Genomic DNA, 144,179 nt, shown 5'->3' on the forward strand with positions numbered 1-144,179 from the left:
TTTGCATCTCTGAGATCTTCCTCTTCTCTTTCAAAATCAGCAAAGTATGACCAGAGGAGAGTATCCATGAGCACCTAGCCAAAGCCAAAGCCATCAGAGTTTGCAAAGTCCTATAAGAATGGGAGTAGTTTCCCGGAGGAAAGGGGGCTGGAAGTAGAAGTCCACAGAAAGAGGAGCAGGAATTAGAGAGTCTGAGACAGAGAAACAGAGAGAGCAAGCCCACTTGGGTTACTCTTCCTTCAAATGCCTAAATCGCCAAGGCCTTGTGTAGCATAGGGCACTCAATAGGTTATAGGCATACTTCCCTCTTCACTGAGCTGATCTTTTTGAGGTACAGCTGACCCTTTAGTAAAACAACTTTTATATCTGCCTTATAGACTATTAGATGTTTGGTATAGGGAAGTCAAAAGGTAATGCGGGAAAGAAGGGTAATGTTCCCATTCAGGGAAGGCTCTGATGGAGACTGAGGACCATTGCTGCAGAGGAAGGAGCCTTGCCCCCAACCTGTGTGCTACCAGGCAGAGTTTCCAGTGGTGATCAACAGCAGCAAAGGGAACACAGAAATAAACTACATCCCCTGAGTGCCACCCTCTACCCCACCCCACCCCCCACCACCTGTTAGTAGGGAACTCCATGTGAGACATGGAGATGCTTCCTAACTCAGGTTACTCTTGAAAATTTCTTAAAATTGTGTAATATCAACTTTTCACAGTTAAGAACCCCACCCCATTCCTCCCAAATATGTAAAATTTTACATTTCTAGTGGCCACTTTGTTGACATTTTAAAGAGCCAGGCTTTTGCTGGGGAGGCAGCTCAATCTACATAGATAAGATGAGGTTCGAGGTTCATCAAACACCACTGGCCTGGTGACCTCCACTCCCATCTTCTTTTATTAATTTTAAAAAGACTTAGGACACAGATTCCGTGTATCAGGCATTATATTATGATCAGCTGCTGAAGTTATAAAGATGACATAACAGTCTTCAGCCTCAAGGGTTCAGGACAGTCTGTCAAAAACATACTACTGCTTCTATATTAAAACTAAAATTATCCACTCTTAAAAACCAGGGTTACTTAGATCTCTGACCTTACAGACACATCATTGTCTATTGTGATCTGAAGAAAAATTGCATTAAGTGGAAGGGATGACTATTTGAAATTATTTGGCGTTAACTTATTGGTTTATCAATGTGGGAAACTTACTCCTGCTTAGTCATATTTCATCCTATCAAGCTACTGGGAGGTTGTTAGTATTGGTGGGTGACTTTATTCCATGCAGATGCTAACCTCAGATAACTCCCATGCTTGAGCCCTCAGTTTATCATGGGCCCATGTATTAGTCAGGGTTCTCCAGAGAAACAGACCCAAAGGATGTGTTTATATAGAGAGATTTATTGTAAGGAATTGGCTGAAGTTATTAAGGAGGCTGGCAAGTCCAAATCTGCAGTATGGCCCAGCAGGCTGGAGACTCAGGAGAGCAGATGGTACAGTTCCAGTGTGAAGGCTGGAAGCCTGGAGGCCCAGGAGAGCCCATTGTGCAGATGAAGTTGGAAGGCAGGCTGCTGGAGAATTCCCTCGTGCTTGGAAGAGACTGATCTCTGTTCTATTCAGACTTTCATCTGGTTGGATGAGGCCCACCCACATTGTTGAGGGCATTCTGATTTACCCAAAGTTCACTCATTGAAATGTTAATGTCATCCAAAAATACCCTCCAAGTTGACATATAAAATTAACCATCACAGTCTATTATGGGTTTTTATAGATTTTTAAAATTTAATTGTGTCCTTCGGTTGTTACCATAACCCTCTAAAGTAGGCGTACAAACTATTTTCTTGTAATAGGTGAAGAAAATAAGTCTTAGAGGTTTAGTAACTTGCTGAGAGTCACACAGCTAGTAAGTGGGGGAGCTGGAATTTGAAATCAGGTCTGTTTGGCTTCAAAAACAGTGTTTTTTTCCAATCTACCAACACTGGGAAATGTCACTTGCTGATGTTTGCCATGCTAACATCAGTCAGATAGAAGTTTGTCCCTGAAAACCTGTGGGAAATGCTGAGCAGCACCAGTTCCTGGCTCCGTTCTTCCTCCTCACAGTTATGTGCCCAGGTCTTCCCAGATACCCACAGCTGGGCAAAAGTAACAAAATCTCAAGATGCACTACTCCTATTTTGTGGATAGGCTGAAGGACTCTGGAGAATAGGGAGAACAGAAATAGAGAAGGAACTAACTCCATTATGAAATGGCACTTACATATCTGCATGTAAAATGACTCTTCCTACAGACCATCGATAATAGCCAACACTCAAATACCAGAATTCAATCAGCTGATGACAGTGCAATTAAGAGAGAGTCTTGTACAGTCATACCCTTCAGAACATCTCCCCGGTTAATGTTTTGTGGTGGAGCATCTTTTGATTTTTAATACCCAACTTCACAGAACATATGCATCTTTCAGCACAACTTATTTTGGCAGATGTTTACACAGGAAGGATTTACATTTATATCATGAAATCTCATTACAACATATTAAACAAAATGATGTGTAGGCAAATTCTGCAATTCTACATACAACTGCTTAAATGTCATACTGCATACAGACTTTTTTTAAAAGCTGAAGAGTGCTAACAGGAAGTGCCATGTGTGCATGCAAAGCAACTGTTTACCAACTTATTGCTTGGACACCAGAAAGCAATACCACAAGCATTTACAATCTATTGTTATGTATACAACTAATATACATAACTCCTGCTTTAGTTCCATTTAAGGAAACTCATGGGGAGGGAGTGGTGTATTATATTTCCTACTTAAAGTAATGGGGAATGAGCTCCAAGCCATCATTTGTTGCACAGAACATCTAAGTTACAGAAATTAATTACCAATGAGCAACTTGCCAGCCATGTGCAACTTGAGTGAATCTCACAAACTTAAAATCAAACATCAGAACTCAGAAAAAAGAACACATAACATATGACTGCATTTATATAAAGTTTTAAAAGCAGGCAAAACTAAACTCTAGTATTTAGGGATGTATACTTCAATGACAAAACTATAAATAAAAGCAAGGAAGCAGCTTTCAAAAGAAAAACCAAGATTGTGTCTTCCTTTGTAGGGGGAAAGGAGAAAATAATGGGTGGGAGGGCACACTAAGGGCACTTTTGGGGCAATGGCAATGTAAGTAAACTGGTGTTAGCGTGGCAACAAATAAATGAGAAATAAACTATGCTTGTGGGTGTGTGTACTTTCCTGTTTATGTGCTTCATCGTATAATGTAAAAGTTTGGAAAAATAATTTACGGATTTAATTATACATGAAGAAGAGTACAGTGTCCCCAGTTTCCCTCTGAAGACAATCTCATGAGCCTGTCTGTCACAATGGTTTTTACTCTTCACCACCGTTGGAAATAAGCCAGGGATGACCAAAAGTAGCAACTTTAGAGAAATTACAAAGAAATCTTTAGAAGCTTTTATTGTTACTATTCAGCTCTGTACTCTCCAACATCCCTGATCGTATAGCACCCAAAAGCCTGTGAACTTCTGCTTTCTATGTTTATTTGCAAGTGAATATCTTCAAGCCCCTGTGCCTAAGTGGTCTCCAAATATTTTGATCATATGCTTGTATTTATTGGTAATATTTTGAATACACATCCCATAAATGTGTCAATCTTCATTTACATTTTCACTGCTATAAAACATACTTAAAATTTACCATTTTAATCATTTTTAAGTGGACAATACAGTGTCATTAAGTACATTCATAATGTGGTACTATCCATTTCCAGAACTTTTTCATCATCACAAACAGAAAGTCTATAAAATGACAACTCCCCACTCTTCCCTTTCTCCAGCCCCTGGAAACCACCATTCTACTTTCTGTCTCTATGAATTTGAGCACTCTAGGCATTTCATATAAGTAGAACCATATAGGATGTGTCCTTCTGTGACTGGCTTATTAGCACAATGCTTTTAAAGTTCATCCATGTCATAGCGTGCATCAGAATTTCCTTACTTTTTAAGGCTGAATAATTTCATTGTATGAATATACCACACTTTATCCATTAATGTGTTGATGGACATTTGAGCGCTTCCACATTTTGTCTAATGTGAATAATGCTGCTATAAACGTTGGTGCATGAGTATCTATTCGAATCCTGCTTTTAATTCTTTCAGGTATATTCCTCGAAGTTGAATGCCGGATCATATGATAATTCTACATTTAATTTTTTGAGGAACTGCCCACACAGCTGCTGCTTCATGTTACATTCCCATCAGAAATGCACCAGAGTTCCAGTTCCTCTGTATCTTCACCAACACTTGTTATTTTCTGTTTTTTAATAATAGCCAACCTAATGGGTGTCATCATTTATTTTTATACATATGTCCATTGTACCAATAGTCTTTTTAAATTATGAAACTTAAAAATAGAAAATTTGGAAAATGAGATAAAGATCATATAATCTGTATTTTTAAATAAATTCTAATTTTATATATTGCTTCTTTGAATATTATGTTTATACTAAAAATTTAACATTAATATTAATGATTTTAGTAAACACAATGTGATTAAACATATCTTGTTATATTTTAAGCTTTAGTTCAGCATTTTGTGATGTCACTGAGTTTTAATGGCTGTCATCTGAAAAAAAGTTCCTTATACAAGTGTTTAGATCCACATGGAAAAACTATATGATTGGTTGTAAATCCTGAAGCTTATTTTTCAATTTTATCCACACATTTAAAAAATTTTTCTGCTAAGACACATATAGTAAATTTTTCTCTCTCTGATATCAGTCTGTTTCCCTGTAAAAAATCAGAAACTATTGTATTTTCTTATTAGCAAATAGTTTCAAACCTACTAAAACTCTTTATTTGAAACAAACAGAAAATTTAGTTCCCAATTTTTTAACAGTTTAGATATGAGAAAATTGGGACACATTTGCATAGCTGGACAATAAAATCAAATAATAATGGAAACATTTCCAAACATCCGATTTCAAAATGCTTTGTTCATAGTGGGGGTTTCTTTTGAAAAGCAATTACTTTCTCATTCTGTTAAAACATCATTTTATACTTGGGGGATGGATTAAATGTGTTTATATTTTCAAAAAAAATCTGGTGGGTAGAATACTATTGGCCTGGCCCCATGGCTCACTCAGGAGAATGCAGCGCTGGGAGCGCAGTGGTGCTCCCGCCGCAGGTTCGGATCCTATATAAGGATGGCCCGTGCGCTCACTGGCTGAGCGCGGTGCAGACGACACCAGGCCAAGGGTTGCAATCCCCTTACCAGTCACAAAAAAAAAAAAAAAAAAAAGAATACTATTGACAGCCACTTGTCTTCACAGAAAAGGACAGCAAATTTGGAACACTGGTCTTTTTGTTAAAAAAAAAAAAAAAAAAGATGCCAAATACATCTCTAAGTTAAATAATTCTTTAGTACATTGCCATGAGAAATGCAGTGAAATTTTATAGTATGAAAGATTTTTACAATCTCTTCCCATCTAATTGCAAGAGCTACAATTTTATTTTGTTTCTGTAAAACTAAGTGCACCAGGGCTGGCTGGTTAGCTCAGTCGGTTAGAACATGGTCAAGGTCAAAGTCAAGGTTCAGATACCCATGTGGGCCAGTTGCCAAAAAAATAAATAAATAAAACCTTAGTGCACCAGTATACTCTGTGCCATAGAAAGAGCAATAAATCAGGATAGGATCATTGTAAATGGGTGAGTGAGCAAGGGGGGCACTGCCAAGCCTACTGCTTAATGGGATTCCCACTTACAATAAAAAAATGACCACAGAATATTTTCCTCCTTCTATCCTTTGCATGTGACTTTGTAGCTCCCTCCATCAAGAGACAGAGATTATTTCTTCTCCCCTGGAATCTGGGGTGGCCTTGTGCCTTGTTTTGGCCAATGGGGCATGGCGGGTGCATGCTTCAGGCCCGGGCCACTAGACTCAGCTTGCTTCTGCTCTTGCTGTTGGAACTCTGCCACCAAGAGATCAAGCAGGGGCTTCTTAGAAATACAGATCCCTGTGCCCCTCCCCCAGAGATTCTGATCAATTGGGTTCAGGGATCTGTACTCTTATCAAGCAATGGAAGCAGTTCTGTCAGGAAGTCTTCAGATAACACCTCAGAAAACACTGTGAGTCTGGATTATGGAGTAGCCTCAACTCCAAGCCTATAATAAGAATCAGAAAATAGGTATGAACTAGAGTTCACTCGGAGCACACTAATGTGTGCCAACTGTGCAGGATTCCTGATTTTGAATCTGGTCCTGACTTTGACTTTTACTTTGTGGTCTTGGATAATTACCCTAACCTCTCCAAGCTTCAGTTTTCTTATCTACTAAATGGAGATTTTATCTATCTCATAAGTCCATTGCAAAAGGGAAATGAGATAACTCGTATAAAATACTTAACACAGAACCCAAAGCTTGGAGGCCAGTAAGCTGAGTTAGAGCTTTCAGCAGTCTAACAAGACTAAGGAAACAAAAATTTGAGTTCAGGGTTCACCAAGAGGAGTCCCTAGTAAACACTCCAGACTTCCCATAAAGACCCCCCAAAAGCTATCCTCTAGGAGTCAGTGTACACCAGAAATAGATGATGTTCACAAAAAACTGAAGCCTAGTCTTGAACCAGTGCAATCCCCAATTGGATTAATGTGATGTGCTCCTCTTTACCAGAGAGTAAAAGGAACTCCTCTCTGGAAGAATATAACATCAACCAGGGCCTCTAATCCTTTCTACAATTTTTGATATACAATAGCCAACATTCAGTACCAGGCAAGAAAGAAAATTAGAACTAAATAACTAAAAGTTGAGGAAAAAAACTTCACGAATATAAACAGTCACTAAAACACACACACAGACAGAACCTCATGCACAGTACATGTTCAACTATTTATTAGTCTTGTTTCATTGTGATATTGTTATTTGTAACTACCTACTTTTCTCAAGGGCTCATTTGCATTTCTGGACATCTCCAAATCTCTCAATGAACACTCTGTTTCAAACATAATCAGGCTCCTTAAACAAGTCACTTAACCTAAGTCTCAGTTTTTACAACTGAAACAGGGACAAAGATAGTACTTTCCACCATAGGGCTGTGAAGATGAGAAGAGTTAATGCACATTGAGTCCTTCACCCAAAGCCTGGCCCCCAGAAGCCCACAGCAAGCATTAGCTCTGAGCATTATTTCCTCAGGACTCTTCCTCGTAAGTCCTGAAATCCAAATAAAAAAAAAGACACCGGCAGTTTTACAAGAAACAACTTAGAAACTCAACGGTAAGGCTGCACCAGTGTGTGTTCCTAGTGCGTGTAGGAAGTACTCCCTAGCAGGACAGGATTGGTGGCGTGATTAGAGGGAGGGCCCCTAGAGAAGAGGAAAAGAGGAGCCCGCAGAGGCTTTTCTGAGGCACAGATCCTAAAAGCAGACACATCTGGTGTTTGGAGCTGCAGCAAAAGGAACAAATTTGGTTTTGCTGGACTCATGTTTGTCAAAAGCTCACCTGAGTGAACAGTGAAGTTAAAACATATGTAGCCATCAAAGAAGAGGTCAGAGCCGTGAGGCTCAGGGAGCTACTTAGGAAGATGGTACAGGCATCTTCCCTTCCCACTGCCTCTTTCAGCACCTACGCCAGACCCACCTGGCCCCAGCCCAGAAAAGCACCGCCTTTGACCTGGCCCTTCTGCGTCTTGCTCTTCTCTTCCTGCTGTCCACTCAGCACACCAAGGCCAAACTTATTTACTGAGAACACCACTTGCCTCACACCACACCCGTGGGTAAACACCTACAGAGGCTGCTCCTGTTGGGTCTGATGTGAGTGCTTCAAGCTTACCCAGTGGGCTTCACCCACTCTGTGACCATGAAATTCCTCTCATGAAGCTCATCAATAATCTCCCAGCTTCCAGAGGTGCGGGGAGGGCGACACTCTCCTGAACGTTCAGGTAGTTAGAAAACTTGGATTTGGCAAAATTCCCCGTACCCTCACGTCCTACATCTCCTGGCATGGCATTCTAACCAGCATCAAACGCGATCCTCCCAGTTGTTGAAATGTGCATTAATAATAAATCTGCTATAGCTTAACATTTTCCCATGTTTGCTTTTTCCCACACTGGTACTATCTTATTCTTGTCTTTTGTGATGAGATTTTCTCTAATATTTTTAAATCTATTTCATTTTTAAGTAAGTTCTCAGAACCGGAAGCCCTGGATCTCGTAGAGTCACTTGGTTGGATAGAACCAAGATTCTGACTTCCAACCCCACATAGACACATCCTGTCGCTCACTTCAAGATTGGAGGGTGGGAATCTTCCCTAAGTGATTCCCGGCAACAACCGAAGGGGCAGAGCTGTCTAGTGGTTGGGGATGCCTGGCCCCGTGGAGTGCGGCAGGGCTGCCTTGCGTTCCCCAGAGCACAGAGCGAAGTCAAGAAGAAAACGTAAACATGGAGAAGCTTGCCTTGAGGCCTCTGGTGCTGAGCATATTTTTGAGACAGAAGCATTCCTTCTTCTCATATTTTATAACCTTGGCACTGTAATAAAAGAGATATGCAGAAAGACATGGAAATACTGAGAGAATGGGAGACTGGCTTGATCCTAAAGAGAAAAATGCTTGCGTTGTGACCCCCAGCTCAGCTGCACCTGGTGGGACTGCCTAGGACTTTCCCCTGGTGTTGAAGAGTCTTCTAAGGTAGGATCATCTTTGGGGGAATCTGGAGATGTCTATAAGTACCTCGTGATGCCTACTAACTTTTCCTTTTTAAAATTAAAGTCCACTTAATTACTTATAAGGCTTTCAACTCAGGAGTCTGGGCTATGGAGAGTGTTTTGTCCATTCCTGGAAGGAGTCTTCAACCAAGCAAACTGCAAACCTCTAAAGAGGTAACCTAGGATCTAAAATAAACATAAAAAAATGTTCTTATTTCTAGCGTTAGTGGTGGTCTTATTGTGTTCTTTTAAAAGATTATATGGGCTCTTAGGATTTCAGGAATCCCTGAGAATTATTTGTGGGGAAGGAAACATTTTTGAGCCTTGTTAGCAGAGGAGAAACAATTTATTAGCCCTAGTTCAGGAGAGAACCTTCTTTGTTCCACCCCTGGCTTTAGCTGCAAATGTAGTGTTTACTCTCAACTTAAATATTTCTTAAAATGTCCAAGGGACCAGAGCTTTACTCTGTGATTCTAAACAATAACTTCTCCATAAACCTCACTTCTGGAGCTGATTGTCAAGTCCAAAGCTTATTAAAGTCTTTAATTGGAATGCATGGCCAAATCAAAACATATTATAACTCTAAAAAACTCCATCTCAGCTTTTATGCCACCAGATATCAAACTTTAGGGTGCATATTCAAAATGCATATCCCTGGTTTCAATCCAGAAATACCAACCCAGGTGATTTTAATATAGATGGGTCAAGGCCACAACCTGAGAAAGGTTTCTTTAGACCTTCCTCAAGGTTAAATACAACTGAACAGAAATTGTTAAATGTGTTTTGTTACAGAGTTTGCTGAGGAGGCATTGTTGTGCCTGCCTATCAGACAGGGAAAAAAAGGCTATATTGCATGGTTACCTCTCTCTTTTATGAGGAAAGCAAAGCCTCCATCCCAACAGAATTTTGCTTGTGTCTCCTTGACTGGGACTGGTCCCATGGCCTCTGACAGCTACAAGAGAAGCTGGGAAAGCTGGGAATGAGGCTGTCACAATCAGCCTAAGTGCATCAGGACCCATTCCATAGGGTGTGACACATTGCCAATGTCAAAGAAATCAGGATCTTAACTATAAAGAACATAAAATGAAGACTAGACAGCTCTTGGTGTCTACCTCAAAAGAGAAGGAAGCAAAAATATGTTAAACACCTACTATAAGAAAAGTTCTGGAACAGGTCCTTTAGCCTGTTTTTAAAACATCTTATTTAACATAATACCCCAACCTCACCTGTAAACAGAGTTCTTTGCTTTTACCATATTGTCTCTGTTCTCTTCCCAATTTATCATGGTAGAAGTCATCACACCAGACCAATTTTGAAAAAGTTCACTTTTTAAAACTTTCCATTTAATGTAATTTTAATCACTCAAAAGTGAGTTTTCAAGTTTGTCTTTAAGCTATATTATCCTTTATTTTTCCTTACCATGGCTCTATATTCTTTTTTGGTTATTTCTGGCAGTAAGAGAAAAATTTTTAGGCAAACTTTGAGCATAATAAGCTTAATCTATTAGCGATATGAATAAAAGGAGCCAAATCCCTTTCCTATTCTTCGAAAGACAAAAATACAAAAAACTTTAAGACCACCAGTGTAGCTATGATGTGGCATATGGTGATTTCCCTGAAAAATTGGGATATTAAATTTTTTCTTTTGTTCTCATTTTTTAAAAGAAAATTGAACACAAAGAAAAATGTTAATACAAGGCACAGTATGCAAACTAAAACATGGAAGTCAGGAAGTGCAAAGGTGCGTGTTCTCATAGGAACCTCCATTCCTGTGCCCTGCTCACACGTATGGTCACCTGTCAGCATCTACACGTTTGTGTTCCTGCTGATAAGCCTGACATTTTGGTCTCAGACCTTTATGAATCTGTCATTGCCTGGACAATGTCATCATAAGTTTAAAAGTGAAAAAACTACTATTGCAGTCATCACCTATTAAAATTCATATTGATTTTTATGTAAATATGCTTTATAAACCCAAGTTCAAACCGCCTCTTTCAATTACTCATTATGAAGTTTCTCCCTGAATGTGTGTTTGTTGCATGTGTTAATAAACTGTTTTTCTCTTGTTGATCTGTCTTTTGTTAGTCTAAGATGAACGTAGGATGGGTAGAGGGAAAAGATGTTTTCCTCCACTACGTTAGCTATTGCTGTATAACACAGCACCCCAAAACTCAGTGGCTTAAAACAACAACTACTCATTACATTTCAAGAGCCTTTGGGTCATCTGGTAAATTGTCTCCCCTCACTTCTTCCTCATAATTTTCTTGCCTATCCTTGGTATTTATTATTCCAAATCACCAGATAAAAATGGCTTTATCTAGTGCCCCAAAGAAAAAAAAATCATTGACGTTTTAATTGCAATTACCTTAAACATTTATTAATCTTAAGGAGATTGACATTTTTCTGATATTGTTTTTTTACCTGGGACTATGATATATGCTTATATTTTTTTTAGACCTTGTTTTATGTCTTTTCATAAAATGTTATAGTTTTATTCACATAGGCCCTGTTTTGTTTTTCTTTTCTTAATTTTGTTCATGAATATTTTACAGGTTGCATGACTATCAATACTGGGACATTTTCATTTGTAGTCAATTATTGTTAACACAGAGAATTTTGATTTTTGCCCATTTATCTAATGCCCAGCAATTTTACCAAAGTCAACTTTTAGTTTTTATTTTCTCTCACAAAATTATATTATAATCCTCATTTCTATTTCAATTCTAAATGTAACACTTTTTTTTCTCCTTTCTTAATAATATTTATTACTATGTGCCCAATATTGTTATAAGCATTAAACAAAACAATACATATAAAGCACTTAGCAGAGTACTGTTTTTTGGCTGTTTTTTCTTGGGGACCTGATTGTGCAGAAAGATACTGGTATGTTTTACAGATTTTAACAGATGCCTACTTTCTCTTTGGGGAATAGAAGTGGTTGCACTCTTGGGGAGAACAAACACCTCTCAGATGGAAGAAGTCAGTGCTGTTGGAAGGGAAGCAGAGATGGAGTGGACCTTCTAATTCATTTCAGTGGAGACGTTTTCCTTTTCTTAATAAAGACAGGTCATTATAGATGCTCAGTGCTGGTGCAAGTCTGGGAGATAAAAGTCCACAATAAAATTTTCCATGTTTCCTATTTCAATTCCTCAAATTTAGGCCCTAAATTCTGGTGCCATTTTCCTAGGGAATCTGGGGAAGCAGGAAGTGAGGTGAGGAGACTTCAGTCTTAACATAGCCTTGCTCAATCATAGTCCTTCCTCAAGTACACATCTTTAGGGAGGCCAGATTTCACTTCAGTCCAGAAAAAGACTGGGAGTTAGGTGGGCAGAATATTTGGGGGCTGGCTGGTTCGCTCAGTTGATCAGAGCGCAGCCTTATGACACCAAGGTCACAGGTTCAGATCCCTATAAAAAAAAATTTTTCTTTTAAAAGCCAGTGCAAAAAAACAAATTAATGTTTTTGCACAATTTATATATAATTATATTCAGGAATTCAGGATAGGACCGTGTGGAACAGTGAATGAAATCCAGCAAAAAATACAACCAAAAAGGCTTTTAGGCCCTCCAAGAAACATACCCCACACGTAAAGCATCCCAGTGAGAAAATACCTCCTCACTTTCTGAGCCAAACTACTCCTGGATAAAGATACACCATCTGTGGGGAACATGACTTCCGAATTTTTCCTGGTAAAGTACTTGAATGCTGACTTCTAAGAGAGACATAACTGCTCCCCTCCTAGATGGAAATTAAACTCTAATATGTGGCCTTGATTATCATGATGAAATAGAGAACTGACAGATTTAAAGCATTATATTTCTGCCAAGATGATTGCACTTTCTCTTTTCTTTCTTTGTTTAAAAATATTATTTTTCCGTTCACTTTTCCAGCTGATGGATAGATAAAATTGGCATTGAGATTTCAAAGACCACTTGGCAGGAGAGGTTTGTTATAAGGGATGAATGTTTTAAAGATTGATTTTGGCTCATTTTTATGAACTGGGAAGAGGAAAAATAAAATTTCCACATATATCAGATTTGTAGATTAAAGACACATACACCAACCTGTGGCTTGGTGGAAATGAATGGTTGCTTTTATTTTCTTCTCCGTCTCTCAGGAACACGCATATGGGTGGCTAATCCCAAAGGCACAGGGTCTGGAATCATGTTTTTACCATGTCTCTGATGGGCTGGACAGGGGACACAGAAAGGACAACTAACTGATAGAACACACGGTTACTTTTTAGACATTTTACTCCAGTGCTGTTAATCTTGATTTCTTCTCCTCATATTCGCATTTTAATTTTATAGGTATATTGGTGTGGTTTTGAAAGGATTCTAAGTTTTCTGAGGGCTAACTATTTCTTAAAATGCCTTTTTTTCTATATTTTTAACATTTATTTGTATGTATTTGTGGCGTACAGTGAGTTGTTTCAATACATGCATATACTGCACAATGATTCACTTAGGGTGGATAGCATAGCTTTGTAGCCATTAGTCCATCTCTTCTCCCCCACCTCCATCCTCTCTCCTCCTGGCCTCTGGTAACCATTATTCTACTTTCTACTTCTGTGAGAACCACTTTTTTTTTTTTTTTTTAGATTCCATATATTAATGAGATCATGCAGTATTTGTCTTTCTGTGCCTGGCTTATTTCACTTAACACGATGGTCTCCAGTTCCATCCATGTTGCTTGCTGCAAATAATAGGATTTCTTTTTCTTTTACAGTTGAATAGTATTCCATTGTGTATATGTACCACAGTTTTTTGATCCATTCATCTTGATGGGCATTTAGGTTAATGCCATCTCTGGCAATTGTGAATAGCGTTGTGATGAACACAGGAGTGCAGGTGTCTTTTCAATATATTGATTTCACTTCCTTTCAGTTTATACCCAGTAGTGGGATACCTGTGTCATAAGTAGTTCTATTTTTAGTTCTCTGAGGAACCTCCATACTGTTTTCCACAATGGCTGTACCAACTTACATTCCCATCAACAACGTAGGAGAGTTCCCTTTTCATCCACTTCCTTGCTAGCACTTGTTATTTTCTGTCATGTTGATAATAGCCATTCTGATTAGAGTACGGTGATATCTCTTTCTGGTTTTAATTTGCATTTCTCTGATGATTAGTGGTTGAGCATTTTTTCATGTGCCTGTTTTGCATTTGTGTGTCTTATTTTGAGAAACATCTGTTCAGGTCCTTTGCTCATTTTTTAATTGGGTTATTTGTTTTTTTACTGTTGTTTGAGTTCTTCATACATTCTGGATTTTAGCCCCTAGTCTGAAGTGTAATTGGCAAACACTTCTTCCAATTCTGTAGGTTGTCTCTTCACTTTGTGTCCTTTGCTTTGCGATGCTTTTTAGTTTGATGAAGTTCCATTTGTGTATTTTTGCTTTAGTTGCCTGTGCCTTTGTAGTCTTGTTCAAAAAAGTGCTGCCCACTCCCATTTCACATTTCTCCTGTGTTTTCTTCTAGTAGTTTCATAGTTTCAGGTCTTAAATTTAGGTTTTTAATCCACCTTGAGTTGATTTGTCTGTGTGTGGTGAGAGATAGGAGTCTAGTCTCAGTCTTCTGCATGTGGATATCATTTTCCCAGCACAATTTATTGAAGAAGCTGTCCTTTCCCCACTGTATATTTTTGGCACCATAGTCAAAAATCAGTTGGCTGTAAGTCCATGGGTTTATTTTCAGGCTGTCTATTCTGTTCCATTGGTCAATGTCTGTTTTTTATGCCAGTACTATGCTGTTTTTGTTACTATAAAAGTTTATAGCTTATTTTAAAGTCAGGTAGTGTGATGCCTGCTGCTTTGTTCTTTTTGTTTAAGATTGCTTTGACTATATGAGGTCTTTTGTGGTTCCATATACATTTTAAGATCATTTTATCTATTTCTCTAAAGAATATCACTGGTATTTTGATAGGGATTGCATGGAATCTTAGATCACTTTGGGCAATATGGACATTTTTATATTAATTCTTCCAACCCATGAACACAGGATAACTTTCCATTTATTTGTGTCTTCTTCACATTCTTTTACAATGTTTCATAGTGTTCATTGTAGAGGTCTTTCACCTCCTTGGTTAAATTTACTCCTAGGTATTTCATTTTTTTGGTAGCTATTGCAAATGGGATTACTTTGTTTCTTCCTCAGATATTTCGTTATTGGCATATAGGAACACTATTGATTTTTGTATGTTGATTTTGTATCCTGTCACTTATAGTGAATTCGTTTATTAGTTCTAGTAATTTCTTTTGATCTAGTCTTCAGGATTTTCTATGTATATGATCATGTCATCTGCAAACAGGGATAGTTTGACTTCCTCCTTTCCAATTCTTGCCTTATTGAACTGGCTAGAACTTCCAGTACTACGTTGAATAAGAGTGAGAAAAGTGGGCATCCTTATCTTGTTCCAGATCTCACAGAAAAAACCTTCAACTTTTTATCTGTTCAGTATATTATCTGTGGGTTTGTCGTACACAGCCCTCAATTTCTTTTCCTAGTGGTATTTTGTTCCCATTTGCTTTAATGACAATACACTATTTCTGTGTATAATCTGCCATCCCCTTATAATGCTAAATTTTCAAGGCCAGATCACACAAGAGTATTTCGTCATAGAAGGTATGGCTGCAAATCAAAAAAATCTACTCTCAGGCAGAATCATATACCCAGTTCCTAAATAAACATCTCTACTTAAATATTCTATCTTGTCTCTTATCGCTTGTACCACCAGCCACCCAGTTGTCTCTCAATCAGGAATTTGGAAATCTGCATCAATTTCTCCTTCCTTCTCAGGCTTTACATGCAAGGAATCACACACACCTGTCATTCCTACTACATAAATATTTCTTGATTCTGCCTTGTTCTCTCTCTCTCCTGTCCCTATTGCTTTTGGACTAAGTCAGGCTCTTATCTTCTCTTGCTTAAGCGACAAGCCCTGTTTGTCTGGAGCCTCATTTCTCACTGCTTCCCACACTTGGCATTTTACACCCCAGCTGTACCAAAGTACTTACGGTTTCCAAAATATGCCCAACAGTTTTACGTATTTCTCTGCTTGCTTGGAATAAGCTTTCCTACCTTGTCTACTCAGCAAACAAGTGCTCATCTTATAAAACCAAGCTCAAGATTCACCCCTGCTCTAAAGCATTTCCTACTTCCCCTCATTCTCCCTGCAGTGCCACCCCTAAACCTAGATTATTCCTTCCTCTGTTTCACTATTCACTCAAACAGTATTTTAAATATATCTACTATTGCCCTTCTAACACTGAATTAGAATCACTGGTGTGTGTGTGTCTACAAGCTCCTTCAGAAACATATTATTCCTACACCCCATTTCCAACATTGAGAACACAGTGGCAAGTCTGGTGTTCATCAGTCATGGTCACCAATACGTCCAGTCTACTAGCCTTGCTGTACCCACAGAAGTCTACACTTCCTCACACTCCTTACATATGAGTGGGGCTGAGTGACCTGCTTTGCCCAATGAACTAGCAGGTGATGTATGTCACTTCTAAGCCAAAACCCTTAAAAGCCTGTGCATAATTTTTATGCTCTTCCCCTCCAACACCTCTTCTTGACATAGTGGCATAAGGTGGTAGAACCTTATCCTCAGTCATTACAGTGAGCAGAACCTCCCTGTCAACTCATGTGGGTCACATGGCATAAAAAAATAAACCTTCTTGAAGCCACTGTGATTTAGAGATTATCTGTTTCTAAAACGTGAGCTAGTTTTTCCTAACTAAAGCAATAAGTACTCATCTATATACCAAATCTTTGGTGGGTTGTTACACAGGTGCTTATGAGTATTAGAGATTTGGAAAAACTCGTTGCATTTCTGGATGGACTGAGAAGACTCTATTATTTTCCCACTTAAAATGATAGCCTCCTGCTATCAAAAACTTCACTATGCAATACAGTTGTTAGGAACTAAGTAGATTCCAGTAATGAAAAATGCCTGTATTTCCCCTCCTCCATCAAAAACTTTTTCATAAGGAGGAAAGGGTATGTGTAAACAAAACAATATTAAAAGTATCACATAAATAAGAAGCCAAAAAATTTTATTTTATTGAATAAAGAAGTTCATTTATAGCTTACACATTTCATAAGAATACAGCTGAAAGATCAATAGCTGAATGGAGGGAAGAAAGCAGTTTATATTTTCAATGTAGAAAATAAGTTTAATTGCTACAGATGTCTTGTAAAATTCCCAAAACAAGGTCTAGCCAAGTTTAGTGTTTAATGATTTTTTTTTTTCTTTTTTTAAGAGATGAAAAATGAGATTCAATATGTGTAGTACTGGTTACAACTAATAACAGCTTGAAAAAATCATGAGACAGAAGCATAAATATAATATAAAAAGACAAGAGTTTAAAACCATATCGTAGGAATATTAACTATAACAAGTGGAAAAGATACATTAAAACCAGGAGTGTGTTACACTAGTTCACAACAGAACTCAGAAGGCAGACCAAAACTGATGCTAGTTAAGGAAAATGGTCTGTTTTTAGGAAGCGTGTTGAGACAGACACCACCACAAAGAAATGTCAACAGTGACTATGTGGTCCCCTCTTGTTATTCAGTGAAGTGTCAAAGGTGGACTGACTGGGTTAACAGCTTAAGCTTTCTCTAACGACTTGTAGTATTCCATCAGCACAGTCCACGCCTTGGGAGCCATGAAACCTTCAGGAGGTTTCTGGCCTTCTCGGGCAAGTTTGCGCATTCGTGTTCCTGAAATAAATTCAAAGTCTTCATGACTGAAAGAGAGAGAGGAAAGAAAATTAGTTCACATTTTTAGAAACTTAGTAATAGTGAAATTTTTAAAAAGCATTTGTTCCTTCTGTACATATTAGACTAGCTTAATGGAACAAAAAGAAAAACCTGGGTAAAACATAGTGCTTGTGGAAATCAATCTGATTTCAAATTTGTCATTGAATAAAAAGCCAACAAACTATTGAATATTACATTTTTAGAACAAGGAAAATAATTTTTAATTGAAATTTTTATTGAGATCATTGTAGATTCACATGAAATTGTAAGAAATAATACAATAAGATCCTTGCACCCTTACCCAGTTCACCCCAATAGTAACATCTTGCCAAATTACACGATAATATCAGGACCAGGATATCACCATGGAAACAATCTACCAATTTTATTCTGATTTCCCCAGTTTTACTTGTATTTGTGTGTGTGTGTATTCAGTTCCATACAACTTTACCACGTGTAGGTTCATATACCCACCATGGTCAAGTTATAGAACAGTTCCAAAACCACAGTGCTCCTCGGGTTGCCCTTTGATAGCCACCTCCAATCTCTCTCCCTCTCTGCCCCTCCTCCCCAGCCCCTGGCAACTGCTAATCTAAAACTAGGATTTAAAAAAAAAAAAAAAAAAAAAAAAACACTAAATCTAATGTAGCTAGCAGAGATGAAACTTTTTAGTAAGTTTAAATCTGAAAGGCTATATGCATATTGGAACATTAGTAGAAAAACTGAATTTTTTTTTTAGCAGCAGCAGCAAGTAAGTAGCAATAATCATTACTCCACTGATAAGCTACCACAGAGGTAGTGTTAATAGTTTTTCTCTTCACACATACAAAAACACACACAAGCCTTTAGACCGCTAAGCACAGAGCTCCTGTAGCTGTGACACATACTATCTACACGTAATTTCATACTCCTCCCTCAAACATGGGAACCAACCTAGATAGCCAGCCGGGATCCTGCTAAAGTTCTAGGTAGCTCAGATCACGAGGCCTGTTTACTTCCAGTTAGCAGCTGTATGTAACGTGCTCTCTTTATTATTTGTGGCGTTAACCTGAGGATCCAGTAAAATCATAAACTGCTAAGTGGCCCTTGCTTCTAGAAGTATGCCAGGTATGTTTTAACTAATAATCACACATCTAAGGAATCTACCTGAAAGAAATAATCAGAGAGGCAGACAAATAGCATCCATAAGATAGCTATCTGAAAGTTGTTTTATAATATCAAAATACTGTAAATAACCTAAAGGTTGAAAGACCCTAAATAAATTATGGTACAGCCCTGAGTATTACATAGTCATTAAAGAAAGAATGGGATAAAATGTTCATGCTGTAATTAATGGTAAGTGAAATAATCAGGCCACAAAACTTTACACACAACACTGCTATGGACCGAATGTTTGTGTCCCCCCCAAAATTTGAACATCGAAGTCCTAATTCCCAATGTGATGGAATGTGAAAGTGAGGCCTTTGGGAAGAAATTAGGGTTGGATAAGGTCATGAGGGTAGGGCCTGAATGATGGGATTAGTGCTCTTATAAAAAGAGGAAGAGACATGAGTTCTCTCTCTCCCCCATGTGAAGACACAGCAAGAAGGTGGCTGTCTGCACACTAGGAAGAAGGCCCTCACCAGACAATGAACCTGCTGGTACCTTGATCCTGGACTACCCACCCTCCAGAACTGTGCTCACCACTTTAATCGGGGAACCTACATACCATCTTCCTAGCCTGATTCATTTAGTCTACCTATAGGCTCTTGGGTTGTCAACCCACTGGGAATGGGCTCCAGACCAAGAAAGAAGTATCATGATTTCTTTAGTGATCCAGATCGTGCACCAAGTTTCTCGTCTTTCCTTCTGCTTTTCTGATTTTTATTATCTGTGTGCTTAATAATCCAACTGCTCACAGGTCTTGTGAGTCTTGGTCCTGGTTTTATTACCACCAGCCTCTAAGCATCTCCTGCACCTGGCCTCCCCCTATGCCTGACCACTACTGTCAGTTCCTAAGATCAACCTGACTCTTGATCCTGGGTCTAGTTCTACCTCTTAGACTTGCTGCTGGCCTATGCTGGCCTTTCCCAACTCCTCAGTGAGATACAAGGACTTTAATAAATGCTCCACTGCCCTTTGAAACATGTCTAAGAGTTTTACTCTAGAATACTACACATATAGAATATGAGTATATAATAGTGTGACTTGATTAATCAGTCACACGAAAATCAATATTCATGCTTCATAATCCCATCTCTAACTATTAAGCAGAAAGGCACTACTCCTTGAATCCAGGCACGCAACCTCTTCCCTTAGTCACCCTGTATGCTCTTCCTGCTCCCCTCTATTACCAGAAAGAAAGACATATATATGCATTCAACTCAATATTTCAGCAGCTCTCATCTTCTTAGAAAAAAACATCTTTTAAATGTCTATACAAAATTATCACAGAAATCAATTGTTTCAATTTAAAAAAAGATTTTTTAAAAAGTTATCAAAGATGATCAATGAAAAGGAAAGGTTAATAGATACTGCTTTAAACCAAGATGGTTTGACTCAAATAGTTTGTGTCTAGGGGTTACATCCCACATCTATCATCTGTTCGATGCATAAGAAAAGTCAAGTCTACTGTAACGTACTGGCCCATGCAGTTGGGCTGGTTATCAGAGCTGATACATGAAGTAGGCTATCATCTTTCTCTTACTTAAATAACTACAACTTAAGGGGAAAAAACAAAATTTACTGAGACTAGGAAAGGAAGACAAGCTATATGAGAGGAGAGAAGTCCAAAAAAAATCAGGAAAGTTTGGAGTTAGAAACATAATTTGTAAATTTACCAACACTAAAATAAAAACTGAGTTTGCAAAAATGGATACACTCTCCAAAGAAAGAAGATCCAGCAAAAGGAAAAGCATTTGTTAAAGGGGTAGGAAGAGAACCTAGATAATCATATGGAGTCATGGAAGAGGAGAAATTTTAAAATGTTAAGGCAACAAAGCAACTAAGGAATATGACCATGAGAGATTAAAAAACAAAACTGAATTTACAAATCAGAATTTAAATCTTCCTCAATGGAAGTTTTAATAAATGACAAAAGAAAGAGATGGAATGGTCAAACAGCAGAGATACAGAGTGGAGGAAAGGTGATTTTTTTTTTAAGGAAAGGGGGAGTTCTTAGCAAATGTATTGGCAGAAGAAAAGAATGACAAGAATGAGAAAAGCGAGAAGGATGAAAGCCAGGAGAGAAACAAAAGATGGGGAAGATAGTCTGGGATGAAGAATACTGGGATTTGACAAAGAGGCAGCTCAGGAGTGAAGGAAAAGAAGAAAGGGAAGGTGAAGAGAAAGGGCAATGATCTGGAGTTAGAGAAAGATGAGTTCATTGATGCAGGACGGCCTCAGCCTTCTCACTGAAGATGTCATGCTGCCTCTGAAGGTGGCAACAACCTGTATGGGGATGAATTTATAGTAGAATGCATCAACACAGTTAGCTAGCTGACTTTATCTCCAGGCCAGAGAGCTTTCACCTCAGGGCAGGGCTCAAGGGTGTTGAGATGAGTAGCTATGGAGACACATCCAGATATCTTTCCAACTGTGTCTAAAAATGCTTGCTCCAACCTGATGTAAAATTGGTTAGTTGGCCAAGAATCATTTGACAAAATATTGATTGAATGTTTCAGTTCCCTAGGAGGTCACTGACAGCTCCCTAAATAAGCTTCATTGAGGAAAATTATGACCCTAGAGCTTCTGGCCATGTTAATTTTAAACTTTGGTTTCAAAAAGCAAAAACTCATGCCACACACATAAAGTGCTTGTTCTTAATGGCAATGAGAAGGAAGGAAGAGAGCAGCTCGCTGGATGACTCTGCCTTAACTTCTTTAATGAAAGGAAAAAAGCCAGACCAATTAAAGTCCTTTCTTTCCCCAGAATGCCGAACTGTCTGAAATCCAGAAGTTTGCTTGCATTCCTTCTAAAATTGCATTTTTAAACTGAGATCCCTGGGTACCTCTTTTCCTGAAGCTATTTCACACTCCATCTGTCCCGCATGCCACAAGCATTTCTTCATCACATGAAACGGGAGTTTCTGCTTCCACATGGTGGTGTTTACACTGTACCCCGGCTATAGAAAACACATTTCCCTCTGCTTCATACGTGGATTTCTCTCTCTTTCACATAAGGATTTTTTTTTATCAGCTGCTAGATTCAAGGACTTGACAAAAGAATCACTATCTGAAATTAAATTATATTTTTCATAGGTGCATCTTTAATTGGACATCATTTTACAAAAATAACTAAATCAAATAAAATTGAGGAATTGCCAGAATGATCTAAAATTAGCTCTGAACTTTACCTGTGAGTAATCAGGAATCTGCCAGAAGCAGAAAAGGCTACTAAATAAAGGAGTTTGGGCTTTCACTACAAAGCAATTCTAATTAGGGGCATTTCATTACACTAGTTAACCAATCTTCCATGGCACCTGGAAAAAGAAACAGGTATGTTTTAATTTTTTTCCTTTTCAAAACCACTTGGTTACAGAATCTTATAATCTATAGCAGACAGAATGCTAGCTCTTAAAAAAAAAACCAAAGGGGTAGGGGTTAAAACAGCAGAGAGGGGGGAAAAAAAAAAAACCGCAACATCTAGCAGTCTATGTGGGACTCTTAATAACACACTAACCACATGTGGCCAGCATCTTGACAAACTCCAAAGTACAATGACTCCTGGCCACTGAAGATTTTAAATCTTTACAGCCATCTGCTGTCCCTCAGTCCCCATATGTGTCCGTCAGAGACAGTAAGACACGTTGTTCACATGGACAAGAGCTGGGGTCAGCAGATGGCCCTTCAAATATATCTTCTGAAAGTTCATATTCAATTAGACCAGCTTTTTAAAAACTCCTAACTAGATGATAAGTGATTCAGGGAAGCAAAGAAAAATTTCTTCTTTGACGTAACTAAGAATAAGGGTGAAAACTTACAAGTGAATCTAATGAAGTATTTTAGGTCTAGTTAACCTTTTCATCTAATTTGAAAGCAGGTCATACATTATACAGTATACATGAAAATACTAAGTCTTAAGACTGAGGTTAAAAATTTTATCTTCAAGACCAGATAAACAGTTATTTATGGCTTCCTTTCCAGGGACTAAAAAAAAGCACTGGTTGACATCATACATGACAAATTTAACAATTTTTATTTTCAAACCAAAGACCAATTGAAATACACGAAAAATTCAATTATATAGAATCTTATTAACCAGTCCTTAATTCATTACGTTTTCCTCCCAACACCCCAGTCTCATAAGTAAAGGCTAGAGAACCGCTCCTATTAGACATTCAGTCAAATAATGAATTTCCAGCCTTTATAACAAATAAAGCCTAATGACCGCTCTTATTAGACATTCAGTCAAAGAATCCATTTCCAGGGTTGTCCTAAAATGTACTACAGAATCAACTTGATTTCCTTTACCAAAGGAAAGGGTAACGAGATCTATCATTTACCACAGTGTATAACAGGGGTTTTTAGCTGAGTGCCAATGGACAGGTTTCAAAAGATCCATAAATATCTTGATGTACAAAATTTGGAGCTTCTATGCTTTGAACTGGGAAAAGGTACATCATTTTTCAACTACTGACAGAAGCCTCTGATTACTCAAAAATTAACCCCAATTTTCAGAAAGCTAATCCCAGAAACTCTCAGATACCCAATCATCCAAATAAAGTTATCTGGTATGAGACATATGGCTAAATATTGGTCACATTATGACTCCCTTCTCATCAGACTGCTGTGGCCTATTTTGAGCAGCACGTTGAGGTCCCCGGGTGCTGCTTCCTGTATAATGCCTTTAACTGAAGACAGGAGGTTATACAGACAGAAATAATACATTTTCAGAGGGTTTTAAGAAATGGTAGCCCAAACAGCTTAATTATCCATGAGTTAACCAGAAAATTAAAGGAACCCAAGTACTGAATTACAGATAACAAGGACATCACTCTACCTATATTAAATAATTTCCTTTACATTTATCATCAGGATTTCTTTGTTCATTATTTGCTTTCTACTGTTGAGACATATGCAACTATCCTTGTTTATTTACAGAACAGCACTTCTAGTAACCTCAAAATACCCAGCTCAGCCCCAAATACAAAAGTAAAAAAAGTCTCTGAAGTTTAAAAAAAACCCTATTTTGACTTGTTAATAATGATAAGATAACCAAGAAGAACATAAGGTCCTAAAACATACCAATACTGCTATAAGTCAATGATTCTCAACAGAGATGATTTTGCCACCCTATCTCCCCGCTCCCCTGAGCAAACATCCTACAATGCACAAGACAGTCTCCCCGGAACAAAGAATTGGCCAAAATGCTAATAATGCTGAGGTTGAAACACCCTGCTAAATGGCAAGCTAATAAGAAAGAAATAAGAAGGAAATAAGAAAGAAATAAGAAGGAAATAAGAAAGAAATTCTGGTTTGATATTTTATAATAAAGTAAATCCCATCTTCACCCCAAAAGGGCAGAAAACAAGAAAAATCAGAAGATCATACAGTCACAGAAAAATAGAAAAGCAGAAGTAAAAACATCAAGAAATGAGACATCTAACTTGTGGCTATTTCCTCCTAGAATTCTTTACAGTAAGAAAGAGGTCAATGACTGGACACAGCACAGCTGTACAGTCTGAAGGGCGATCATGGCCAGGTCTCAGTAGCGTAGCATTTGAAGGTACAGAGGTAGAAAAACTATGTTCTCAGGAGAAAGGAGTGGGAAGAAATGGCACACGCAGATGCTACCTGCCTTCAGTAATACCTTAGGACATGCACATGCTGCGAGGAAGCCTCTTCCACAGCATGGAGGGGGCCCTCACAGCTGCTTCATTCAACCCTGTCTTGCACACCGCAAGCACTGGGACATATGGCACAGCACAGTACCAGACACTGAACATAGGAGCCATTAAAACTCTCACAAAGAACTTCTAATAGCATGGAAAGATGCTCATGAAATGTACATAAACTAAACAGCAGAAAACAAAATGCTACTACAAACTCCATTATGCTCAACTGTTTTAAATGAAACACACGAATAAAAGCAAACCACACAAAAATATTGGTGATAGCATATCTTTTCAAATGTTTCATAATTTTTCTGAAACATATATTTTTAACTGCTTGACTGACCTCTTAGGGGGAACTCAATCCATTCACCCCTTATTCACCCAAGAATGCATCAAAATCAGGGTACCCCACTCACTTACAAAGAACGAACTTTCTAGGAACAAAGGTTTTTAAGAGTGAGCACATATGACAGAGGCCTATTTTCCTTCCACCAAGCTGGATTATTAACAGCACTTTGTATTGTTCTACAGGGAAACCTAGACTAATATGAGGATACTTTAAAAGGTTCGTGGAAAAATAGAATTAAAAGGTAATATGAATCTTTCCATGACTACACGTACATTTCCATGTCATCTATTTCCATGGTCAAGTCTGGTCAGGGCTTTGAGAGAAGAATTAGACCTTTGGCCTGCTTTCTTTGTCTTGTTGGCATTTAAAAAAAATAAATAAGCTTTCCATGTGGTCTATTCCAGCTCACTAGAATTCTACAGTGGGGCCAAAGCCCTGGAGCTTGCTCTGTCTTACATGGTTGGTTACTGCTCAATGCATATTTCTCCTTACCCCCACCTTTCTCTCAGATGTTACGATTGATAAAAGCAACACATAGGTATTGCTGGGTTTTACAGTGAATATACTATAACAACATCTTCTTAATGGTGTTTTATCTATCATTCCTAGTACTAACCATCAGAAAAAAATCACTTCTATATTATTTCTAGCTTCTCACCTCTCCAGAATGTTTTCAAAACAGGGAATCTATAAAAGGATGAAGACAAATAATGTACATTTCCATGTCATCTATTTCATTATTGACTGAAGGAAGCCACCATAAAAATTAGGGAGAAAATGATCATCTTCTATTAGAAGAAAAATACTTGGAGTAAAATACATATAATTTTTTTATCAACAGTTTTATGAAATGTAAAAGCAGAATCAGAATCTTGCCACTGGAACACTTTCAGAATCAAAATATTTGTTGTTAAAGAAAACTCAAAATTTACATTGCATAAAATAATGATGCTGTGAGAAACCCTAACCCTACACAAATTCCATCACATTTTCATACCTACAGTATTTTGAGAGAGAGCCCACATTTACATAACGTTTAGTATTACAGTATACTGTTATAGCTATTCTATTTTATTATTATTGTCATTAATCTCTTGCTGTGCCTAATTTATAAATTAAATTTTATGGCGGCTTCCAGTCAAGATGGCAGAATAGACAGTCCCCAGCATCACTCTCAACCAATTTACAACTATAAAAAAGCAACGACAACCAAGCTGGGGCCACTAGAGCTCAGGGGAAAAGGAAGAGAGACCTACTGAGTTCATGAAGGCAGGAGAAGCCACGATGAGAGAAAGAAAGGATTGCTCGTATCATTTCAAATCCTGGCCACTTCAAGGCTGGCCTGGTGAGCACTCAGAACAAGCTGGCAAAAGCCACAGCTATGCCCTTCAGATGAAGTTGCTTGGAGGCTGCAGGGGAGAAGAGGGCCTTGGTGGCCCTCAGGCCAGCAGGACCACTAACAAGGTTCCCATAGACCCATATGGGAATGAGGAACCACAGCAACTGAAGAAACGAGCCACTCAGAGGCCATTAAGTCATCCCAGGGGACCAGCACACGGTCCATCCCATGGGAAGAGTTTGGAGTGCAGGTGGTGGGGGACATGGGCCACTGGGAGAACACTGGACACAGCAAGGACAGCTGATCTTCCCTCCAATCAGCACAGGCCCACTCTGTGTACACTGGTCAGGAATAGAGATCTGCTGGGAGAGTTTTCTGAAAAGACTCAGGTCCAGACCAGAGTTTCTACACAATTCAGGTGTACTGGATCTCAAAAAACATGGAAGTACCTACAAAGTCAACCATTAAGGGCTGTCCCCGTGGCTTACTCGGGAGAGTGCAGCACTGGGAGTGCCAAGGCTGCAGGTTCGGATCCTATATGGGGATGGCCGGTGTGCTCACTGGCTGAGTGTGGTGCGGACCACACCATGCTGAGGGTTGCGATCCCCTTACTGGTCAAAAAAAAAAAGTCAACCATTAAAACCTGAGCTGCACAAAATGCCTTCCCCAGGGAATCAGCAGCAAAGCAGCAATTTAGTTCAACCACAGAGCTCAACTGCTGGTCCCCACAGGAAGTTCCCCCATTTTAGAAATAAGCAAAAGACAACAAGTTAGTCCCAGTGCAGAGTATAAGTGGTGGGAACAGCAAATAATCCAACACAGAACTGAAAGAAAAAACAAAATACCCACCACAGACCAAACTTTGATATTAACTAGTAAAGGTCTCACTTCACCAAAGAACACCTATAAAACCTAGAAGGACCAGATGCTCCCTGGGCCCCTAAACCAGAGAGGCGGCAAGGTCAGGGACCTTGGCCACGTCCCCCTCCCCCCCCCCTGACACCCACAACCAGCCCAGGAAATGCTCCAGGCTCCTAAGCCAGGGTGGTCAGGGACCGAGATCCTCAGCCAGGTCGCCCTGACACCCACACCCAGCCCAGCAACAACCATCGAGCTGCTGCAGGAAACACCCCGGGCTCCTGAGCTGGGGCTGTGGGGGGCCGAGGGCTTTGGCCACACACACCACCCCCCAACATCTGCAACCAGCCCAGCGATGACCAAGCCACCACCATAGCAAGGAATTTGGCTGCATTATGTCCAGGCCCTTGGACTTTGTGGAAGGTGGGACTTAAGAGTTGTGAACCAGAGTATCTAGCAGAAGAAATTTCTAAGCAGCAAAGCATTAAGGAAGCTTCATGGTTGCTTTTAAGAGCCTACTCTGAGTTATGGTGGCAAAATCATGATGTAAAGCCAGAATTTAAAAGGGAATCAGAGCATAAAGATTTGGAAAATTTGCAGCCTGGCCATGTGGTAAAGAAATGGAGAGCCAGCAAACAGTGCAAGGGTGAAGCAGATAAACTGGTTGCTAAAGATATTACCTTGGCGGTGAGGCAGTCAGATGCTAATAGCAGAGAAAATGACAGGAAGGCCCTGAAGGCATTTCAGAAGTCTGGAAGGGTGCCCCACCCATCACAGACCCTGAGGCTTAGAAGGACTGAGTTATCCTGGAGGACAGACCTGGGCACAGTTGCCCTCGGGATCTTGCTCCCTGCATCCCAGCTGCTCCAGCTGGAGTGGCCCCAAGTGTGGTTCATGCAGCAGCCCTGGAGAGTAAAGGCCTGAAACCTCAGTGGCGTCCACATCATGTTAAGTCCGCAGGCCGGCAGGATGTGAGAGCAGTGGAGGCATGGCAACCTCCACCCAGATTCCAGAGAATGTATGGAAAAGCCTGGGGGCCCAGGCAGAGACCTGCCGCAGGGGCGGAGCCACCGCAGAGATCATCTACTAGAGCAATGCCAAGCAGGAATGTTGGGTCAGAGCCCCCACAGGGAGCCCCCACCAGGGAAATGTCTAGAAGAGACAAGGAGGACCCCAGAACTGCAGGGCCACTGGCAATGTGCAACACCAGCCTGGAAAAGCTGCAGGCACCAGCGCAGCCCACTGGGCTGTGCCTGACAGAGCTGTGGGGTTGGGCTGCCCCATGCTTTGGGGGCCCAGATGCCCAATTGTGCCCAGGATGCAGGACTTGGAGTCAAAGAACATTATTTTGGAGCTTTAAGACATAATGTCTGCCCTGCTGGGTTTCAGACTTGTTTGGGGCCTGTTTTTCCTTTCTTCTGGCCTATTCCTTTTGGAATGGGAATGTGTACACAATGCCTGTTTCACCATTGTATCTTGGCAGTAGATAAATTTGGTTTTGCTTTTTAGGTTCACAGGTGGAAGGACTTTTGCTTTTTGTCTCAGATGAGACTTTGGACTTTTAAGTTGATGCTGGAGCAAGCTAAGATTTTTGGGACTGTTGGGATAGAATGATTGTATTTTGTATGTGAGAGTGACTTGAGTTTTGGGGGGCCAGGGGCAGAATGATGGAGTTTGGATGTGCTGTCCCTCCAAAACTCATGTGGAAATTTGATCTCCAATGTGGCAGTGTTGGAAACTGATTGAGTCATTGGAGCGGTTCCCTCATGAATGGATTAATGCTCTCCCTGGGGGAGGAGGGAGTAATGAGTGAGTTCTCACTCTATTAGTTCCCGCAAGAGCTTGTTGTTTATAGGACCCTGGCACCTCCTCTCTGTCGCTCTTGCTTCCTCTTAACCATGTGATCTGTTCATACCTGCCGGCTGCCTGCCACTTTTCTGCCAGGAGTAGAAGCAGCCTGAGGCCCGTGCCAGATGCAGCTGTCCCAGAATCGTAAGCCAAATAAACCTCTTTCCTTTATAAATTACCCAGTCTCAGGTATTCTGTTATAGCAACACAAACGGACTAAAACAGACTACAATATTCCCTTCTTCACCAAGGGAATGTCTTGGAGCTCAGCCCAAACATCACTTGCTCCAGGAAGCCATTCCTGATATCCTAGACTTGGTCAGACAAGTGCCAGCAGAGTTTCCCACATTCCTCTGCAAAGCACTTACCATTCTTAACTGTGTTGTCAGTGGTTTGTCTGTCTTCTTCCCTAGAATTTAAGTCCCATGAGGGCAATGGCAATATCTGCCTCTTTCCAACTATAAGTGCCCACACCTAGCAATGGCATGTGCATTGTAAAGATTTAGTAAGTAGTAAATAAATGAAGAATGCATAGCAAAGTCAAAGTTTTCTACTAATTTCAGTGTAAGATATTGACTCTGAAACAAGATGCGGTATACGTAAAATATAATAATTTCATTTTTGAAAATATACATAGTAATACCACCTACTACCCCTAATTATGATTCAAATGTGTATTAAAACAAAGGCAACACAATAGATTTTAAACTAGATCTTATCTATAACAGTCATGAAGCAACTCCCCACAATAAAATAAGTGCAAAATCTACAAGTACAGGATGAGACTCATCAGTAAATTCATGCAGTTATAGTCAGACTTTTACGAGTTTTCAAAAGAAACATCAAAAGTAATAAAAAAAAAAAAAAAAGCAAAGCATTTTATGAATTAATGGAAAAGTTCCTGAATACCATAACAGAAATACTTGTGTATTACAAAGACTACGTGGCAAGAAAGGGAAAGAAAAAGAAAAGAATGCACACGAGAAGTATTTCTATGGTGAACATGACAAGATTTGGATGTGAAGAGTGAGGTAAAAGGATAATGGACTTTAAGGTTCTATATAAAGGGAAGAATAAATATCTAAAGAAATTTAAGAGCTGGAGATATTATGAGGGTAAAGGTAAAGTTGGTTCTGGGCATTTTAAGTAATATCAAGAAATCTAAGTAGGAATGTCCACTAGTGTGGCAGGCAAAATTCTAAAAGGGCCCCAATGACCTTTGCCCCCTGGTGTTACTACTATGATATGTTTTTCCATGGCAAAAAAGATTTTGCAGATGCAATTAAATCCACTAATCAGTTGACCTTAAAATAGTAAAATTATCTGGGTGGGCCTAACCTAAGCACTTGAGCCCTTTAAAAGCAAAGAATTTTATTGACTGGTAGCAGAAGGGTTGTCAGAGAGATCTGACACGTGACAGGGATTCAATGTGAGGGAGGTTCTACTGTTGAGATGGAGGGGCCCACGAGGAAGAACCTAAAGTAGCTCTAGAAGCAGAGACTAATCCTTAGCCAACAGCCAGTATGAAGACAGGGACCTCAGTTCTACAACTATAAGGAACTGAATTCTGCTAACAAGGATCAAATTGGAAGTGAATTCTTTCCAGAGCCTTCACATAAGGGCCCATCCTGGCCCGAGAATCCTGTCAAACCCACCAGTCTTCTGACCTAAGGAACTGTGTGTGAGGTAACAAGCAGGTGTGGTTTTAAGCCATTAAGTTTGTGGTGATTTGTTACATAGTGATAGAAACTAATACAATTAGTAACTGGGAAACACTGACATATGGGTTTAAGAGTCACTGTACAGAAACCACAGGAATAGATGCGCTCTCCTGCAGAAAGTATATAACAGAAGGGAAGAATATCTGAAAAAGCCTTAAAGGATACCTATGATTAGAGAGTTTTTAAAACTGACACTAACAGTACATGATTTAAGGTGTATTCTAACATTAAAAACGTGAAAGAAATACTCTACTGAAAATGTGGAAATCACCAAATGACAAACATTTATGTCTACCTAGCCCTTCATTTATCCCTTTCTACAAAGAACTGTCACTCATATGTACCCTGTGTCTCTTTTTTTGAGTCTGCTATTTAAATAATCTGAGTAATTTTGCATTTATCTCCTCAAATACAAAGATTTACTTTATAAAAGAGGGAAAAAGTACCAGTAAGAGAACTGAATTATCTCTGAAAGTTTGTTTGCAATATCTGAAAGAATGGGCTTTAGCCTTGTAGTACTAGAACTGAATTTCCTTGAATCACTATTACAGCTAATTTGAACCTCCTTACCTTCCTAAATGTAAACAGATGATTTTTATCATAACTCCTACCAATAATAGGAAGATTTCGTGCCTTAAGTATTCGTAAAGTTTCTGTTTTTTCCCTTAAGCCTTGTCTTACACTGGTATTTAATCAAATCAAAAGTACAAAATCATTAATTACAAAAAAGCTGGCACTGAGTAACATCCATTAATCAAACATAAGGCAACCTCATATGTGCATAATTAATAACTGTGTTTTCTCACTACATCAAAGGCTATTGCCTTGCCCTAAAATTTTAATCACTTTCCAACATATTCTCATCAACTTAATTATATTTGAACACAAATATAAAAAGTTAGAAAACTAAGGCAGTTTTAAACCAAGTTACAACTTATTAAGATTTGGTAACCCGAAAAAAATTCCAAGAAAACAAGCCACTCATGCAACTAATATAGAATTCATCTTTGGAAAATCTTATGAGAACTGATGTAATTACTTAGCTTTTGAATCATTAAAAGAGGGACTTAAAGCAATACTACACAGATTTAACAAAACATCAACGTTATCAAGGGCTTACCAGCACACCGGTCAACCACATACAGATGAGTTTTAGGGTCCTGCATGTGATTAAACCAGCTGATCATGCAAAGAGGCCACAGTAATGAAACATATCAGCACAAAAAGTGTAAAAAAAAAAAAAAAAAAAAACTCAACTCTTTAATTTTGTTTTCTTAACTCATCATAATGGAAACTTACCTAAGTTTTAAGTATTTAGCCACTAACAGAATGATTTATGATTTTTTATTTCTCTCTTCTTGCTCTCCCTTGCTACTATATAAGTTACTTAACACAGTTAATTCTAACTTTCAGAACAAGATTATGTTCACAACCTTTTGTACACAAACTAAACAAATATACTGCACACTGAGAGAGAAGTAAAACATTGCTGGGCCCAGCATTCCATCGCTGACACTGTATGCTTTATAGACTTGTAGGAAGGCCTTGCAACCTTCCCTCAGGGGTTTTAGGGTGGGAACATTTAAGAGAATGACGAACATGTAGACATCTCCCCAGACTAAGTGATTAGAATCTTTGACAATGGCATACATAATTTAAACCACAAAAGGGGAGGATTGTACCCAAAACTTTTTTTACTTTCCTCCTTAATAATTTAGTTTTAAGGTTTCACCTTTTGTGGTAATGTAGTTCAAAGTTTATTATAATTGCTTTTTTCTTAAAATTCTTTTTTAAAAGTTCCTAAGGCATCCACCCTTTGGTAGAAAAAAGTCAATTTACAACTCTTAACACATCACTTTTATAGCTGCATTTTTTAGACAGTGAAATTGTAGAGTGTATGTATGTGCATAGTCATGTGCCACATAGTGACTTTTCAGTCAACAACAGGCCCATGCAATGGTGGTCCTACAAGATTATAATACCATATTTTTACTGTACCTTTTCTATGCTTAGACACAATATGAGTACTTATCATTGTGTTACATTTGCCTACAGTATTCAATACAGTAACATGTTGTACAGGTCTGTAGCCTAGGTGTGCAGTAGGCTATACCACCTAGGTTTGTGTAAGTACATCTATGATGTTCGCACAAAGATGAAATCACCTAACAACGCATTTCTCAGAATGTATCCCCATTGCATAGAAGTACACATACACATATATATGCACATACATATACACACATACGAGGGTATTTCAAAAAGTTCATGGAAAACGCCAAGGTCAGGTGTTCAGATCCCCATACCAGCCAGTTGCCAAAAAAAAAAAAAAAAAAAAGAAAAAAGAAAACTCATGGAAGGATTCATATTATCTTTTAAATCCTTTTTACCATGAACTTTTTGAAGTACACTTGTACATACAGATATAAATATACAATTTTAAAGGAGAAAAAGCCCACATAATTTAGAATTATTTCTAGGTGTTGGCAAACCTGATTTTGTACAGGGTAAAAATATTCTGTTCTGTTACAAATTCTTCTGGTGTGGTTCAGAAATAAACCAGAATCTGGGCCACATTTCAGATCTTCAGAAAATATAGACTAGAAGAGCTCCTGATTTCAATTCCACACCTGGGCCACAGGGACACTTAGGAGTCCTTTTACACTTGCCTGCACCAGTTACGAAAGCCTTTTCTGTTCTCACTACTGTCATAAGACTTCCCTGTATTTTAGCGATAGTTTACCACTCAGAAAAGCCTGCTGTCACCTAAAAGTGTGCGCTGTCTCCAGAACTATTTATGCTATTAAATGAAAAACCAACAAGTCCCCCATTCTCCACTGATAACAACAGTATTTCTTTATCCAGACACCGTATCATTTATCTCAAAATTAAACGATGACAAACTTTATGTCCTTATTAGAAATAAGAGAATGTGGTTTTAATTTTTAAGAGATTTCTTTTCCTTTCTTGTCTTCACCATTACAAAACGGGCCACACCAAATAAGGACATAGGATCACAGTCAGCATGATTCCTAAATACGAAGCCAACTATAACGTGTCATGGGAAAAAGAATGAGAGTTTTCAAATTAAAGTTTTCTAGGCCATAGTCAATTTTCAGTTAGTACCTGTCAGTAGAACTGACATTGATAAAAATGCAAATAAAAAAAAAATTATATGATTTACTTGCTATGTGAATCGTAAGTTGTACTAAAAAAACAAGTGTACTAAATAAAGGTTAATCAGCAAAACCACTCTCATATACAAGCACCTACTAAGGTGTAAAAATAGCTAAGTGCTGCAGATGGTGGAAAGAACTACAGATTTGGAGTTGGGAGGGAATCACTTCATCCACTACCACCATTCCAGAGAGATGGAAACAAGGACAGAAAAGACTTAGGAGGCTCAAATCACACAGCAAGAATGGGGTTAGAACCCATAACTTCAGATTCTACAGTTTCATGATACCACTTTAAACTTAGAGTATACTACCTACAGATATTACCTATAGTTAGAATTTAATACAATTTTGTCAAAGGTAGATAGATATATGCTCAATACCAATAACTTGTACTAAAAGTTTTATTTTTCACCCCTCCTAAGATCTTTGAAGAAAGAGGTTGTGCTGTTAGTGATTAGGAGCACAGACTCTGGTTCAATTGCTGGGCTGCCATTTACCAGTTCTGGGACATTACACACGTTATTTGATCTTTATATGCCTCAGATTACTCATCTACAAAATGGGGATAACAGCACCTATCTTATACATTGTTGTGGGAGATAATTTAATACCAGTAAATAATTAGGACAGTGCCTGTCATATAGTGATTGCACAAATATTACCTAAACTCTCTCTCCATACATAGATGCCTTGGGTTTACCAGAGTAATCATCACTAAGTCCTTGGACTACTTCTATATGCTCAGTAAGCTACAGAAGACAATGGTAGGCATAAAAATGTCAATACTGCCCCTCAAGACTTCACAACAAGATTCCTGAAACCATAAAACTAGACTGAATTTTTATTTCTATTTCTAACTTCTAGAATATTGAGAAATTAGCTTCCTGGGTTTGCCTTTCTCTGAAATGGATACAACAAAGCCTGTCACCAGTATAGCTGTTTTTAATACATGAAACAGTACGCTAAAGCCCAGGAAGCAGCACAGACCTCAGAGTGTTTACAGATTTGAGCAGAGGATATAAAACTTACTGTTCAGAGTCATAGTAGTCCATACACTTCTTTTTCTTGTTGTAAGCTGCAACTCGAAAGGGAACTATTTCCAAGGTGATTAAGCCAGGGGCCATTGTCAGCACTTTGGCACCATGAGTTGGCTCATAAAGATCTTTCCCTGTTTCTGGATGAGGCATGCCAGCGGGGTCTCGTCCAACAATGTAAAAATTGGCTCCTGCAACCATCCGTGCTCTGCAATGCCACTGGACCTGGAATAAAAGTGTTCGTTTTAGATAACAATGCTTTTATGACCAAGTACTTAGAAGTAGTAAATGGATAATAAATGCATACGCTTTTTATATAATCATTAGCTATCAGTAGGAAATCCCCCAAAATTTAAGCATATCTTGGGAAGCCAGAGACAAAAGAAACCCACCAAAATCCGAAAAACTAAAAGCATTAATGTGTATGGATAAATATGTATATATATTTATATATTATTTACTTATAAGAGATATGTGAATGTACATACGTGTCTACGTGTATTTTACAAAACGACCAGAGGTCATTTATACAGTTCAATATCCAATCTATGAAGTTAAAAGTCAGGACAGCAGCTGACCATTGAAGGAGAGTAACTGCAGGGGGCTTCTGTATCTTGACCCGGGATGTGGGTGCTGGTAATCAGGTTGTGCTCTCTGTAAAAGTTCATTGAGCTGTATGTACACTTATGATTTGTGAACTTTTCTCTATATCGCACTTTAACAGTTAAAAAAATCTACTGGATGAAAATGACAAGTTATATGAGTACTTACATAAACCGGTACTGAGAAAATCACATTACTAAGTGACTACTACTGAGGCAAGAACAAAAGAAGGGATTGGATGTGAGTAAAACACAATGCTGCATCCAGAACTAGCTCTGAAGAATGAGTCTGACTGGTTAGCTCAGGTGGTTAGAGCATAGCCTTATAACACCAAGGTCAAGGGTTCAGAGCCCCATACCAGGCAGACACCAAAAACAAAAAAACCCATGAAGACTATACTTTCACATTAAGACCTATTTTTAATTTTATTATTAGCATATTCATTCTTACAAATCATGATATTTCTTTATGCCCTTTACCAGACCTATCACTTCCCAAACCCCCCATCTCTAGCATTCTTTTTTTTTATTTTTGTGACCAGTAAGGGGATCATAACCCTTGGCTTGGTGTTGCCCGCACCGCACTCAGCCAGTGAGCGCACCGGCCATCCCTATATAGGATCCGAACCCGCGGCCTCAGCGCTCCCAGCGCCGCTGCGCTCCCAGGGCTGCACTTTCCTGAGTGAGCCACGGGGCCAGCCCCTCTAGCATTCTTAAGACTTGTTCTCTCCCTTTGAAAGTTCAATGTATCGTTGTGGTCTTCTCTTTCCTTCATTCCTTCCTCCCTCCCTCCCTTCCTTCCTTCCTAGCAGCCAGTTATGAGTGAGAACATGCAGTATTTCTGTTTCTCTGTCTGGCTTACTTCACTTAATTTTTTCCAGACTCATCCACGTTGCTGCAAATGGTAGAATTTCATTCTGTTTTATGGCTGAGCAGTATTCCATTGTGTATATATACCACATTTTCTTTATCCAGTTGTCAAAGGACACTTGGGTCGTTTCCATATCTTGGCTATTGTAAACAGGGCTGCAATGAACATGGGAGTGCAGATATCCCTTTGACATGATGCCATTCTTTTGGATATAATCCCAGTACTGGGATTGCTGGATCATAAGGCAGCTCTATCTGTAGTTGTCTGAGAAAACTTCATACTGTTTTCCATAATGGCTGTGTTAATTTACAGTCCCACCAACAGTGTAGAAGAGCTCCCTTTTCCCTGCATCCTTGCCAGCATTTGTTATTCTCAATCTTTGTAATAATAGCCAGTCTAACTGGGGTGAAATGATATCACGATGTGGTTTTTATCTGCATTCTCTGATGAACAGTAACGCTGAACATTTTTTCATGTACCTGTTGGTCATTTGTATGTCTTCCTTTGAAAAATGTCTATTCATCTCCTTTGCCTATTTTTTAATTGATTATTGGTTTTTTTTTTAAAAGAAAAGTCAACAGCAGAACCTACAGAGGAGGAAGACTTCCCCCTCATAACCCACTCCAGAGTGATAAAAGAATTAATTGTTCTACCAGATGACCAAACATCAACGTAACAATACTAGAACTATAAATAAACAAGAAGATATAACATTACCAAAGGAATATGGTAACTCTCAAGTACCAAACTGCACAGAGCAAGAAACCCTCAAGATGTCTGAAAAGGAATTCTAAACACTGATTTTAAAAAGACCTATTGTTTAAAAACAAAAATTAGTCCAACACCTAGAACAGTGGAACTTTAGAACTTTATGTGACTGTAAGAGACCATCTCTAGTTCAACATTCTCATTAAAATCTGAAGAACGTAAAGCCCCCAAAGGTTAAGTGACTTAGTCAATAAAGTTTATGAAAAACCCAGGCCTAGAAATTTGGTGTTAGCTGCCTTTCAGTGTAAAGCTCTATTATTAAGTGATTTGCATAACCATCAATGTTCTAAAATAGGGTATAAATGATGACCACTACACATGAGTAAACAAAACATTTTTTATTGTTTTGTTTTCATTTATCTCTCTTGATAGTTTCTTTTATAGCAGATACTTATATTCTTACCACCATAGTTTAGAAAGTGCAACAGTAAGAGGACAATCCCATACCTCATATTTGAATTGTTCACCCTGACGGATTTCTACTTTTTAAGTTGTTTCTACTGGTATTTACCTCCATATTTCCAAACAGCATGCTTATGCTGCTTTACCTTGACTGTTTAATTTTAGATATTATATAATATAGACATTATTTCCACATCATTTAGATTTCCTACTATAAAAGATGATGTTTGGCTCTTACTCTACTCTCCTTATTCCCCATTTACTCAATAAATACAGTGGTATCAGCATTTTTGGTAAAAACAATATTCATCTGTAAAATGGGGATTACAATGGTATTTATCTCATAGAATTTTTAAGAAATTAATAAATGAAACAAGAGGACTTTGAATAGTACTTGGTATACAATAAGTACACAACAAATGTTAGCCATTATTATTACCTTTATTATCTTATGCCCCCCCCATACAATTTATTTTTCCCAGCAATAATAATTGCCTTGATTTTTTTTCCCACTTGCTGAGTTTTCTATATTCCTGTGTTTCTATGCACTTTGTTCCACCCTTCTACATGAATGCACAGTTTAATACAATTCCCATCCTCCCTTGCAGTGTGGCATACGTCCCAGCCCAAGGAATGAGAACCAGAGGGATATATGCAGCACTTCCAAAGGTGGCCCATTGAAAAGACTCCCTGGCACAATCCTAGTTCTCTTCCCCCACTTGCCAGCTGTAAAGAGAGGAACCCAAGATGTAACTACACCTTTCTCTACCATAGCACTGCTTCTGCTTACAATGAGCTGCAACAGTCCTGTATGAACAAGATAGCAAAGTATGATGCTAACAGACATTTGTTCCCTACATAGATGCTACCTCTTCTTCCACCCACCCTCAGATTCAGCTCTTCATGTAAATTCTGGTCATTCCCCTCTGCCCCTACACAGTAGTACACACAGGACCTCTGCTAGTTCAGACTCAGAATTTTTACCAAGGGGTCAGTCAGAATTTCATAATCAATTAATCATTTTGGAACTCCACTTAAATGGAAAATCTTTTCTGTCTCATGCAAATTAAAAGCTAGTTACACTGAGTTCAATTAAAAGGGTAGTATAAGTTCTTTGAACTTAAGTAAACTTAATTTGTTCATTAAATATTTATGTCTATCAAAAAAGATCGGTAAATTGGGAATGTCTGACTTAATTTTAATATGAAAGGAAGCTCAGATCATTTAATCCAACCCCTTCTTCCCTTTTAAAACAAGAGAGAAAACTGAAGTCCAGAAAAATTAAGCACCTTACCAGGGTCATGGAGCATATTGGTGGCGGTGGCCAGTTCTAATTTCGAGTCTTATAAAATTACCAGAAAACTGAATTGCCTCTTTGACTTCTTCTAGAGGTTATATGAGTTCATTAAATGTAAACAGACCAAACATGGATCAACATTCTCCTGCAGGTGACATGAATGATTTCAATTTACATTTTAGTGAATGGTTCTCCTATGAGAATACTTTTAAAATGGTAACAGACTTGAATAAACTAAGCACATGTAACTCTTCCAGGAACCCTGTTGTGAATCAGCTTACAACCTACTGAAAAGTTAATATGCTTTAATCAAGAGAATGCCAAGTCCACCTTCAGCAATGATGTATCTGGTTAAGAATACAAACTTGAGTCAGGCTGTCCTAGATCTGGATCCTCCTTAAAATTTCACAAACCCAGGATGTTGCTGTTAGTTGTATATACAGATGCTCTCTACATACAATGGGGTGACATCTGATAAACCCATCATAAAGTCAAAAAACGTTAAGTTGAACCATCATATTTCAGGGAGTTTGTACCCACATTCCCAAATACACCTTACTTTCAGCACTTTCATGTAGCAAGTCTTAGAATGCATTATTTGTCCTTTACAAAAATGGATTTAGTATTTAGTGAGATGAGACAAACAGAATTTCCTACACAGTCAATTGATACCTCACGAAGATAAAAATGCACATACGTAATACCATTTTAGCATTAGAAAGTTAACTCTCCTTCCACATCCCCTCTCCTCCACTCCTAAAATGGAATTTAGGAATCAAGCCATTAAGTCTTTATAGACTGGAAAATCAGGAACATCCTGTTGATAACCAAATAGGCTTAACAGCTGTTCATTGTTCTGAAAAGCATTTGTGCTAAGGAAATAAATCTGGTACCAATGCCTTCTAAATGACCTGCAGAAAACGATTAAAGGAAGAGTTATTGTTTTTATTCCATTATTATTAGTTGGCAAATAAGCATTACTGGCAGACTTTTTCCTGATGTCACTGGAAAAGCTACAAAAATGAGGGTTTTTTTTATTACAAAAATTCTTCACTAAAGGCTGCAAATAAGCCAAATGAAGTCAAACACACAAGAGAGGCACTAGAGAAAAAGAAACGATAGTTTTTATAAGCCACTCAATCTAACAGGTTAAATCCTGCCAGGACATAAACATTAAAACATTTAACAGTTTAAAATATTAAGATGTTTATTAGAATTTCTAAAGTTTATTCTTTAAAAGTTCAGAAGTTAAAATTTGCCTTTTGCCCATGCACCAGATCTGAGGTTTCCTGACAAGAACCACACATCTTAATTCACAACTGACACTCCAGACAGATCTAGAGGCAGATACAACTGTAATGTGCCTTTACACGCTTCCTGGAAACCTGGGAGCTCTGTGTAGGTGCCCAGAGCCCCCTAGCTCCTTTGCCCTCCCTCCCACTGCCCCTCAACAGTACTGGGTATCATCGCACAATGGAACGCTTCACAGTATCGAGAATAAACAATCTACCACTAACTACACACAATACAGGTGAGTTTCACAAGCACAATGTAAAGTGAAGGAAGCCAGACACAGAAGAGTATATACTACATGATTTCGGTTACAGAAAGTATTAAAACAGGCTGGACTGAATGCTGAGATACAATGCCCAGATCCCCTTCAGGAAGACGGATTATTCCCCCAACTCCTGGGAGTGCTACCAGCAGACACCCAGCACCTGTCAGCCCTCTTGAGAAATTCCCTGTGTTGAAAAGAGAGGCAGTGCCCAAAGGCATGCCCCCTTCCCTGGGGGACCAATCCCTGGTCAACAGAGGGGTATAATGCCTATTTCCCAAGCAACTTAGGACACCTCTGAAGGACCTTTCCAGAAGACTCCCATGGGGTCTACTGCGGCCTTCACCAGACTGAACTGCAGCTCAACTTCTCCCTCTGCCCAATCCTACTCTGTTTCTCTACCCTTCCACAAGTACTGATTCCAAGAGCTCTCCCTAATAACATTTCCCGAACCCTAATCTCTCTCTCTCAGAGTCTGCCTCCCGGTGTACCCAGCCTTCAACACAAGCAAAATTGGGCCTGTGATGTTGAATGTGAGGATAGTGACAACTACTGGAGGAAGGACAAGTAGTGAACAGGAGGGGGCAAGAAGGGAAAATTCTTGGTGCTGATAAAAGTCTTTCTTCTTAAATATGGGTGCTAGCTATATGCCTATGTTCAAATGGGAAAAACTGATTTAATTGCTCACCTATGAAATGTGTGCTTTTTCCTATGTATTATGTATATAGTCTCCCTTATCTGCAAGGGATACATTCTAAGACCCCCAGTGGACACCTCAAACTGTGGATAGTACCAAATCTTATGTACCATTCTGTTTTTTCCTATACATACATATCTACAATAAAATTTAATTTATAAATTAGGCACAGTAAGAGATTAATGGCAATAACTAATAACAATAGAACAATTAATAGAACAGTTAATATACTATAACACAAGTTATGTGAATGTGATTTCTCTCTCTCAAAATATCTTATTGTACTATACTCACTCTTCTTGTGATGACATGAGATAAGATGCCTGCTTAATGAGATGAAGTGAGGCGAATGACGTAGGCTCTGCTATGTAGCCCCAGGCTACTACTGACCTTCTGACCATATGTCAGGAGGATCATCTGTTTCAGGTGATCCTGGGTCATCGAGCCATAATGATGTCCATGGTTAAAGGTCTGGAGCAGATGATGTCAATAGGTAGAAGCTACAACATGGATATGCTGGACAAAGGAATAATTCACGTCCCAGGTGGGACAGAGCAGGGTGGCATAAGATTTCATCACGCTACTCAGACTAGCACATAATTTAAAACTTATAAATTATTTCTAGAATTTTCCATTTAATATTTTCAGACTGTGGATGACTGCAGGTACATGACACCACAGAAGTGAAACGTGGATAAGTGGTACTACTGTATTATATTTCAATATGAAATTAAAAGAAAATAAGACAAATTAGAAAATAGAACTGGATAGAATCATCCTTTAAATAACCACTTCCTGTGCACTAAAACATAGTCCAGACATGTCTAAAGAAGTCTAACCTGAGATTGCAAACCAGGCTCAGAACCATACCTGGACACCTTACCAACAGTCTTGGATTATTTTTACTAGACTGTGCTCTTGTAGGTAGTGACCCGAGTCAAATCAGAGGACAGGGAAGGTCCTTCTACAGTCAGCATACTGATGGGGTTCAAGAAACGCTATCCTGAAATATGGCACATCGGCATTTGAGAAAACAGCAGCAGGAAGGCTGCTCTCACCTTCCCTTCACCTCTCATCCCTTGAAGCAGGCCATAAGACCCAGCTGACCTTCCCCTAAGTAGGTTCCCCTGGAGAAGAAAAGAAATGCCCCTATTTCTGAAGACACTGGGACACAGAGAAGAATCTGAACAAACAGGCCTTGCCAAGTTCCACCCTGTTTATTATCCATCATACCTTCTTTGTCCAATCATACTTTTGCACCACTGTCCACGCTTCATCAAAACTAGGCGTATAAATACACAGGATTCCCTGCTTCTTTGGGTCTTCATTTATGAAGTCTTCCATGTCACGTAAAAATTGTATTAAATAAATATGTATGCTTTTTTCTTGTTAACCTGTCCTTTGTTGTGGGGGCCTCAGCCATGAACCTAGAGATGGGTGAGGAAAGAAGTCTCTTCTTCCCTACAACATGAACTACTTAGTTTTGTCTTGCAGAGAGGAAGACTCTAAGGTAAGCCAAAATGCACCTTTAGGTGCCTTTACTTTTGACCCTTCCTTTAGAAACACACCTGGCTCTGAAGTCAGAAGACATAAAAACTTTTCTAATTTAGACGAAGAAGCATGTCTGACCCTTCATGTTATTCTCTAAAAGATTTTACTATAACTAGTTATTTCTATTATTTATCTATCCATTATTTACTTTATTAAATTTTCATCTCTTCCACATTTAGATAAGGACTAAGAAACAGAAAGAGGACAATACAGGCCCCAAAAAGAGAAGGTAAATTCCTTCACTTTCCTAGCTGGCATTTAATGAGGTTATTCATCATAAACCCATTAATGGCCCTAAACTCATTTGGGTCATGCTCACATTAAAAAAACCTTCATCCTATAATTCAGGAGATCTTCAGATCGAAGGACTCCCTAAAGTAACTGATGATGATGATGATGATGATGATAGCAAAAGGGAGGTTGGGGTAACTACTGAAACAAAATCGTTACTTTATTTCCCAATTAGTTCCTCTTTGAGATACAAGAACTAAAGGTCATGGTGGTCTCTAGTAAACACAAACTGCTATCACTGACCAATTCTTATGAACATATTATACCAACAAAGAAGGAAGAATATGGGGAGCTTTATCTAGTGTGGAAGCTTCAATGCATTGTTTAAGCTAGATCTAAAAGAAGAGTCAAATACATTTTAACCTTTTAGCTTGTTACTGTTTTGTGTGTCTGTTTTTCTTGGATAAAGAGGCAACAGAGTACTCATGTACAACTCTATAACTGAACTCCAATAAAAATTTTTAGGCTTGATCCCAAAGAATGGCCAAATGCACTTGGATTCCCTTTAAAAAAATTTTTTTTTGGAGGAAGACATCACAGAATATATACAAGTAAATTATTTGGATACTTTAAAAAGGGTTTGCCTCTCAGATAAATCTCAGTGAATTCATCTCCCTTTAAGACAGGGATGAAAAAGAATGTAATAACATACATTCCATTCTTTATCTTGAAAACTCAACAAGAAGCTGGCTGGGAATTTCCCACCCACTGTTTTCGAGGTCATTCATTGATTTATTGACTTGTCCAACAAATATTTTTTAAAAGCCTACCCTGCCTTGAAGCTAAAACCTAATTAAGTCCTCTTCTTATTTATATATGGATAGAAAAAGATCTCAAACATCCCTTTTGACCATGAAGTAGAATTCCAGAACCCTCCCCACTATATCAAGAAGCAATTTTACTTCCTAACTCTACGAGTATCATGTTCCGGTCCTTTGCTAAATAACAGATGAAGAACATCTCCTGAACTTTTTTTTTAAGATACCATGTTTTTCTTCCCACCGAAATTTCTTTATCTCTTCTAAAGTTCAGAGGAAGCAAAGATCAGACCAAACCTGTGCCTTGAGGAGAATGACCAAAGACTTTGTGAAAGGTAGAAGATAAATGTTGTTGGATCTATGACTGTAACATGGCCAGCACTTTTGAGAGGAGTCCTGTGCAACGCCTTCCGAACCTCACCCAGCCCTCTCTGCAGGGAGCATTCCCTCCTTCATGGCTGGCCCAAAAACCACAATAAGAGCAAGAGAAGCCTCTCTCCGTTCTCCCTTTCCCAAGAAAGCTGCTTCTTGGGGGCTACCTTTAGGGAGCATCTCTGACAGAGCAGGAGACTACTCCAGGTTTACTGAATATTTGGAACAGACCTACACATCAGAGAAAAATCAACAGGTCTGTTGGTGACACTACTTGGTATAAGAGTGGCTACAACACTTGTGCACTGAATATCTTGAATGTAGTCTACCTCAGTTGGTCCAGCATACATCATGGGAGAAGGGAAGATGGCCACCACTGTTGTTTCAGGATTCAGGATTCCTTCCTCCAGCACTGCAGCATGCTGCTTCATACGCCACATCAAAGGAACATCGTCATCCTTTGTCCAGCCACCAAGAGGGTGAAGGAGAAGGACAGGGCGCCGGTAGCCCCTCTCCAGAAGCTGCTTATGGGTATCTTGCATCAGCAGAGCATGTCCATTGTGCACTGGGTTGCGTAATTGAAATGCAAAGACTGCATCTGAAAAGAGATTTTCCAGAGTTAAGAACAGTGCATTTCTGACAGATTACCATCCAAAGAATGAGCAATTCTTCTTGAAGCTTGATATTAGGATTAAGCAAATAAATTCATGCTCAGAACCAGAAACTGGTATGCTTTGACCATTTACTCCAGGGCAACAAAACCTATATTTCTACTATATGATAATAAGTAAATCTTATAAGCCTGAGGATATGTAATGTAATAATCATGGAATTATAACAATGACTTTCTGCATTCAAAGGAAATAAGATAACCGTCAGACTTTCTGGTCCTAACATCCCAGTTCAACCTCTCACAACAGACATAAATTCTTGGTCTGTGCCTCAGTTACCCACCAGATTGAGCCATTCATAGGACCTAAGACACTGCTTTATTAAAAGGAGACAGAAAGGTAGAGATATTTTTAGTTTCAAAACTTAGTATCCAAATATGCTCACTTACACTGATTACTTTGCTTGACTAGAATCCTATTTTGTTTTGTGATCTGAGGCCTGAATTTTGGATTACACTTTAGCATCAACAATTTCCCTGACTATTATGCAAACAATGACAACTGCTAGATTGGTTAAATGGCTAACTTTCTATCATCTGCTTACAACCCTGGCTTCTTTCCTATGTGGTTCTTGCTACTGAAAGATTTTTCTCAGAAGGCATGTTCTTTGGGCATAGAGTAATTTCACAGGACAGGGCAACAATCCAGATAGAGGACCTCTGTATTTTACTGCCCGAACACCTGGCACATCATTATGCCATGATAATCCAAGCTTGACTAGAAGAGAAGAGCAGCCTCCCTCCCCTAACAATTTTTAAGCCAAATAATACAATATCTTCTCCAATCTCTTCTCAATTCTGACCCTCTTCTATCACCATGACAAAAGGCAGAGGAGAAAGACTGAGGCACCCCACATAACCGGAATTTTTGTTTCACCCCATCCGATAATAGCTAAGATTTACAGCATTATCATTATTTTGGGACATTCTCAAGTTACCTTTTATATATAAACAGTGAAAGGAAGAGTCGACACCAGTTGACGATCCACCGGAGAGAGCTCGTTTATTAGGCAGCACACACACACATATATAGGCTTTAAGGGGAAAGCTGATTGGCTTAAAATACAATCCCTACTTAGCATACCGCATGGGGTTTGGGGTGAGCTGATTGGTGTGTAATTTGCGCCGGTGGGAAGGAGAATACGGAAGAGAAGGGCAACCAGCGCCATGATGGGGTGTGGCAGAGAAGGGCTTATGTGATCGGGGTGTGATCCCTTGGGGCATTTGGGTCCCTACAAACAGGACTGGTTTTCACACAGAAAATACCTGATAACACTTTAGATATGAAGAACAAGAAAGTCTTACACAAATATATGAGCATTTAAAATTATTCTGAGCAAAATTAGAGCCCACGTTTTGCATTCCAAATAACATCCCCACTTAAACGAACCAGGACTCCTTGGTAAACAGCTGATTTTAAGGCTAGGGCAAGAAAAGTACAACATGAGCTGAAACATCTTTTTGTGCCATAAATAAAAGAAGTGCTCAAGGAATGAAGGGAATATGTCAAAAGGATAAAGCAACCAATGGCCAAACCCAAGACAAGCTAAACATCAAAGTAAATAATAGCAGTAATGGACTGTAACCCACTGAGTAAGACAGGAATCCATGAGTTCATACAGAAAAATATAAACAAATGAATAAACCAAGAGGAGAAGTGGAAACTATGCCTTATGGCAGAAGGTCAACTAATAAATGCAGAAGGACTGATGGAATTGCAAAGGCACCAGGTGACAGTATTTGTAGCATGAAAAAACTAGCAGGTAAAAGCTTGATGACATAGACTATAAAGTCTCAAAGTCTCTGCCCCCAAATACTGTGAGTTAATAAGTACAAAATAATATGCCAACTTTAACAATGGCAAAACCTGGCAAACAAACTAAACAAGTGATAAAAGTTAATTTTAAAAAAGAAGTTAGCCACACACCCGCAACGTCCTCACCCAGCCCAGCAACAACCTCCAAGCTGCCTATGGAAGAGCCCCCAGGCTCCCAAGCTGGGGCTGGTGGGAGGCTGAGGGCCTCAGCTATGCCCCCCAACGTCAGCACCCAGCCCAGCGACAACCATCCAAGCTGCCACCAGAAGTCCCCTGGGCTCCCCTGCTGAAATAAGCGGGGGATGCCATGGGCCTTGACCACAGCCCCCCTCTTTCCTCCTCCCACCATCCTATTGCCCTCCTCCTTCCACTCTCCCCCTCCCAACTACTCCACATCTTAGAATGTAAAAGAAAAAAAATTACAATAATAATAATTAGTTAAAAAAAGGCATTTAAATTTTTAGCATAAATAATTATTTTAATATACTGTCACTTTACCTAATGTATTTAAAGACAGTAAAGCAAAAGGCCAGTAATTCTTTGCTCAGTTTGATAAATGCCAATATAAAGTGACATTAAATACTTTATATATTTTAATTTTATATAAATTGTTTGGAAATATAAAAAAATAAAAAAGAAGTTAACCTCACCACAATGGGACAAATCAAAATTGTGAGCTACCTGCTATGATGATGCACAGAGGGCACATCACTGCTTCCTGTAGTATTCCTGACAAACACATGTGACCTGGACCCAATCATGGGGAAATGGCACACAGACGCAAATTGGGAAACAAAGTAACTGGCATGAACTCTACAAAAAATGTCAAGAATGTGAAAGATAAAGCCTAAGTGATTGTTCCAAATTGAAGGTGACTGAAGACACATGACTTAGACCCTGAACCAGAAAGGACAGGTGGTAAAGAGAAGTCTTTGTTGTTGTTGTTTGTTGGTTTTGTAATAAAGGACACTGTTTGGACAATGGCATGATTTGACTGGAATATATGGATTAGATGGTATTACATCAATGTTATTTTCCTGAGTTTGATAAGCATAGTGTGATTAGATATGAGACTGTTTATTTTTATTTTTAGGAAATACACCTGGAAATATTGAGGGGTAATGAGGCATCATGTCTGCAACTTACTCCCAAGGACAGTGAGAATGAGAAAGCAGATAAAGTATAATTTTAATAATTGTGAAATCTGGGTGAGGAATATACAGGAGGTCTTGGTATTATTCTTCTAATTTTTCTGTAATTTTAAAATTATTTTCAAACAAAAAGTTAAAAAGCAAAGTAAAAAACTAAGGAGACATATCAACCAGTTACAATGTGTTTATCTTATTTAGATCCTGATTCAAATCGCAAAAAAAAATAAAGTGACTTTGAAATTACTAGAAACTTGAACACTGACTAGATATTGGATAATATTAAGAAACCATTATTACTATTTAGGTGCAACAGTGGTGTTGAGGTTGCGTATTTTAAAGTCCCTATCTTTAAGAGATACATACTGAAATATTTACATGGATTAACATGAGGTTTGAGACTTGCTTCAGAATATACTGGGGGGGGGGCGGGATAATAAGATGAGGTGGGCACAGGTATAGATGAAACAAAATTCATCAGGAGTTGATAACTGTTGAAGCTGGGTTAGAGGTACAAAGGGATTCATTATACTATTATTTCTACTTATAAGTAGTATACGTTTGAAATTTTCCATAATAACAAGTTTTAAAAAGAAAAGATATATGTAGGTAGCAGAAGAAGCATGGCTCTGGAATAAGATATTTATGGGTTCAGATCAGAAGTCTACCAGTTTCTAGCCATAGGCTGTGGCATTTAAGGACTGAATTTCACTTTCGCTATGTTTGAAATGGTGATGACACTGAGGTTATGGCCATGAAGACAAAATAATTAAAGTGCCTAGCATGGTGATATGCATACTAAGTTCCACGAGGCAATTAATTCTTTAAAAAATAAATAACACCCCAAATTCCTGCCAGGACACAACATGTTATTTTCTTGATGGCTTAAGGTCCACTCCAGTACAAATGAACGCTCCCAGCTAGTGTTTCCAGCATGCAGGTGTGTTAGCTCTGTGCTGCAAAACACAGCCTTTGTCCTTCTTAATCACAAACAGGCTCCTCCCTTTGAATAGGACCCTTGTGTAAATACCTCTCAAGTTTAAGGTGACTGCATTCCTAGACTTAAATCAGGTCAAATCTGACTTTGTAAAACTGCCATTTAGCAAGAGTATTTATATGACAAGATGTGCAAAGAAAACAAAAAAAGAATCCTGTCTCAAATGCACATCTTTCAAAGACTCTAATAATTTATGTACCTAGGTTTTCTTCCCACAAAGAATTAATGTAGCTCCACACTGGACATTTAACAGATAAAGTAAAGATGGATGACTAATTGAAACTTCACATTAGCATCGTTTAAAGAATTTTACTGCCAAAATTTCTTCCAGGTAGAATCATTTCCTTACTACCAGTTGCACTCAAAAATCTAAAAATACAATGGCCATTTGATCTGTCTGCCCATTTCTTCTCACCACTAGAACCAGGTCTGTCCTAAACTTCTAGTCTTTTCAATCCCTTGTAATTATTTATCAATGAATCACACAAATGGTTTTAACAGGAGTTATTCCAGGCTGTAGTTTCATCCCCACCATTTGGTTTCTCTACTGGAGAACTTACATGGATGAAAAACGTAATAGGCATACCTGATCCACTGGAAGCTTACATTCCCAAGATACTGTCACAATTAGCATAACCCAATATGTATTACCATTAAATTTTCCTCCTTCAATTTTCTGCCAAGAATGGAAAAAGAATAATGGGCTACTATGGACCTAGGGCCATTGATACCTAGGGCAACATTCATTAACATCTCACATTCTTATCCCCATTTTCTAAAGGACAGTGATTGTCACACCATTATCAGTATAAAACATTTGCCTTTTCACTTATAATTCCTACAGCTTAGTTTAAGACTGCTTTACCTAAAACTGTGATTTCTATTATGTTTAAAAATGGGAGATGATCTACATTAACATTTATAATTTCCACTTCTCTTTAGCCCTTTGTCCTCCTATCCCTGGGAAAGGACCAGGAGTTCTATAACCCTGACTTCTGGGAAATACACTGTGAAGCTCCTGAGACCATGCATAGAAGCAAACTTTTTCTGTAAAGAGCCAGAGTGAATATCCTAGGCTTTGTGGACTATGGGGTCTCTGTTGCAACTACTCAACCCTGCCGTTACAGTACAAAAACAGCCATAGACAACATGTAAACCACTAAGTGGGGTAGTTTTCCAATAAAACTTTATTTAAAAAAACTGATGGTGGGCCAAATTTGGCCTTTTGGCTACAGTTCACTGACCCCTGAAAAAGAAATGAAATGTGGTATGCAGAAGTCAAAATTCCAACCAAGCCGACTGGTGTGAGGAAACGTGTGGAGGCGGCAAAGCGGAGATGTGTCTGAGGAACACAGAGTCTTCAGTTATGTCAAGGATGGAGAATTCATGTAGTTGGACATAAAACTCGGCATGAGATTATTATGTAGAATTTTGAATTCCTGGTTAAAAAGGATACTGGTATCAAATGGGGTGGTGAGGTGAGTGAAAAATGAAATAATCAGCAATGTTTCATAGAAAATTAGTCTAATAAGACTAGGCAGGATTGACATGGGGGGAAGACAGAGTAAGTATGTGGAGGAGAAAGAAAATAAATCAGAAGACTGTTGCTGATGAAGACGTTCCCACATTTCCACATACAATTTCATTCTTTCCATCCACTTACTTTATGCATCCCCCAGGATACTAGACAGGCTCAGCTAACAGACCACAATCTGCACACTAGTGATGAGGTCCCACTGTGGCAACACTACCCTCCCTCTCAAACCTCACTCGATCCTGCTCCCACATGGCTGAGGTTGCTGAGCAGAGTACTACATTAGTGACCTGCAATCTGTGTCTTCTGACCAAAATTCTCTGCCAAGCTCAGACCATCTCTCCAACTCCCTCTCAGTGCTCCACGAGTACCTCAAAGTTAAGTCACCAATACCAACCTTTGAGTCTTAGACCTTCCTTTTCCCTTGCCCTTCACATGCATTGCATTAGTCACTTCTGTTCCCTACATCTCATTCTCAGCTCTACTTTCATCATTACTGACACACTCAGTCCCTCATCATCTCTTCACAAGGTCTGTCTATTAACTGGTCTTCCTCCCTGCATCCAGCCTTCATACAGCTGCCGAAGCAGAGAGGGGCAGGGAATAAGCCAGTTAGAGATAAGACGAAAATTCAGTTTCAGACACGCTGCATCTGAGGTAACAGTGAAAGGAGTCCTGCCCTCCAGGAGCTTACACTCTAGTCAAAGGAGGAGAAAGCAAACATTCACTAATAAGAGGATAAATACATGTGTATTTTAGTCCATTTGTGTTGCTGAGACTGGGTAATTTATAAAGAACAGAGGTTTATTTGGCTTACGATTCTGGGACAGCTGCATCTGGCACAGGCCTCAGGCTGTTTCTATTCACCGCAGAAAACAGCAGGCAGCCAGTGGGTACAAACAGATCACATGGCAAGAAGAAGCAAGAGAGAGAGAGAGCGCGTAGGTGCCAGGGTCTTTTAAACAACCAGCTCTCGCAGGAACTAACAGAGCAAGAATTCATTCATTACTGCCATCCCCTTGGGAGAGCAGTAATCCACTCATGAGGGATCTTCCCCCACGACTCAAACAACTCCAACACTGCCACACTGGGGATCAGATTTCCACATGAGTTCTGGGAGGACAATACATCCAAACTCCATCAACATGTTAAAGGGAACATAGCTCCTTCCACTTCAGCAAAACATGATTAGATTTCGTCACTTTTCCCTCCACACTATTATCACAGGCTGGTAGTGGTATCACCATAGTGTGGAGCACAAAGTGATGGAGGATGAGAACAGGACTACATTTCTTCCCCTATAAATGAGATTGCTGGACCAGATTCACTCATTCAACCAATTCCTTCCTACTCTGTCATACAGTGGGTATGAAACACCTGCCAAATCCAAAAGGCACTTTCCTGTTTTAAATGGTCTTGACCTCTCTACTGCCTCTGACACCAAAATCTACCCTACTCTTCCTAGCCTCAATGCCTGCCACCTGTGGCACCAATCTTTTGTATTTCACCTGCCCTTTTACCCTTTTTTCCAAAAGTAAAAACCACAAAACACTGAAAAAAATTCGGGGGGGGGGGGGAGCACTCACAAATGCACAATTCGAATATAACGGTCTTTGGTTTTTTGCAGTCTCATAGTTTTTCTCTTTGTGCATACATTTTTACACAATCATCATCAAATATATATAAACATATATTTATATTCTGCTTGGCCATTTTGGCCTAACCACCTGTTTCTGACATGTCACAGTTCTCCTGGAGCAACTGCTGAGCCCTATGAAATTCCTTCTTTACATATTCATTCAGGAAACTTACCCCTTCACCTGGATTCAATTACTGCACACATACAGATGGCTTCTCTTAGCCACATCTCTAAGTGCTGACCTTCAATTTCACCAGTTATAGATACTTATTACTAAAAACATTTCAATATATATTGCTCATTACCTTCCTCCATCCCCTCAATTCCTCCACCTTCACTATTACTGTCATGCCTCAAATCAAACTCAGGTCCAGCCCCCCAAACCTATTCCTTTCTCCTGTATTTCATGTCTGTGTGAAGGAATCGCCCAGTAGTGCAGATCTTTTCCCTTTCCTCTGGATTCTACACCATCTAGTCCAGGAGCCAACACACCATGGAAGCAAGTGAAGCCTAATCCCTCTCCTCCAGCAAGTGGAAGGGGAAGAAGAAAGTAGAGAAGGCTCTTCTGAGCATGTGTTGATTTGTGACAGGGGAAGGAAATGGCAACCATCAGCCACTCCTGATGGTGGGAAGAGGGTGGGGCACTGATTCCGCTGGATGTGGGGAGTTCACGCCACGGGCCGCCTCAGGTGGTGGTGTTGCCAGCAGGGACTGCCGTGCACAGGCCAAGAACCAGGTGGACTCTGTGCTTTCCCAGCTGAGTGCCCAAAGACAACTGCATTTCAGTGAATGAACAAATGAGGTGACCAGCGCTCCTAAATCCTAGCCACCATTCCTCAGATTTCCAAGAAATGTGCCTCATTCCCTCGCCCACAGTCCCAGGATACACTCCAGCCCTAAACCCAGAATTACATCTTCCTCCTTCCTCTCGACTTCTTCTCTGAAAAACTGTCCTGCCTTCAGCAGTAACTAATAATTCTCCTCTTCTAGTCCTATCCAAGCTTTATTATCAGCTGCTTTATCTACCCCAAAGCTCTAACAACAGCATTCCCGATTTTCCCCAAATCATTATATGAACAAGATAGTACTGGCAATAGTTCTAGAGTTGCTAGGGAGGGCTTTTTGGTATGTGTTTAATGTTTTTGTGGGAGGTTTTTTGTAGGGAGCTGGAAGTAAGGAGGAGTTTGATCGCTCCTGGATTTGTCATATATTACTAGTGTTTCTTTTAAGCAAACTGCTTGTGAGGTTAAAAAAAAAAAAAAGAAAGAAATTAATAAGACAGAGATAGGCCACCTGAGTAAATATGAACATATTAATTAAAATTTTTCACAAATTGATACTCTCACACCCCAAAGTATGGCAGCAATGAACTGTTTTCTAGTCTCAAGACTAGAAATTCTTTCAAATTAAAGTAAAAAGTAATGTCGACCGTAAAGCCTATTCTTCATTCCCATCCCCATCTGTTCTCTGCTGTCCTGGGCTTCTCCTCTGGGGGAAGGGGATGCTGTGCTCCTGCCTGCATGACGGGCAGCATTAGCAGGCAGCCAGAGCACAGAGGGAGAAAGAGTTGGGGAAAGCTCTTGCCCCACTAGCATCTAGCTCAGCGCTGTGACTCTGACTGTGTATACACCCCCTGCAAATAGCTTCTGCCCAGCAGCCCCTCTTCACAGCTCCAGCTCCCAGCTGGCTTCAGAAACACTGTTTCCTTCCCTTGCCCTTTCACAACTGATAACACTACCCAACATTGCTAATCCCCAGATGCCTCAATATCCCTTGTGGGTTCCCTTAATAACCCTGACCACCCTTTTTTAAATATTCGCTTTGCTAAATTATGTTCAGAACCTCATCTGAGTGTGCCTTCTGCTTCCTGCTGAGACCTGACAGGCAGAGGCTCCCCTCACCCAAACTCCGATCACAACATCTCTAGCTCACTGCCATTTATAGTCAAGACAACCTACTGATTTCATAGACAAACAATCTGCTTCAGCCTCAGCTTTCTCACACATCACCCCCAACGTTGCCTAAAATATTCTCCTACATTTATATTCGCTCACTTAAAATATAGTTTGTAATTCAACAACTCAAAAAGATTTCTCAGATTTATTCAGCACTCTACTACCACGAACTAGCTTGAAAGAAATTATGTCATATTTTCCTTTTGTACTCAGCAGGACACCAATATTTTGTTTATAATAAACACTGACAGGCTCTTACTTGGCTTAAGTGAAATTCATCCTTTCTCTCCAGAATACTGGTCAATCATCAGTAATTCAAAGAATCTGCCATCTGGAAATGTATCACCTTGCAATCACTTGATGTGGGTATTAAAGACCTTTCAATCCTTCCTGCTACAGACTGGTCTAAGAAAAGCCAAACTTTAATATTAATTAAGCCAAATTATATTAATGTCATGCACGGGACAACAGCCACGTGGAGTAGTAAAGTACTTCTAAGATGAGGAGAGAAAGAGAAGGAAGAGGTAAGAAAAGAAACCCTAGGTAAATAAAAATAAATATTCACTGCTTTTTCTACCCTGAACACTTCAGTAGATGACTTATTACTGGCTTCCTAAAAGAGTAAACAAGAACTACAAAGTAAACTCCTCAGTCTGTTGCTTATTTGCCTTGGTCTAAAATGGAAAAGTAAATAAAATAACACTCCATGAATCTCTGTTGTTTGATGTAAGGCTAATAACTGGCTCCCAGCTACTTTAAACAAAATTGTAGTCACTCATTACACAACAAATTCTCTAAATGACTTAAAATGTTTGGCACACAAAGAATGCAACACAGACGTAATATTAAAGTCCCTAATTATGAATGATATTTCCTTGATAAGACCCCTCAACAGTGCCAACAATTAATTTACTAACATCAATTCCAGAAATGAATTCATATTTTGGCAAAAAACTAAATAATGTGGTCCCAAGAAGTCCTCCATTAAATATGTTTCTGATCATCAGAAAAAAAGAGAAGTCTACATGTAATAAACTATCAGATGCTTCTGGTTGCAAATAAAAGAAGACCCAACTAGAAGTATCTTAATAATTCAAATATGTATTATCTCTTTGAAGAAGAAATCTGGAGATAGATGACTCCAGGGTTGGATCACAAACTCAAACAGTATAAAAACACAGGTTGGCACAGTTAGGATTCTCATGAATGTAAAATGTTTGCAGGAGCTCCAAAGATTTGTATCCTCTATGACAGCATTCAAAGAAGGAAGAGAAGAGAAGAATAGAATGGCCAAAACTGACTTACACGCTGACCCTTACTTAAATCATACACCAAGTATAGCACTCAGAAAAGTTCCTGCATAAGTAGTTTAAGCCAAATATTTGCTTCAAATTCAGAGTGGGGAAGTAAAGTTCGGAAGGAGTGGAGAGGTTGTATACTCAAATACCCTAAAGGCAGAAATGTGAATAAATGAGGCAGGCTGGGTTTGGCCCATCTGATGCTCCCAGTTCTTAATCCATTTTAAATTCATATCTCTTCAAATTTCAGCAAACTACAGCAAAGCTTGGGAATAAACAAATATTCTTTCTCTAACCTTCATACAGATAACAGTTTTGGCTCACACAACAGAAAGCTCTTACTGTGTGCCAGGTGCTATTTAAAGTGCGTTATGCATCTCATCTCATTACACTTTTTAAAATAAAATCCTGTGTTAGGTACCATCAATGTCCTCATTAACTGTCCATTAGCCTTAGAAAGTAATTTCTCCACAATTGCATACCTCCTAGGTAGCAGGGAGGGGACCGGTCTGCACCCAGGACTCTGAATGACTACCAGGAGTTAGAGTTCATGGAAGCTAAACACGACTGACGAAATGGTTGCTCTTTCTCAGATGCTCTGTAGTCACTTGGGAATAGGAGCTTCTGGTTCACAAATACAGTTTGGTGGCCAGCTATTTCCCAAAAAGGCAACTACAGTCACTTGCCCTTTCTCAGCCATATCCAGCAGACTTCTAAACAGAAAATATGAAAGAGAGCCACACCAACGCTTAGGGCTTAACCACCTCTGTAGGTAGGAGTTAATCAGGAGCATAAGTGCAGGATGCTTCAAATTCTTCATATCTTAACAAAGCCTCCCAAAATCTACAGTAAATGCTATTCCCTGACATGGCACCTTGAAACTGCAAGTGTGGGGAGAGCTGGGAGACTGGGTGCACTGATTTAAGCACATCATTCACCTACTTCTATGTAAAAGACCAAATAGCAGGAAGTTCAATATAAAAATCCTGTCCTGGAGTACTTTAAAATACAGAAGACAGTATTATAAAGAACAGCATCTACAGCCTTTCTTTTCTTACTGCTCCATTTCATCCATCCAAATGATTGGAAATCATTACTAACCTCCTCTTAAACAACTTTTCTATTATTGTTTAATGTCTCTCTCTTCTACACCATAAGCTCCTGTGGCATTTATTTATGAATCTTCAGCACTTGACACACTGGCATATAAAGATGTAAAACATATAAATGGAGTGAACACAATAAAAGTTCTGTTGTTCTATTGCTGCTGTGATGCATTCCACTCATAAGACATTCTGAGAAATAAAGCACACTGATATTAGTGAATTATTTAAATAAATTCTGTTCTGTAGTTCTATTCAGGTTTAACATGTGAATTTTATAATAAACAATCAAAAGATCAATTTGTTACTAGCATCTATCTATTTTGCACACAGAATACAAAATAATATTAGATCAAATTATACCAATATAACGGACCTACAGTTTTGATTGACTACCTCTCCTTACATACTCCATTGCCACACTTACCTTTACTAACTGTTCTGCTTTACATTTTAGTAAAAGCACTAATAAACCTTCTAGAACTTTCTCTCTAAGCAGTCTCATATTAGATAATCAGGCCCCCGTCTTACCAGCATTCATATCTTTAAACTTCTGCTTCAGCTCAGTAGGAGTAAGACGATACTGATCAAGACCATCACTCCAGTAAATTCGATCTAGGACTTGAAGATCTCCTCCAATCAGCCAATCTCCTTGTTCCATAACCATCTAATGGGAAGAAAAAATAATAATAATTGTTTTAAGCAGAAACCAAGATAAAATTAAGTAAAAATATTTCTCTCATATAAACTACATACAGTTGTAAACTACTATCTTAGAGTCAATGGTAAATATGGTTTATCAACTGAATTGGGATTAGAGATGCTGTAGAATTAGAACAGAATTTGTATGTAATTTCTCAAAAAACTTGTGAAACAACTATTATATTTGTATATGAAAGGCAAACAAAACCAATGTGAATAACTATGACTTTTTAAGTAACAAAACATTCTTTTCATTGTTGTTGCATGTTGATTAACTAAATAATATGTAACCCTGGGTCGCCCTACCCTCTGCATTCTCAGTCCTAAACTTCCAAATAATTAATGATCACTGAGTAGACAAAAAGTCATGCCTTCCAATCACCACACCACTTCACGTTTCTGACAACTTCACTCACCACCTTTCCTTGCATCTGAAAGGAGGAGCTATTACTGCCAGGACCTGTCCATTTCCACACTGTGGCTCAAACTCACCCTTTTCCCCAGGCTGCAGGTTTACATGCCAACAATGTACCTAGTTTCTTTTAAAGCTCAAAATCCACTTTAAAACTTCTAACAACTGGCAGAAATTTGACTTTGATGATAACATTCCACATTCAATACATAATATAAATGAGGCACTTTGGGGACACTAATTATATTTCACTGCTTTCACACCAGAAACACAATGTTAAATAAAAAACCCAGACTAGATTAAACCCAACCTGGTGTGGGCTCTCCTAGCACCCAGATCTCATATCCTCCTGGTAAGTACATGAATTAATATGTGCTCCCACCACCAGACTGTGAACTCCGGAAAAACAAACACTGTGCCACCTGTGTCCCCAACCATATATTCCCAACACTAGCATCTAATTCAGCATGGCCTGGTATTCAGGAAATATTTAAAAAATATCTGTTAAATAAATATTTATCTGGACCAAAATGACAAGACCATATGCTCATCATACTAATCTAAGATCCAGTCTCAATTCTACAAAATATTGACAATTCCAATGCAATAGTCAATACACACATACGTCCACATTTCAGCACAAACATCACTGGCAAATCAACATTAAGTGCAGCATGGCTTATTCAGGACCTTGATGTAGGGATGGTTCTTGCACGTTGTCCCCCACTGTCTGGCACAGCGCTCCTCTTTCCTGTGCTCAAAAAACTCTGGATTGCGAAGAATAGCCACACGGCGGCCCTCATACATCAGAGCAAATGCTGTACAGCCGTCCAGCCTCTCTTTATCTTCGTGGGTAGCTGTCAGAACTATAGGTACTGACAAGTTAATGACACCCCCTGCAGAGCACAAAAGAACATAAAGCACAGCCTGCATTACTCTACAGTCCTTAGGTACATCTACCTTTCACTTCAGTGGACACTCTTCAAATAAGAAAAGGTTTATGTGCCCAGTGACAGTGTTCAACTGGTACCTGGCATGGAAAATCAGGAGAAGGAAAAGGAATAAGGTACAACGCCGGCGAGAACAAGCAAAAGCCACAGAAGTTAAAAACAGCAAAAATTAAGAGTTAATTAACATCATGTATAGTAAGATTTCTCATCACAGTACATCAAACAATCTTTGGGGGGAAATTTTTGGTATATAATCACAGAAGCAAAAGAAACTGTTTAACAAGAAAGAATCAGCTGGTCAGGCCTATCATCACCAAAAATATACTGCACACCTCCAATATATGAATAAGACAAAGGACTATGTTTCAGGGCCTTTTCATGAAAAATTTAAATCCTTGTTGATAAAATGTAGTTATATATGTCATCCTGTTAAGTGGCAAGCTAATTAAGTATACTCAGATCCTTGGATATCCTTGAAATAGGAAGACAAACAGACCCAAAAAGTTTTTTGGCCTGTTTGTTTTTTTTTAATACAGACAGAATCAAACCGATGTCAGCTATGAACTGGCCAAGAAAAAAAGGCAGTAATCAGTGGCTCCATTTAAACCGGAATGTGTCATCAGCCAGAACAAAAGCATAATTTCCATTCCAAATCTTTCAAACTGTAAGCGTTTTTTCTTCTACTCATCAGGCACAGGTTAGAAAAATAAAGTGCACTCTCAAATTCATATTTGCATTTATTTACATACCTAAGAAACCATACGGTTTTGAGAATCATGCATGGCATGCCTTCTTTGGACAAAAGATGTCAATATTATCAATGATAACTGCTTAACTGCTTTTAAAATTACCACTAGTAGGTACAGTTTAAAATAGAAAATTAATAAGTATAATTGTACCAAGCCCAAAACTAAATCATTACTAAGGATGAAGTCCACAAAGACTTTACCATTAGCTCCAAGGAAGAAAATCAAAATGCAATATTTAATCCTTATGTTCTTGTGATAAATTTCTCAGGAAGAATGATTAGGAATTAATGTTTTCTAATACCTATTTCACTCCTCAGTTAAAAGATGTCATAACACAGAAAAACTTAGTAGCAATTTAGCAATTTAGTAGAGCTCTGTGGAATTAAAAATCATTTATTTAATGTAAATTAATCTTACCAACAGTACATCACACAAAGTTAAAGGTAGCAGGACTATAATGATAGTATACTGGACATCAATTTCTTTGGCAATTTTTTTAATGTTTTAAAAGAATAGTAAGAACCATGCTTTTAGCCACCTATTTCAGGATTCCTTAACCTGAACTCTGTGATTCCTCATTAGAAGGCTCAAGCATGGGCTTCAGTGTAGCAGAATTCAGTACCTATGTGCATGTGCTGGGAGAAGCTTTCCACAATGACCAGATGGATGTGGCATAGGAAAACTGTATTTGCTTTTACAATCCATTTTTAGCCCTAATCTCCAGGTTTTCCCACTCCCTCTGCAATAAAGCACAATCAGGAAAAGGAAAAATGGGGGGGGGGGAATCTCATAGTTCACTTACAGTGCTCAGTACTGATATAACTTAGTCTTAAAATGCCACCTCTATTAAGATGTTACCACCACTTTTTAAAACAGTAACAAATCCCTGCAATTATGTACTTCTGAATGTAATTGTGAATGTAAAATGTCTTACCATCCAGAAGACAATCAAAATGAAGGCACTGCAAGTACTCCCTCTCTCTCATAAAGCCATTCAGTGGGGTTGCCCAACCTTCTGCCAAAACCTGCACCCATTGCATATCCACCTAGTAAATTAGAAGGTAAAGCAAAATTTTCTATTTCATGTATTTACAAACAAAAGCAGTAATAACCTTTAGGAATTTAATTTTGAAAGTAATGGAAACAAACATTTTAAGGATGATTTCCGATTACACAAATCTAACAAAGAATAAGGGCACTAGAAAACATATATTTGTCCTAATAAATTTAAATAGCATTAGACTTCCAAGTATTTCTAATAAGGACAGCTTCTCCTAAACCATTGGTCCTCAAACTTTAATGTGTATTAGACGCTCTTGGAAGTCCTGTTAAAATGAAGATTTCTCCCTGCCTGAGTTTCTGATTCTGGCTATGGGGCCCAAGAATTTGAATTCCTAACATGCTCCCAGAAAATGCTGACAGTGATGGTCTGGAAACCACACTTTGATAATCACTGTCCTAAACCAAAAGAAACTTTAAATTAAAATATTTACCAAAAAAAAAAAAAAAAAAAAATCCCTCATCCATGACAGAGTACCCTTCATTTTACAAAGACCATTATTTCTTGTACTTTGAGATTACCAGAATATCTCATTAGAACATTAAAGAACTGATAAACTAAGTATTCTTCATGTAAGCGGGATATGCTCATTTTTAACTGTATATATGGCCAAGTGGTGTGCAGTAAGATGTAGCCTACTATTCATTCCCAAAATATGTTGGCCAATGTGTCTCACTGCAAAATCAAATAACAGTAAGGTATTCCCCTGCTTCAATTCACAGGAAAAATCGTATTCATGGAGAATTTTTTTTTTAACTTTGAAAGTTTCCTCTTATTAATTTTTCCTAAACCTCTAACACTGGCTACAGTTTGCCTCTATTGGAATACAATTCTAGACAGCATCTGTTAGGGAATAAATGTCTGTGCACCCCCTTCACATACAGATTCTTATGCTGAAGCCCTAATCCCCAACACAAGTGTATTTGGAAACAGGGCCTGTGAGGAGGTGCAAAGAACGGCAGGCAGCGTGCCTTGCAGGTACTGCTCTGCCAACTGGATAAACTCAGGAACCACTGCACTGAAGAAATGTCCACACTGAGGAAAAACTACTGTCTGGGGCTGGCCGATTGCTCAGCTGGTTAGAACATGGTGCTAACAACACCGAGGACTGGGGTTCAATCCCTATACTGGCCAGTTGCAGGAGAAAAAAAAAAAATACTACTGTCTATCTGTGTTCTAGAATCTGACTGACCTAGGTTCATATTCATTCATTCTCATTCTTTTTCTCTGTCTTTCTGTGTGTGTGTGTTCATTCCACACAAAATCTGCCAGTGACAAAATCTGCTGTTCCTTTGCAACAGTCAGCTCCTTGAGCTGCTCAGCTTTACAATGCTCCCTCCTCGCCACTTCCTGGCATGTCCTGGCTTCTGGTCAGAGACCCAAATACGCTAAACACAATAAGATAACCTACTCCTGTTAGAGATTTGAATAACCACTTGAAGGGTCTTTCTCCAAGGCCAGTTTTGTTTTGTTTTCCTTTCTCCCTACTTTCAAATTTGGCACTCCCCTGGGTGTTTTTACTATATTAAAAGAAAGGCTAGGATATCCAACTTCTAGTCCAAATTCTTATTCCTTAATCTCTGTTTTTAGAGTATACATAAATAATACAAACTAAAATTCTCTAAGATCTGAAAATGATAAATTATAGTTTCCATTCTCATCATGTCTAGTTTAACTAAACAGTTTTTTTTATTGGGAAAGACACCTAATGATATCATTAGAGCTAAGACATACAATAGAATTATTCTTAACATATGACAGGTTAAGTGTTTGGCAGGGGATTAGGAAACATGTTTAAAGGAAAACATGTTCATGTTAGTTATTACAGATTAGTATTTCTTAAACTTTTAGGACCCATTCCTTCTGATAAGCCTAAAGATCTCACACAATCTTTCCTCTTTAACATTTCAAAATAAATAAATATTATGACTAAAAGCAAATCAAAGCCATGGTAATTTGGGAATATGGATTCACAAATTAAACACATTTCCCATCCAAGGAAATTGTGATAAACACCAGAACACCCTCACAACCCACGCTGCCACCCCTAGCCTCAAACACTGCTACAAATAAAAAATTTAACAAACTAACAACTATATATAAGGCTATATCACTTGGTTTGGAAAAGAACAGAGAACTTACTTTATTAATTTTCAATGCTGGTAATGTCTCTGCATCTGTTTTTGCCAAATGAAGTTTATTTTCTGGCACATACAGTTCTTTTACTTCATAAGAGGCATCCACAGGTACAATATCCTATACATAACAAGAATACAATTAAATGTTCAATTCAACAATTTAGGGTTCTCCATAGGGTATTTTAATGAAGAAAATCAACATTTCAAAATGAGACTTTAAAAAAAATAGCATAAAAGAGGGCTTTGAATGCTGTGCTCACTCCAATCAATTTTCCTAATGTTAGCTGGTCTGTCAATCAGATAAAATCCTACATTCAAGGAGTAATTAAGTATAATGCCCCACTACCTAGAGGGAAGGAATAAATTCCTAGGATACACTATATATGTCAAAATCAGGCAACAGAAAGGGCTCTCAGTTTGTTAGAGCTCAGTGCTGAAACATCAAGGTCAAGGATTTGGATCCCCATACTGGCCAGCCACAAAAAAAAAGGGAAAAGAAAAGAAAAAAGAAATCGGGCAACTGCAAATAAGAAGTGACCTCGAAGAAGAGGTAATAAAAAGAATTTAGAAACAAAAAAATCACTTGAAACATAATCATTATTATCTTTAACACATCATGAAACCATTTTATTCCAGCTTTCACATGCACTTTTATCACAAATGTCACTAAAGCTGCTTTTTTACTCATAAAACACATAAATATGTCAGCTTTACTCCCCCCATCACAGTTTGGAAATAGCACTTTTTTAAAAAAAATTTATTTACTATTTATCTATTTATTTATTTATTTATTTGGCAGTTGGCTGGCAAGGGGATTTTTTTGCTCCTCTGCAGCTAACCAGTATGGGGATCTGAACTCTTTACCTTGGTGTTATCAGCACCACACTCTCCCAAGTAAGCTAAACAGCCTTCTGACCCCACATGAAATGTAGCCTGAAACTTTTATCCAAGAACCAAGTACTCATTTACAAATATTGGGACAGTGTTTTTCCATACTTATCGTGCAAGTATATATTTGTGGGTACCACAATATAGCCATTTACACATAGCTCACTAGGAGATTTTACAAGGTTTATTCACAAAACTAATCGTACCCTTAGGAATAATTACTAAATGCATTTAATCACTTTAACTTTTTTTTTTAAAGCCAAATCTGTAAGCACACAAAACTGGCACTGATTGAGGGCTTCTCATACATGTGTCCAAGAATTACTTTCTTATTCAAAACAAAGTAATCCTCAAGATAATAAGAAGATAAGCCACAGACTGGAAGAAAATATTTGCAAAAGGACTGTTATCTAAAATATACAAAGAACTCTCAAAACTCATCAATAAGTAATGAATAACTCAATTACAAAATGGGCAAAAGACCTGAATAGACACCCCACCAAAGAAGATTTACAGATCGCAAATAAATATATGAAAAGATGTTCAACATCAGAAGTTACCAGGAAAATTGCAAATTAAAACAACAATGAGACACCACAGTACACCTATTAGGTCGGCCAAAGTATAAAACACTGACAATACCAAATGCTGCCAAGGACATAGAGCAACAGGAGCTCTCATTCAAAGCTGATGGAAATATAAAATGGTAAAGCCACTTTGAAAGACAGTTAGGTGGTTGTTATAAAACTAAACATATACTTCCCACACAATTCAACAATTTTACCACTTAATATTTACCCAGTTGAGTTGAAAATTTATGTCCACACAAAAGCCTGCACGCAATATTAATAGCAGCTTTATCCATAGTAACCAAAACTTGGAAGCAACCAAGATGTCTTTAGTAGATAAGTGGATAAGCAAACTGTGGAACATCAGGACAATGAAATATTGTACAGCACTAAGAAGAAATACACTATCAAGCCATGAAAAAACACGGAGGAAACTTTAAATGCAAATTGCTAAGTGAATAAACCAATCTGAAAAGCCTACGCATTGTAGGATTCCAACTATATGAAATCAATTTTGCTGTGAACCCAAAATTTCTCTAAAAAATAAAGTACTAATTTACTGCTTTTGTAAATAAAAAACAACAATAACAAAAAGTAATTCAAAACAAAGTATTAATGGAAGAATTGGATTTTTAAGGACACTCTCTACTATTTTTCCTGAAGAATAATTTGAGGAAGAAATTTCTTTTTTTTTTTTTTAAGAGTTAAAGTTGGATCTTTTAAAAATCTGATCTGCCAACTTAGCATTTCCCACCAATTCTGGAAGCAGAAACCTTCACAGACTTCATAATCTTTTGCTTAGGTGCTGCCCCCATGCGAGCCTTAGCAGCCATTGCAGTCTTTTTAGATGCTTGCTTAGCCTTTTTTGCTTCCTTGGCAAACCTGATAGCTTGTTCTCATTGAGCCTTTCTAACTTCAGGTTTCTGATTCCTCTTGGCCATTATAAAAGCAAGAGATGGCCAAGTGATGGCCCTCTGGAACCTGACTGCATGTCGGGTCCTATACTTTTGCATTTCTTCCAACTGTCCCTTTTTGTGCTTTCTTCTGTAGAGGACGGTCCAGTTTATCTGCCGAGGATTCCTTTTGGATAGAAATGCTGACTCTCATTTTGCATTAAGAAATTGGAAAACCTTCCCGACGTCCTAGCGTACCGCCTCCCATGTCCAGGATAGATCTTGTACCTGCTGAAACTGCACAGCTCGACCTTCATGGTGCCGGACACCAGGGATGAGAAAGGATGGCAAAGAGGACAGAAATTTCAACTTATATTTGATTTTACATGGTATCTTCAGTAGAAGAAAAAAGGCAGAGTCACATATGTGTATCAAAGCCAGATGACCTCATGAAAGGCCTAGATGCTACTGCTCCAGAAGTCCCTATGAGTTCTGAGGATCTAGAAAGAATTATTCTCCTACATTTCTCTAACACTCTGTTCCTTCGAAGATGGAACAAAAGAGACTCCGTTCAGCACTGGCTAAATCATGTGCCAAGATCAGGCTCCTACTCATAAATTCAAGGCCTCTGACCATTCTCATTATAAACCCCAAAATAAATAAGATGGGTGAGCATGAAGGAAAAGAAAAAATAATAATAAAATATAAAGAAAGAAAAGAAATAAACACCACTAGCGACAATATTAAGTTCAGCCAGCTACACTTACTTGCTCCTGAAGTGCAGTTATGAATGACACTTTCAGGAGGTTTCTTTCTCCCCGGAGTGTCCCACTGCTCATAGGAAGAAAGCAGGAAAGTGTGTGTGTGTGTGTGTGAGCACAAACCCTGCATAGCATAGGACACTTCATACACCTTCCCAGTCTTCTGCAATTAAGCTTCCTGCAGGCACCCATAGCTAAAAGCTACTTATTGTGTTTACTGAGAGGAGATACTACATGAAGGAATTTTTTAAAAATGGTGAAAGGCAGCTCTACCAGCTGCCTTTATTTTTTCTTTGTAAACATAAATACTATACTACTGTGTACTGATGGGGCAGATTATTTCCAATAACCAGAGCTAAAGAGGGCATATCTTAAATTTTGCCAAGGGGTTAAAGAAGTGATAAGTAAACACATACAGTTTATACACAGTACTGTATTTAATTGTGCCCCTGAAGAGGAAACCAAACAGAAAAAAAAAGACTCTTTAAATCTGGCAAGAAAAATAGTTTAAGGTAGTCTATTCTGTGCCTTCCAACTCCAGAAACTATTGTTAATGTGTTTATTTTAAATTATAAAATAGCAGTAAAGAGAATTTGGATATGAGAAAAACAAATCACCCTATATCCCTATTTGTAGTTGTCACTGTCTTTTTTCTATCTTCCCTTCCAACTGTTCTCCACCCACAGGCACATTTCAGAGTAAATGGTAGTTTCAATAATCTGCACAGTCTATTACTTCACGAACTAGACAATAAAAATTCACGATTAACTTTTCCTGGAAGGACAATATGCCATGCATTAATTGAACTGCACACATATCCTACAGGTTCAGTTAGACTCTTGGATATGTAAGAGCCCCAAAGATGCCTTGAGGCATACGCATTCTTTGCAGCTGCTCCACACTAGGAAAAAAATGCTAAAAGTAACTGAAGCTACACAAAAACTCAGGCATTCATTAGGACTTTTGTGAGAAAGAGCATGACAGAGTTTCACAAAAGAGATGTAAAACTAAATATTTACATTAGTCACAAAACTTTAGGGATACCGTTTTAGTTTTCTGTTGCTTATAACAGAATACCTGAAACTGGGTAACTTATAAAGAAACAGAATTTATTTTTTTCCCATTTTTTTTTTCCTGGCCACTACAGAGATCAAATCCCATATCTTGTTGCTATCAGCACCACGCTCTAACCAACTGAGATAACCAGCCAGTCAGAATTTATTTCTTACAGTTCAGGAGGTTGGTAAGTCCAAGGTCAAGGGGGCACATCCGGTGAGGGCCTTCTTCCTGGTAGGAACGAGAACTCTCTGCAGAGCCCTGAGATGGTGCAGGGTACCACACGGCAAGAGGGCAAAAGCATGTTCACATGCTAGCTCAGGTCTCCCTTTCTCTTCTTATAAAGCCATCAGTTCCACTCCCTTGATAACCCATTAATCCATTAACCCATTTATCCATGAATGGTTAACGCATTCTCGAGAGCAAAGCCCTCACAATCCAATCACCCCATAAAGGCCCCACCTCTCAACACTGCCACACTGGGGATTAAGTTTCAACATGAGTTTTGGAGGGGATATTCAAACCATAACAGACACAACATCTTCAAAACCAGAAAGAAATACAAGAAAGCAACAGGGTGTATAAGTCAGTTATTTCTGATGTTCTCACAACTAGCAGTGTGAAGTAAGAAAAAAGGGAACAGGCTTTTTGTACCCAAGATCTACGTCAAAATTCTAACACTGCAATCTTTAGCAAGTTACTAACATTTCACAACCTGTCTCCTCTTCAGTTGTTAACACACACACACACACATACACACACACACACACACACACACACACACACACACACACACACACACACACAAAGATACACAGATGTTACAAGGTTGTTGTGACAATTAAATGACTTAAAGTGTCTGAACTATGGGGACTAACATTAACTGGATGCTTACTACAATACTAAGTACATTTTTCTAAGGGCTTCATATAAATTAATTCATTTAATTTTCTCACAATCCTACCTTTATCTTTTTCGTGACCGGCACTCAGCCAGTGAGTGCACCGGCCATTCCTATATAGGATCCGAACCCGCGGCGGGATCGTCGCCGCGCTCCCAGCACCGCACTCTCCCGAGTGCGCCACGGGCTCGGCTATCCAACCTTTAAAAGGAGAAGAAACTACTGCTATCCCCCCTTCACAGATGAGGAAATTGAGGCCCAGAAGAGGTTAGTAACTTATCCTAAATCCCTGCTATACTTTATTCCAATGCACTTAACACACAATAAATACTCAATAAATAATAATAAACAAATAAATAATATGCTTGCTATATGACAGGAACTGTTCTAAGCACTCTGAATATATTAACTCATAGAATCCCGAGTACAACTCTGAGGCAGGTACTCTCCCATTTCACAGATGAGAGAAGTGAAGCCAGAAAAATTAGGTTTTTTCCAAGGTCATATAGTTAGTTAATCGTTAAACTGGGATTCCATCTGGGGTTCTAATACTATTCTCCTCAAAAACAAAAACAAAACTATTGTTTCTCCGATGAAAACTAAGTTATAAAATATTTTGTCATACAAGTTATTCTTAATTTATTTTCATGATTTTATTAAACATTTTTAATTCCCAGGATGTCAGGTCAATATGTTATCTTTCAATGTGTCGATAAAGTTATGGACAAAAAGCAAAGATACTCAACATTTCAGTTAGGCCTAAACTGTTTATTAAGGATAAGTGAACAACTTTCAATCAATTTTTCCAAACCCTGTGCCTTGGGTTGCATGTCCCCCCACAACTTAATCCCCACTGTAATTGTTCAGTTTATGAAATCCTAGCATGGTGACTGAATGGTGGGGCCTTGAAGAGGTGATTAGATTGTAGGACCGTGCCATACTGAATGAATGAACAACGGTGGTCAGGGGTGTGGTTCAGAGGGCTTTAAAAGGAGAGCACGTGAGGAACTATCACTCCCTGCGCTCTACCATTTCACAACGTGACACCCTACATCACTGCAGTCACCACCAAAGAAAGCTCTCGCCAGATGTGTTCCCTGGACTTTGAACTACCCAGCCTCTGAAACTGTAAGCAATAAATTTTGTTTTCTGTATAAATCATCCAGTTTCAGGTATTTTGTTATATGCAACAGAAACAGACTAATATACCCTGCTACTGTGAATAAACTGTGAACCTCCACTTCCCCCACTTTGGGCCACTTAAAACTTGGAAAACCAGAAAACACAGTCTGAGAACAAATGACATGAGGACTCCAGAGAAGAAAAGAATCTCATTTTCAAAATCAGTGATAAGAACAACTCTACCTAAAGCTTTCCTTGCCATCTCTGAAACCTATATTACTATAAGGATGGGACACATTTTGTATATTGTGGTGAGATTTGGCTACTCTCCCCCTCCCCCACAATTACTGCTGAAAACTGTCAACAATCTTGGAGGGCCAGAAGAAAGCATCCTGCAGTCCAGTCTTTTGATTTTTGTTGGGTGCAACAAGGCATTTGTAGCTGGTTTCCTAGACCAGCATCACTAGATTCACCTGATTCAATACTGCTGATTAGCCAGGCACTTTGATGCTCCAGGCAAGTGGCTGGGACAGGGCTCCTGCCTCCAGCGTGGAGCCGCCCTCTCCAGACCACCATGGCACCAGAGCGCCATGCTCAGGCACTTGACTTCTGCCTCTGAAGAGACTTTCAGACTAAGAAGTGCAAACTGACAGAAGTGTCTACAAATAACACCTATGGTTTCCTTCCAATTATATTCCCAAGTTAAAAAGCAAATTTGTGAGTGAGTCTAAGTGTCTCTAAGATAATGAGTCTGAACATGAAAAGGGTAATATCCATACTATGGGCCTAACCAAATTATTTTTTTAAATGTTTTGTGCACTAATAACAAAGTTATTCATGTGTTAGCATTTTTAGTAACATGCTGCTTTACGTGTGTTAACATGGAGGCCATAATTACTTTCTTTTCAAGGAAGAAGTAAAACTGTTTTCATATTTTATTTTTGAGTCAAAATAAATTTTTTACCACAAGCATTTCATAAAATTCTTCCCTTTTCAAAATTTACATCCAGTAATATTTTTAAATGAATTCTAGCCTCACAACTTAAACACAAAATTCTTCTGACGCCTAACCAATGCCAATATAAAAGTTTAAGAGGTTGGTGCAATTTTTCTCTTCTAAAAAGATACATAATAAAAAAATAAATAAATAATAAATAATAAAAATAAAAAGATACATAAAGAATATTTCTGGAATTAATGCAAACATTAACAGCATGAAGCAAGAGGAACATGGAGCATCTGCTCAGTGGAAATGAGTTCTATATAGATTCTATATGTAGAGACAAAAGGACTGGGTCTCTATCAGGAATACAAAAAGGATTTTAAAAATGCAGACACAGCCACTTTCTGGCACATTCTAGTGACAAATCTTCTAAGTTTCCAAAACCACTACTAAACATCTAAAAGGAGCAAAACCACCTCAAAGTGACAGAAGATATTTGGACAAAAGAATGGGAAGTCCCTGCCACATGAGCTATCCATCTTATTTGAGACTCATTAGGATTTCCATAGACACAGTTAGCTATTAGAAACAGTGTGTTCTTTCTCAATTTGCACATATAAAACCCTTTATGTCACAAAATTTCCTTTAAAACAAAAACAGATCACAAGCCAGGCCAGGAGAAAGTCTTTACATAGCTAGACACCTCACCTCCAATCTGAAGAGCTCCACAGTCACCCAGCACAGAAGGGTGAAGGGGCTCACAGGACCCCCCGAGTCCTTCCGAGCAGGGAATCAGTAAACAATTCACACACTAGCAATAAAGAGGGGTCAATTCTACAACCTGTAAGTCTAGAAATATTTAATTATAAATTTTTAAATATTTATTTTAAAATGTAACATAGATACCCAAAAGTTGCTTTGTTCTCTTTTGTTTTGTTTATTTGCTTGATTGACTAACCATAGTCTAAGATCTAACATATGCTGTATCTGTGTCCTTGCTCAAACAAACAATTGTTTGTTTTTATCTGGAAACTGGCAGGCAGGACAAATAACATTCACTACATGAAAATAGTAGCTCTTGCCTTCTCATCGTAATCTTCCTAAAGAATTCTGAACATATTCATAAATAGAGTGATTCCACATTTTAAATTTTTCTTTTAAGTATTTTCTGTACTTTTTTCTTGAACCAAATCTGCTCAACAGATTTGAACACTAGGGCTCATTCATATTTTTATGTTACTATTAAATTTCTATTATCTAAACTATATGCACCCAAAGCACGAACACCAAGCGACATTCTGGCAATACTTTAAAACTGAGCTGCAAAGTCTGGATTTTATGTGCAGTATAAAATCCATTTAGAGCACTAAACCACCATTTCATAAAAAGACAAACCTTTAAATAATTTATAGGACTAGTAGATCTAGGGTTCCTGGTAGATTTAAAAACAGTATTTAAAATATCACTTTAGATTAAAACCAGCAGCAAAAAGCCTACTTCCTTATGGTATAACAAGCCGAGTTAAAATGCAATACTAGCAGGCCATCTAGTGACCATTCAAGGGTTAGGAAAAAATTAAATCGAAAATCCTCATTATTTGTTAGTGTTTTCTATTTTCTTGAATAAATACATGCCAAATGAAGCACACTAAGGAAATCAAGATGCTTTGACCAAATGCTGAGAAATGCAGTCTTTACATGAGTGACCACATTACCTATCCTAATTATATTACAAAGTCAGACTGAAAGATAAACAAGACAATCCAGAGATGACAGAGGATCTGTAACATTATGCTAAAGTTCCCATGGTAATCAAAGTACCCATCATTCTAAAATCCCCATTGCACATCATACTAAGAACATATTTTTCCTGGATAGTGAATTAAATACTATATTTTACTAATGAACATAAAAGAAACAATTCCAGGTAGAATTTTCATTCCAGAAGAGTCTCTCCAAAGTAATACTGAGCATCAGATAAAAGAAAACTCCATTTACCACTATTATTTCTTTGGAGATAGCACTTCTCAAACACCATTCTCTGGAAAGTCCCAAACTACACTACCCTGTTCTAATAAGAAGTGGTACAATAAGAAACATAGAGCAGAGTAGCATTCCATTGTGTAGATATACCACATTTTCCTTATCCACTTATCTGATGATGGACATTTGGGCTGGTTCCAACTCTTGGCTATTGTAAATAGTGCTGCATGGATGGACTTAGAAAAAATTATATTAAGTGAAATAAATCAGGCACAGAAAGAGAAATACCACATGTTCTCACTTGTTTGTGGGAGCTAAAAATAAATAAATGAATAAACATATAAACAAATGGTGAGGGGAAGGGGGGAAGAAGACACAACAACCACAACAATTCCTTGAATTTGTTAAGACAAGTGAACAGATAGATATTGATGGGAGGGAGTGGGGAGCAGGGGGGGGAAGAGGAATTGGTAAAGGGACACGAAAATCAACTACATTGTGCATTGATATATTAAAATTAAATAAATTTTTTTTTTTTTAAATAAATATATATTTGGTCTCTGTCCCCAGTTCCTGGAACAGAACTCCTAAATCCCTTGGATTCCCCTAAGTGTTGTAAGTGTCTTTGATATACTAAAGAGATGACTCGCGGCTGAAGGGCCCCCTACATAGTTTCAAGATGAGGACTGGTCACCAGAAAGACCAAGCCTTGATTAGAGGGTTGGAACTTTCAGCCCCACCTCCACAGCCTCTGGGGAGGAGAACGGGGCTAGAGATTGAGTTCAGTCACCTATCGCCAATGTTTTAGTCAATCACGTCTACATAAAACTTCCCTAAAAACCCCCAAATGATAAGGTTCAGAGAGCTTCTGGGTTGGTGAACACACGGAGGTGCTGGTAGGGCAGAGTGCCAGAGATGACGTGAAGCTCCGCCCCCTTTCCTCCCACCTTGCACTATCCATCTCTTTCATCTGGCTGTTCCTGAATGTATAATAAACCAGTAACGGTCTATAAAGCACTTTCCTGGGTTCTGCGAGTTATTCTAGCAAATTATCAAACCTGGCGGGTAGGGATGGAAACCCCTGAATTTGTAATCAGCCAAGCAGAAAAGTGGGTGGCCTGGGCACCCCATTTGAAGCTGGCTTCTGAAATAGGGGCAGTCATGTGGGACTGAGCCCTTAACTTGTGGAATCTGGGCTAACTCCAGACAGTGAATGTCAGAACTGAATTCAACTGCTAGACACTCTATGTCAGAGATCAGAGAATTGGTTAATGTGAGGAAAAAAACCTCAAAAGTCTAACAAAACCAAGCCTGAAAAGGAGATAAAGTTCACTTAACTTGATTATTTTAGAAATAAGGTTTATGTGGCATAACAACCCCAGTCACTCATTTACCATTTAGATTAGGTTTTAGCACCGAAGTAAATCATAATTCTGGCAAAATGTGCCTCCACTTTTCAAAGTAAACTAGATAACCTACAATCACTTTTCTCATTTCACACTACATAGAACAAACACTTCACACTAACAAGGCACAGCAGTGGGCAGTTTATTTCTTTCCACAGTAAACATTCTTTCCAACCCAGAAAATGTTGCTTTTGATCTGCTCTTAAGTACTTTAAAGTATTCGAAAAATATTAAATCTTTCTAAGGTCAATGAAATGCCCATTAGTCTCCATTTCTTAATCCCAAATATGCTTGGCAAACAACTGGTTGAAGAATGTTATAAGGTAATCAAAGAAAAGATTTGTATTTCAGAAATAAACTAGAAATGGAAATAATCTAGACGTGAGTAAAGGCTGTATAGTGGAAAGGCGAGAGCACGGGCTGCAGAATCAATCGGACCTATGTTCAGATCTGACCCTCCCTGACTAAGCTATCCTGGCACCAACAACTTCACCTCCCTGCATCTGTTTCCTCATCAGTAAAATGAGGACCACTGTAACTACTTCTCAGAGTTTTAACACAAATTAAGTGCAATAATCCTACTGAAGTACCTAACACAAGGCCTAATACATAGTAAGAGTTCAACTAACGAGGGTTATTGCTGATGCTGTCCATCTCTGCCATGGTGTTCTCTTTCGGAACACAAAATTGTATTCTTATCCGTATGCTGACTAACGCAGGACCTCTGATCTTCACATCCCCACTCAAAATACATACTGTAAAGCTATGTAGAACTGATTATTATTCTTTGCTTTAAAGCACCACTGCACTTGACATATTCATCCCCTTCACCTCCCAATCTATACTTAGACTCTACTATGTGCTCTCACCTGACCCACATTTGGAAAACCTACCAAATGTCTCTGTGGTAACAATGAAGATGAACTGCACTTGCTACCCCTGGACAGAAGGAGTTTCTTATGTAAAGTGCACATTACACCAAGTCACCTTGCAATGAGGGTACAGTAAGCAAATGCACTCCTAGCATCACTGACTAACTATGAGCTCAGTGATTAATGTTAGGTATTCACTGGTTTCTCCATGTGCCTTAATGCCCATTTAGGGTTCAACTTTGTGAGAAAAATAAAGGAGAATAAATGCCAGAACAAATGTAGTCATGTGTGTATGTATGTGTGTATATTTAGTCTTTTAATTACTTTTAAATTCTACATCATGTTATAAAAGAAGAAAAATAAATGAATTTATATATGGTCATTCCACTATAAACTAAATAATTGTGGTAAGGACCAAGAAGTAACAAACACAAGGCAGGAATTTTTTTGTTTAATTCTCTGACACACCCCCAGTGTTTACAATAGTAACTACCACATATGGCACTAAGTATCTGTTATATTAACTAACAGGGTCACCCACGTACAAAAGAAATATTGACATGTTTTCAATAAGAAGTGGAGTCACTTACTTAGGAAAGCATATAACAGATCTTTGAAAGGAGGGTGGTCCCAAAAGAAAGCAATTGCATTAAGGAAGCATTTGCATTTCTCTTTTGTCACCATCCAGCTTTAAGATAAAAATTAGTAATTTTTCAAAAGAAAATTTCTCTGTCATAAACTAATATAACCGGAATCCCTTTCTGGGTATAGATTTAATCACATTCCAAGTAAGGTGTATGAGAAGACTCCTAAAAGTAAAAGCCAGAGGTATATGAAAATGACTGTGAAATTCTAGGTCCAGAATCCAGCATGTCCATGAGCAAGGTTCTTAATTTCTCTGAAATACTTCATAGGTTTACTGTGTGAATAAAATTAGAAAACATGTAGAAATTACTCAGCACAAAGACCACTTGGGAAACTACCACAGTAATTCCACTGCTGTAAACACTGGGGATGTGGCAGAGAAATAAATGACAGAAATTCCTCCCTCATGGATGTTACTTTTTGGTCCTTACCATCATTATCTAGTTTATAGTGTACACACTAGAAAAAACATATAGAAATTCATTTATCTTTCTTCTATAACGATACAGAATTTAAAAATACAATTGAAGAAAGAATACGCACACACATGACTATATCTGTTCTGGCATTTACTCTTCCTTGTTTTTCTCACAAAGTTGAATCTTAAGTAGGCATTAGGGCACATGGAGAAACCAGAGAAACATGGTTGGGAGCTGAACTAAGAAAAATGGCACCTTTCCCCCAGATTATAACAATCAGAATAAATTATCTTAAAGGACACAAAGACCTGCATATATAATAAGTACTTAGCAAATGTTAGTTTCTTATCTTTACCTCTTTTTCAAACCTTGTATGAAATTGTCCAATCATCAGATTGTCTAGCAGTCATAATACAAACTAATATCTGTATAAAAGGAAGGACAATTAGTATATTCATTAATTAGGAACAAACAAAACAGGAGGAAGGCATTAATTAGGACTACAGAGATTAAGGCAAGCAATGAAACCAAAAGAAAAAAAGAAAGAAAGTAAATGCAGTGGAATACATAAGGACAATAAATAAGAAAATATGCAGCTTGGAAGCAAATTATGGAAAATCTTGAACACAAATCACTTGAATTCTGCAACCAATGGGAAAATCAATAAATGACTGAAAAGGGGAAATGTTTAAACTACCCTATAGAAAGATGATTCTGCAAATATATAGGATGGACTAAAAGGCATATAGAATTGGAGGTGTGATAAACAGGTAAAGGAATATTGGTTAGTATGAGCCTAAAATCACACAGTGGTATTTACCCTCAATTTTTAACCACTAGAAAAAAAAGCCAATATGCAAAGTCCTATGCATTACAAACACCACGTGAGTTTGTACCTTCATTTTACAGGATTATGTTTAAAAACCAATTTAACTCTGAATACAATATGGGAACCTGGAATAGGAAAGGACATTAATAGAAAAATTAGTGAAATCCAAATAAGTTTTTGCTTTAATCTACAGTGCCATAACAAGGATAAATGTTCTATGGTCACATAAGATGTTAACATAAGAGGAAGCTAAATGAAGAATATACAGGACTCTATTATTTTTAGATTTACAGAAGAATTGCAAAATTTTCTCAAAATAAAGTTTTTTTAAAAAACAACAAAATTATTTTTCCCTGCAAAAAATAAGTAATTAAATAAATAGCTCATATGTAGGTAAAGTGTCAAACCCAAAGGATGCTACTTTAAGTCCAGCCCCAAAGAAGAGGTTAGGAACTGAAAGAAAGAAGGGAAGGAGGGAGATACCCATCACACGTTAAGTTTAATAATTCTTTATAAATGTCTGAACTATCTGGAATTATCTGTAGTCCATAAAATGGTTTCACAGAGTCATGAGTCCCATAAAATTATACATAAAAGGGTATCTATGTGCACTTCTCTGGGATTTCATCAAACACGTACAAGTCACTAATAAGATATAAAAAATTAAAACTAACAATAAAACTATGTGTAACTTTTTAACTTTGATATGACAAATCTCCAGTAAAAAATACATGATAAATTCAATGTACAAAAAATCTAAACAAAACTACAATAAAATAAAAAAATACTGAAACCGTAGTTCCAATAAAAATGACATAGAATTCATATCTATGTCTAAAACAAAGGATTTTATACAAACTTATAAGAAAACTGTAAATAACACCAACAGAGTAAAAGCAAAGAGTGAGAATTGACAGTTCAATGAAAATGAAACACAGAGGTTCTATAGGAGAACATCACATCACAAGTGAAAAGGCCAGCTAGTCTGTAAAACCATGAATTTTCCTGAGCCCATCACAGTTAAGTCCTAAAACAGTGAGATGAACTGCTTCCAGTGAGTGACAAGTCCTACCAAGAAAGGATGAGACACATCAATTGTTTCCCTTTAGCAGAACGTGGAGGAAGTTGTGGCTGCAGCAAAGGCAGGTAAGAAGAAGAAAGCTAAAATGTTTTTAAAACTTTTAAAGGCTGAGTGTGAACTAGTATGGCAGGTTGGTAAAACTGGGGGCCTCAGACACAAGGGGCTCTGCGTTCACTCACAAGCAGATCTACAGCAGGTGCTCAGAACAAAGATCAGGAGCAGGTTTGAGGACTAAAAAGAGAGTCCTCCTCAGAGGTGCACAGGCACAAAACTCTGCCCACTACCCAGACCTTCTCTCATGTCTGCAAAAGCCTTCAGCTGATGAACAAGGACAGGAAAACCTACCAAGGTCCCTTGTTTCTGGAGGAGAGGAAGAAGCAGATATGGTCTGCCGAAGGGAAGAAGGTAGAGGAAACCCTCCTGGACCTTGCAGTGACACAAACTAGGTACAGATACAAAACATGCTAATGCATATGAGGACCAGAAAACTTACCCTCCATACCTTCCAGTTTCAAAGCAGAGGTTAGCTGCCATGACAGGGAAAGAAAGAACACTGAGAAAAACCCACCTCAAGACTCAAGAACATAGGTCCTGCCTAAGACTGAAACTGGACCAGGAAAACAGAGAATCACCACCACTCCTCCTATTATGAGCTTAGCACTAAGCAACAGCAATTTTCTGCTGAGGGAGGAGCAAAAGCATGGAGAGAGGCATGCAAGGAATGGTGAAAGCTGAGGGTGGAGCAGGAACACAGGCCCTATACTAAGCACAAAGTAGAATAGTTCATCATTGGATAAATTTGAATCCTGGGGTGCATTAAGAATAATTACAGAATAAGGAAATCCAAATCCAGTTGAGCTACTGACTAGGTTAGCCCACTATACTAACAGCATGACAGATAAAGAGATATGCCCATGATATAAACACTATTTACCTCAATCTCTACTGTTCTTACAGACACAATGTCCAGCATTCAATAAAAATTACAAGGTACACCAAAAAAGCAAGAAAAACTACCCAATGTCAAGATCATACAATCAACAAAACTAGATGTGGAAATGACCCAGATGTTCAAACTATCAGGCAGCACTTTAAAATAACTATGATTAATATGTTAAAGGAAGTTGTAGAAAAGTGAACAAAATGCATGAACAGATGGAGAATTTCAACAGAGAGATGTACATTATTTTAAAAAAACAAATGATAATGGAATTGTTTTTTAATGAGTCAGAGTTTAAGTGGATACAGCTAAGGAATCAATAGTTAAAAATAAGTGAATAGAAATTATCAAAGCTAAAATATAAACAGTAAAAAGAGTGAAAAGACAATATCTGAAAACTATGGAACAATATTATATTGTTTAAGATATGCATAACTGGAATCCCAGAAAAAAAGATAGAATAGAGCAAAAGAAAAAATCCAAGGAGACAACCGCCAAAAGTTTTTAAAAACTAGTAAAAAAAAAAAAAAAACCCCACCCATCTAAGATCAGAGAACTCTAAACGGGAAGAAAAAAGACCCAAACATACTAAAAGACTTAGACACATCATACTAAAATGGCTTTAAAAAAAAAAAAAACCCAAAATTAAGAGAAAATCTTGAATTCAGACAGAAAAAAAAATTACAAAGAGAGAAATAAAGAAAAGAATTACACTAGATTTCTCATCAGACATAATACAAACAAAAGGACCATGCAGCAACATCTTCAAAGCACTAAAGGAAAAAAAAAAAAAATCTGTCAAACCACAATTCTAAGCCCAGCAAAAATATCTTTTAAAAATGAACAAACAAATGAGAAAGATCTGATATAAAACCTTTCCAAACTCATTCCTCTGAGCCTACCAGTATGTCATGAACACACCAAAATCACAGTTTTTAATACACTTCCCAGGAGTTATACACTCTTGTTTCCGTTTCTATCACCTACAATGGAAGTCCCTCGGGGATGGAGACATGGTTGATTAATCTTTGCCTTGCTAGTGCCTAGGACTGTGACTAACTACAGTAGTAGGCTTTTAATTGATGTGTGGTTGATGATGAATGATGAAGGAATGAACACTGGGGCAGCTTAGGTGATATGAGAGGGAAACCAGAAGCAGAGAAATAGGACTAGAGCAAGGGCTCAAAAGTTAGTTAACAAGAAACCTAGAGAAGCAGAAAGATGAAGCATAAAACCTCCTGGGATAATATCTCATTGACCTGCAGATAATGATAATGCATGAATATATACAAAGAAAAACATCACAGTGGTGCCCTAATCAAATCATATTATTTCTATTTATTAGGCTAAAATGTTTGAAATAAAGCAGGAAGAAAGGTCCCAGATTAATTACCCAGTAGATATTTTATAAAAAATTTCAAAGATTAAACATGTATAATATATTCAGACAAAGGAAACATTTTTAAAAGTTGTATTTTTTTTTTTTTTTTTTTTGTGACCGGTAAAGGGATCGCAACCCTTGGCATGGTGTCGCCGGCACTGCGCTCAGCCAGTGAGCGCACCAGCCATCCCTATATAGGATCTGAACCTGTGGCCGCTGCGCTCCCAGCGCCGCACTCTCCCGAGTGAGCCATGGGGTCGGCCCGAAAAGTTGTATTTCTAATATATCCCCAGTAAGAGACACTAGATGAAAGAGGTTTACGGTAATTGGATTTTGTAGATCAAGAGAGGGTTCAAATTCATAACCCTCAGTAAGGACAGATGGCAGAATGATAATGACAAGGGGACAGGGTAACTACCGGCCCAAGGACCATCACCCACACAAAGACCAGACCTTCTCCAACTACGTGATCCTCCAGTGGTGTGAGGGAAGAGGGGAGGAAGTGGTGCGAAGAAAGGAGAAAGGAAAGAAAAATAACTTCTATAAACTGACTGAAGTCTAAGGAAACTATGCACCTGTTAGCAGGCCTGAGCACTCTGAATAACCTCAAGCCTCTTTATGCTTCCATAGGCCCAGGAACCAGAGAAAAGTCCTTATGTCCTGGAATCCTACCTTCCATAGGATTCCTTTCTAAAAATACAAGCATACGGATATCATGTTGTCACAGGGAAAATGTGGGCACTCTCTTAATGTCTAGAAAAAGTTAACTACATTGTGAACCTCAACCTGAAATATGTAAAATAATGCCAAGTTATAGGATCGAATAATCACGCTGGATTTTCTCTATTAGGTATTTGTGTGGTAAAATTACTGGTAACATAAATGACTATTTGACTCCGAAACCTCTTGAAGTTTACGTTGACTGGGATATTTCATAACTGTACATTTACAGCATTCCCCACAACACCTAACACAGTGATATATACACACAGAAAACTGTTAACACTATATAGAACTTAAAATACAAATGTTACTCAATATTAACACCACTATTTGTGTTTTTGAGGTTATGAGATGATACAATTTTTCCCTGATGAGTCTTTCTTTCACTTTGCCTTACCCGTTCCTGTAGAAGTTCCACAACTTGCTGGACACAGTCATTTACATCACAGGAGTCTGTTTTCAGCACTAATTCAGGGGCCTCTGGTTTTTCATATTCGGAATCAATCCCAGTGAAACCTGTAAAAGATACCAGATAATAGAGAAGGATGGAAACTAAAATTAAAACAGGTTTGTTTCTCCAGTGCAAGTCTCTGTTATGTGAAAGTTAATATTTGTGCTGTCCTCTCTAAGCTACAGGGCTACAGTATTGAAACCTCTTTCTTGGGAGATTTCTAATTAAACTTTTGTCTTTTCTTTAAACATGTACAGTCAATTCTTGTTATTCACAGTAGCTATGTTCCATAAAGTTGCCACAAATACTTAATCAGCAAATACTAAATAACTGCTCCTAGATGAGATAGGTTAAGTTGCTGCCAGCCCCTGGTCACAATATTTTTGTCAACCGATCACTCTTCCACTTTGTTTTATGTGTGCTTCTGTTTAAAGATACCATATTTAATCTATATTGTTGATTAATATTGAACTCATAGCCAGCAGCACTATAACTCATGCCTGTATGAAGCTTATCTAACATGTGTACTTTCCTTATAAGGCACACCACAGCCTTCTTGTGTTTAGAAATGCCAGACAGCATTATCACCACTGGAGTCCATTTTAAACAGCAAAATCACCCAAAAAAGCATAAAAATGCAAAAACCATGACACTAAACAGGCTGCAAAAAGGACAGGTATTTACAGTATAAGTTGAAACAAGTAGGCCAAGTTTCCCCTTGTTGCTGTCATCTGGGAACAGGAGTGTGTCTGGTGACTCATTTTTCACACCTCTGCTCGTGTATGCAAATGACCATGAAAGGGCCAGGAGTATTGATTTGGGGGGTCACAAATAAATTTTATCAAGTAGGTGAATTCAAAAATATGGAATCCACAAATAATGAGGAACTACTGTGTTTCTTCTGACACCTTTTTTCTTTCTTTTTTTCTTAATTAAATGCCTAAACTGCCTATGAAGAAAAAAGGAATTAATACCAGGTGTTCCAGAGCATCTCAATTTCTCCACAGGAATATTAGAGTACTTCAAAAAGTTCGTGGAAAAATACAAGTAAAAGATAATGGGAATCTTTCTACTAACTTTTTGAAGTACCCTCATGTAAACCATAGTACCTAAGCCCTGGGAACAAACAAATTTGATACAAGTTTTTTTTCCCCTCTCAACGCAAAAACTGACACTAAGCCAATCTGTCCTTTACATTCACAAGGATTATCCATGGCCAAACTGAAGCTCTGCAGGCCTCATCTGCCATCAGATAACAAGCATTGCAGTAATACAAATTAACTACTTTTAGCTTAAGCAAAATATAAAATCATTACTACTAAGTACAGTTAGCAAAAGAGTTCTAAAATCTATATAAGCCTATAGCCACTTATTTCATTTTTTTTTTTCTATTTCATAATTCTAAGCATCACCTGAAGTCCTGAACCCAATTTCTGCATTACCAATATTCCCAACAGTATTTAGTGGTGGGTCACAATAAAATAGCTGGGAAAAAAAATAATAATTCTGGTTAGAACACTAAATTCTAAACACACATTCTAAAGTGTGACTATATCCTGGAATTGCCACATCCCAACCTCATAAGATTCTGATTTCACTGGTCTGGGGTACAGCCCTGGCACTAGATTTGTAAAAGTTCCCAAGGTAATGCTAATGTGCAGCAAAGCTTAAGAACCACTGAATTAGAAGACTTGGCTTAACATTTTGGAAGCCCAGGCATTCTAATTTATCCCATAAATGATTACAATAAACATACACTATAAGAAAAACATTCATATTTAAGTCAAAAATAAATGACTACTTGAGTAGTAATTATGAAAATAATCTAGATATCAGAATGCCTGACTCAAGGGTATATGTACTGTCTAGTAAATATTATATAAAGATCTATAAAAGCCTGAGGTCCCCTGAAAGTATGCAGTCTTGTCTGTCCTGGAATGTTTATCATCACAGCTCTGAAACCCCACTGATAGGGAACTTGCTAAACACCATTCTGACTACAACTAAATGATTTTTTTAAAAAATAACTCCTCAATCAGTATTGCTACTAGCATCATGACAAACTTAAAATAAATCAATGTGTGTATACACACAGACACACTAACCTAAGGAATATTTTATCAATGTCTACTGAGGAATTTAGCCAACACTTAGGAAAGTAAACAAGAAACTGGAACACTCCCAGTAATAGAGTGCAAACTAAGTGACTCAGGCATTTTGGATGCGGTCTTATTCCCAGCACCAAATATATACCTGGCAAAAAGAAAGCATTCATATTTGTATTCCCAGCTCTGAATATATACCAAATATATAACCTTGCAAAAAGAAAGCATTGACAAATTCATGTTGAACATCCCATTGCCACTTCACCTTCTCTAGGTATTATGCTTTGGGCCATGCACTGTGCTAAATTCTATAGATACAAAAATATCCAAGATGTTGTCCCTACTCACAAGTAGCTTACTCCAGCAGGGCAGACAAATCTACCTTCCTCACCAATTCATCCTCGCAAAAACAACAAAACCAACTACAATTAGAATAAGTAATAGGTTTAGACTTTAGGTTCCTGGACATACCATTTTGCTTTTCTGTGACAAATTTCTATACTAAAAACTGAAGTGAGAACTGTCCATCAACAGAGAATGATACAGGAGTTAAAAGGCCAAACTGATTTCCTCCAATGTTCATAAATTATTCCAATCAGGCAACCTGTTCTTTCTGAGTCAAGAAAGTGCCAGCTTAAGGGGTGAAAGGGGTGATGGGCAGTAGCCCTCATCAAGGAGCTGTGCCTTGCCCACAGAACTAGACGGCACCATGGCAAGCAGAACTTGCCCCAGCTGCTAAAGTGTTCCCAGGTCCAAATACAGAAGAGCCCAGAACAAGCATATTCCTTCCTAGTTTACCTTTTCCTTTTCAGGGCCAGAAACTGAATGCCTAAATCTATAATTCACAGAGCTCCTGGGAGCTCCCGTGACAGTCCCAGGCTGTCACACTCTCAATTAGGAAGGCAAACAAAAGATACCTGCATGAATCACTGATCCCTAAACAAATGCTGAGTAATCTATAATTGTTTTTTTAATGCCAGCACATCTTCTGTTTCTGTTAACAGTAATAGAACAGGACAAATGTCACAGGATATCTACAAGATAAGTAATATAATTGGTATCAAAAGCCACAGCAGAGATGAGTTCTAAATTTCTCCTTCAATGTCTTAAAGTTCATCATAGCTCTGGGAGTAGACCATACAACCTAAAAAGCAAGGTGGATATATTTTGATGGAATCAGTGATGTGTTAATTCAATGGAATTCAAGAATCATACATGAAATGAATAAGGGACCACTCCAAGCACTATGACATAAGTAAGAACAAGACACTATCCTTGCCATTAAGATGTTTATTATCCATACATTGTTCCCAATAGCTATGGGATTTCCTAAATTTTCAATGGAACAAAGAGAGCAGAATTGGTAGCAGCTGGCAACTGATATCCAACCTAATGCTAGGCAACCAATTATTTCAAGCAGGTTTTCACCAACCCCTGAAGTCCTAACTCTGCCTCGTGAGTAGGACTCCAACACGATCAACAATATTCATTTATTGCATAGTGCCAGGTGCTGCTGCTAAGCCTGACAGAACAGTGTAATAAGACCCACTTTCTCTTCTCAAGGAGCTCCAAGCTCCCAATCTCTCAGAAAAGTTTACCAGTCCCAGATATGGGAAGATAAACTACCTAAGCAAAGAGAAACTGGGAAGAAAATATTACTGACCTTTAATTTCTCCTGCCCGTGCTTTTTTGTAGAGTCCCTTTACATCCCTCTGTTCACAAACATGCAGAGGAGCATCAACAAATACTTCGAAAAAAGGTAAACTTGCACCCTCATGAATTCGCCTTGCATTGTTGCGATCCTTAAAAAAAAAGACACAAGCAGCAATAATAAAAATGATCACATGAATCAGAGATACTACATTAATATCAAGGACATGTAAAAAGTATTTTTCACCTAAGATAGTAGAATATTAGACAAAATTTAATTTATATATATTGAAAAAAATAAATCCAAGAAATTACTGGGTTAACACCCATTCCTCCTAACAATTTTAAAAGGCATACTGTCCTATAAACCCAGCATATTGGGGAAACAATGAATGCACCTTAAAAGCTTTCAGCTAAATTCTATGTGGAACCTGAACCAAAGCCCAGTTCAAATGCAGGTGTCATCAGGCCTCTCTAATAAATCACCTTCAACCTCAGCCAGAGCTGGCATGAAAGCAACTTCACAAAAGAGGTCCACTCAGAACCCTGAGGCTACTTTATTCCCTTGCCAAATGCAAGCCCCTGTAGCCACTTCTCTGTAGCATTCCCAAAACTTAACATTTCTGCATAGCTCCTGACCCCCACCTCCCTTCTAACCACCTTCCTTGCTCAGTCTAAACTCTCTCCAGGATAGTTACCTGTCCTCTGTAACACTGTTTCCTTTTTAAGGCAACCTCTTCTTATTTCTGGTCTTAACTAAAACCCAATGCTCCCCCAAGGATGCCTCTCATCTTGCTGCCCTCAAGTGCAAGCTGCACATTCATACTCTATGTGCCAAAGCACAGTGCCAATGTTTTCACAACTGGCCCCTGCAACTTCTACCACTCTCTTCCCACACAGGTCACTTAGCACTTGCCACCTTCCACATGACCCCTCTGACAAACCATGCCAACTTCCACTCTGACCAGCTAACCATACTTCCTATTTCAGAAAGAAAATCCCCAGGCATGAAGCTCTCAATCTCATCTCTGCCATGCAAGTGCATCTACATCCTAACAATCTTTTTCTCCCTGCCACTCCTTCCTTCACATATTTTAAATCCCCTTCCCTTTCACGTCCTCCTCCAGGACCTTGTTCGACCCATTCTCCCTACTTCATCTGAAATCTGCAGCCTTCCCCCTTCTCTACTGGCTTTCAAACTGTCAACAAACAAGTACAAGTTACTCTCATTCATTAAAAATAAATGAACTAACAAATCATAAAAAAACCTTCCCTTAACTATAGGTACTTCTTGGTGTTTAAAACATCAGGACTCTGCTGCATTTCACACCACTACACCTCTGGCTACCTACTGTGCCACTCCCCATCACCGCTAAGCAGACTCCACCTGAGCCCCTCCTACTCCACCCATCCCTTAAACACCAGTGTTGCGCACACTCCATCCAGAGCCCCACTGACCACTTTCCACAGGCCTTGAGCACTTTTCTCAACTGCCTTCATAGTGTAAACTACAACGTGTACATCAACGCTTAAGCTTATGCCCTGACCTCTCTCCTGAAATTAAACACACGTTTCCAACTTCTTCCTAAATACGAGGGTACTTCAAAAAGTCTGCAAAAAAAATTAATTAAAATGCAAATCCTTCCACGAACTTTTGGAAGAACCCTCATATACTTACCTAAATATTTCACAGGTGCTGAAAACTTAGCATGTCCAAAACTGAATCCATTCCCTTTTCTTCCAAGCTTTCATTCCCCGCTTATATTGCCCAAATCATGAAATGACAACACTATTCATCCACAGCCCTAACAGTTGTTCTGGTTCCTTCCCTTTCCCACCATATTCATTTGGTCACAAAGTCCTTCAGATTTTACCGCGAAATATTAGACCAACCCAGTTTGCTCTCCTTCCCTACTCCCTAGTTCAACCTTGTTTCTCTTGTTGGGACAATCTCAACAGGCTTCTGGATTCTAGCTTGGATCTGCTCAAAGCCTACTCCACACCATCCCCAGGATGAGAGAGGATCTTACTAAACGCTTCAGAGATCCATCACCACAGATAAAAGTAAAGCTTAGTGTGAGGCCCATCCTGCCCCACCATTCTCAAGCTTGCACTTGACGCTCTATAATAATTACCTGCCTGGTCTATCAGGCTGTTTGGGCTTTATGCCTTTGCCATCCCCCCTGCCAGAAACACTCCACCCCTCTCTCCTGGAGACAGCAATGTGCTTCCTCACAGCACAGCTCCATGGTACTTCCTCCTCCAGGAAGCCTGCCATGCACACCCAAGATGACTGAGGGCCTTTGCTTCCTCTGGTTTCTGAAAGTACCCAATATATACCTCTGACATAGATCTATTCCAATATATTGAAATTATCTCATTAGCTTCATGACTTTAGTGTCTGACACAGTGATTAAGTTGTGATCTTACTCTTCTAATTGCCCTCTTAAATGAAGGTATTCCCAAGTTTCCATCTGTGGCTCCCTTCTTATTCTATATACTCTCCTGTATATACTCAACCTCATCTAGGTTTCAAATAATAAAGTTAATGATTCCTAAATCTAGACCTCAACGCTACACAATTTTCCTGAGCTTTAGAACCAATTTTCCAATGGCCAGGTGGTCATCTACACTTAGACACTCCACTACCACTTCAAACTTGACTACCTAAAATGAAATAATCAAATCCTCCTGTAGAAGACTGAATTATGTTCCCCCAGGACTCCCCTGAAGCTTGAATTGTGTCCCCCAAGTTTTATGTATTGGAAACTTGGTCCACACTGTGACTTAAGAGGGTGGAAAAATCCTATTATGGTAATTGAAAGGTGGAGCTCTGAATAGGTGATTGGATTGTAGGACTGTGCAATAGTGAAAGGATTAAAAATGGTGGTCAGGAGCGTGGTTCTGAGGGCTTTAAAAGAAGAGAGTCTGTCTCTCTCTCTGCTCTCTCTGCTTCCACTGTCTTGCAATGTGAGGCCCCTGGGTCACTGTCGCCACCACCAGATGGGCTTTGGACTTACCAGTTTCAGAAACTGTAAGCAATAAATTTCATTTTCTTTATAAATTACCCAGTTCCAAGTATTTTGTTATAAGCAAGGGAAACGGACTAATACACCTCCCTTCCTACCCTATATTTTCTAACTCCATCATACCACTCTCTATTCAGAAAGCACCACACTTCATTCCACCCCCTCCCACCCTACCAAAGTCAGCAATAAACCAGGCACCAAGTCCTACTGATGCTACAGGTTCAAGAGCCCCCACATATGTCCCATTTTTTCTGTTCCCACTGCTGCTTGAATTCACATCCTTTTCTCTGACAAAGCTGGCACTACTGCAACAGCTTTCCAACTATTCTACTACCTCCAAACCAGTCATTCCAGGCTCCAAGGGTAACCTCACTCAAATGCAAACCCAATGACATCATTCCGTATTATAATCTCAAACCATTAATTCCTTGTGGGGCAAAGTCCTGACTAGTCCAGATATCCTCATCTGGCCTCTACAAATCGCTCTGGCTTCAACTCCCCTCACAATCCTCCTGCATAGCAGTCACATCAACCTACCCTACAGTTTCCCAAAAAACCAAACTCTCTCACATTTCCATTGCAAATACCACACTGTCTCCTCTGTCTGAAACAGCTTTCTCCCTCTGGGCTAACTGGTATACTCTGATTCATCCTTCATGACTCATTTCAAGGAGCACCTCCCCTGTACATCTTCCACAGCACCTTTTATATATATTTACCTAATTGTTTCCTTGCCTCAAGATATTGTAACTGCTCACATCTCTATGTTCCCACAAGACTACAAACTCCTTAAGGATAGGAACTATCAGGTTTGCTTTTAGGAGATGCCCAGTTCACTGGTTGACACAGAGGTACCAAATAAACATCTCTTCAATGAATGAATAAACAAATATAATCATGACTGGATAGAAAAATACACATATTCTGCATTACATGGTTCAGTCCAAATATTATTATGGATTCTGACATGCTCTAAACACAGTCTAAACCTCATTATTAATGATTTTACAGATGAAGTCAACTAAGAGTTTGCTCCACACTGTGGAAGCAAGGGGACAAGAAAGCAGATTGGCACATACTTTTACATACCCAAGCCTCAGCTGGTAGCTCTCCAAATCAGGTGTTACTGACTTTTCCCCTTTCCTAAAAGTTGCAAAGATTCCCGAAAGATAAGAACATCACTGCTGTTATATTTCTATGAAAAGTGTTCATATCCAAGGATTCAAGAACTCTGAATAACTATCATTCTGCCTACCACTTCATTATCAATACACTTTAAACTGAAGTATTGACATTGATCCCAAGGTTTCAGGAAAATAAAAAGTAAAGTCCTCACAGAACCTTTTAGGACTCCTGCCACAGTTCAATTAAGTGAACCTGCATGGTTAACTCTAAATCTGACACTTATCTATAACCCTAACAAGTTATATTTTGTTTTAAAAAAAGTCTAAGTAACCATCAAAATTTGCTTATGATATAGTATCAGAATTATGCTATGATTACATTCGCTGAATACTTATTACATTCAGAAATTTACATCAAAATTTGCTTATGATATAGTATCAGAATTATGCTATGATTACATTCGCTGAATACTTATTACATTCAGGATTTACTCAGAAAGTCACAGCACAGAAATGTTTTAGGTTAATTATTTTACTTCGGATTTAGCCTCAAAGCACATGTCAGTGTTTAAATTATGTGCCTTACCTGATACCATATTCTTAATGAATGTAATTAGAAAAGCAAAGGTACAAAGAAGCCACCTACCTGAGTATAAGGTGATATGAAACTTGTGATGCACACTAAGCCAGCATCTGCAAACAGCTTAGCAACTTCTGCAATGCGTCGAACATTCTCTTCTCTGTCTTCAGGACTAAAGCCAAGATTTTTATTGAGACCCTGACGAATGTTGTCACCATCCAAAGTGTAGCATGGAATGCCATGGCAAACCAAGTACTCCTCCAAAGCCATGCTCACTGTAGTCTTCCCAGCTCCGGACAAGCCTAAAATTAGAGTCCAAACAGATCCCATATGTAAAGTTAGAAGGATAACTACTTAGTAATAAAGAATTTTAATCACAACCTAATTACATTCAGTATTCATTGCAGTCTCTCAGTAACATTCTTATCCAATATCTCTCTAAAAGATTTACCTCTTACCTAGACAAACATCTATATTTCAAACATAATAAGCATTTATGTTTTTTAACAACTTACATCTAAGCCCAAAGGTATACTAGAAATCACCAATAAGCTTCGAAAGGGCTTAAGCAATTTTAGTATTAGACATGGCATGATACTGTGAGATACATACGTATATATATATAGGTTTACATGCACAGTTGCTGGCTCATAACTCTAATAACCCTTGTTCTTTTGTTATGGCACTTCAGGCCTCAGAAAACCAAGTCTTTTCCTCTGGCTTTCTCCTGCTCTCCTTTTACCTGCTCCTTCTCCTTCAGGCAAGCCATAGAAACTAGAATCCTTCTTCCCCAAGGTGGGTTATAGAAACAAGCCCTGAACCCAGCCACAAAGACCAAATCTTTCTTAGAGCAGCCATAAAGAAATTCTCTGACCTACCTTGTCTAATTGAAGGTCGTAAGACTCACATTCCAGAAAGGGGCCTGACCCATGCCCAAGAGTACAGAATGCTGCAAGGAGAGGACAAGAAGAACCCAAACAAATAGGCCTTGCTGGTTTAGATCTTGCCAGGCTGTTAGTGTTAGATCATACCCTTTTTGTCTAATCACATCTGTACACAGTTGTCAATGTTTCAATCATGTCTCTTCAATTATGTCTCCATAAAAGATCCAAGAGGATGGGGTACAGAGGGCTTCTGGACAGCTGAACTCACCCACTGCTGGGTGGTTCCCCTTTACCCCAAAGGAAGGAAAGCTCTTGCACTCGGGACCCTTCCAGACCTCACCCTAAGTATCTCTTCATCTGGATGCTTCTTTATATCCTTTAAAATATCCTTTGTATTAAACGAGTAAACATGTTTCTCTGAGTTCTGTGAGCCAATCTAAACCAAGGAATCTGGAAACCCCAATTTATAGCTGGTCAGTCAGAAGTTCCAGAGGCCTGGACTTACAACTGGCATCTGAAGTGGGGGGGGGGCTGTCTTGGGGACTGGGTCTTTCATTTGTGGGATCTGACACTGTTTCCAGGGAGACAGTGTCAGAATTGAACAGAATTAGAGGACACCCAACTGGTGTCTGCTGGAGAACTACTTGCTTGCTAGTGGGGAGAAATCCCCACATATTTAGTCACAGAAGTCGGTCTTCTATGTTGCTGACTGAGTAAGAAAAACAGGGAAAAAACACAGTTTGTATTTATTCTCACTCATATGGTTAGGTACATATTTGTTCTGTCCTTTGTTACCACTATTCTAAAGCTGCGTGCCAAATTTTAAAACAAAATTTATGCCCAAATTATTTCTGACAAGGGAAGAAAAAAGAAAGTGAAATGTTACAAAGTTATCTCTGTATTCCAGGATCATCATCTCTTACAGACCACCACGATAAAAGTATCTGTGAGTCCAATTTATAATACAATTAACCTTGAAAAAATACCATCAACTCACCTTCTTCTTTCAGTGGTGTTTATTCACTGAACAAGAAGGAGAAGGAAAGAGCATATTTATGCACTAATACTTGCTACCGTGGTGATGAGTATGTCATCATAGAATTCATAACCAAGGTGATTCTAATAAGGCAAGAGATAAAATACTGAAGTCTAATGTACTGATGCTCTTGAAAGATGTCATGACAGGATAGAAGGCTAATTAAAAAAAGTAAAAGAAAGAATGATCCACTGAAAGGATCAATATAGTTTTAGTTGCTTTATATTTTAAAAACTTATATTAATGAGTATAGCAGATTGTATTTTCCAAAGATGGCTTCAACAGAATATGTAATCCTATGAGTTCTTCTAAATGCTACGTTGCCACTGTCACATCAACAGGTAAAGTCCAACTCCCACCCTTGAATATGGGCTGGCCTTCAGACTCACTTGTCACCGAAAGAATGTAACAAAATGATGATGTGTGACTTCCAAGGATGGGTCACAACGGGCTATGCAGTTTCTCTTTGGTCACTTAATTTGGGAGAAGCAACTCAGCTACTAAGTACCCTGAGACCACCTGCTAGAGAGATCACTAGTAGGCATTGCTGTCCACAGTCTCAGATAGCTAAGCTCCCAGTTGACAAGCAGCATCAACTAAGTCATTGTGGACACCAGCCCTAGCCAACAGGACTATGTCAAGCAAGACTTAAGCAAAATCTGCCCAGCCAAGCTCTCTTGAATTCCTTACGCTCAAAATGTTAAGTGAATCAAAGCTGTTAATCACCCAAGAGGTTTTGGGTGATTTGTTACACAGCAACAGTAACTGGAACGAAGAGATGGTGGCTGGGGAGAACGAGTTGTTCTGTTTTTTATTATTGTTGTTTTTAACTACCAGTTGAGCACCATGTATCAGGGGGAGAAAAACTGAAACCTTAAAATCTAATCTTTTTATACAACAAAGACAACCTAAATTATAATAAAAGTGTCTGTTTATGTACACATGTGTATTTATGTATATTTTTTGTATGTATATAATTTGAAACAGTAAAAACAGACATTTGAAAATTGAATTTCTTTTTTTTTGTGACCGGTAAGGGGATCATAACCCTTGGCTTGGTGTTGCCCGCATCGTGCTCAGCCAGCGAGCGCACTGCCATCCCTATATAGGATCTGAACCCGCGGCTGCAGCGCTCCCAGCGCCACACTCTCCCGAGTGAGCCACGGGGTCGGCCCGAAAATTGAATTTCTGACATAAAAAGTTTCACTGAGATTATACTGAACACAGACAAAAAGGCAAACAAATTAAAGCAATTAAAGGAAGTTAACAGATAATGCAAGATAGACAATACAAAACTAAGATAAAGATAACTGGTATACTGAAGAAGAGAAACCAACTGTACTAGGTTGAATAGTATCTCCCAAATATTCATGTCCACTTGGAACTTCAAGAATGTGACCTTATCTGAAAATACAGTCTTTGCGGATATAATCAAAGTTAAATTAAGAGGAGGTCATACTAGATAAGAGTGGGGGGTCCTAAATCTAATTACTGTTGTCCTTATAAGAAGGCCATGTAAAGACAAAAGCAGATAATAGTGTAATACATCTATAAACCAAGGCACGCCAAGGACTGCTAGCAACTACCAGAAGCTAGGAGAGAGAAATGAGGCAAATTCTCCCGCACAGCCTACAGAAGGAACCAAACCTGCCAAAATCTTGATTTCAAACTTCTAGACTTCAGAATTGTGAGAGAAAAAATTTCTGTTGCTTATGATCACCGAGTTTGTAGTTAATTTTTTACAGCTGCCCTGGGAAACTAATATACCAACCAACATAAAAATACAAAGCAAGAAATCTATTTGAAATAAAATCTGGGAAAAGGTGAACCGTGTCCAGGAAAATGGCATACAAATCATTCAAAACCTTGGAAAAATACCTTGGAAAAATCCTGATTAAGAAACTGAATTTTTTAAAAAAAAGAGAAAAGCCTTGACTTCCATTCCCAACAACATCATCAAAAAAAAGAATGAAAGCTACAGAAGATTTGACAACACAATTAACAAGCTTGACCTAATGAATATACAGAATACTGCACACATCAGGGAATACTCTTTTCATATAGACATTAATGAAAACTGATTACAGGTTTTTGGGTCCGCATGTAAGGAACCTGAAAGTCACCACTATGACCTAACGACAAGTGAAAAGCTGAACAGACTGAAAAATCAACACCTCTTCTTGGATCCCTAGGAGAGGGAGGGCATGGGAAACTGCTACCCCCACGAGACAGGCGAACATCGGGAGTTACGACTTACCAGAGCAGAGACTCACCAGCAGGCACCACTGCGGGAACCAGTGCTGGGTAGGAAAACCCAAAACGTAACTGACAAATTGATGGAGGCCCAGTGTGGACAAGTCTTAGAGCTAAAGACAGGGGACCAGTCATAAAGGATGTCCCCACAATATTGTAAGTTTTATCTCCAGCAGGAGCTCAACCAGGTTCTCACAGTAAATATTGGGGGAAAATCCCCTCATTCTTCCAGCAAGGGGTAGGGAAAAAGGAACCATTCTGAAATATACCAGAGCACTCTATTCTTAACAAATCCTGACCTCAGGAGAAACTATTTAGCCAGAGCCTAACCTGGTGGGTTTTATCAGTGCCTAACTAACCTCGGGGAAGGGAAATACCCACCTCCATCCAGCTCTAGACATCCTGTCCCACATCAGGCCAAGCTGGGTGGGGGTGAAAACTGTCTACATACTAGACAACAGACCAAGTACCAAAAAATCTGATAAATAGTATTAATAAACAACATTACTGGTGAAATAAATTCAATACACCATGTTCAAGAAAAAGAGTACCCAATATTCTAAAGATCAATTTTCCCCAAAATTAACCTTTAGAAACAACACAATCTCCAACTAAATCCCAACAGGGTTCTGGGAAATTGGTTAAACTGATCACAAAATGTATATAATAACACAGAGAGGAAAAAAGTCATAATGAAAAAAAAAGTCAACACTCCCAATGAAGAACAAGATAAGAGTACTTACTCTACTGGCTTTCAAGACTTATAAAAATATATAGTAATTAAGACAGTGTGGCAATAATAAAGGAACAGACAAGAACAGCAGTGGAAGAGATGAGAGGGCCCAGATCCACATGAGTGCAGATCAGATTTATGTCAGAGCTGACACTGCAGATCAGAGAAAAAGGACATCTTAATCAATATATGTTCTTGGGAGAACTGACTATCCACATGGAAAAAAAGAAAGAAAATGAATCCACCCACACTATACACAAAATTCAATAGCAGAAGAGCCAAATTAGAAAGGCAAAACTCCTAAACGAAAACATGCAAAAAGAATTCTTCAGGCATCCAGATGAAAAAAGGAAAGTTCCCAAAGAGAAGAAAAAAATCTGATTAGCCTCACATGTCTTCACAACATTTAATGCCAGAAGACAAGAAAGTACTGTTTTAAAAATTCCACGACAGAGAAAGTATGAACCAAATACATCCAAGTTGTCATAAAAGATGGGAAGACATTCTCAAACATAAAAACTCAGGGAATTCAGAACCCAACGAAGACGATCTTGCAAAAAAACCTAATTAAGGAAATATGGACAATTGAGAAGACACAAATAAAGAGCTCATGAGTAGACATGCCATAATAAAAGAACTGATGGTGAGCTGGTAAGTACTGAATCAACTTAAAGAATGAAATACAAGCAATTTATAGAAATTTCGTATGTCAGAACAGAATGTAAGCATTACAAACCTGGGCAATATAAAAGTAAACAATTTAACAAGACATAATAATGAGGAAACAGGAAGAATGTGAGAGTGCTGTCTTCTTTCACACAAAAAACAAACAGACCTGTTGAAACACGTAATTTAAAAAAACAGAAACAGGAATGCTTTTTGCCAATCAGCACAAATTTACACAGACTGTAATATATTGTGTTAACAAAAACACTAGAAAATAGACCCTCTCCCACTGGTATAAAATTTTAGTGGGCAACTTGGCATGTTGTATCGAATTTTAAATACAATTCCTGTAAGTAAAAGAACCCATCATTTTTAAAGATACTCCCCAAAATCTAGATCAATTTACTCTCTCACCAGCCTGCTAAGGCTAAACCCAAAGAGAGATTCTGGAAAAACCAACACAAGAAACAATCAGAGGCCAAAGCAAAAGCCAAAGGATAGAAACTGATTATGTGAAACTCCTTATCATTTATTTTCTCTCACATGGTTTACATCTTTAGCTTAATGAAGCAGAATCCTGGTCTTATTTGTACTTAGAAGTTTATAGAACTTAATGTAGAATCTACTAAAAGGTAATTTTAAGAAACATTCTGGTTTTTTCCCTTTATTTAACAGCAATCCTGTAAAAGAACAAAAGGAATTATTACCAAGAAGAAATGTTATTCTTTTTTTTTTTTTTTGTCTTTTTGTGACCGGTAAGGGGATCGCAACCCTTGGCGTGGTTTCGCCCACACCGCGTTCAGCCAGTGAGTGCACCGGCCATTCCTATATAGGATCCGAACCCGCGGCGGGAGCGTGCGCTCCCAAGCGCTGCACTCTCCCGAGTGCGCCACGGGGCCGGCCCAAGAAATGTTATTCTTAAGCAACTATGTCAGTTATATGTTGTTCTTGCTCCAAATAAAAGAACAGAGCTCAAAATTTAAATATGCTTACTCCTAGTCCAAAGCTATCTATAAGCACTGTTTTTAAGATGAATTGGTTTGCTTCCTGTCAGCCGGAACTGCCATCTTCCAGTAATTCACCAAAATGACAAACACAAAAGGAAAGAGAAGAGGCACCTGATAAATATTCTCTAGGCCTTTTAGAAATCACAGAGTTGCTCCTCTGGCCACATACACATGAATCTACAAGAAAGGTAATATTGCAGACATCAAGGGAATGGGTATTGTTCAAAAAGGAATGCCCCACAAATGTTACCATGGCAAAACTAACAGTCTACAGTGTCACCCAACATGCTGTTGGCATTGTAACAAGTTATGGGCAAGATTCTGCTAAGAGAATTAATGTGCCTATTGAGCATATGAAGCACTTTAAGAGCTGAGACATCTTCCTGAAATGCACAAAGGAAAATGATCAGAAAAAGAAGGAAGCAAAAGAAAAAGAAACCTGGGTTCAACTGAAGCACCAGCCTGCTCCACTCAGAGAGGCACACTTTGTGAGAACCAGGGGAAAGGAGCCTGAGCTGCTGGAACCTATTCCCTATGAATACATGGCATAACAGGTATAAAAATAATAATAAAACACGAAGACCACTGTACTGTAAAAATAAATAAATAAAATGAACTAGTTTCTCTCTCTTGACCATACCTGTTAGCCAAACTGTGCAACCACGAAAGCCACCTCTGGTCCCCACCACCTGACCTCTCTTGTTCCTGCTGACGTGGTGGGCTTGATAGGTGACATTAGTTGCTCTCTGCATTCCCTGGGGGGAGAAAAAACAATTCTGGTTCACTTGAGTCCTTTAAAAGGTAAACACATATTCCTTGCAAACATATAGTTACTAAACTACATAATATGTCAAAAGCAAGGAAAAAGATAAAACAGCTAATCTTTTTTTTCTTTAGAGTACTGGCATGGTATTTAGTGCTTCACATACACCAATTAATTTAATCCTCCCAGCAACCCAATGAACCTTACTACTGTGGCTTTACAGATGAAGATGTTAAACTTCACAAAAGTTAAATAACTTGTACAGGATTCCATAGCTATGAGTGGCACAGTCCAGAGCTTAGTCTTTTCACACATTTATTTACTCAATCATTCTTTCCACCAGTATTTACTGAGGCCCTACTAGTATGCCACATGAACAAAACAAGATACCTACTACCCTCATTGAGCTTACATTCCACTGGAGGAGATTATAAACCAATAAAACCTAATTGTAATGTCACAGAGCAATAAGTACGCTATAAAAAAAAACAGCGTAAGAAAGAAAAGATAGGGAATGAGGGCCACTTTAGACTGGCCGATCAAGAAGCGAGTCTGAGAAGGTAGCATTTGAGCAGACTCCTAAATGAAGGGTGGAAGGAATGCCTACAGATATCATGAAATAGCTACTTTTGCAATGAGAAAAAGTGGACTGCACCAGTTATAACTTGCTGTTCTTCCAAATTCTCTTCTCCTTAAACAAGAAGGGCATAAAATTACATCAGCCTCAAAGGAACTGAACAGACTTTTCTCCACAGAAAATATATGAATTATGAATAAGCACATTAAATAATATTCAACATCATTAGCTATCAGGGAAATGCACATCAAAACCACAGTGAGGTAGCACTTCACACCCATGAAAACAGCTATAATAAAGACAGATAATAACAAGTACTGGTGAGGATATAGAGAAATTGGAATCCTCATACATTTGCTGGTGTGAAGGTAAAATAGTACAGCTACTTTGGAAAACAGCAGTCTCTCAAAAAGTTAAACATGGTTACCACATGACAAGACAATACTACTCCTAGATACTTTGCAAGAAATAAGAACATGTGACCACATAAAACTTGTACACATGTTCACAGCAGCATTATTCATACAAATCAAAAGGTGGAGATAAACAAATCATTCATCAACTGATGGGATAAAATATAAACAAAATTATACAGTATAGCCATACAGTGGAACATTATTTGTAATAAAAAAGGAATGGAGTAGTAATACATGTCACAATATGAATGAACCTCAAAAACATTACACTAAGTGAAAAAGCCTGTCACAAAGACCACATATTGTAAAATACCATTTATAAGAACTGTTCAGAATAGGCAAATCTATAAAGATAGAAAATTGATTCATGGTGCCTCAGGCTGAGGGGTTGTGGAGAAATGAGGAGCGATTGCTATAGGCTACAGGGTTCTTTTTAAGGGAAATAAAAATGTTCTAAAATTGAGTGTGGTTATAGTTGCACAAATCTGTGCATATACTAAAAACAACGAATTGTATATTTTGATAGGTGAATTGAGTGGTATGCAAATTATATCTTGATAAAGCTGTTTTCTAAAAGAAAAAAATAGTTAGCTGTCGGGCCTAAAAAACTAACGCCACCTTAAGTGACATTACAAGCGGCGCCATTATGGGCGTATTAATGTGGCGGCCTAAGACGGCGCCGGGAGGAAGTAGGGTGGGAGTGTCTGCGGGAACCTTGCCTTAGCCCTTATTGGCCAAATACGCGATTCGGCGCTCTTGAATACTGCGTGATTCCAATAGCTAGGCATTGAGACAGGATGCATGCTCTCATAACCTTTAAGCTGATTGGAGGATGTAAAAACCTCCCTTCCCCATTTGCCTTTAAAAGTAAATGCTTGTGTGATAATAAACGGAACTGCTCGACAGAACCCCCGCCGGGTCTGAGTGTCCTTTAATGGGCTGGTTGGGGCCGGCGGTGTGCTCACCTCTCTTCATGGCTCTCTTCCCCCGTCTCCTCCCAATGGGACCGGAGGGAAAGAGGAATCCGGGCAATTCGCTCGCCCACCAGAAGGAACACCAAGGGTGAGACTGATAGTGAGGCAAGGGCTGTTTGGGTCGGCCGGCGGCAGACCCGACAGTTAGCCTCTATTTTCTCTTCCTATGAAGCTAAAACATGATTTAGGTCCTTTTCAACTCTATAAAATAGGTGTCAGCATTGTCTTGATAGGGTGTTTATATTTATACTGCTTGTAGCTCTTATCTCTCAAGACAGATTTATTCATCATTCATTCGTTCAAAAACACTTACTGAATGCATACTACTTTCTTGACATTCTTGTAGGTGCTGATGAAACAGAAGTGAACAATACTGTTACAAATCACTGTTCTATGGAGCTTATATTCTGGTGCAGTGGTTCTCAAAGTATGGTCCCTGATCAGCAATTTCGGCATCTCCTGGGAATGATTCAGAAATGAAAATTCTCAAGTCCTGCCCCAGGTCTACAAAGTCAGAAATTCTGGTGTGTGGCCCAACAACCTGAAATTTAACAAGCCATCCAAATGATACTGATGCAAGCTCAAGTTTTAGAACCACTAAACCAGTAGAAGAGAAGGGGGCAGGGGGCACAAGGACCAAGATAAATAAGCAAATTAAATAGTAATAACTGTCAAAAAGGAAAAAAGTAAATAACACAAAAAAATGTTGCTAAGAAATATCAAAGGATGAATGATATTGAAAACTTAGACACAGTCGCCAGAGAAGGCTTCACCAAAAAAAAGACATTTATGACTTTTGATGATCTCTGGCAGAAGCATATTCCAGAGAAGGGTAATAGCAGGAACAAAGAGATGTGGAAAAGCAATGGACTAGGGAAATCTAGAATGACTGCCGGGCACCCCAAAGAACTTGTTTGATGTCAATGTTCATAAATTTAAAGCAAGACCAGTTACCACAACTGTATATTTTTCCACAGCTATGTTTGGTGGCACAAGTTGCAGGCATAAAATAGTGATGAATCCAAGCAGGGCCTTGGTTTGGCCCAGAGGTCTTCAAAACGAGGGTGTAGGTGTTGCGAGTACATAAGCATGAACTTTGTTTAGTTGACAAATAAAAATTGTATGTATTTATTGTGCACAACATGTTAAGAAATATGTATACGTTATGGAATTGCTAAATGGAGCTAATAAACTTATGCATCACCTCACCTATTTTTTGTGGTGCGAACACTTAAAATCTACTTTCAGTGATTTTTAAGCATATATTGTTATTAGCTACACTCCTGTTACACAAGAAATCTTTTGAACTTGCTCTTCCTATCTAACTGAAATTTTGTATCCTTTGACCAACATCTCCCCCACTCCCTGCCCTCCTCAGCCCCTGGTACCACCATTCTACTCTCTACTTCTGTGAGATCCAATTTTTTAGATTCCACATATAAGTGATATCATAGGGTATTTGTCTTTCTGTGCCTGGCTTATTTCACTTCACATAAGGTCCTCCAGGTTCATCCATGTTATGGCAAATAACAGTATTTTCTTCCTTTTTAAGGCTGAATAGTACCCCATTGTGTGTATATACATTTTCTTTATCCATTCATCCACTGATGGACACTTTGATTGAATCCATATTTTGGCTATTGTGAACAGTGCTGCAATGAATAAGGGAGTACACATATCTCTTCGACATATTGATTTTATATCCTTTGGTTATATACCTAATAGTGGGATTGCTAGATCATATGCTAGTTCTACTTCTAATTTTTGGAAAAAACTCCATACTGTTTTCCATAATGGCTGTGCTAATTTACATTCCCAAAAACCATGTACCAGAGTTTCCCTTTTCTCCACAACCTTGCCAACACTCATCTTTCATCTTTATAACAGCCATTCTTTCAGGTGTAAGGTGGTACCTCATTGTGGTTTTAATTTGCATTTCTCTGGTGATTAGTCATGATTAGCATTTTTTTCACATACCTGTTGACCATCTGTATGTCTTTTGAGAAATGTCTATTCGAAACCTTTGCGCTTTTTTAAATTGGGTTTTCTTGCTATTGAGTTGTATGAGTTCATTATATATTTTGGATATTAACCTCTTATCAGATGTATGGCTTGCAAATATTTTCTCCCATTCTGTAGGTTGTCTCTTACTCTGTTGATTGTTTCCTTTGCTGTGCAGAAGCTTTTTAGTATGATATTATCCCACTTTGTCTCTTTTTGCTTTTATTGCCTGTGCTTTTGTAGTCACACACAAAAAAATCATTGTCCAGACCAATGTCACAGAGTTTTTCCCTATGTATTCTGCTAGTAGTTTTACAGTTGCAGGTCTTATGTTTAAATCTTTAATTCATTTTTAGTTGATTTTTGTATATGGTATGAATTAATTTTTGTATAAGGGTCTAAAATTCATTCTTTTGCATATGGATATACAGTTTTCCCAATACCATTTATTGAAGAGAATGTCTTTCTCCATTGTATATTCTTGGTAACAACTGACTATAAATAGGTAGATTTATTTCTGGGCTATTATGTTCCATTGGTTGATGTGTCTGGTTTTATACCAGTACCATGCTGTCTTGAATACTACAGCTCTGCAGTATATTTTGAAGTCAGGTAGTATGATGCCTACAGCTTTGTTCTTTTGTTCAAGACTGCTTTAGCTACTCGGGGTCTTTTGTGGTTCCACATGAATTTTAGGATTGTTTTTTCTATTTCTGTGAAAAATGTCTTTGGAATTTTTATAAAGACTGCATTAAATCTGTAGATCACTTTGGGTAGTATGAACATTTTAACAATATTAATTCTTCCAATCCACAAACACAGGATATCTTTCCACTTATCTTTGTCTTCAATTTTTTCCATCAATATTTTATACTTTTCATTGTACAGGTCTCTCACCTCTTTGGTTAATTTTAGTCCTAAGTATTTTATTTTTCTGGTAGCTACTGTAAATGCAATTGTTTTCTTGATTTCTTTTTGTGGATAATTCATTGTTAATGCATAGAAACACTACTGTGTTTTGCATGTTGATTTTGTATGCTGTAACTTTACTGAATTTATAAGTTCTAACAGTCTTTTGGTAGAGTCTTTAGGATTTACCATATAAGATCATGTTGTCTGTAAAACAAGGATCATTTAAAAGGCATCATCAGTTTGGATGCCTTTTATTTCTCTTGCCTAACTGATCTGGCTAAAACTTCCAGTACTGTGAGAGTGAGGGCTGGCCAGTTAGCTCAGTTTGTTAGAGCGTACTGTTGTTAGTAACACCAACGTTAAGAACTCAGATCCCTGTACCAGCCAATTGTTAAAAAAAAAAAAAAAAAAAAGACATAATCCAGTACTGTAAGAGTGGGCACCCTTGTTTTCTTCCTGATTTAGATGGAAAGCGTTCAAATTCTCATCATTCAGTATGATGTCAGCGGTGGGTTTGTCATATATGGCCTTTATTCTATTTAGGTACATTCCTTCTATTCCTAATTTGTTCAGAGGTTTTACCATGAAGGAATGTTAAATTTTATCAAATGCTTTTCTGCATCTATTGAGGTGATCATATAGTTTTGGTCCTTCGTTCTGTTAATGGAGTGTATCACACTTACAGATCTGCATATGTTGAACCATGCTTGCATTCCAGGGATAAATCTCACTTGATCATGGTGAAGGATCATTTTAATATGCTATTGAATTTGGTTTGCTAGTATTTTGTTAAAGATTTTTGCTTCTATGTTCATCAGGAATATTGGTCTATTATTTTCTTTTCTTGCAGAGTCCTTGTCTGGCTCTGACATCAGAGTAATGCCGGCCTTGTAAAATGAGTGTGGAAGCATTCCTTCTTAATTTTTTGGAAGAGTGCTATGGTGTGAACGTTTGTCCTCTCCAAAGTTCATGTGGGAGCTTGATTCCCAATGTGGCAGCAAAGGTGAGGCCTTTAAGACGTGATTGGATCATAAGGACTATGCTCTCATGAACAGATCAATCCATTCATGAAGCAATGGTTAATGGTTTAATGAGTTATCACAGGTATAGACTGGTGGCTTTATAAGGACAGCAAGTGAGCACTTTAAAGGTGCTGTGCCATTCTTACTATGTGACACTCTAATCACCTCAGGACTCTACAGAGTTCCCATCAAGAAGAAGGCCCTCACCAGATGAGCCCCCTGGGCCCTGGACTTCCCAGCCTCTAAAACTGTGAGAAATAATTTTCATTTCTTTATAAATTACCCAGCTTCAGGTATTCTGTCATGCGTGACAGAAACCAGACTAATACAGAAAATTAGTACCAAAAAGTAGGACACTGATTACAATGAATACCTGAAAATGGGAAAGTGGTTCTGGCTCTGGGTAATGGGCAGAGGCTGGAAGAATTCAGAGGAGCAGGTTAGAAAAAGCCTGGATTCTGGTGAGAGCTTAGAAGACAATAAGAATAGGGAAAGTTTGGAATTTCTTAGAGATTGGTTAAGTGGTAGTGAACAGAATGCTGATAGAAATATGGATGGTAAAGGCCATTCTGAGGAGGTCTCAGATGGAAATGAGAAAGAGCTTATTGGAAACTGTAGCAAAGTTCACCCTTGCTGTACAGTTGCAAAGAACTCAGCAAACTGTGTCCATCCCTGAGGGCTTTATGGAATGCAGAACTTAAGAGTGATGAACCAGGGTATTTGACAGAAGAAATTTCTAAGTAGCAAAGGCAGAAGGTAAGGCCAAGATTTACAATTTTAAAACATCATAGGGTAAAAAATTGGAAAACTCTCAGCTTGGCCACATAAAGAGTGAAAAAGTATGTTCAAGATAGGAAACCAAGGGTGTAGCCTATCAACCTTCTGATAAGGATATTAGTACAGAGGGAAGGGATCATCAAGAGAATGTAAGAAAGACTTTGAAGGCATTTCAGAGATCTTCAAGGCTGCCCATCCCATCACAGGCCCAGAGGCCTAGGAAGACAGAAAGGTTTGGGGAAACAGGTCCAGGACACCCACCACAGGCTCACTGCCAAGGGCCAGATGCTACTCCCCACACCCTGGCTGCTCCAACTGCTCTATCTGTAGCTAAATAGATAGATAACAGATAGCTGCTGGACCTGCCACTTTGGAAGATACAAGCTGGAAGCCTTGGTGGCATCCACATGGTGTTAAGTTTGCAGGCTCTCAAAGAATGCAAGAGCTGTGGAGGCATGGCAGTCTCCACCAAGACTTCAAAGGACATATGGAAAAGCCTGAGGGCCCAGATGGAGACTTATCATGGGGGCAGAGTCGCCGAAGAGAGCCTCCATAAGAGCAATAATAAGTGGAAATATTTGGTCAGAATTACAGCAGAGAACCCCCACCAGTGCCATGCCTAGTGGAGCCATTACAGCAGGACCGCCACAAAGACCCCCGAACTGCAGAGCTACCAAAGCACCATGCTAGCTTGGAGAGCTGAAGCATGGACTGAGCTCAGGAAAGACATAGGAACAGGGCTACCCAAGCACTTGGGGACCCAACCACCACACCAGTGTGCAGAGCACGCCAGACATAGAGTCGAGAGAGATTATTCTCTAGCTGTGAGATTTAATGCTTGCCCTGCTGGATTTCAAACTAGCTTTGGGCTGCCTAGTCCTCTTCTTTTCTGCTGCTCCTTTTTGGATGGGAAAGTATACCCTATCCTTTACCCACCACTGTATCTTGGAAGTAGAAAACTTGTTTTAATTTCATAGATGGGACTTAGAAATTTTAAGTTTGTGAAGGAACAAGTTAAGACTGTGGGGCTATGAGGACAGAATGAATGTATTTGTTGTAAGAAAGACATGAGCTTTGGGGGCTAGGAGCAAAATGTTATGGTGTGAATTTTGTTCCCTTCAAAGTTCATGTGGGAGCTTGATTCCCAATGCGGCCATGTTGAAAGGTGGGGCCTTTAAGAGGTGATTGGATCATAAAGACTATGCTATCATGAATGGATCAATCCATTCATGGAATAATGGGTTAATGATTTAATGAATTATCATGGGTGTGAACTGGTGACTTTATAAGGACAGCAAATGAGCAGCTTAAAGGCACTCTTGCCATTCTCACCATGTGATACCCTGGTCACCACAGGACTCTGTAGAGTTTCCACCAAGACGAAAGCTCTTACCCAATGTGTCCCTGGACCTTGGACTTCTCAGCCTCCAAAACTGCAGGAAATAAATTTCATTTTGTAATAAATTACCCAGTTTCATAAATATTGTTATCAGCAACAGAAAACTGACTAATACAAAGAGTTTGAGGAAGACTGATAGTAGGTCTTCTTGAAATGTTTTGTAGAATTCAGCAATGAAGCCATCCCTTAACAAATTATTATAGCTATTTTTAAACAGTTTTGTCATTTAACCTTCATACTAAAAACATAAGTGATTTATACACTACTGTTACAGAATTAAAGTATTCCAAATTTGACTGTGTACTTACCTTTACCAGTGAGTTTTACACTCAGATGTTTTTATGTTACTAATGTGCTTTTCTTTCAGCTTGAGTAACTCTCTTTAGCATTTCTTTTAAGACAGGTTTGATGATGATGAACTCCCTCAACTTTGTTTGTCTGGGAAAGTCATCATCTCTCCATTTCTGAAGGACTGCTTTGCTGGACACGATATTCTTGGTTGGCAGTTTTTCTCCTTCAGCACACTTTGAATATATCATCCCATTCTCTCCTGACCTGTAAGGTTTCTGCTAAGAAATCTGTTGCGAGCCTTATTGAAACCCCTTTTTATATGTGATTTTATTTTTTTCTCTTGCTGTTTTCAGGATTCTTTGTCTTTGATTTTTGACAATTATGTGTTGGTGTACTTGGACATCTATATTTTTCACATTTAGAAATGTTTTCTGCCATTATTTTTTTAAATAAGTATAGGTCTCCAATCAGATTCAATCCAAACAAGACTACACCAACACATAATTGTCAAAAATCAAAGACAAAGAATACTGAAAGCACCAAGAGAAAAAAGCAAATGAAATATATTGTTCACATTTAAAAATGTTTTCTATTATTTCTTTAAATAAGTTTTCTATCCCTTTATCTCTCTTCCCCTTTGTGAACTCCTATTACTTAAATATTTGCTCTTTTAATGCTGTCTCATAAATCCCAAAAGCTTTCTCCATTCCTTTTCATTCTTTTTTTTCTTTTCCCTCTTCTATGCATTTTCAAATAACCTGTCTACAAGTTCACAAATTCTTTCTTCTGCTTGATTGATTCTGCTGTTGATGTTCTCTATTGCATTTTAAATTTCATTTATTATATTTTCAGCTCCAGAATTTCAATCTCTCTGGTAAATTTCTCATTTTGGTCACTTATTGTTTTCTTGACTTCCTGACTTGCTCCTCTGTACAGATGGTCCCCAACTTAAAATGGTTCAATTTTTCAATTTTATAATGGGTTTATCAGGATGTAACCTCATCAGAAGTTGAGGAGCACCTAGACTGATGATGGTTTGACCTGTGATTTTCTTTTACTTTATGGTGAGTTTATTAAATGCATTTTTGACTCATGATATTTTCAACTTATGATGGGTTTATCAGGACATAACCCCATTGTAAGTTGAGAAGCATCTGTATTTTCTTGAAGTTTGCTGAGCTTCAACTTTGAATTATTTTTCAGGCAATTTGTATCTCTCCATTTCTTCTCAGTTCACTACTGGCAGATCACTGTTCTTTTGGTGGTGTTATGTCTCCTTTTTTTGTTGTTTCTTGTGCTTTACATTGATGTCTGCACACTGAAGAAGCAGGAACTCATTCCAGTCTTTGCAGACGGGCTTTGTCTTGGAAAGCCCTTCATCAGTCAGCCTGTCCAGAGATTCTGGGCAGGCCATCTGGTGTGGTCCTCAGGGAGGCTGGCCAGGTACCTGGACCAGCAAGTGAGTGGGCTTAAGACCTGGATCCAAGTATTAGGTCTGGAGCCTGGATCCACTGGGAAAGACATGTTAATTGAGTTCGAGAAGTGGGGCTGGAGACTCTATCCACAGGGACTGGTCTGAAGCCTGGGTCCACAGAGGCTGACCTGGAGCAGGTGGTTTGGGCCTTGAGTTTGAGTCTTCAGGGGCTGGCCAAGTGCTGGAATAAGCCTGGCACCTGGATCCACAGAGGAGGTCCTGGAGCCTCAGTTTATGGGGGCTATCCTGGCACCAGGATCTACTGGGATGGGCCCAGACCCTGGGTCCATTGGAGCCTGGGTCCAGCCTGGTGCTGGAATGGGCATAGAGCCTGAGTTTGCGGGGGCCCTGGAGCCTGGGGCTGCAACATCCTGCTTGGCACCAGGGCAAACTTGGAGGCTCAGTCCATGGGTACTAGCCTGAAGTATGGGACTCTGTGTGCCTGCCCAGCACTGGATTTTATTGGAGTGCGTCTGGTGTTGGGGTCCAAGGCAAAGTCCAATGCTCACTTCCCTCCACTTCCCGAAGCACAACTCCATTTGGTACTCCCTGGGGTTGAGGGAGGGGTGACACAAGCAATGTAAAACTGTCCCTCCTACCTTCTTCAATCACCTTTTCTTATTTCTGTGCAACATCCAAGTGCTATAATCTCTTACCTGGTTTCCCTAGCTCTTGTGAATGTATTTTGTGCAAGGATCATTGTTCAAATTGATGTTTCTGCAGGGGGACAAGCAATGGAAAGTACTATTCCACCATCTAGCTGATGTCCACCAAGACTCAGATTTTTTTTAAGAAATTAATTTCCATCAAGATCTTCAACTTCTTAAAACTGGTCTGCCTGAGAAAGCACCTGAGGCTAAGGATCTCTTTTCCCACTTTTCGGGCATCTCTTGACCATCTGAATCTTACTATCACCTCATTGCCCTTAGGTAGAAAATCCTCTGGGGCCAAAAAGACAATTCTTTTAATAGGCATACAGCAAAAGTAGCACCTGCCCCCACTAATTGCCTCATTAACAAATGCACTTCCAATAAAATTATACTTTATATGTTCAATAATTACTTATGAGAAATTGTAATATGGGTCTCTAGACCCATTTTTTTTCAATAAACTGATGAAGCAAACATAACTTACCAGCTGTGCATTTCCAAGAACTTAAACAAAAAACAGGGTTTCAGACATAGGCACCTGCATCTCTTGGGAAGCAGCAGCACCCGTTTGGCTTTAGCTCCCAGCCATGCTGGCTAAAAAGGAGAAGGGAGCTAGGGCTCTGCTGGAAGGAAAGTGAGGAGAGTGCTATACAAGGAATGCTGCCTACACTTGCAAAACCTGTTTAACTTAGTCATTTTGTTTTGGGGTTTTTCCAAGTTACTTTGCTCTTGGGCAAGAAGAAACATGTACAAGGGGTCTTCAAAACGTTCATGGAAAGATTTGTATTATCTTTTAATTTCATTTTTCCGCAAATTTTTTGAAGTACTCTCATACCTAATAAATTTTATTTTGGCTCTGTAAAATATCTTCAGCTTTTCTTATTAAATTAAGCTAGAATGTATAAAAATTATTATCTGACAAGCTATAAACTGCTGAGGATATGGTTGAGAGAAAATACAGGATAAGTCAAGATTGTTTTAATCACTAAAAAGAATGCCCCCTCTGAGTTTCTTGCCTCCTACATTTAAAAAAATTCTGGCAGGAAATGTGGTAGTCTGAGTATAATGAGGTTTTTTGTTTATGTATGATATTTTTCATATTAAAAAATAAACTTTAAAAAATTTGTCAAGTTCTCCTACCTCCCAGTTTTTCTGGGTAAGTCAAACAGCACTTTAAAAAATTACTGGGATTGCAAAAGGGTAGGCTTATACCTGAATTTTAAGAATCTAATGGCCACTTTTACATGCAATCTTCTAGTTCCCCATTTTTTTTCTTTCTGCACCCACTCCAGCCAAATCCTTCCTATAATTCTGCCAAAGAAACATGACATTAATGACTCACTAAGGCTCAAGAGTGAGTTATTTCCTTCTGACTCTAAATTTCTCTTCTCGGAGTCTTCAATAGCCTCATTTCTGTTCAAAGAACAGAGAAATCAGCCTTACTGTTTCTTACCTAATAATCTGAGCGCTTTGTAGAAATATATAATACGTATACCCAGGCAGTCCCTGTAATATTTACTTACTATATCGTGTTATTTATGGATTGTTCAATACTTTTAAGTGTCTTTTTTTGTGCATAAACATGTTTACTTCCTTAAATGGGTAGGTCAAGGACGATAAGTCACAATTACTTGTATTTTCCACAATGCCCAACGTCCTTTCTTGTTCTTAGTGCTCAGTAAAAGTTAGATACAGGGCATTTATCATAAGGTATGATTTGTTTTATCTGTATAACTTGTAAATGAAATAAGTGATATTCATAAATCTTAAGTCCAGCAGAAGTGGGACAATTCCTTTCAAGACAATACTTTCTACATGTTAGACTAAATGATTATCGATCCTGCCACTACGCTAATATCACATGGTCTCTGATACTTGTGGTATGCATTTTCTACACATTCTACTAATTTCAGTCCTCACCCACACGAGCAGTCCTGGGCCCCTTTTTTGACCACTTTGATTGCAACATGGGACACTTTGTTATTTCATCCACTTTCCTATGGGGCAAATTAACTTCTCCTATGATGCCACTTGGAGAATTTCAGGTTTTGTGCGTCTATAATGATTTTCTAAAGAACTTTGAATTTTTAAGTAAAATTTGTAAGGGCACCGAGCATATATCAAATACCTAGCATAATTCTGGACTTCAACATCTTTCACATATCCTACCACCCACCTTAAACTGACTGTGTATTCCTCCAAGGAGAAATCCTTGAAATAGTAATAGGCACATTTCTTTTATGTCCCAAGACATAAGGTAGACAAAATTGAAGACAAAGTAGCATACAACATGGACAAATTGAAGATATTGTAGAATACAATGAGAAGAAAGCTTAAGTTCACAGAGTTAACTAATAATCGAAATTAATCTTTTGAACATTAACAAATCAAAGATAAATAACAAAAGTAAAGATCATATATTCCCAGAAGTTCAGAAAATAACTTGAAAAGGCTATTATTAAAATTTTGCGGGCCGAGCCCGTGGCGCACTCGAGAGAGTGCGGCGCTGGGAGTGCGGAGACGCTCCTGCCGCGGGTTCGGATCCTGTATGGGAATGGCCGGTGCACTCACTGGCTGAGTGCCGGTCACGAAAAAGACAAAAAAAAAAAGTTTTTTTGCTACTACAAATGTGTTGTGCAGCAACACTGGCATGATCCAGTTGCTTGTTAGGAAGCAAATCTCAGGCCCTACCCCAGACTTCCCAAATCAGAATTAAATTACTAGCATGCACGTCACTTAATGTCATGCATGTGCTCTGCTTACACATTATGGCTCTCCAACTATTCTGCTTTAAAGATTAAAGAACTTTTAAACATGTATTTAATGGATCAATTTTTTAAATTATCAATATCTTCAATGGGAGGGTCCCTAGATGACCTCCAGCCAAAATCCTGACTTTAAGAGATTCCTCGAAGTCAGACATGAGTCTGGGACTACCTGTTCATTCACTTAGTATTTGTTGATTGACCTTCTAGACACTGGGTAAACAAGGGAACAAAAACATCTCAGTTAAGGAGACTGATTATAAACAGGTAAATAAAGAAATCATTACACTGTGACAGACCCTCCCTCCCATTAGACACAGTAAGGCATCCCCCACACATACAAAGGGGGTTCAGAGGCGGGGCAGCCAAAAATATACTAATATCTACCTCAGAGGTAGAAACTAACTATTAAAACCATATGAGAGTACACACAAAAACTTGTACACAATGTTTATAGCAACACTATTCATAATAGCCAAAGAGTAGAAACAACCCAAATGTCCATCAACTGATGAACAGATAAACAGAATGTTGTATCTATTCATACAATGGAATATTATTTGACCATATAGAAAATAGTGTTGATACATGCTATAACATGGATGAACCTTGAAAACATTATGTGAAGTAAAAGAAGCCAGACACAAAAATACACATTATATAATTCCATTTATAGGAAATTCCACAATAGGAAAATCCAGAAAGACATTAAAGTACATTATTAACTGTCAGAGCCTGGGAGGTTGAGGAAGGGAGAATATGGGGAAATGACTGCTAATGAGTACAGGGTTTCTTTTTGGGGTGATGAAAACACTCTAAAAGTAGATACTGGTGGTGGCTGTACAACTCTGTGGATATACTAAAAACCATTAAATTGTACACTGAAACACGAGAGACAAAGGCAGTGCTGGCCAGTTAGCTCAGTTGGTTAGAACATGGTGTTGTTAACACCAAAGTCAGTCAGATCCCCATACTGGCCAGCCACCAAAAAAAAAAACCATGTACAGACATAGGGAAGACATGCAAGCATCAAAGAAACTGAGAGAAGAATAAGAGAAAAGAACCAGAACAATGGCTGCATTCATCTGAAGTTAGAAACTAGATTTATATATATATATATATATATATATAAAACTTCTAATATTGCCACTATTACTTATTTGATTTTAAAAACTGCATCCTTAGGAAAAGATATGTCACAGAAATGATTACCACTGACAAGGTTTCTCTACTTGTCCAAACTCTGGTCAGGCTCCTGAGTCCTTTTTCAACCAGGCCCTATTCTTGGTCATGTCTTCAAGAGCCCAATTTTAGCAAGAATCCCCCACCCTCGATATCTGTATTAGCCCGTTTCTGTTGCTTATAACAAAATATACAAAACTGGGTATTGTATAAAGAAAACGAAATTTATTGCTTATAGTTTCTGAGGCTGGAAAGTCCAAAGTCCATCTGATGGTGGTGACAGTGGCCCAGGGGCTCACAATGCTAGATGATGGAAGCAGAGAGAGAGAGAGACAGACTCTCCTCTCTTTTCTTTTAAAGCCCTCATAACCACACCCCGACCACCATTTTTAATCCATTCACTACATCATGGTCCTACAATCTTATCACCTCTTCAAGGCTCCACCTTTCAATTACCATAATAGGATTTCCCACCCTCTTAACAGTCACAGTGGGGGCCAACTTTCTAATACATAAAACTTGGGGGGCACAATTCAAGCCTCAGTGAGTTTTAAGGAAGGATAATTCAATCCACTACAATATCTGACCAAATTCCTCTTCCCTACTTTCCCCCACTTGATGTCTGATTACCCTGGCCTGCCTTCAGCAAGAATCATGTGAGATTGGTTTAGCCAGAATCCTAATTCCTGATGTTTCCTCTCAGTAATTTTCCATCCACTGACCCCCACCCTGCTTCTTGACTATAAATTCCCATCTTCCTTGTCATATTCAGAGTTGAGCTCTCTCCCCTACTGTAAAACCCCACTGTAGTAGTCCCTATACCTACTACAATAGTCCCCCTGAATAAAGTCAGCCTTACCATTTCAAATAAGTGTCATTAATAATTTTTTCTTTACTACCACTTAGGTAAATACCAAAAAAAAAGTCATTCCCTTCAAGTGAACTAATTACTTAGTAATCTAATTTCAAAACAATTCAGGACTGGAGTTTTCCTGTTTTATTATTGATATGTTACAGGTATTGATCCATCTCAAGTGGTAACATCCAGGCTATAGAAAAGAAAATGCTCTATCAATTGGATTTTGTTTCAATTACTACTTTTCCATTTCAGATTTAAGTTTTTTTTTTTCCTTTTTCTTATTCAAAGCAAAGAGTAGAACAGAGTTTCTCAACCTCCTCTATTGAGCCAAATAATTCTTGCTTGTAGGGGCTCTTATGGACTGTAGGATGTTTAGCAGCACCCCTGGCCTCTACCCAATAAATGCCAGAAGTACCACCCACCTATACACACAAGTGTAACAACCAAAAATGTCTCCGGAATTGCCAAATGCCCCCTGGGGTTAGCAATCTCACCTGGTTGAGAATCACCTGAGTAGAAAACTACTTAAAATTCAATGTAACAAAATCAGACTGGGAAACTTACTGCCATTTCAAATCTAAGGAAGAGACTACATTATGGGGAGGTTAATACTGCTGGGTACCCTGCCAGAAATTAGGTGTGCCAAATTGCCCAAAACCAAGATTACAAAGTAGCTACTATCTCTGGAAATTTCCTTACACTGGGAAGAGAATAAAAACACATAAATATATAAATACATAGATATGTTGAAAAAAATCTTGGCAGGAGGGGCTAGCCAGTTAGCTCAGGTGTTATATGGTTAGAGCAGGTGTTATATGCAGTGTTGACAACCCTGTGATCAAGGGTTCACATCCCCATATCAGCCAGCCACCAAAGAAAAAAAAAAAAAGAAAAAATCTTGTCAGCCATCTCAAAGCTGCACCTAGACCTGCACTATCTAATTCCTATGGCCACTAACCACATAGGTAACAAGTGAAATGTGGTTAGTACAACTAAGGAACCGAGCATTTTATTGTATTTAATTTTAACTAAACGTAAGTTGCCACATGTGGCTAGCAGTTACCAGACTGGTGGTGGTGGTGGTGGTCAACATTAAAAGTACATTCTTGGTAGAAATCTCTTTCCCTTTAGGCAATTTTTGTAGTATCATCTCCCTGGCTTCTAGGGTAGGAAGATCATTGTCTGCCCCTGACCACAGCCAGGCTAATGCTCTAAAGTCAAACAAATATATTGGCCTCTTGCTGGGCTTTTGGTAGGCTGTGTGTTCTACTTATGCATTCTTGTTTCATTTTTGTACCATCTCAGTCTTCCCCAAAGTCCAGAACAGGCTGCTGGCTTCTACAAAAGGCATCTAACAATATAAGGGGACAAACTGATTGGGAAAGGTAGAATTTGTGGTAAGAGGGATAATTATCCCATTCATTTATTCATTCTTTAATTAACTCTCCCAGGTAGAATGTAATATCCATGAGAGCAGGACCCTTTCCTGTCTTTTTACCACTGCATCCCTAGCACCTGGAACAAAGGTACATACAAAGTAGGTGAATATTTGATGAATTAATAAATAACAACAAGGATAGTGCTCATGTGCCAAGAACCACAGTGCTCTAAATATATTAACTTATTTAAACCTCACTATAACCCTATGAGTATATACTATTAGTCCCACTATGAGGTACGTTTTATTATCCCATTACAGATGAGAATATTCAAACATAGAGAGGTTGGGTTACATGCCCGAGATGACCCAGATATTAAGTGACAAAACTGTAATTTGAATCCTATCACATATGGAGGTTATTCCCTTACTTAAGCTGTGCTAAGATATTAATAAGTTACCCAAAGATTTTAATATCAGAAGCACCCAAGCTACTCTGCACCCTGCTCCTTACCCCCATCCTGTTATATCAGGAGAAGCTCAATGTAGATACAAAACATCTGAAAGGAACCTTAGCCAGAAAATGGCCTTCTTTTGGGTAACTAAGACCAAGTAGAAAATTTCAGTTAGCCATTAACTTGGGAACCGATAATCATCAATTCCTTGAGATTATCAGAGGAAATGAGAAACTGACCATATGGCTGAAACTGCCCAGAGATGAAATCAAATCGTGCCCCAAAAGGACCCTTCTCAAAAGTTGATTTCTATTTATCTCCCATTACACCTTCTTATGCTGATTTACTCTAGACGTTGTGCACCTACAATTAAGAACTGAAACTGAGTTTTCTTGTTTCTCTTACCTCCCTAATCAACTACAAACAGAGGAAATCCAAGAGAAAGGCAAAGCACCCTAGCTGATTATTAACTCACCTTCTTGCTTAAAGGAAAATTGCATCCACATTAGTTGCAGATACAAGTCAGGTATTTTTATGTTCCAGCAATACTTTACTGAGGTTATAGTCTTTGAGCTCTCCCTAGGACGTAAGGAATCCAACTCCAAAATAACATCAAGGGCTTGAAGCTGACCAGTTCACCAACTGCAGACTCCATGATGCCAAAGCACCCTGTCCATCATGGGACTCTGACATCTGACTCAGACTCTCTGCGGATCCCATGACCAGTCTCCCCCTTTGCCTTACCTTCCCTCCTCTTTCCCTTATAAACCCCAGAACAGGAACCAGAAGGCAGGCTGATTTTAACCCAGTTATCCATCCCCCAGATGCCAGTTATCTGAATAAAGCTTCCAATTCCTGCACAAACTTTTGGACTTTCAGGTCATTTGTTTGGTATGAGAGGGCAAGCTGAGCCCGCTTCCGGTAACATATCTGTAGTGAAATGTGATTACACGATACATGATAATAGCAGAGAGAGTGCAATAGAATACAGAGGTGCACAAGCAATTTACCCCTGTGCAAGTGAATGTGTGTACATGTAAAACAGCCCAAGGCTCTGAAGATTTCAGCCTGTGATAAAGGGTACAGTTATCCCAGGAAGAATGGCTTGCGTAAAATCATAAGGATGTAAAGGTATAGAAGGAAAGATGGGCTGGAGCTGTGGAAATTTGGGGAATGGTGGGAGAGGGGAATGGAAAAGCAAACCAGAGTGAGACTGTGTGTGCTCCTGAATGCTAGGCTAGATTTCACACTTCCATGGGCAGTAGGATCCAACTCCCACTGTTAAGGCAAATCCAAGGAAGGGATCCAGCCCAACATGATCCTACAAAATGGGTGAATAACACCTGGGTCTGAATGGAATGCACCAAATTTCCCTCGGCCCAACTAACACATCTCCAAGAGCAGGTGAAAACTGGTCCCATTGGAGATTCAATCAGATAGAGAATGATATTCCTTACATCTGATGCTTTGTTAGACAGATAAGAGGAGGCTCCAAGAGCACATAGATTCGTGACTTTTCTTCACTGTTCTTGTAGATATGTGAAGACATCTTCCTATAACACCACAAAATGTTTCCCAGTGCCACAATACTACATTCCTATCTCTTTGCCTATTGTTTCCCATAAATCCACTTCCTTTACCTGCTCCTTAAAGGGAGATACTACCCAAAGCTTAGTATTTGGTCTTTCATTTACTCTATTTACATTCTCTAACTCAAATTTAACCATCAAATCTTTACTTCCAACCTCTACTTAACTCAATCCCTCTAATTCTGTTGTCCACATGTCCCTCTTGAGGATCTGAAATGTGGCTAAATTAAAATGTGTATTCAGTGTAAAATTTACTGCAGATTTGGAAGATTTAGTATAAAAAGAAAGGTAAAATATCTTATTTATAATTTTGTATTATGATAGTATTAAACATATATAGAAAAAAACATTTATATTGAAATGATAGTATTTTGGATATATTAGGTTAAATAAAATATACTACTGAAATTTATTTTGTTAAAACATATCTGAAAAGACAAAGATGGACTCTGTGGCTGAAAACAGACACCATACAACTACCAAACAGAGCCAGACAGCCACAGAGGTGAGAGGGGTTAGACACATATTCCCCCATTTACAAAATATACGTATGTTACTGACTAGTATGAGGCTTTTCTTTCCTGTAACCAAGCAGGGACCAACTCCTGGAAGATAATGTCAGATCTGCTGCAGCTGGAAAACTTCCATATTGGCTTCAGACAGTCCACCTGGTGCCAGGCAATTGACCGCCTTCCCCAAATTCTTGGGGACCCACTGCAGCTCTGAATGGACAGAGGGACAGCTTCCCGGACATTTTCTCCTGATAAGCTCTCCAACCCCCGATCTGGCTTTAGCTGGTATGTTGAGTCCACAGAGAAGCTTTTGTGTCCTACAGTTACCTTTTAACAGGAGCCGAATTTCACTTCATTTTAATACTAATTCTTCACCTCAAAATGAACATGGGGAGTGTGTTACACGAATGTGTACTCACTGCACACATGCAAGAATTTTCCTCATAAATATTCATAGAATTCCTCCAAACCTGCTGAATATGTATGTAAAGCTGACCCTGTAGGGCACCAAAAAACAGTTCCTCCCTTCCTTTGGTGCACCGCATACTTTCAGGCTTCCCCCCCCAACCCCAGCATTTCCCCAAACTGCAGATTGTTGTTTTCTGGGGTTTTGTTTTGTTTTTAATAAAGCGTCTCCTTTTCTTCCTCCCAGCTCACGGTCTTTTGTTACCAATTTCACCTGTTTCTTTTTACTTTTTTTAATGTGGACTCCAGAAATTTTTGAATTACACATGTGGCTCTTATTTCTGTTGGACAGCATTGCTCTGTAGACTATCTCTACTAAGGCTGTCTCTCAAGTAAAGCATGCTTAAAACCAGATCCACCACTAACAAGCTTTATGACATCTCTGTTTCTTCATCTATACAAGAGTACTTCAAAAAGTTTGTGGAAAAATAGAACTAAAACATAAAACGGGGCTGGCTGGTTAGTTCAGCTGGTTACAGCGCAGTGTTATAACACCAAGGTCAAGCATTTGGATCCCCGCACCCACCAACCACCCCCCCAAAAAAACATAATACATATCCTTCCACGAACTTTTTGAAGACCCCTCACAAAGATACTAATTGTAATAAAGGGGATGATAACAGTAACTGTACGAGCTAACTCTTTTCATCTTTGCAGTTTCCCTGTGAGGCTATCATTCCCATTTCATAGATGAGCAGATACAAGCATAGAGAAATTAAGTAACCAGCCAAAGATTTCATGGTTAATAAATAGTGTAGTCCAGATTTGAGCCCAGGCAGTCAGCTCCAGGGTCCCTGCTTTTAACCACTTCATACCCACCTTGGAGATGTTGCAAAAATTCAATGAGTTAATTTAGGTAAAACATTTCAAACTGCACCTGCCACAGAGTAAACTCTCCTTCAGTGTTCAACTGTTATCTCCTTTACAGCTGCCCCCCGCCTACTTCCCAACTTCCCTGCATGTAACAACCTTTCTCCCTACTTTCTAGGATCATCTTTTTAACACTCCTCTTTTTCATCTCCTAAATCTAGCCAGGTCCTCTCCACTCTTCCTTCAGTGTTTTTAAGGCATCTACTCCTCTACTCCCACTGCCACCTAAGCCTAGCCCTTCTCCACCTCATACTGGATGAATCAAGAACAAGAACACTTTAAATAGTGCTCATGTACCAGGCATACTTTAAGTCTATTCATTTAAACTTCACTATAACCTTGTCTGGTCTCCAGGACTTCCACATCTGGGCTCTAATAGAGTTTACATTTCTCCAAAAGATCAGCCCTCCTGGATTACAAATTTTATCCTGTCATGGGAATTATAAAGATGTGTGGGTTCTTCCCACTTGTGTCTATCAGTTGATTAAGTATGTGAGAGGGGGAGATGGTGAGTGTTCTACTGGAGAGAGAAAAGACTTACATCGCTCAGAAAATTAAAAATTCTAGTCCTATCAAAAATCTCCCTCAGAATCAAGTCTTCTTAACTCTGCAGTCAAATATTCACAACTGCATAACCTAGCCCCACCCTAGCTATTCAATCTTATCTCCACTCCCAACAAAAACTTTCCAAAGCAGTCAAACAAGTCTCTTCATTGTTCCTGTAGTAAAATAATAATAATAATAATTCTTATTCCCAGCACTTATTCACACTGTTCCCCTTTGCCTCAGAAATTTGAGTTCCTCCATAAACCCTTCCCAAAACATCCAGGCCAAACTGATTTCTCCTCTAAATTGCAATAAACTTGTCTTACACTACTCACTGTGGCCCATAAAGACATCCTTATCACCTGGCAAATGCCACTTACAACCCCAACCAGGCCATGAGCAACCAGAAGGCAGGCACTAAGTCCCACATTTTCCCTTTCTATGTCTAACACAGGTCTCTACATAGAATACACACTAATTTGGCAAATGAAATAGTAAAAAAATGAGTTATGGACACTGAAACTGAGGTAATCGATAAATACCCCAATTCATCCAAACTTACTTCGGTAACCATGAAATACCTCAAGGTAACAAGAGCAATACTGAATCTGAGTTTTAAGGCAATGGTTTCACTGCACTTTCGAATTCATTATCTTCCTCACTCAACAAAACAACCCAGTGAAATACACACTGTTATACCCTTAAGTCAGCTGAGGTTTAAAGAAATAAATTTATGAAGTGGATACGGAAAATGTGGTACATCTACACAATGGAATACTACTCAGCTATAAAAACGAATGAAATACTGCCATTTGCAACAACATGGATGGACCTTGAGAGAATTATATTAAGTGAAACAAGTCAGGCACAGAAAGCAATACCACATGTTCTCACTTATTGGTGGGAGCTAAAAATTAATATATAAATTCACACACACACACACACACACACACACACAAAACCGGGGGGGGGGGGGGAGAAGATATAACAACCACAATTATTTGAAATTGATATGACAAGCAAACAGAAAGGACACTGTTGGGGGGGAGGGGGGAGGGAGAAGGGAGGGAGGTTTTGGTGATGGGGAGCAATAATCAGCTACAATGTATATCGACAAAATAAAATTTAAAAAATAAAAAAATAAAGGCAAAGGAAAAAATAAAAAATATAAATAAATAAATAAATAAATTTACTTTCCTCAAGATCACACAGCTAGGAAATGGCACAGCTGGGACTGGCGACCAGGCCAAGAAGGCCAGTGCTCGCTCCGAGGTTCTAAAATACACTTTTTATCTCCTTCCCCCCTCACCGTCTATGAGGGAGTTAAATAACTAAATGGAAAAAAGGAGAGAATTCTTGATGATAACAACATATATGCTAAATCAATGACTTCAAAGAATATTTGCCTGAAATAGCGCCTTTTCTTTTCTTTGACTCACTAAAGGCAGGTGATGATTTGCAAGACTGCATGTAAGCCTCGTGATTCTGATGGATTGTGAAATAAAATTTTCCACCTAAACCTAAAACCAGGGCCTTTCCAGACTCCAAAGCTGGGTTCCCGCTCTGCGCGTCCTATCTTAGCTAAGATAGAGGTCTTATTAAAGTAGAAGGAAGGAAGCAACCTCCTGAGGACACAACACTTGCCTAACAAAGCCAACTGACAGTCGTTGCTAAACGTTATGAACCATTAGTTGTCTCACACCTGTCACCAGGAATCGACTATTTAAAACTCCGTTATTTGTAAGATGTTCCAATTTAACACAGACACACAAAGAACCTCAGTTCAAGGCAGCCACAACTCATGAATGGCCACATTGTCGGGTACCCTCCCTTCCCTCTGAAACCGGGAAATGGAAAAACGGAGATGGACCCAAATCTGGGCCAACTGCACTGTCAGAGCCAAGAAAAACGCAGAACGCCCCGAAGGCGCCCGCCTGCGCTTCCTCTGCAGACCCTCAGGCCACTCCGGAGGATGTAGGCAGCTCCCTCGCCGGGTGCAGGCTTCAGCAGCCGCCAGCTCACTCGTGAGGGATTGTGCTCGCCGTCTCATCTGAGCCGAAGCTCTGGGGAAGGAGGCGTTCTTTCCACGGACGACGGGTCGGACCACACGCAGCGCCCAGCCCGAGAGCCCCACGCTGCGCCGCACCGCAGCCATCCACCGCCCCGACTGGGAGGCGCCCTGGCCCGGGGACCCACCCCCGCGCTCCGAGAAGGATGCAGAGGAGCGGGAAGGAGGCAGCGGCTCCGGAACGAGCTGCAGCCGGAGGCTCCCAAAGCCGCCTCCGCTTCTCGCCCTCCACCCTCGGGCCCCACTCACCCAGTTCTGTGCGTTATTGCTCAGCTTGACTTTTTTGCAGAGACTCCCGGGGCTCTCCATGGCTGCGGAGCGCGCGCAGGGACCGGGATTCTCAGCCCAGAGGTAGCAGGAGGAGGACAGGTCAGTGGGGGCGGGGCGAGGAGGCGGGGCCTCCTCGCGTCGGGGCGGGCGCGCGCTGACGTGCGCTCGTGCTCGTGGCCCCGGCTACGCGGCGCATCGGCCGCGCCTCCAAAATGAGTCCGGGGCAAAGGTATATGGGGAGGGGCGAAGAGACAGTCGAGAACCGGGGGCAGGAGTTGGGGGCGGAGCTTCAGCGCTCGCTCCGACGCGAGCGCGCACGACGTCCCTCCTTAGTGATCCCGAGGAAGAGGCGGAGCCTGGGAAGTAGTAGTGGAAACTCCCAGCACCTCCTGGCTCACCGCCCTACGCTAGGAAGGACTCTGCGCGCCGGCAGGCGGGAGAAGGGCGCGAAAGCTACGCTGCTCACCGGTCGCGCCGGGCTCCTTCAACTGAGGCTGGTTGGAGAAGACGCTGACATGGGCCCCTGCCCCTCTAGCTTTTCCTGGAAAAGCCTGGCCGTTGGCGTCTTGTCGGCCCAGTCGGTGCCTCTGTCCGCCTAGCAACATTCTTAAGATATTTTCCAGCCACGCCAAGAGAAGAATTGATGAACAGATCATTCTCCACATATTGCGCTTCGCTTTGAAATTCGCTCAGTGCCCAACTTTTAAAATGTCAATGCCCCATTCCTTGACATAAATTTCAACAGCGGGATTTGTGATTATTTGTAAGGTGCCTCTTTCCCCACTTGGAGAACTTCATCTCAGGAGATTTCTGTGCAATGCTTCTTACGACTAGGCCGAAATGGGGCTTCTATATTACCAGGTACTAAGGAAATTCTTAGACGACTAAAATCCAGGCTTAGGACGGCACTGGTAACCCTGGGTAGAACACCCTCCTATGGAGGACATTTTCAAATTCACCTAACTATTCCAGGGCTAGTTTATAGGAGGATGGGCTGAGGGTATTGGAGAGCCTCATCCTTCAGTTATATTTGCTCCCATCACCGTAACTCAACTCGCTGTTCTACAACATGGCCTAGCACTAAGAGAGTTGTTTGCAGCTCTACCCCTCTGTGACCTCTCTATGCACCCACGCATCCACAACAATCACCAAGACCTGAGACTGCTGCCTCTTAGGAGCTAGCAAATCAGCCTCCTGTTTATTTACCCCATTGCTACTGTCTTAAATTAGGCCCTCTTCATATCCACCCTGAATCATCATTAAGCCCCTTAACTGGGCATCCTCCCACCTGCCCTGCCACCCACTCCATTCTTGACACTGTTCTCAGAATAGTATTTATAAAACAGAAATCTGATCTCCTTACTCTACCACTTAAAATGTCAATGTTCTCTTCAGCTTTTCTAGGGAATTCTTAATTTGCTGTCTGTACGTAGAAATGAATTTCAATATAATTCTGAATTCTGCCAATAACAAAAATGGGCTTGGATGAGAAAGAACTTCGCATATGGAATCAGCCATTTCTCCGAAGGGCTTGGTTCTTGTTAGAGGGAAATTGTATTTATATATAACAATCTGGGCTCTAATAGTGCTCATCGTTTGTTACTAGTTTCTAGTTTTAGTTGAAAGACTATTTTTAAGGTAAAATATATACCATAACTTTACACTGATACTTCAAATTCATGATTCCAGACATGACATGCAAACAAGCCTGAAACATCTTTTCAAACTAGAAACAAGGAGACAATCAAAAACTACTAGGATTATGTCAAAAGGACTCAAGAACCAATTTAAGCTTTCCATTGTTAAGGATGACACAATTAGAGCAGTACAGAGATAATAACTATAAGATATTGAGACAATCAAATATGTTTAAATCTAGGTGTTCATAATTATGATAATTAAAGAATTCATTGTCACTGCTGTGGATTGAATTGTGTCCCCCAACTTCCATGTATTAGAAACAACCCCCACTGTGACAGTGTTAAAAGGGTAGGAAATCATATTATCATAACTGAAAGGTGGAGCCTTGAAGGAGTAAATAGATTGTGAGGAGCATGCCCGAATAAATGCATTAATCCATTGATGGTGTAATGGTGGTCATAGGTTCTGAGGACTTTAAAAAGAAGAATGAGGAGTTAACTCTCTGCTCTGCTCAAGCCATCTGCCATTTCACCATGTGATACCCTGTGTCACTGAAGTGAACACCAAAGAAGGCCCTCATCAGATGTGCTGTCTGGACTTTGGACTTCCCAGCCTCTGAAACTGTAAGCAATAAAAATTGTTTCTTATAAATTATCCATTTTTAGGTATTTCTGTTATAAACCACAGAAGCAGACTAATACAGTCACCCTTGGAGAATGCTAGCAAACAAACTCATTATTTTGAAAACTGATGAATAAAAGGGAAGAATTAAGTATTTACCCTGCTTTCTCTGCACTACTGTTATGTCAGGCAACCAAAAAGTTGATGAGGGGAAGTTTCTCTTTGTAGAAGTACAGTTAATAAGTGAGGAAGGAATGGTAGAATTATTTTACACTCTCTACTGAAATAATGGATAAAAACAATGATCCTAAATGGCTGCTAACATTATAAAAATAAAAAAACACCATAACTCTTGATGAACTACTCATGCAAAAAAATAACAATAATAGTAATAATCAAACCTGATTCTATTCAAGCCTTCAGGGCTAATTATCAGCTTGCAGTTAATGCAGAGGAAAGAGGGAGAAGTGATAACACCACAAATGCAATCAGCCAAATCCAAAGTGTGAAAAATTCTACATCATAAATGACCCGATTCCTCAATAATTCAATTACAGTAAAAAATTAATTAGAAGAAACTAAAGAATAAAATAAAACAAGAGAAATATCAAGCAATTGAAAAATATTTGAAAGATATTGTTCCAAAATTGGAACATATTTGAACACTGATTCAAACAAAAAAATATGAGACCATATGGGAAATTTGTAGAGTTTATGAATTCTTAAGACTTACTTTTTTTGTATGTGATATTAGCAGTGTTATTTTTTAAAGAAGTTATTTGAGAGATCTATACCAAAAGATTTATCAATGAAATGTCAATGCTATAAATATTCAGGAAACAAAATGTAGCTCTTGGAAATTAAAAACATGGCAGTGGGAATGGAAGAAAAGGTGAAGATATCTCCCACAATACAGAGCAAAAGTCCAAGAAATGGGAAATAAAAGAGAAACTTTAAAAGAAAGAAAAAGAAGAAAAGTGAGATGAAAAAAGAAAGAAAAGAGAGTCCAGGAAATCCAACATCCAAACATTAGGAGTTCGAGGAAGGAAAAACAGAGAAGACTCACAGAGGAAATAACCATGAAAATTATTCAATGAAATTTTCTAGAATAGAATTATTTGAGTCTTTCCCTGAATGCCCAGCTCAAAAGATAAAAATCAAACAAACAAAGCATAGCACTGTGAAATTTCAGAACACTGTTTCACAATATCTGAAATTGTTTGGGAATCTTACAAATTTCTGTGAAGAAGAAGAGTTCACAAAGACTGTTGGGAAAATAGAATAGTTTGGTCAGGGCCCTCGCCTTGGGTTCAGTTGGGTGTGGTTCAGCATTCTTTCTAAGCAAATTGTGTGTATATGTGTGTGTGTGGAGTTAGTGCGCATGTGCGCCAATGTATCTTTTTGGTTTTGTTGCTATTCTTGTGTTCTTCAGAGAGAGAGAGAGAAAAGAGTAGTTTGAGTGAAGCAGGTGGGCAGGCATCTGCCTTGAGCATCTGCCCAGCACAGCCATGCTTTCCAACCTATGGCTCCAGGGACCTTTTGGCCAGTTACCTAGCTCATAGACCTGTGTGTAAGGAAGGGGTCTGGTGACCCAGCCTGAAGTATGAAGGGTTTGTGACCCAGCCTGTGAATGGGCTTGAGGGGTCTGTGAGGACCAGACCCAGCCCTAGCTTAACAATTGGCCCAGTCGATGCTGGATTACAGGCAGGTAAAAGAGCCCAACAACTGGCATGGTTGAGTAGCTTTACAAAGACTTAAAATGAAAATGAATTTAAAGCTATCAAGAAAAACACTGAAAGTTAGAAGACAAATGGAATAATATCCTCAGAGTTCTTTAAAAAAAAAGATTTCTAATCTTCTAATCTAGAATTTGAAATTATTATATACCCTTTCTCAAAGAAATTAGAGGATATCCTCCACCAAATGACAGGAGAAAGACATGGCATCCAGGAAACACAGGTTTCCTCACGGGACAGAGGAAGAGAAAAGGGAAATCCCAGGATGACTGCCCTGTACCAGGTCTAGAGGGCAGTCAGTGAGAAGGCTCTCAGAGGCTCTTAGAGTGGTCAAAAGTCTCTCATAGAACCTTGTCTGGAAAAATGAAATTGATAGAGTATCTGCTGGGAATAACCATGTTGAAAATGATTCAGACAGCTGGGAAAAAGTTTGGAATTAAATTAGTGATAACTACATAAGAAAACATTTTTTTTTTTTTGTACATTTGCCTTTTTTGTACAAACTGTATTTCAGGGTAATCAAATAGTTGGTGAGAGAAAAGTTCATACTGATAGAAGAACTTCAGCTAATAAATAAAAAAGTAATATTAGAATTTAAAAATCACTTTTTTAAACACCTGTTGAGGTCATAGATATAGGCAAAAATCAGTGGCTGCTGAAAAGTATTAGGTGAAAGGAAGGAAAGGGAATTTTATGACAAAAGAATTAGGCTACCACTACCTGCATCCACTGATCAATCTCAGCATCTCTGAAACAGGGATACCAGGTGTCCTTTATGTCATAATGAAACATAAGAAGTTCTCAGCACAATCTTAGTTTGGATTGTTCAAGAAGCAGGCCTGGAGAGAAGGATTCTAGTACAAATAATTTATTTGGGAGGTGATCCCAGGAAACACCATTAATGATGTATGAAAGTGATATGGGGACAGAAAGGAAGCCATATTGTGTGATCAACTGTGATCAACTGTGGGCAACTGGAGCTTAGTCTCACCAGGCAACTCTGAGAAAGTGTTGAACATGTGCCTCAAAGTGTATTACGTGAGAGGAGAGGGAGCTGGGGTATTCATAACTCCATTCAGTCATTAGTCATGGACTACTCCCGTGGGTGTTCATTCCCCATTACTTTTGGATTGCAGTGCACATAGGCTGAGGGGACAGTACTCCCAAAAAAACCCCTCATGCAAAGAGATGGATTTACTAACAGGTAGATGTCAGAATGGCATTCGCCATGAATGTAAGGGTTGAGAGGATATGGGTGGGGCACCAGCAGTGTTTACTATCACCACCTGTGAAGTATTCTTTAAAAAGAATAGAAGCATGAGTATGTTTCTGTAATGTTTCTCTTTTTTTTACATAAGAAGTTACTGCTTTTTAAGGGAAAAAGCAATAAATTCCACAAGGAAAATCATACACACACACACACACACACACACACACAAATAAATAAATAAATCTCCAGAGGAAAAACATTGTGCTGGAAAGGAACGGTAATAATAACAGTTTCACTACATGGTTCAGCTCTAAATCATACATACTTGGTCATGATAATATATACCTTAACAAAATTGCAGTATATCTAGATAGAGAGGTTGAGAGGATTAGAGAATGAGTATATGTGTTTGTGATGGTGGTAGGAGAGAAATCCTCATATTCCACAGTGAAAAACCAATAGACAATGTTGCTATAGTCTGATGTTTGTGTCCCTGCAAAATTCGTATGTTGAAATTCTACTCCCCAAGGTGATGGAATTAGGAGGTGGGATATTCCTGCTTCAAGTGTCTGGCACTTGCTGTATATCTACATCAGTCTGCAGAGAAAATTACCCCACTGGTCAAGCTGTTCCATTTTATCAGCAGCTCAGCAAAAATGTGAAGGCATATCCTCTCCACCAGGGGGATTTAATTGAATGAAGAAAGATAAGAGAACTAAGGCTGAAAGAAACATTGGAAGATCATTTATGTATTTCATCTGAAGGCATTTCCTCTTAGGGGGAAAAAAAAGCCTTCATATAAATTTCATAAGGCCAGGTACTTAAAGTCATATTTTTATTTACTTATTTTTGGGGAGTGGCTGGCTAGCGCAGGGATCTGAAGCCTTGACCTTGGTGTTACAAGGCTGCACTCTAGCCAACTGAGCTAACCAGCTAGCATAAAAATTCTATTTTTAAACTATGGCTTTCCTGTAATTCAAAGGAGATCTTCATAGTGAGTGGAGATAACTTTCTAGAATTATAGGTTTTTTACCCATTATGTGACCTTGTAATTTCTATGTAATTTCTATGGACTTCAGCTTTCTCATTCTATAAGGTAAGGGCGTAGAGGTGGATATTCTTATCTCAAGGGATTCTTCCTGCTCTAAAATTATTCTAGGTTCTTAATTTAGGTGCCAAAAATATTTGAAAATAATAACTTAATCCAAACCACAAATTGTCTTTGAGCACCTTATGATATATAAAACATTTTTTAAATAATTTCTACATGTTAAAGTAATAATGGGATACATCATATATTATTTTCTCTAGAGCCTTTGAGCATAATTATTATTAGATTAATCCGTGTTATTGTGTATATCAATAGTTCGTTCCATTTTTTGCTGAATGGATATACCACAATTTGCTTATTCATTCATCTGTTGATGAATATTTGGGTCATTTCAGTTTGGGGCTATTGCCATGAACATTCATATACGCAAGTCTTCACATGGACATAGACTTTCTTTTCCCTTGGATAAACATCTAGGAGAGGAATGACTCAACCATATGGTAGGTGTGTGTTAATTTTTTGAGAAACTATCAAAACCATTTTCCAAAGTGGTTGTACAGTTTTACATTCCTGTCCACAGTATATGAGAGTTGTAGTTGCTCCACATCCTCACTAACACTTGGTGTGGTTGGTCTTTTTAATTTTAGACATTGTTGTAGTTTGCAATTGAAATCATTGTACTTTTAATTGGCTCTTCCCTAATGATTAATGACATCGAATACCTTTTCACATGCTTATTTGCTATCTGTATATATCTTCTTTGCTTTAGGGTCTGATCAGATCTTTTGTCCATTTTTTTAATTGAGATTTTTCTCTTATTACTGAGTTTTGAAAATTATACATTCCACCTCAGACATTTTATTTTTCATCTCTAGAAGTTCAACCTGGGTTGTTTTTTGTTTTTTTTTAAGATGTCTCCCATGCCTGTATTTAACATGCACCAGCTTTCCCCTACCTTTATGAACATATGTGATATAACTGTTTTAATGTCCTTATCTATTAATTGTATCTCTTTATATTGGTTCATTTTTCTCACTATGAATCATATATTCCTTCTTTTTTTCTCTCCTTTCTTCCTCCTTATTAGACCCCTGACATTGTGAATTTTACCTTGCTGAATGCTGCATACATTTGTGTTCCTATAAATATTCTTGAGTTTTATTCTGGGTCACAGTTACTTGGAAACAATTTGATCCATTCAAGGTTTGCTTTTAGCATCATTAGGTGGTAACCAGAGAAGCTTTTAATCCAGGCCTAATTTTTTCCCCACGAATCAGAACACCCTTCTGAGTGCTTTGCCCAGTGCCAAGGTTTTCCATGCTTACTAGTAAGAATGCAAACTGTTTCTGGTGGCACTTTTCCCTCTGCTCCTTTTAGGTGGTATTTACCCTTACATGCATTAGTTTCCTGACTTGCCTTTGCTCAGATGGACTTTCTGCAACCTCTGAAGTTCTCTCTGAGATAGCTCTCTCCTGCCTAGTACTCTGCCTTGTCTCTTGGCTTCCCAGCTCAGGGAGATTGCTGGTCTCTGCCTGAGTTGCCCCTCCCTGCACTGTGTCCTGGAAACTCTCTGCAGGTAGTAAGCTGGGGCAATTAAAGGGCTTACCTCATTCGTTTTCCCACCTCTCAGGGATCACTGCCTAGAGCCCAATATCTGAAAACCATTGTTTCATATATTATATTGTTGGGTTATTTTAGTTGTTTCAAGTAGGAGAGTACATTCAATCTCTGCTACTTTATCTGCCTAGAAGTGGAAGTTGCTTTTTTTATGTGATTACTTTTATATAATAACGTTCTCACTTTAAAGTTTCACCATTTAAATGTACAGCCCTAGACAATGTAATTTAGTCTTGCCAATTTAAAAAGTATGGTATGTCTTTAAGTCTCTTTTAATCTGTAAATTACTTCTCCATCCCTCTCATTTCTTTACAGCCTCGATAAAGGGAAGGGGGTGCGGGGGGTGCTAACATAAGTAAATTTGGAAATGAGTGGAATCTTGAGACTAAAGGCAAAATAAACTGCACATTAGCACTGGGCTCTAGTTGATAAAGCCATTCCCCAAAGGGGTACAGGTTAACAATGCTCATGCTGCTATACACGCATAATGGAATTGAACAATTAAGTAAATGGATGGCAAATGGGGGAGCCAAGTTTCTCACTGTTGGAGTGGAAATTGACAGATATGCAAGGGGGGAGGAGGCTGGAATGATTCATGTGGTAATGGATTCAAGTTGAAGACAGTAAGAACTTGTGTTTAGCTTAAAATAGATACAGATAATTACAAATAGAAATATTTATACAGATGTGTATGTACACAATTACTATATGCACATTTAGTTCTTTGCTCTGTCAGCTGGAAAGAAATGATGACCCAGCAGCAATAAGTACACCTAAAACCCAGATCATGGCATTTCTAATAGAACACCAATTAGAAACCACAGTGGTTTCTAATACCATTTCCAATAAAAGAAACCAGCGTTCCTTGGAAAAATGGCTGATTCTAGGACTAGGGCAGGAAATACACAAGATGAGCCTAGAACATGTCCTAGTGTCAGAAAGTAAGGAAGTACAAAAACAAACAAACAAAAACCACCACTATATTTGCATGGGTCTGTCAAAGCAGCACAGGAGCCAACTGAAAGAGTTCCCAATGGCCAAAGCTAGAACCATTTGAGCAGTAAAATAAAATATTATTGGATTATCACAAATATAAAATAAATATCTGTGAGTCCAAACTGACATAAATAAGTGATTGAATAAATTAAAAAATGGGGGAGAAGAGACAAATCTCCCATGCAGAAAAATTTCAAATAACTTATGTAGACACTCCACTCTCCAGGAGAGGGAGCATAAATTCCTACTCCTTAAATATGGTCTGTGCATACTTCCTTCCAAATAGTTTACTATAGAAATGGAGACAAAAAGAGTAACTTTATTGTGAAGAAATCTGACAAACACCACTGCAGCCAGGTGATGAAGGGCAAACACCAAGTGACAAGTCATGCTGATAGTATGCAACTTGGATACGATGTGATGAAAATGACACTTCACCTCTGTGATCTTAGTCCCCAATACCTGTAACCCCAGTTGAATCATTAGAAAAACATCAGACAAATCCCACAGTGGGGTATTCTACAAAATACCTGACCAGTACTCTTCAAAACTGTCAAGGTCATCAAAAACAAGGAAGGGCTGAGAAACTGTCAAAGCCAAGAGAAGCCTAAGGAGACACGACAACTAAATGTAATACGGTGTCCTGGATGGAATCCTGGAACAGAAGGAGACATTAGGTAAGAAGCTAAGGAAATCTTGATAAACTGTAAACTATAGTTAGTAATAATGTATCGATATTGGTTCATTAAGTGTAATAAATGTACCATACTAAGGTAAGAGGTTAATTATAGGAGGGATATGGGAACTCTCTGTACTTTCTGCTTAATTTTTCTATAAATCTAAAACTGTTCTAAAAAATAGACTATATATTTTTAAAAAGAATCCTGATACCTCAAAGCAAGCATGTTTCTCTCTTGTGCTAAATTCCCAAATGCTCAGCCTCCCCTGAGCCTTCCCAAACAACAAGAGGAAAGTTTTGTTTACCGCTGGTGTCTCAAGTTAATTCCTTCTCCCTCATGCAAAATGCAGCCCTGCCCAGTGATTGATTTGATGTTATGATGTTAATGTTCTATTTCTTCTTCTCATTTCTGTGTACTTAAAATGAAGTAAAATGAATCATCTGGGTGCTGTACCCTGCTCCATCCTCCTAATAAATATCCTATGTAGTGGTTGCATTTTGACCCCACCATAGACTCAGAGTAGGGGCATGCCAGCAGAACCCTTCTCCTGGTTTTCCATTGATCCCTGGAATAGCTCTGTTTTAATAATTAGCTAAAATTTGCACATCAGTTCCAGCTTAACTGGTGTCCATGTGCTGTCTCCTTCCACCTGTCACCTTCTTTCTATGAGTAATTTCCTCATTATTCCTTTCTGGTAGCCACCAGGGGGAAATAGCATGCTCAAAACTAAAATTTTCAGCATATAGTTCAGATATCCTCTAAAGAGAAATTCTCATCTAAAACCTTTTACTTCTGCAGCTATTGACCAAAGAGTTTCCCTACAACAGTTGACGAAACTGCCTAAGCAGTTGGTTTGCCAGCCTGCCCTGTCCTACCTATAGTTGGGTCCCCCAGGGGGAGTCCCCACTGGGTTTGCATGCTTGTGAAGGTAACTATCACAGTGGCACTTCTTTCCTGGCTAAACAACTGAGTACCTATCTTCTTCAAAGTCTCAGATACGTGACCCCAGTTGGGCATTCTAGCCAGACCCCATCACTCAAGCCATCCTGGTTGAAGTGGTGGACATGTGAGTAAAGAGACCATCTTGGATGTTCCAGTCCTCGTAGCTATCAAGTAAAAGGGAGATGAGCCACATCTGGGTGCCCTGGCCAAATTCCTGACCCCAAAATTGTATGAGATAATAAGATGGCAGTGGTTTTAAGTCACTAAGTTTCAAGGTAATTTATTAGGCAGCCATAGGTAAACAAAAAATATATTAACTATTTTGAAAAAATTACTTCATAAACAATATATTGTGGCCTAAATTATGTTTATGAACACGTGTCTTTCAGGATTGACCCATTTTAGAGGAAATACATTCAATATCATTTATTTATGAATATGTACTTAAATAATTTCACTGTTTACTACAATCATTTGACTTCGCTTACTTTTGTAAATAACCTCTTTAACAGTGAAAATTAAAAATCAATAAAGGAAGCTATGAAATATTTAATCACAGAGAAACCAATTTAATTGTGCATATTTCTTACAGTACACAGAATAAAAATACTTTTATACAATAAGGAACTAAGAAAAAATTGGATTGAACTTGAAACATCCATTTGTTTGCAACAGGCAAATCTAATTTAAGAGTACATCTGTTTGTTTATGCTGCAATGAATCTCAATAGCAATTAGGAAATTATAAATTCCTAACATTAAAACTAGTTCCTAATTTTAGTCAGAGAACATTATTCTGTTATTTACAAGCTTGGAATACTAATTGTTTACCCCACGGGAGGTGAAATGTACCAGTTAAACATTATTCTCCTTCTCTCCTCCTCCTCCTCCTTTCTCCTTCCCTTTTGCCCAGCCTTCCCCTAACCCCTAATCCTTTTATCCCTGGATGTCCAGGCTGCTGAGTAGATCAAAGTAGCCTGAGTTTTTGTGATGTAGGATTCTGAAAAAACCACACATTCATTTCAAACAAGCCATTCAGAATCCCAGATTACATTACTGTGTTGTAACAGTGAGAATCTCCCCCGTTTCAGCACTCTCCCCTTTCTAGGCTGAGCAGTCTAGCAACATAAGATACACAGGATCCTAAATCACAGCTCTTCACTCCTCACACTAAAGCTGCATTCTTCTTTGTTCACTTTATTGGACACAACTTCCTGATATTCACACAGAAATTATTCCATATGGATATTTCAGTAAATGAAAATGACTAAAGCAGCGTTGCAGAATAAGAATTTAAATGTTTAGTTTTTATTTTGGAATCCAGGAACTCATTTCAAGATAATATGAAAAGATGCACTAAGTAAAATTATATCCAATAAACCACAAATTTAATGTTGTTCAAGGAAAAACTAAAAGAAAGAAAGGCATTTTTTTTTTCTTTCTGTTTCTTGCATCCAAGTGTTCGAAGGTCAGCATAGAGTTGACTACTTTGTTTTATGTTTCCTTTTAATATGTGGCTTTCAGTTTAGGATAACGGGCATGCTGCCAGTGTGGATCTGGCCATCACATCTTTGACGTGAGTGGTGACAATTTGCTTTGTACTCCATGAATATTCATAACCAATAAAAAAGAAAAAAAATCTGAATCGCCCCATTAAAAAAAAAATATGTGGCTTCACTCTCTTCAGGTTTGACCTTTCGATTTCTCTTGTATATGAATATACCAGGACAAATGGTGGGGCATAAATGCATAATAATGAAACCATTATAATTCAAGCAGACTTGCATCTCTCTGGCTCCTGTAAGAATTTATGAGTTCTATCATTCAACAACAGTATCCTTCTTTACTTTGTCTCATCTTTTCACTTGCAGTGCCTAGTTTTCACTGTCCTTTGTCTTCTCCTCACAAATCAGATCTTTTTATTTTTTATTTTAACTTCTCGATATACATTGTAGTTGATTTTCGTGACCCTTTACCCATTCCTCTCCCCCCCCACATCATATCTGTTCACTTGTCTTAATGAGCACAAATCAGACCTTACTATGCTAATCTTAAGAGCAACTGTTGTATTAGAGGAAACAAATCACTATCACTAAATCTAAATTTACTTTGGAGGAAAAATATCATTAAAGGTACTCTACCTGAATATATCAAGAATCTGGTTCTCTAGCTGTGTTTCTGCATCAATAGCAAACTGAGAAAAAAGATTACCCTGGAGAAGCTATAGATATAAGCACTATGACACACTGGTTTGACGAGTAGAAAGTTTGTCTTTGTTTCTCCACAATGCCTTCCTTTCTTCTCATTTTTCCTTGAACAACATTAACTTTGTAGCTTATAGGACATATGTGTGTATATTGGACAATAGCTTATTGGACATATATGCTGTCCATAAACTGGAGAACTAGAAAAGCTGATGGTGTGATTGATTATTCAGTCCAAGTCCAGAGGCTTGAGAACAAGGGGAGCCGATGGTGAGACTCCAGTCAAGACTGAAAGCCTGCGAACCAGGGTGGGCCACCAGAGTAAGTCCTGGAGTCTAAGGCCAAGAACTAGAAGCTCCATTGTCCAAGGGCAGGAGAAAATGGTACCAGCTCAAGAAAAGAGAGTGAATTCGCCCTTCCTCCACCTTTTTTGTTTTATCAGGCTGTTAGTGGAGATTGGATGATGCCCACTCACATTGGTGAGGGTGGGTCATCTTTACTCAGTCTACCAATTCAAATGCTAATCTCTTCCAGAAACACTCTTTCAGACACACTCAGAAATAATGTTTTACCAGCTATGTGGGCATCCCTTAGCCCACTCAAATTGACACATAAAATTAACTATCACAAAGAGTAAATCTGGATAAAGCAAAAAGTACTGAAAATTATATGCAAGTATGTTATCTCTCATCAAATCCTAAAAAGATCATTTTTATCTAAAGAGAAAGAATCCAAGATGAATAAAATCTTTGATATATTTACTCTATTTTCCCTTACTTTGTGTGTGGGTATGGGTGTGGGTGTGTATGGCTTATATACACTTGTATAGAAATAAGCCAATGTTTTTTCATGTTGACATCTGTTAAAGCAGAATTATTAGAGGAGAATCTGCACTAATTGACTACTTAACCAATCAAATTAGTCAGAACTATTTTGGTTGCAAGCGACTGAAACAATTTAAATGGACTTAATATGAGAGTGACTTTACTGGCATAAAGAACTGAGAAGTTCAGATAGAGTAAAAGTGTCAAGCGCAGCTGGTTCCTGTGCTGAAGGGATATTAAGACTATTTCTGTTTCTCTCAGCTCTCCTTCCCTCTGTGTCAGCTTTACTTTCAGGAAAGTTCTGATCAAGGAGTATTAGTTTCATCAGCAACAGTTTCAGGCTGACATCCTAACCTAACAACCACAGCAGAAAGAGAGGAGCCAGAGAGATGCAAGTCTGTCATGCTAGGAAGTGTCTGGTGACTTAGTCTCATTTGTCTGTCCTGGACAACGTACCTACCATTATTCTAGAACCTATTACAGGGCTGGGGAGGAGGGACACGCTGTGGAATGCTCTGATTCGCCAGACTACTAAAGAAGTTGATGTACATACTCTACAAATGAAAGCAGAGTACATTTATATACGAAAGACAAATTTATATACTGTAGTTTACCAGGAGTGTATCATGAATGTAAAAGAAAACAGAGCAATTGTTAGATGAGTTTATCAATGGAGATAGTAGATCCCGATAATAAAAATAATACAATTTGATCAAAATTATTTGGATAATCGACTGAACTTTTTATCTAATGTTATATGGCAACCCCAGTCTAAATTCTGTACCTATTGTAGGAGGAAATATAGCATTGCTAGATTAAGAACATGAAATTTGGAGCCAGCCTTCTGGTTTAGATAAATCAGTTTTGTAATCTTTCTTTACCTCAATTTTTTCATCTGTAAAATGGAAGTAACTAACAAAATAATTACAGAAGTCAAATATGTATTACATGCATAACTTTTAGAATATCTGGCACTCATTAAATAGTCAACAAATAGTAGCTATTGTTATCTAAAATGAACTAAGTTCCTTCAAAGGAATTTAATAATGTAAATGTCCAGCATGATTTCTTCTTTTTAATTTCCCATCCCATACATTTGAATAAGAAATTGTACTATTTTCCTACCACTTCAAAGATTTGGCTCCCAACATTCTCCTCATGTTCATTATTCACCATTAAGGATCCTGGGCCTTTGCCATTTTCTCTTTGCATTGTTTGTCCTCATTCGTTGCTATCCTCACACATATAGACACGCACATCTTTAATAACCTCCTCAATTTTTAAAACTTTGCTTAGTTACCTCAAGCAACTCTTCTTGATCTCTGGTTCCAATTTCAAAGAGTCAGGATCCTATGTACATTTATAAATCATCTGTTTAGATTACACTAATTTTATGGAACTAATTCTAAAGGTGACCACTAGATGGCAACATTTCTAAATTGTACATTTTCCTAAGACTTGGTGTCTGATCATACCAAATGCTGAGAGCCTTAAAATGGAAGCAGATGATTATTTAGTTTCTTGAACTATTTTTTTATTTGTTTCTTTGTTTGTTTTAAGAATCAAATAAGCTTTTGGATTTATCCATTAGAGAAACTCTATGGTATCTCATTCTTAAGTGAAGTATTCCTTTTTATATCTTTTATGATCACGAGTTTTCTTTTTTTAAATTTTTTTCTAATTTTGATTTTTTCTTAAAATAACAAGTATAAATTCTGTCTATTTACTAACTATGTCATATTCTATAGTGTCATTTTAGGTAGGTTTAGTTCTATGACATACTAATACATTTTATTTAATTTCACAGAGATCCACAAATGATGTTTTATGTGATATACATAACAGAAACATACATTCATTTTTTTTTTTCTCATATGTTTTCTTCATAGACATTTGAGCTCAGAGACTAGAAAATAATAGATGAGAATTTCCTGATAGTAAGAATGAGGAAGAGCAGAGGTGCCTTTTCCTTGAAAAAGCAATTGTTTTATAAATCTTCTATTTAATTTTCCTTAGGAAATTAAAATGTTAACTGGGATTTCATCCGTGGTAACATGTAAAAGTCATTAAACAAATATACTTTTTATTATAGTTAAGGCAAGGAGCTTTTAATAGAAAAGATAATTTGGGGGAGTTTCAAGATGGCGGCGGCTGCGGCGGCTGGCGCGGAGTAGCTGAGGTGGAAAAGGTGGCCACTGGGCCTCAGGCAGCCGGGAAACTTGTGGACCTTCCTCTGGCCATCTCTTAAGGGAGGACTGCTGCTGCTGGCCGGTCGTGGGGGCTCAACGCCACTTTGCCCCCGGCAGGAGAGGCTGCCTCATTTACAGGCAACAGCTTTGAAGTGTGAACTGTTTCTTAGCTGCAAAAGCGAGTCTTGAAACAGGGAACACGGCGCCAGGGCTGCTGTGGATGCAGCCAGGATCCCGGAGGCTGGGGCCGCACTGAAGGCGGCCAGCTGCCCTATTCAGGATTCGAGGTTTCAGGCCGGCATTAAAGAAGTTTCCTGGGAGCGCCCGAGCGGCGCCGCGACTGAACAGCCCGAGGCGGCAGCGCCGAGAACACGGAAGGCAACAAACCAGAGACAGAGGGAGCGCCCGACCTGGCACAGCACTGTGAGTGATCCCTGGCACAGCTCTGTTCGGGGGGTGGATGCCCACGCGGCTCACGCCTGCACCACCAGGCCACTCACTGCCCTGGTGCTGCCTCCATTTTCCCAGGTGCGGGCAGCTCCGCCCTGATCGGCCATCACTGAGCCCATTTGCTTGGCCTGGCGCGGGGCTTTCCGGACCCTGCGGGCCGGCCTCCTCTCCCACTCCCTCCGCGGTTCTCTGGCGGGGCTGGGAGTGTGGGGCGTCCCGACCAGTGTTGGGAGGGCTAGGAAGTACGGGCGGGCCGACTGTCACTCCACCACACCCTGGACTCCGCCCCGGTAAACTTCCTGTTACTGGGAGGCAGATACCATCTCTGCGACCACCAGTTTGGAAAAAAGCCTAACGAATTTCTGGTTCGGAATAGTGTGGTAGGAGAGTTCCCAGGTCCGCTTGAACCTGCCGGAGAGCAGGCTGCAGGCGGGCACTAGACTCGGTTTATACCGGGGGGATACAAAGGTGAACAAGACCCGAGAAAGATCTACACAGTGCTACAAAGGCACCCAGAGAGACCGGTCGTCTGTGCCTAGCAGAAACCTGGTAGACTTCCTGGGCGAGGCGGTGCTGAGCAGGGTCTTGAAGGCCCAGCTGATAGACGAGGGGTGCAGAAGACACGCCCCAGCCCAGCACAGTGTGCACAGAGGGGGGAGACGTGCGGCCAGGGAGGCGGAGACTCGACAGAAACCACACACCCGGTGGGGTCGCCACTGCACGATCTAACAGCCTGGGCCAGAGCACACGGAACGGGGAGAAGTCCTGTACAGAAAGTGAAAGCTCAACAGAGATCACACACCCTGTGGTACGTGATCCACCAGCCCAGCAGAGTACAAGCTGACCAGAAAGGTGGATCCCCGGAGAAGCCCAAGACCCGAGGCAACCACACACACAAGACACTAGAGGCCAACTGAGCAGTCACGGCGGGAGCCATACCAAATTGGCAACCACAGCAACATCCTAGTTAGTCATTAGTCTCAAACCGGTGGACTGTGAAACCCCCTGCCACAATGAATAAACACCAAAAAAAAGACACCAGAAATACAAAAAATCAAGAAAGTACACCACCAAAAGTTAATAAATCTCATACTCTAGATCCTATAGAACAAGAAGCCCTTGAAATAACTGACAAGGAATTTCGAGTGATAATTCTAAGGAAACTGAATGAGATACAAGAAAACTCAGCTAGACATCATGATGAAATGAGGAAAAGTATACAGGATCTGAAAGAGGAAATATACAAGGAAATCAATGTCCTGAAAAAAAAGTAGCAGAACTTGCTGAACTGAAGAAGTTATTCAGCGAAATAAAAAACACAACGGAGAGTTTAACCAGCAGGCTTGTCGAAGTTGAAGAGAGAACCTCTGAACTTGAAGATGGGCTGTTTGAAATAACACAAGCAGACAAAAAGAAAGAAAAAAGAATCAAGGACATGGAAGAAAATCTGAGAGAGATATCAGACAACCTCAAGCGCTCAAATATCCGAGTCATGGGTATTCCAGAAGGGGAGGAAAATGGAGATTCCATTGAAAACATATTCAACAAAATAGTGGCAGAAAACTTCCCAGGTATAGGAAAAATCACAGATCTTCAGATCCAGGAAGCTCAACGATCTCCAAACGTATTCAACCCAAAAAGGCCTTCTCCAAGACATGTCATAGTCAAATTGGCAAAACTCAGAGACAAAGAGAGAATCTTAAAAGCTGCAAGAGAGAAGCGTCAAATCACCTATAAGGGAGCCCCAATCAGGTTAACATCAAACTTTTCATCACAAACCCTAAAAGCTAGAAAGGAATGGGATGATATTTTCAAAATACTAAAAGACAAAGATTGCCAGCCAAGAATACTCTACCCTGCAAGGCTATCCTTCCGAAATGAGGGGCAAATAGTATATTTCTCAGACAAACAAAAACTGCGGGAGTTCACTACCACAAGACCACCCTTACAAGAAATCCTCAAGGGAGTACTGGGTTTGGTTCCTGAAAAATAACTACCACTGCCATAAAAACCTAAGAAAAATCTAAACCCGCTAGTACAATAAAAATGGCATTCGTGAAGAGAAAACAAGCTAACAAAAACACTATCTACAACCTAAGGAACCAACAAACAAAGAAACCAAACAGTAAATCAGAAAGCAAGGAACAAAAGACACCTAAGACAACCAAACAACCAATAAAATGCTAGGTATAAATCAACACCTTTCAATAACAACTCTTAATGTTAAAGGCATAAATTCCCCAATTAAAAGACACAGACTGGCTGACTGGATCAAAAAGCAGGACCCAACTATATGCTGCCTACAAGAGACCCACCTCACCCATAAAGATTCACACAGACTAAGAGTGAAAGGATGGAAAAAGATTTACCATGCAAACAGAAAAGAAAAACGAGCTGGAGTGGCTATTCTTATATCTGACAAAATAGACTTTAAACTAAAAACCATAAAAAGAGACAATGAGGGACACTACTTAATGATAAAAGGACTGATCCATCAAGAAGACATAACAATCATAAATATGTACGCACCCAATGTTGGAGCAGCCAGATTTATAAAACAAACTCTATTAGACCTAAAGAAGGAAATAGACACTAATACCATAATAGCAGGGGACCTGAACACTCCACTGTCAATATTAGACAGATCATCTAGGCAAAGAATCAGTAGAGAAACACAAGATCTAAACAAGACTCTAGACCAATTGGACTTGGCAGATATCTACAGAACATTCCACCCAACAACCTCAGAATATTCATTCTTCTCATCAGCACATGGATCATTCTCCAGGATAGATCACATATTAGGTCACAAATCAAGTCTCAATAAATTCAAAAAAATTGGAATTATCCCATGTATCTTCTCAGACCACAATGGATTAAAACTAGAAATTAATAACAAACAAAACTCTGGAAACTATACAAACACATGGAAATTAAACAGCATTCTACTTAATGACATATGGGTCCAAGAAGAAATCAAGCAGGAAATCAAAAAGTTTATTGAAACTAATGAAAACAATGATACGTCATACCAAAACCTGTGGGATACTGCAAAAGCAGTATTGAGGGGAAAATTTATTGCATTAAATGCTCACTTCAGAAGAATGGAAAGATGGCAAGTGAACAACCTAACACTTCACCTTAAAGAACTAGAAAAACAAAAACAATCCAATCCTAAAGTTAGCAGACGGAAAGAAATCATTAAGATCAGAGCAGAACTGAATGAAATTGAAAACCAAAAAACAATTCAAAAGATCAACGAATCAAAAAGTTGGTTTTTTGAAAAGATAAATAAAATTGACAAACCATTAGCATGGCTAACAAAAAAAAGAAGAGAGAAGACTCAAATAACAAAAATTAGAAATGAAAAAGGCGATATTACAACTGATTCATCTGAAATACAAGGAATCATTCGAGACTACTATAAACAACTATACGCCAACAAATTTGAAAATCTGGAGGAAATGGATAAATTTCTGGACACACACAAGCTCCCAAAACTGAACCGTGAAGACGTAGAAAATCTGAACAGACCAATAACAATAAAGGAGATTGAAGCTGTTATCAGAAGGCTCCCAACAAAGAAAAGCCCAGGACCAGATGGATTCACAGCAGAATTTTACCAAACATTCAAAGAGGAATTGACACCGATTCTTTACAAACTATTCCAAAAGATTGAAACGGACGCAAATCTCCCAAACTCATTCTATGAAGCAAACATCATCCTGATACCAAAACCAGGTAAAGATATAACCAAAAAAGAAAACTACAGGCCGATATCCTTGATGAATATAGATGCAAAAATCCTCACTAAAATACTAGCAAACAGAATACAGCAACACATACGAAAAATTATTCATCACGATCAAGTGGGATTCATCCCAGGGATGCAAGGTTGGTTCAACATACGCAAATCAATAAATGTGATACACCATATTAATAAACTCAAACACAAGGACCATATGATCATCTCTATAGATGCTGAAAAAGCATTTGATAAAGTTCAGCACTCATTCATGACAAAGACCCTCTATAAGTTAGGTATAGAGGGAAAGTATCTCAACATAATTAAAGCCATATATGACAAACCCACTGCCAATATCATCCTGAATGGGGAAAAGCTGAAAGCTTTTCCTTTAAGAACAGGAACTAGACAAGGATGCCCACTCTCACCACTCCTATTCAACATAGTGTTGGAAGTACTAGCCAGAGCAATCAGAGAAGAGAAGGAAATAAAGGGCATCCAGATTGGAAAAGATGAAGTCAAACTGTCCCTGTTTGCAGATGACATGATCCTATATATCGAACAGCCTAAAACCTCTACAAAAAAACTGTTGGAATTGATAAATGATTTCAGCACAGTAGCAGGATACAAAATCAACACACAAAAATCAGTAGCATTTCTTTTCTCCAATAGTGAACATGCAGAAGGAGAAATCAAGAAAGCCTGCCCATTTACAATAGCCACCAAAAAAATAAAATACTTAGGAATTGAGTTAACCAAGGAGGTGAAAAATCTCTATAATGAGAACTACAAACCACTGCTGAGAGAAATTAGAGAGGATACAAGAAGATGGAAAGATATTCCATGCTCTTGGATTGGAAGAATCAACATAGTGAAATTGTCCATACTACCCAAAGTGATATACAAATTCAATGCAATCCCCATCAAAATTCCAAAGACATTTTTCTCAGAAATGGAAAAAACTATTCAGACATTTATATGGAACAATAAAAGACCACGAATAGCCAATGCAATGCTCAGCACAAAAAATAAAGCTGGAGGCATAACACTACCTGACTTTAAGCTATACTACAAAGCTATAATAACCAAAACAGTATGGTACTGGCATAAAAACAGACACACTGACCAATGGAATAGAATAGAGAATCCAGAAATCAACCCACACACTTACTGTCAGCTGATCTTTGACAAAGGCACCAAGCCTATTCATTGGCGAAGGGACTGCCTCTTCAGCAAGTGGTGCTGGGATAACTGGATATCGATATGCAGGAGAATGAAACTAGATCCATACCTCTCACCGTATACTAAAATCAACTCAAAATGGATTAAGGATTTAAATATACACCCTGAGACAATAAAACTTCTTAAAGAAAACATAGGGGAAACACTTCAGGAAATAGGACTGGGCACAGACTTCATGAATATGACCCCAAAAGCACGGGCAACCAAAGGAAAAATAAACAAATGGGATTATATCAAACTAAAAAGCTTCTGCACAGCAAAAGAAACAATTAAAAGAGTTAAAAGACAACCAACAGAGTGGGAGAAAATATTTGCAAAATATACATCTGACAAAGGATTAATATCCAGAATATATAAGGAACTCAAACAACTTTACAAGAAGAAAACAAGCAACCCAATTAAAAAATGGGCAAAAGAGCTAAGTAGGCATTTCTCTAAGGAAGATATCCAAATGGCCAACAGACATATGAAAAAATGCTCAACATCACTCAGCATCCGGGAAATGCAAATCAAAACCACATTGAGATACCATCTAACCCCAGTTAGGATGGCTAAAATCCAAAAGACTATGAACGATAAATGCTGGCGTGGCTGCGGAGAAAAAGGAACTCTCATACATTGTTGGTGGGACTGCAAAATGGTGCAGCCTCTATGGAAAATGGTATGGAGGTTCCTTAAACAATTGCAAATAGATCTACCATACGACCCAGCCATCCCACTGTTGGGAATATACCCAGAGGAATGGAAATCATCAAGTTGAAGGTATACCTGTTCCCCAATGTTCATCGCAGCACTCTTTACAATAGCCAAGAGTTGGAACCAGCCCAAATGCCCATCATCAGATGAGTGGATACGGAAAATGTGGTACATCTACACAATGGAATACTACTCAGCTATAAAAACGAATGAAATACTGCCATTTGCAACAACATGGATGGACCTTGAGAGAATTATATTAAGTGAAACAAGTCAGGCACAGAAAGAGAAATACCACATGTTCTCACTTATTGGAGGGAGCTAAAAATTAATATATAAATTCACACACACACATACACACACACACACACAAACCGGGGGGGGGGGGGGAAGAAGATATAACAACCAGAATTATTTGAAGTTGATACAACAAACAAACAGAAAGGACATTGTTGGGGGGGAGGGGGGAGGGGGGGAGGGAGAAGGGAGGGAGGTTTTGGTGATGGGGAGCATTAATCAGCTACAATGTATATCGACAAAATAAAATTAAAAAATAAATAAATAAATAAATAAATAAAAATTAAAAAAAAAAAAAAAACATAATTTGGGACTCCATGACAAATATGGATAAAAGATATGAACAATAAAGTAAAGAAAAAATGCAAAAAAGCTAATTACTACACGAAGAAGGTTAAAAAACACTAGCATTTAAAAAAGAGAAAAAGTTCTCTTTTTCCTTTAAATTAGCAAAAAATAAAAAGTGTTTGGTTCCCCTCCTTTATCATACTGAGTATTGAAGAGAGCATAGTAATAGCTTGAGTTCAAATCCTAGCTCAGAAATCTATTTTGCTATGTGAACTTGGCCAAATTTTTTGACTTCTCTTGGCTACAGTTTCCTAATTTGTAAAATGGAGTTATTCAGTAAAATGAGAGTTAAATGAGCTAATACATGTAAAGTTTTTAAAAGAGTACCTGGTTGAAAGGATAATATTTTGGATATACCAAGTTAAATAAAATATATTAAGTTTTTTAAAAGAAGAGTACCTGGCATATATGGGTTTACCTAATATATGTAACAATTTTATTAGCACTATATAAATGTTACCTAGTGCTATGGTTTGAATGTGTCCCCCAAAGTTAATGTGCTGGAAATTTAATCCCTAATGCAACAGTGTTGGGAGGTGGAGCCTAGTAAGAGGTGATTTGGTCGTGAAGGCTCTACCCTCAAGAATGGATTAGTGTCACTGTCATAGGAGTGGGTTAATTATTGTGAGAGTGCGCTTGTTACATAAGAGACTTTTGTAACTCTTGCTCTCTCGCACTCTCTTGCCCTTCTGCCTTCTGCCTTCCACCATGGGCTGATGCAGCGAGAAGACACTCTCCAGATGCAGGCCCCTCGACCTCGGACCTCCCAGCCTCCAGAACTGTAAGAAATAAGTTTCTTTTCTGAATAAATTACCCAATCTGTGACATTGTGTTATAGCAACACAAAACATACTAAGACACCTAGTATAACAGTTAAAACTTTATCCATAGAATAGGGGATTGGGTTTAAAATGTTTAATGAAATAATGGAATTATAAAGGTGAGCAGACAAAAAAGGATAACAGAAATATGATCTGAAAAAATAACAGGAGGATTTTCTAGAAAAGTAATTGTTTATTTTTTAAAAAATCAATAGGCAGGTTAAACAGGTTTTAAAGATATTTAGAAATAAATTCAGATACACCAATAATTGTCATAAACATAAATAAGTTAACTCACTGGTTAAATGATTGATTGTCCAATTGTATTAACAAATTTAGCTAATTACTGTTTAGAAGACAGGGGCATATAACATAAGGACGTATAAAGATTACAGGTAAAAGCTAGTGAAAAGATATACTTGGCTGATACTAACCAAAAGAAATCTTGGTGGCATATTAGTATTGAAAGAGGTTTTATGACCAAAAAACAAAAACAAAACAAACCAGCCCAAAACATTATTAAAGAAGACTGAGTTTATCAAGAAGCTTTAACAATTTTAACTTTGTATGCACTTGATAAAAGAGCCTTAAAAACATAAAGAAATAATCAATAGGACTACAGAAAGAGATTAACAAATCTACTGTATAATGGAAGGTTTCAATATTTATTCACTGATTTCATTCAATAAATATTTCTGAGTGCCTGCATGCTAGGGACTCTTCTACTTATTGGTAATATAGCTGTGAATAAAATATGTAAAAATGCTCAACTTTTTGAAGCTTAAATTATAATGGAAGGAGAAAGAAAAAATATACCCTGAATATCATGAATCCTGAGAATATGGAATGGATGTTTTTCTCCCATTCACCATTCAGTCTGTAGAATGGAGGGGGAAGAGGAATAAGGTTCTTGTCTTCTGAGATTGGGCTATGGAGTGGGTAGAGGTACAGCACAAAAGCCAGAGGGGAGGTAGAGTTTAAATACTGCTTGTTCAGTATCTCCCCACTCAATATTCCCAAACTGGGCCAACAAAATTGGTGCTATCAAGCCAGAAATTTCCTGGAATCATTGATGCTTTCCTGAAATCCAGTCAACTACAGACCCTGAATCATTCCCATCAATATTTAAGCTGTAGTGAACAATCACCACTAGATGGTGCCAAACTATATTAGGACCAGGATGGATTTGGATAGTGAAGCAACAAAGCAACATCCCCGGGACTGTGCAGATTCTCCTACTCACTGTATTAATCACACTCTGAAAGACCAGAAAAATGAACCAAAGACAAAGGTTGGAAAGGAAGACAGAGGACTTCATTATTTCACAAATGATATGATACTCTGTGTAAAAAATACAAAGGACAACTTATTAGAAACAATAAGTTTACCTACCGTTAGATCAATCTGTGGGGGCTCCTATTGTTAGCTCAGTTGGTTAGAGCACAGTGTTATAACACCAAGGTCAAGGGTTTGGATCCCCACAAGGCACTAGCCAGCCACCAAAAAAAGAAGAAAAAAAATATGCAAAATTCGCTTGCATTTCTATAAAATCTAACACATATCTATAACATAACAAGCACATAGAAACATAAAAAGAGATCCCATTTAAATAGTTCAAAATAAAATATCTAAAAATAAATCTAATAAAAGATTGTAAGGCCTCTACAAAAAAACAAACTATTAAATTTTAGTAAAAGTCACTCAGAAGACCTATGTAAATGGAGAAATACGCTGTGTTCATGGAGAGGAAGGTTCAATTTAAAAAAAAAAAAAAGTCAGTTCTCCCCAG

General features: G+C 38.7%; 1 protein-coding gene and 2 pseudogenes across 1 annotated transcript; 1 reads left to right on the forward strand and 2 right to left on the reverse strand.

Moving 5' to 3' along the window:
• Positions 1 to 16,789: 16,789 nt before the first annotated feature.
• On the reverse strand, positions 16,790 to 119,162 carry PAPSS1 (3'-phosphoadenosine 5'-phosphosulfate synthase 1). The gene is made up of 12 exons (XM_063108043.1): positions 119,061 to 119,162; positions 95,507 to 95,621; positions 88,354 to 88,589; positions 83,568 to 83,706; positions 79,746 to 79,864; positions 61,942 to 62,055; positions 59,674 to 59,785; positions 57,731 to 57,936; positions 56,458 to 56,593; positions 44,096 to 44,364; positions 34,598 to 34,827; positions 16,790 to 17,447 (listed from the first exon to the last, which is right to left on the reverse strand). Exons 1-12 carry the CDS (start codon positions 119,118 to 119,120, stop codon positions 17,309 to 17,311), a joined length of 1,875 nt encoding a protein of 624 aa, XP_062964113.1. The 5' UTR covers positions 119,121 to 119,162; the 3' UTR covers positions 16,790 to 17,308.
• LOC134386334 (large ribosomal subunit protein eL24-like) lies at positions 64,135 to 64,604 on the reverse strand (annotated as a pseudogene).
• LOC134386534 (large ribosomal subunit protein eL21-like) lies at positions 94,943 to 95,417 on the forward strand (annotated as a pseudogene).
• Positions 119,163 to 144,179: the final 25,017 nt, after the last annotated feature.

This window comes from Cynocephalus volans, chromosome 9 (assembly GCF_027409185.1).
Source record: "Cynocephalus volans isolate mCynVol1 chromosome 9, mCynVol1.pri, whole genome shotgun sequence".
Lineage (NCBI taxonomy): Eukaryota > Metazoa > Chordata > Mammalia > Dermoptera > Cynocephalidae > Cynocephalus > Cynocephalus volans.

What these genes read in the sequence shown, in the direction of transcription:
- PAPSS1 (XM_063108043.1), bottom strand. Translation starts at nt 119,120, where the DNA reads ATGGAGAGCCCCGGGAGTCTCTGCAAAAAAGTCAAGCTGAGCAATAAC. An exon ending in GCAATAACGCACAGAACTGG is followed by an intron (nt 95,622 to 119,060) that starts GTGAGTGGGGCC and finishes TTCTCCCCCCAG; the next exon opens with GGAATGCAGAGAGCAACTAA. An exon ending in TTGCACAGTTTGGCTAACAG is followed by an intron (nt 88,590 to 95,506) that starts GTATGGTCAAGA and finishes CTCTAATTTTAG; the next exon opens with GCTTGTCCGGAGCTGGGAAG.